The sequence below is a fragment of the Molothrus ater genome, chromosome Z (assembly GCF_012460135.2).
Source record: "Molothrus ater isolate BHLD 08-10-18 breed brown headed cowbird chromosome Z, BPBGC_Mater_1.1, whole genome shotgun sequence".
NCBI classification, from domain to species: Eukaryota; Metazoa; Chordata; class Aves; order Passeriformes; family Icteridae; genus Molothrus; species Molothrus ater.
The window spans coordinates 26,929,121-27,054,999 of record NC_050511.2 but is presented as its reverse complement, the minus strand read 5'-3'; the positions used below and the strand labels follow the sequence as shown (position 1 = coordinate 27,054,999).

The window sequence follows — 125,879 nt, the reverse complement described above, 5'->3', positions numbered from 1 at the left end:
TATAAGGTAATTTTCTGCACAATGTTATTGTCAAATAAGTAAGATACATTCTACATCTAGTTATTTTAAGTCTTTTTAATTTGAGTTACCTAAAGCATTCACTTTAGTTATGTAAAATCACATAGAGCCTGCAGCAATCCAGTGTGCATCAGTTGTTTAATTCTGTGTCAAGGTCTATGCCAAAACCCACATGCAATATAAGCCAGTTATTTTTCCACAAAAGCATCTGACCAAGGCAAGTAAGAAGAAGAAGAAACCTTGATCTATTTTTGGCACTGTTAACAGTATGCTAGAGAGAGTTTTTATTCTGACTTGGCTCTGCTGTTCTCATTCAAAATTTTGCTAAATCCCATCGTACATGTACTTCCCCAGTACATTAACTAACCTAACATGTCGGACTAACTGAAACAACCCCTTATTGACTGAAATATGCTACTGCTGACATTTTATTCTAAATGTTTTATAAGCAGAACTGTTCTAGTAAAGAGTGACTCTGTGTATAGGCATTTGCCACGGGCACACAGTACACAAGATCTGCTGCTGCTTTTATGATCAGAGTTCATAGCAGATGTGGTTGGTCAGTACTTATCTAGTAACCTACTTGTTAGTCAAACAGACACATTTTCAGAGCTCTAGATGGAAGAGGTATTAAAAAACTGCTGTCCCAATGCTCTGCAGCTGGATGTTACCTTTCCCCACAATAAGTGATGTCCTGGCAGAGGGAGTCAGAAAGAGCTGGAAAAGCTGCAAGAGTGACATGTTGAAGTGAGGATCACACATTGTGTCATTGCAACACAGGCATTGAATTTAATGGTCCATGTGAGTAACAAGGTGACTCTTACTCAGAACAGTAGCAATCACTTCATCAATTACCCTGGTCTGCAATGGTTTGCAATGCCCAAGAAAAATTTAGACTTCCCTTCTTCCTCCAGGTTTCACTCAAAGAAAGTCAAACAGCCAAAATCAAAAGCTGCAATTATTAAAATTGCAAGAAAATGGGACAGCCCGAATCATCACCACATAAATGACCACATTACCTTCCTGTGAACTTCTTGGTGGACTATTCTGTGTGTCTTTGGGAAGCATAATTCTTCTACCTGTAGGCTTTACCTCCATCTACTTATTATGGCAAATTCAAATCCATGCTCTATTACACCAACAGGTAGACAAAAAAAAACTTGGCTTTGGATGTTTCTGTTGACAAACTGGCCAGAATAACTAACAATATCTATGTTGAATAATGCATCCCAATCAAGCTTTTTTGTCTTTTTCCTATTAAAGAGAATTTAATTGATTTAAATTTTTTTAAAGTGTGGGCAGACTTTTTGTTAAAAATAAAAAAGTGGTCAAATAGGTAATCCATTGTAGACAAATCCTGTTGTGATGTCTGATGGGGAAAGAAGTGGTCTCATTTAACACCACCAGATCTGATACCTTTAAACCCACTAAGCAGGATTGTACCTGCTGTTGCTCTTGGCTTTAAAGGCAACAGGGCTCTGCAGAGACAACAGTCCAGCTGGGAAAGACTGTGACATTCAAACCCAATTCTGTGTTACAGCACAGAGTACATATAGTAGCAGGCAAACCCCAGAATGGAAAATCCATTATTCAGAAGGCTGAACAATTGCTTTGTTAAGCTATACTGTATTATATTATACTATCCCAAAACTATACTCTACTACTCTATATGAAACCAAAGAAAAACCCATCACCCCTTATAGTCACACCACAGCTTTGAACTAACTGGTCAATCAATCCAAACAACCATCACCAGTGTCCAGTTAAGAAATCTCTCTTTGGTAAACAATCCATAACACATTCCACATGTGCCAAACAACAGGCGCAGCAAATAGAGATAAGAATTGTTTTCTTTCTCTGAGCTTCTCACTGCCTTCCCCAGGGAAAATCCTGGGAACATTGTGCCTGCTGCTCTCTGTGAAGAGAGCTGCGGCCACAGGTATGCTTGGTGGAACAAGTGTTGGTCGATCTGTTTTAGCCTTCAATGTCAAAGCAGCAGCTCAACAATAATGTTTAACAGAGCATATTGTTGCACCTCTAGACTTAAATTTGGTTTTAAGTATAAAATATTTGATTTACCAAGAGATACTGAAAATCTAGTGTTTATATAATTAGTGAGGAGCTCATTGGTAGCATTAACTGGATAGTGCAGATACTGCTAACTTTATTGATGGCCAATGAAAGACAAAACTGAATTAAAAACTGGTTACTTCCTATTACTTCCACAGATCAGTTTTGAAACCACAATGGTGCACACACAAGAAGGCATTCACAACCAGGTGGCAGTTTCAGGTGAGCAACATCTTGCAGAGTGTTTACAGTCAAATTTTGATGGAATTCACCGCATGAGGGATATGGTAGTGACTTGTTTGAGCAATAACCCTTGTAGTTATTTCCTCACATTCTTGAATAACACCATAGTTTAAAGAGACTGATGGAAATCTGGATAGGAAAATCATCGGAAATTACAAAGGCAGAATATAAATTGATCATTACTTGGGTTTTGGTCTTTTTGAGGTTTTTTTTTCTGATTCACCTAACAATTTACATATGCATTAAAAACTAAAAGGAAGGATCAGAATTTCCTGTCCTCAGTATTTCAAGTTCATACTACCTGTTGTTGTTCAAACTTTCAGGAATACAGGTGAGCTTTTTCAGACACATTGTCCTCTTATTTGATTTGATAATTAAAACTAAGTTATGCCTTCAGAAAACGTATTTGCCCAGTGTATGTTTGATAAAGGGCTGCAACACAGAAATTATCTCAGAACTCTTCCCTGCAAGTCCCCATTCCCTCCTTCCTTCCTCAAAACCACATATATTTGTTTCAGGAAGCAAGCTTGCTACCTTAGACTCACAGTTGCAGCTAAAAACTAGTGCACTGGAGCCAGAGGCATATAGCTGTTTAGTGGTTTAATGGTGGGGCCTGAAGTTGGAACCAAGGCTGCAAGTTGAAGCTGAGGCAGTAAAAGCAGCAACAGCCATTGCCTGAAGTTGGCCTCTTCTGTGGGACACTGTTTGTGTTTTATGCTCATGAGAAGCTGCCAAGGACTAGGTGGTCAGTGTTACACTTCTACTGAGGTGAGGTAGTCATCCAGTAAAGATCCTGGTAAAAAAAAAGATATTCCTCTGTCTCCCTGTACACTGAAAAAACTTACCCCTCCAAACTAGCCTTGCCACCATCTTTTTCAGAGCATTGTGAGCAACATCCTGCCTGTTGCTCCATTTTGTTACTGGTGTGTCATCAGGTTCTCACATCTAGGAGAGGTAAAATCTATCTGCATGTCACTTTCCTGCTTATCCACTAGATTTCTACAACTCTTAGCTGGCATTTGCCCTGTATTTCAGCTACCTGTAGATACCTTCTTCTGTGCTAAATAAATACTGTGTTGCCTTACCTGTGTTTATTCAACCTTTTGTTGCAAGAATGAATTTGACAGCCCAGAAACCTCTGTTATTTGGAGTAGGTGTTAATTAAGAGGCTGTGGAATTGAGTTTGGGTTTAAGTAATCCTGCTGAGTGCTGAAGTACTGACTGTATGCAGTGCACTGTGCACCTGATGGCACATGCACATCCCTGTTCCTCCTTCATCCAGGGGTAACATCAAATTCCCTCACAGGAATAATCAAGAAGTTATTGTTATAGATGAACCCTCTCAGTCATCAGTGCAAACAGAGGTTCAGCAAAGTGTGCCACATCTCCACATTTTGTGGCTAAAGCTCAAAGGAACAATTCTTGGATGAACCATTCTCTATGTAGCAGGAGATTGTCACTTTGTACAACCACAGCATCCTTTGAATACATTCAGGGTGGATACATCTGCTTCCTTTCCATACAGGACAGCCGAAGTAACCATTGAGTCCACAGATTACTGACATAGATACTACAAAATGTCTGGAAACACAGCTGAGGCCAATTTTAAATCCACACGGTACTTTAAACCCAAGAGCACTTCTCAAAGATTGATTAATTAACCTTCATAGTGTATTTTCGGCACAGAGGCGTACATGCTAAATTAATTAATAGGGGTTTGGGGTTTGTTTTTTTTTTTCCTTTTACCACGACGGGGCGGGGCTGGCGCTACCTAACTCCCAACAAAAACCAAACAATCCAGGAAAAACTTTTATAGCAAAACAGCGACACCCACTGCTGGACATCACAGTTGCACCCTTATGCTCCTCGAAAATAAAGCGAAGGTGAAAACGCCAGGGAGGGGAAAGCTAAACTCCCAAGGGGCTCGCGAACCTTCTCCCTTCCATCGCTGCCACGAACCTCAGGTTGCGGTCTCAACACAGGGCTGCCTACAAGGGCCGTGGTCATCCAGCAGGGAGACACGGAGGGAGGGAGGAAGGGTGTCACGGTGTCACCACCTCCTTGCCTCGCGTGCCCCGCTGCCTCCCCTGGGCGCAGCGACACAAACGGGGGGACGAGCGGGGGGCACAGGATCACGGCCGTGCTCTCTCCGCACCCGCAGCGTTGAAGCGTGGGGATGCTCCACGCTAGGGAGGAGATGCCGGTAGGACTGCTGTTCGACAGCCCCGGCCAGAACGTCCTGCAGCTGGAGAGAGGGGTGCGCGGACGTCACTGTGACACTCTGGTAGGTACCGAAGCTCCCCGACTTTTCCTGCCGCGCGTCGCCGCCCAGGGCGGGCTCCGCATCCCGCATTCCCCGGCCGGGAAGCAGCTGGTCCCTAAGCGCCCCGGGCACTCCTTGCTGACGGCTCGGCGAGAAGAGCTGCTGTGGCTCACGGGCTGTCAGCACTGCGCGCAGCCCCGGTGCGGTGCAAGAAGCTCCCGCTGTCTTCCCTCGCCTTACCCAAGTGCCGGCGGCGGCCTCTAAGCGGGGCGGTGGTTGGGGCTCCGTCCCTGCGTCGGGGAACGCCGGGCTCGGCAGCGGCAGCCCTGGCCGGGCCGGGGTCACTTCAGGCCTTGGAGCCCATGTCTGTGTGAGCGACTTTCCTCGGGTGCGGCGCTGGTGCTGCTGGCGAAGATCCAGCTGGCACTCGGGCGGAGGGTCAGGCCGGCAGCCGCTGGGAGCGCGACCCCGCGGGGCGCTGCCCGGCACGGCTGTCCCGGCTAGCGGCAGCGGGGCAGCGCTTCTCGACCGTAGGGAGCTGCTCCGTCGGGGAAGGTACAGAGGGGTGTGTCACGGTCCTTTCTTCTTGAGTTTGTAACTTAAGGCAGGGATGGTCAGAAGTGGTCTTTCCCCCTTACCTGAAGCACAGGGTCTTCTCTTGCTATGAAGCCAAATGGGAGAGAGAAAATAACCAGCTAGAAAGGATAGGAAGTAATGGAAGCCAGTCTGTAGTTGTATGAACATAACTACATTTGTTTTTCTGCTGCTGCTGCTAGTTGGACTGCTGTGCTGAGATGGCAGCAGAGCACAGCAGTGTGTTGGGATGCACTGTTGCTGCTGGGGAAGTCCAAATTGGTCCACCAGAAGGGTACTGCTTAGCCCTGAAGTAATTCTCTCTGGCTCTGCTATTTGTAGGTAGGCTGGCTTAAGATGCAGAAGTGATGTCACATGGAAAGTCTTTACTGGCTTTCTTGAAAGCAATCTTTCAAATTTGTGTCTCTACAGGGTAATAGCACAGCTGAAATTTTAAAATAAAACCAACTGCTTGAATCTAGGTGGGGGGAAGATGGTGAAAAAAACCCCACCTGAAATTGGTGTATGTACAGAAAGTAGTTAGTGAGGTGGATGAATGAGACCAATCTGGAACTGTTCTAGACATGCAGTTCTTGTTGTGGCTTTGGTTTTTCAAAATGGATCTCTCAGTAACTTCTGAACGGATTGATGGAATAGATATTTTACTTGTGCTGAGTTGTGCTTGGTTTTTGGTCAGCAATGTAAATGAATCACTATTAGTACTGGCATATGGACTTGGGTTTTCAGTCATCTAACATGTCATTTAAGAAGGCATGAGTGACATTAACTGACCACTAATCACAGCTGACACAAGCTTCTGTCTTGCATTGTATTACTCAGAGGACTGATCTATAGTTACTGTTCTCTTGGTGTTTCCTTTTATACACATTTTTGCATGTGAAAGACCTACTGGAAGCAGAGAGAAATTCAAAGTTAATAATTTCTTGTTTTGGGGAATTTTTTTTTATATTAACGTAAGGGCTCACATAGAACACAACTGAAAATTTGATGCTATAGTGTGTGTACACTGAGTTTTTTGTGTCCAGCAACATTGGGCTTCAGTTTAATAAAACCACATTTGTAAGTTTTGGGTGAGGGTGCATCAGTGTGTCATTGTTGCTAAGAGAGGAATATTGCAAACCTGTTTTGAGGTACAGGCTGTCGTCTTTTTTCTTTTCCTTTCATAAGAAGATGTTCAAGTTATGCCCTATCAGACCCTATGGGTAATACAAAACTTTTTAATGGTATCTGGTAGTTCAGCAACTTGGTGCTTGAATACTTTGTGTGTTAGGTAAGAGAAGAAGTCTGCAAATAGCTAGATGGTGCAGCCTATTATTAATACTGCTAATGTACTAGTAGGTGAGAAAATACAAACATTAGTAAGATCATTCTAATAAGCAGACACTAGTACTAGAAAAAAACACTACATATGTTAGATATATGTTATTTAAGCAATAAAAGGAATTGACATCATTTGAAATCTTGACTTTTCTCCCCCTCCCTACTTCAAATTGAAATGATGAAAATTACTTTACTTTCAAACTTCCTACCTAAATATATGTCCCCAAACTATGTATTGGATAAGTCTTGAAAAAAAATTAATAGTTGGACTCAATGATCTTAGAGCTCTTTTCCAACCTAAATTATTTTGTCATTTAAGTAACAAAAACAACAAAATGAAAAAAAAATTCTACCTTTGAAAACCATCTTCTTTCTTTACCAATAAGAAAATATTTTCTGGAAATATTTTTGAAGAGAATAAAGCATGCACTTTTTATGTGTGTTTTCAAGTGATAAAATACTCCTGGTCAAACTGTCTGGTCAAAAATTAATCCAAGTTCAGATCCATCAGGACTGGATGTTGTTACAGCACTCAGTTTATCTATAGTTTTTATACTTCATGTATCACTACTGCATTTGTCTGATTCTTTTGTGTTATTGTCTGTAATTTAATAATCATAACTAAGTATAGAGCTAACTAAGAATGCAGACTACATTGCATAGCATAATACACAGTATACAGTTTATTACTGGTACTCAGAGTGATTTTAAAGTCTAACAAGTGAGTGGCTGCTGGACTTTGTGCTCCTTGCTTGCAGTTGTTTGTAAGAATTCCACCAGCTCAGGCCTTAAACACTTACCCTTCATGGGGAGCATGAAGGAGCATGCTGGAGCAATACAGGGTCTAAAGTCAAGGGATGTAAGTACAACCACTCTGTTACCCAGAAAGGAATGCTGAACCAGTAGAATTTCTCCTTAAGTGGAATAACTGGCTCCTGCAAAGACTGACAAATACAAGATATTAAAACACAGAAAAAGGTCATTATGCTTTATCAGACAATGGACCTGTTTCAGGTGTGGGACAGTAGACAGCAATAATTGCCACAATGCAGTATTCATATATGTGGAGAAAGAAGAACCAAGTACAGGTGCCTCAGGCAGCAGGTGAGTATACTTCTGAGTGTGATGCAGAGGGACCGGCTCTGAGCTGGAGCTGCACTGGTTTGGGAGGAGCATCCATCAGGAAAACCATGGATTCTGGTGAGCTGTGAAGCCAAGGAGAGCTGCAGACTCTTGTGCCTCTTGACGCCTCTTGTGGAAGAGAGGCATTGTCAATAAGACAGATGATCACTTGGCCTGAATTACTGTCTGGGACAGTTCATCACTGCTGATTTGGAAATGAAAATGTAATCTGCAAAACAACTCCTGAAAGGTAGGCAGCTGCTACTAAGAGGACTCGGACCTTCAGTCAAAATATTTTAATGGGTGCTGAACAGAAGAAATCCTCCTCTCTGATACAGTGCATTGCTTTGGGGTGTGATACTAAAAATGTAATTTGTAGCTGGTTTATGGAATGATCATAACAGAATTGCAAAAGTAAATATACTGGTAAAAATAGTGAGCACTTCTCAGAAGAAAGTAGGAAATTCTTGTCCAGGGAGTGTTCCCAGAAGGCCATGAGAAAATCCAGAGCTGCAACCCACCTGGATCTAAGGAAACTTAAGAGCAGATAGCAGAGTCCTAAGATGCAAATATAGTAGTCTGGTGGCTTCTCCAGGATTCCCTATCCTGTGTAAATTGGTATGTAAACTGATCTTGGTGGACTTAAACTGAGACCAGTGAAGTTATTGAAAAGTTCAGACTTTGTCATATGGTACAGCTCTAATTCAGTTATACTGTTGCTTAATTGCTCTGAAAGACCATTAGCTGCAGTTGGTCTGAAGTATTTTTTTCCACCTTATCTAACAAAATAAGCTTTCTTGAACACACAAGCATAGAATCCTTGGAATCTTGTAGTGGTATTGGTTTCTTCTGTTGATTTATTACTGTATTTTTTTGTCCCTTACAAGTATCAAGGATATAAACACATCAGGATTTAAGCTTCTAAAAACACATCCAGCTTTGCTGTACCTAGCAGAAGTAGATAACATTGTGCTCAGTCATGGCAATTTTAATATGAAACAAAGTTTAGATCTGTCGAAGCTGAAAAGAAGAACTAACAGCTAACAGCTGCAGAACCCATGTATTTCTGCATTAAAGTGCAAGTTCTGGACAAAGGCCTATTACACTAGCTCTACACTCATTATTTGTTTTGCCGAGGTTACTAGGAAACAAAATCCCTGATACATTTGAAAGGTATTAGGAAAGGGTTATTAGCTGTTACTAGTAGTTTGAAGTGTAGCGGGGGGAGGGACGACAAAGTAGTATTTTTCTGATTCAGCAGATATTTTGACAAAATTCAACAGCAGCCTAAAATATAAAGCATTTTTGCTCTGTAGTTATATACAGAGCAAACTCACCAATGCCTAGGTAAGCTGCTTTTGCAAACTGTCTTTTTATTTAAAGGACATGGATAAGATGGTCTAGAAGAAACTGGAAGAGTAGTCCTTAGTTTTGTTTTGAAAAGTGAACAGTCTTTTTTGAAATACTGATTTTTTTCCTTTCCCCTTACCTTCCATGTAACAGTATCTGCAGTAGTCTTGTTAGCTGTAAATGACAAACCTAAAAACTGGGAGGGTGGCAGATTAGTTTCTCTTTATCTAGTTTAAGTTGAAAAAAGGTTAGGAAATCTGTAATAAATGTGTGGTTTGGTTCTTATATGTGTTAGGTCAAGTCAAGACAGAGAGTAAAATTTGGGCATTATATATGCAAAAATGACTATTTTTAGATTGTTGGTGTCTTCATTTACGGAAGGTGATGAACTTTGTAAGAGTTAGTAAATTAGTGAAAGCCCCAGGGAAAGTCTGCTGTATCTTATCACATATTTATATTATTACTTGTATTTCTTTATGATCCTTCACATCTTCCTTGGGACCTGCCTCTCTGAGGTTTATAATTTTGAATGAGTCAGGCACAAATCCTCATCTTATAAAAAAGTATACTAATAATTTTTCTGCTGTGATTTATTGCCATTAACTTCACTTGCCATATACCTGGAAGGTGCATGTGTGGCATTACACTTGCATGTGTTTATATGATTATGTTATTTTGTGTCGAAAGCAAATGGCAGCTCTTTAATACAGATATCTGGAGAGCAAACCATCTGTGCTGAGGTTATGATGATCTGATAATTTCAGTCTTCTTATATTGTTATCTAAAGGATCAGAAGTCATGTATCATCATCACAACTCTTTCTTCGCTGTTTTATGGTAGCTCATTCTCTTCAAGTTTTATTCACATAAAACTATAGTTGAAATGTAATGATATTCTCAGAAGGGTGTGGACATGGAATTAGCAAAAATAAAGTAAAAATAAATATCTCCATAATTAGAAAAGGAGTGTGGCCTTCTCTCTGCAAATCTGGTAACTTTACACAAGGCTCATGCCCTCCAAGATTTTTTTTGTATAACGAAGGAGGTGCACTGACTCATTAAATGTCAAGTTGAGTAGACAGGAACAGCGTACAATCAAATTTCAAATAGCAGTATGAGGTTTTGCAGGAGTTATAACTGGATACAATAAAGTGGCTGAGGTGCATAATTTCTGGTGGTTGTTGTTGGAGCGGTTTTAGGTAACATTGGGCTTTGGGGTCTCTCAATATTAAAAATTCACTGAAAAGGCTACATTTCCAATTTTACCAAAAAGGAAGCAGGGCAAGTAAGTATACTACTGCATGGCAAACAAGTTATTCAAAATAGAAGAAAAGGAAAAATCCTGCTCTAAATCACACTAGAATGATTAGTGAAAGATAAAAGCCCTCTTGCAGCACCCCAAGGAAGCATTTCTAGAGCATGTAGTTGGAACAGGTGGTACTGGAAATTATATCTTTGACAGTAGATACTGCCCTTCTTCACCCTCAGAAATGTATTTTCTGGTGCTCAATGAAGCATTGCTAGTTGTACAATGAATCAGATGCTCCCACTGGAAAAAGTACCAGAAATCAACTCATTAATTGGTCTCTTATCTATTGTGGCTTGAAAAGAATAGGCTTTTAAGAACAGATACTGCTCACCAAAGCCTCTAGATGGAATTCTGCTTGCTTCTTTTCTATTCAAGCATCAGATACTTGAGTCTTTTGGGCTATTTCTAGTTCTTCCAAAACTGTGTTTCAGGTAAATGACCACCCCTTATCATGGACATTTGCCTTGTGACCTACCAGGAATATATATAGGGTTTGCTTGCTTTGCTCTCAAAGTGGGCCTCATAATACCACTATAGTATGAAACTTCAGTCTGGCTATTTGGAGATTTAACTGCCTGTGGAAAACTGTGGACACCTGCAGATTTTGAAGAAAGGCAGTATTGATGGGGATTAGAGCATGCACTGATGTGCAATTTGGAGGGAATTTATGAGGAATCAAGGAGACGGCACTGTGGCAGGACATCCCCCAACCACAGAAGAGCTTTTCTGCTCTGTCGATCAGCTGGTGCAATAGCTCTGGTGCAATAGCTCTGGACATTCTCCCCCCACACATGGCGTGATGAGATGACCCAGGCCAGCTCTCTGACTTGTAGGTTGTCACTTGCTAGTGAATTATTTCCCTCTGTGGCACCAGGGGTAGAACTCCCAATAAACACCTGAGTGTGAGAACACATGTGGGGAGATAAGGTGGATATTCCTGACTGAGAGACACTACTTTACAAACTATAAAAGCTGCACAAACTTTCATGGAGGCAGAAACCTCCTACACACACCCTGGAAACGTGTGGGACTTCTCAAGCAGGGTTTGGATGCAAATTTGCTGGATACTTCTCTGGGAATTGAGTGAAAGAATTATAGTGTACTCCATCACCAATTCAGTGGTAAATTACATTGAATCCTAATCTATACTATTTCTTTGCTAGCTGTAAATAGAGGTACCTTTATCATGCACTGTATTTTATCTACTAGTAGTTCTTTTTGTTTTATTCCTGTGTAGTAAGTAGTCTGTATAAAGTCTTATGACTGTTAATTTTGTTAATGCAATAAATAATTCACCTTGTAATAGACCTAATCAACCATTATTAAGAACTTGTGAGTGAGAGCAGTCTGGCACAGGCCGCCTCAAACAGCCACTCTCAGAAATCTCCACCAAAGGCAGGACTTGCCTGGGCTCTTGCCCTCTCATTCATCACAGGCAGCAGGACTATGTCAGCGCTGGAACAGAGTGAATGTGGTATCTCAATAGCTCACACATTTAGGAGTACTGAGCCTACTCATAAAGAAGCATACTAAGAACAGTATGAAAGTACTGGTGTTTAATTGCTTAAAACAAGAAAGTTTCTAAAGCTTGCAAAAACGATCAGTGCTGACATCTCAGGAGGGTTTAATTTCTCACAGCAAACAGCAGTCTAGACTCACAAATACCTGTTCTGTATTCATCTTAAGTACTTCAGGAACACTGAAAGTTTCAGGGGTGCCTTTGCTTTTGGCAATCCCTGCCACTTGCTCTTAGATGTCCAGAGCTTGCATTGCCTGCAAGAGGCCTGCAAGTCCAGCACAGGTGTTTTGGGAGCATCACACTGCACAACACCTCTGGCAACACCTTTGTTATTGTTCTTTGATGTCCTTACTGCAGGCATCTGATGTGGGACAAAGAGAGAATGACACAGATATAGGAGAGATAAGGGACTCCACTCTTGCTTTCCCTATTGTCATAATCAATTTTATACCAACATTTCCAGTACAGATGAACCTCCCCCTTTCTCCCCAGAAGGCAGTGGTCTAGGGAAATTTGGATCTGGTAAGGCTGAGCAGGGGTCATAAGAGATGTGTGAGCAGCACAGGCAGAGCAGCAGGATGGGCATGCAGCTCTTGCATGTGCTCTGAGCGTGGCTTGGGCTAACTGTGCCAAGGATGACCTCGTTGCAAGGCTTTTGAGTAACCACATCTTGCAATCCTTGATGAAAATTAGATAGATCAAAGCCTTATCCAGAACCTCTAGATTCCTCCAGGCATTAACATGACCTCTTAAACATGACCGTATGTTTATCAAGTTTTATCTATTCTATAGCAGATGTGGCTAAACACAAAGATTTTCAGAGTGGAAGTTCTTCATGGAAGTAAGGGATTTTCACAGTTCTGCAGACTCCTGAAATGTAGAGTCTGTCTGGTATGGCAGCAAGAAAATATTCTTGTGCAGTCTCGTAACATCTGAGTATTTCCACTTCTTCCTATGCTCAACTGCCTTAATAAATAAGAAAATGCCACCACCCCTGTCTCATAGAAGAAACTGAGGGATGGCACAGCTATGACTTACTACTCATTATAATAAGAAGGTTGGTTTTGGGACCCTTCTGCCACTAGACCAGTGATTGATTTTTCTTGTGAAATGACAAGTAAAGGGTACCAGGGCACATGGGAAGAAAGAACTGCTGAAAGGCTGTGAAATATGGTATAAGTAAAGTTAATCTGACTTTAGAATTCCAGGCATCTGTTCTGATTCTGCAGCTTTAGCTGAGGTGATAAATGACCCCCACAAGTAAATCTGAATATAGCTTTACCACAGGAATGTGCAATCAGTTTTCAAGCTTTTGCCTGAGTAAACAGCAATTTGTTTGAGACAGTTTGCAAATCATGGATTTTTGGTTTGCCAGACTATTGCATTGGATGCTTCAATGCCATTGAAAATATGAGCTTGTGCCTGAGCAGACCGAGTTTGCTTGGTTCACTTATTTTATTTGAGTATTTTGCTAAAGATAAAAAGCCGTCACATGTGAGAACTCCAGTGTGACAAAATAGTGTTTTGTGACCTCTGACAATTTGTTGGGCCTATTTCTTAAAAAACAAGTGGAACCTTTCTCTTTGATCAACTTCACAGAGATGACTGGCTGGACAGTGAATTGCAAGCAGCTATGTGATGTGGCTTAGGGGGAGGACAGCAAAGCTCTAGCTCTGCTGGCCCAGTGCCATGCCACCTGCTTTGTAACATATGAGCAACTATTTCTAGTAAAATTTAATTGACACAGCTAGTCTTGGCTGCTGCTCCACTTCACTCCTGCCAGCTGCAGAGCCACTGTACTTCCTGCTCCACATGTGCAGGCAAAACCATCATGTACAGTTGGTCCAGCATTGGTCTGTGAGTTTATTCAGCATCAACCCCCTCTCTTTCTCTGGCTGCAACCTTGACCAAAGTCAGCAGTCCGTAACATTTTTTCAGTTTTGGCTGATTTTCCTGCTGTGAATCCAAGGAACAATTTGTTTTTTCAGGGCAAGAGCAGAAGTGCTGGCCCAGGCAGACTGCTGGGTAAGTATTTTTCTATAAGCTTTAATCACACAGCTAGCACAAGTATCCATAGCTAAGGTTAAATGGAGCAGAAAACCACAATATTTGCAAGTGACAGAGGGAATGCTGTCTCCATCTCTCTTGCTATTTTGCACATAGGCCTCTTTTGCTGGAAAAGCAATCTGCAATGACAGTGATCCCAAGGTCTATACAGTACTGCACCAAAGGATTAATCCCTTTACTCTTCAATAGCTTCTTGGCTAGATAATCTGGTTCTACTGAATTTCAGCCAGAGATTGCCCCATATTACAAAAGACTATTTCTCTTTTGACAAATAATGGCTGAACTGTCTCTCCCTGATGTACTGCTGACTGAAAATCAGTCTCCTTCATACCCCATATTATAAAAGGAGCATGCATTAGTCAGCATGCATGCATGCATGCAAAAACCCCAAAAAACAACTAAAAAAGAAAATCATTTAAGGACCTTTTAAAGGGTCAAGGCATAAAACCAGGTTCTGATTATCAACACACAGCAATTATATTAAAATGTGGGTCTATGAGCCTTTCTTCAGCATTTCATAATTGTGGGTCCTGCCTAGTTTCTGGTAAATATGCAGCACCTAGCAAGTAGATACGGCATTGTAACAGAGGCAATTAGTCATCCATATCGCATTCCAGCCATTGTGTTGCATTTTATTAACGTAACTGTGCCCAGGACATTGCAACCAGCTTCTGGTTTATGTTTCACCACTTCCCTTTCACATTCTGAGTCAAGAGCATAAAGTGTCTCTGAGGCTTTTGCAGAAGTCCCTTACCCTATTTTAGGGTGACTACAGCACTGCTATTCCCTTTTTTCTGCCATGAAACATTCCTCATTATTTTTTTACTGCTGCTACTGAAGATCCACAGTCACTGACCTGCACTGCTCAATATGGGTTCCTGAGACAGAAGCGATTCTCTGGATGCACGTGGCATAGGTGACCTTTGGGTCTGAGGAGTGGCTGATGGTCTGTGCTACCACTGATCCAGGCAGTGCCCAAGTGCCTCCCCGGAGTGAGCACAGCCAGTCTGTCATGCCCATGGCCCAGGCAGGGATGCCCTCTCACCATCACCAGGGTTGCTCTTCATGTCCCCTGAACCCCTTCCCACCTGGTCCCCCCATCCACCCTGCATTACCCCCTCAGCTAGGTCGCTCACAGGAACAATGGGAGCTGCTGGTGGCACCAGCACTGGCCTCCTCAGGGATGTCAGGTCTGAAGGAACTGGGGAGCCACTGAAGGGACAGGAGGCCGAGGGGGCTGGGGGCAGCTGAGGGGAAGGTGGGGCTGAGGGGCTGAGAGGAGGTAGTGGGTATGAGGGGTCTGGGGTGGCTGAGGGGGATGGCAGAGGCTGGAGGGCTGAGGGATGGCAGGGGCAGAGGATGCAGACATTACAGTGTGTACTGGGGACACTGAGGGTACATGAGGAAACTGATGATGTAAATGCTCAAAAAGCCTATTGTTTGCAGTATCTCAGTTGTGATGAGAAATTGAGACCCATTATTTAAAGTTTCATAAATTGTAAAAAAAGTTTTCTTACCAAGGAAAGAAGTTGCTCAACCAAGACAGCAGACTGTGAGCCAATTCATGTCATGTCCTCAGGGGAACTTGTGACCATGAAAGGATAAAGTAAGGTGGGGGCCATTCTCCAAATAACCACCAAAGACCCTCTTGAGACTGTTCTCCAAACTGTGTGCGCATGCCCAAGCTATAAGGTGTACAGCTTTGTATATGTTAATAAGGGGGACGAGAATTCTGGAAAACTGTGCTGGCGTGTTAGGAGGAGGGGTCCGTCCCGCCCCTCCCCGTGTACCCAGAGCTGAAATTAAGTAACGCCTGCTTTCCAATAGTGAAATTACAGTGCTAGAGAGTTGTATTCTTTCTGTGACGCGGAGAGCAGCGGAGTCTGGGCTGGGGGCACTGAGGGCACCGGAGGGCTCGCAGGGCCCTGGGCTGCTGTGGGCAGCGCGGCGCGCTCCGGGGCCGAGGCTCGCGAGGCTGAGGGTCCCCGCGGGGCCGGCCCTCGCGCGCGTCGTGCGTCGGGCGCGTGCGAGCGCTCAACGGGGGCGGAGCGGCCCTCGCGCGGCGGCCGTTGTGGGCGGCGGTGCGTTGGGCGCGTGATGCCGCGTGTCGCGACAGTTGCCGCCCGGCGCGATGGAAAAGCTGCAGCTGCCGGCTGGTTCCCGCTCCTCCTCCGCCGCCCTCTGGCCCCGCTCCCGCCCTGTCATCCCCCGGCCCTGCACCTTCCCTATGAAGCTGTGGCTGCTGGTCAACAGCCCGTGCGTCCACTCGGTGCGCTGGGACGCCCGCGGCGAAGGCCTGTTCATCGACCAGGGGCTCTTCGAGCAGGAGCTGCTGGGCGTGGGGCTCAGCGCCGCCGGGGAGGAGGAGCTCTTCAAAACCAAGAACTTCGGCAGCATCGTCCGCCAACTCAACCTGTACGGGTTCCACAAGCTGACGGTGAGTCCGGCCAGCAGCACGGTCGGGTCCAGGCCGAGGGGCGATACCAGCTACGCTGATGGGCCCCTGCACCACTTCTGGAACCCGCATTTTCGCTACGGCCGCCCCGACCTCCTCGTAAAGATCAAGAGACTGACCAAGGCCAACAAGGAGAAGCTGGACGCTGGCCTGGAGGTGACCAGCCGCCTGCCCGACGACTTGCAGTACATTACTGGAAGGGGACTTGCTGCTGTGGCCCACGTCCCTCGGCGAGGTCGGAAGGACTGGTGAGACGGGCGGGTCATGGGCGGCCGCGGTCGGCCTGGGGGTGGCATGGGCTTAGAAAATTGGCACTGCCCTGGGGGGAGCGAGTCACTTGCCCTTGCTGGTGACTGCTTTGTTCACACGGTGCAAGAAAAGGGTTGTTCTTTAGGAAGGTAGATCTGCTGCCAGTAAACAGAGGGAATATAATTATAAATTGCTACAACTGTGCTGCCTATATATAAATACAAAAATATCAATATATGTATCTGAATATCTGTATACCTCTCACTGTGTAACTCACAGGTCCTGCTTGTATTATCTACAACGAATGACACGGTTCCCAGTGTTTCAGTGTGCCTGTAGACTGAAAGCAAGGACCTAAAACTAATATACACACCAAATTGTACTTAGATAAAAGGTGCAACATGCATACTTTCGTATGTTTAAAATTTTTGTAATTAAAAAAAAAAAAAGTTCTCCAAAACACAAGTTCAGTGTGCTTTGAAAATGAAGAGGCCAATCAAAAGAAAATACTGCAGCAGTTCTGCTTTTTGCATCTTGTATTTTCAGCTGTGGGAAACCATATACAATATAGAGAAGAATGGAAAGGAGAAAGGAAGACTTTGAGATCTACTTTAGGAACACACACAAATTGAGTAATTTTCAATATTCTCAAATTCAGGAAAAAGTTCATAGAAAAGTCAGTTATCTAAATAAAATGTTGCTTGATGCAATATGCTAAGAACTATTATTCAACACATATCCAGTTTTCTAAAATATGAATGGTTAAGTAACATTCATTCACATGAACTGAAAATATATTCATGGATACTTTGTAAATTTCAAAACCTTGCCTTTTCCTACAAATAGTATTTCATCAGGCTCTGTCTCTCTTTTTTGTTTATTTTGTTTGAAATTAGCTTCTGATCTTATTTCACATGACTCACATTACATAGCTCTTGGCCATGTTGCTTTTCTGATAACACTAAGATGTGCTAACATGAGGCCTACCTTAGATATCTTAAAGACCTTTTTCAGCTTTCATCCAAAGAAAAGTTCCCCAGCCCAGGGCATGGCAAACAGTAGCACGATTACCTGGGCCATTACTGGGACGGCTGAGGATAGGCAGGATAGTGATCATCACGCAGCCCAGCAGAGAGGATGTGACATTGGTGCCCTCCATTAGCACAACAAGAGGAAACAGATGAGATAATCCAGAAGATCTTCCTAATTTTGGGGTGTGAATGAGCTCAGAAAGCCTAGAGTTTTGTAAAGCTTGTGCAAAAAGGCTGTGTCTGATTCACATGGTCAGCACTACTTCATTGCTGTCTGCTCCACCTGGGTGGACAGCTCCTACCCAAATCTTGTCTGTGTTGTCATCTCTCTCCTCTTAAGAACATTTCATAATAGTGAGGAGCAAATGAAACTAAGTGAAGTAAGACATACCACTTCAAACTTGCAAGGCTTTTTTAGAGGTTTAAGTACAGTACCCAAACAGGCACCTAATTCACAGCCTCAGGTGTCCTTCCACAAATTTACTACTGCAACTCACTGAGTCGTGGTACTAAGGGTACCATGGGTCCTTCAGATGTCACAGTTGCTGTGCCATACATGGAAAGAAAAGCTGGAGCAATTTATTTAAAACTTAATGTGTTCAGGACCTATGAGAGACGGTTCTATGGCTTCTGTGATTCTGGGGTTCAGATTAGATGATCATAATGCTGCTTTCTGGGCTCAGCTCCCCTGAATCAGAGCCAAAAACCACACATATGAGCTCCTTTAAATAAAGATTTAGAAGTTTAATTGTTGCAACACACAGTTCATCAATTGTAAATTACTGACTTCTTTTGGGGTTTTTTCCCCCAATGTCCTCATAGTGGACGTAAATGAAAAAATTGTCCAGAGGAGGCAACGAGGCTGGAGAGGGGCTGGGAACACAAGCCCTGTGAGGAACGACTGAGGGAGCTGGGGGTGTTTAGTCTGGAGAAAAGGAGACTCAGAGGGGCCCTTATCACTCTCTGCAACTCCCTGAAAGGTGGCTGTAGTCAGGTGGGGTTGGTCTCTTTCTCCAGGGAACAACTGACAGAACCAGAGGTCACAGTCTCAAGCTGCACCAAGGGAAATATAGGTTGGATATTAGGGAAAAGTTTTTTACGGAAAGAGTGATAAAGTTCTGGAATGGTCTGCCCAGGGAGGTGGTGGAGTCACCATCCCTGGATGTGTTTAAGAAAAGACTGGATGTGGCACTCAGTGCCATGGTTCAGTTGAGGTGTTAGAGCATGGGTTGGACGCAATGATCTTTAAGGTCTCTTCTAACCTAGTGATTCTGTGAATTCTGTAAATTCTGACCAACACTGTCTTTCTATATTTTACTTGAAGTGGCCATGGTAAACCTCTGCATGAAGAAGACGAATTCCATGAAATGATCATAAACCACAGTTAATGTGCCTCTGACATGTGAAGCATTTAAACTACATTCCTAAAGACACGTTCCTCTTTTGAGGGAGTCAGTCAGACCTTAATTGTACTTAATGCAAATATATTTTCTAAGGTAGAGAGAAAGGGAAGGAATGGGAGGGTTTCTCAATCTTTTTAAAAGCACACAGAAGAGAGATGTCTGAAGGAAAATGCAAAATGACAAATGCTGCATACTGTCATCTCACCAAATACATATCATCTTACTTTGTGCTGCAAGTGGGAACAGCAACTGGCAAGTATAGTTGAAGTGTGCTTAAAAATAAAAACCACCAGTTACTAGAAGATTTTAAGTGTAATATCATTAAAGAATCTTGGAAACTCACTTTGCAGGGGACCACTTACAGCCACAGGAAACATCCTAGTTGTCTGCTCAGGGGGCAGAAGCATCATGACAGGACAACAGCCACAAGAGAGGGAGCACAGCCAGTGCTAGAAGAGGAGAAAAGACAGTGCCCAGACTCCAGAAACCCCAGAAGCCTGGGAAGGAAAGCATCTTCTAAAAACTGAGGCAAATCAGACACATACAAGAAGAAATGCTTATCTGAATTGAAATAAATTTAAAGAGACACTGGTGGCCCTATACTGTGTCTAGGGCTGCAGCCATCCAGCAAAACTTCTGCTCTGCTTCACTGCCTGCCAAGCATGGTGTGCCTCTTCTGAAGCTGATGTCTCTGTCACTGCTGTGACGTTACTGTCTTCCATTCACCCAAGTCCCTGTAACACTGCAGAGTGAGCAGAGTTCACTTCGACCTGTGACCCCCTGTGGGACCAGGTTGCTTAGGGATGATGCAATGTCCCTGTCCCTTGTTCTGCCTAATGAGATCCCACATAGTACTTATCACTGCATATTGTGATGTCTTTATACTGCTGCTAAGGCACCAGCATGGCATCTCTGTGGCAAACAAGCTGTAGTTGCCACTGATCTATGAATTTACTAAGAAGCAGAAGCACAATGGTTCATTCAGTGCTAAATTCAAGTTTTGTTGGCTGATTTAAATTACTTTTCTTTCAGCTTCTTAAAGGTCAGCCACTTCTGAGTAATAGTGTATGCTCAAACTTGTAACTGGAGATCTAAAAATAGGCTAATAGGTGAATGACCCAAGGGATGGATGGATGGATGGATGGATGGATGGATGGATGGATGGATGGATGGATGGATGGATGGATGGATAGGAGAACGAATAGAATATTTTCTCCATTCCTAAGAGCCTCATTCCAGCACACTGAAGTCCTGTAAAAGCATATTGACCATCTGAAGAGACTTCTGCCAAAATGCAGAGGGAAGGAAGAAAAACTGTTAGACATTAATCTATATTTTAAAAGAAAGGGATTGTTCTTTGGTGCCATTAACTGTTGCAGTTCCATTGATTTCTTTACAAAAAGCTGAAAATCTAGTTTAAAAAATGAAAAAACTAGTGAAAGATTAAAAAAAAACAATTGGTGTGGCCAGAAAACTGTTGCCAAACTTGCCAAGTTTAGAAAATCCAAATACCTAAGAACATAAAACATTAAGATTTTTCTTTTTTTTTTTTTTTTTATGGAGCAGTCACAGTGTTGCCTTGGAAACATCATTTAATGTGCATTCTGTATTTGAATTAAGACATTTACAACCCCTAAACTGGCTAGCATACAATAGATCCTGTTTCAGGTTTTCTACCTCCCAGGAGCAAGAATCAAAATGTAGGCAGTAAACGCTTGTAGATAAAGGACCTGACTCTTTGGTAATCTTTGTGCAGGACATTTCCAGTGGCCGACCTGATGTGTGGTCATGTGTTCCCCCTGGAAAAGAGAGACATAAATTGGATAAACAACAAGACAGAAAGACAAGGGAGGTCAGGAGGAGTTTGTCAGGCTTGCAAAGGAAGAAGCAGGGACATACCTGCACACCATACTATGAAGGAGCAGAAGCAGAACTCACACCTGGACGTCTGTAACAGGCAAGGCTTCTTAGTTTAGACAAATTGCCAGCAGGGATAAGAGCAACATGAAGAAACATCCTTAAGTGCCAGAGAAGAAGCTGGCATGTACTCTAATGGAACAGTCTGTTGCTGACCTGTCTGCTGCAGGTCCATTCATCATGGGCCGACTTACAGCAGAGAACAGTGTTTTTGAATGGACTCAGTGACATTTTGGCTCTACTTAAGGTCAGTGGCCAAAATGCTACAAGACTCAAAAAGGTTAATTCTCACCTTCAACCTGTAAACCATTTATAAATCATTTATTAAATATAACTCTTTAAATTGTTGGACTGCTTAGTGTTTTCACTGCCATGTGTGCATGACATCAGTAAAAGTGCCATGGAATCCAGCTGGTGGAAGGATATAACTATGTTACAATGTTCCTAATGACAAAAGGAGTATAGACTTTCCCCAAGATTTGACTGTCCCCCGTGAATGAAGCATAATTGCACTGTCTTTTTTTTTTTTTTTTTTTTTGAAATGTAAAAATCATAACAGCAGGTTTTGTTTCTTAAGAACACATTTGGAATGCCAAATTGGAATTCCAAACTGGAATTCCAAATGTTCATTAGCTTTAAATCAATGCTGTTTAGCATCTTGATCAATATTTCAAATAATTATGTTGAAATAGTTGGCTTTTTTTTTCTTTATTCATTAGTATTAGCCATTGGACTGGTTAGATCTTATTTGTGTTTATGCTTTTGCTTCAGTTATGTGAATTTTCTGTAATTGCACCTGTGATATCTTACTGTAATTTAGTTAACTATTGTCTTTATTTATAAATCTGTTATTACATTTGTTTATAGCATTATGATTAGAAAAATAATGGATAAATATTCACTTACATCTAACAGAGTAGGAACAGAAAAACATTTTTATCCACACTTCTTAATGGCCCTGTAAGGGGATAAAACAGTACAGCAAGTAAAGTTTAAGGATGACATATGAAACAAGCCATAATGTAAGCTCTTTCAGACATTCTATCTGTTTTACTGTAAACATTTAATTATGTCCAGCCCCTACATTAAACAGTATCATTACAAATTGCAAAGTCAGCTTCTGAGAATTTGAAGGCATGTTGAAATTTGTGCATTGAAAGTTTGCATCCAAGAAAAACACTGGAAGAAAAATCCATCTCACTGCTTAGCCTAAAGAAATCACAGTAAGGAAAATAGCTCATGGTCACCATTGCCAGAAGTGGATACTAATTGGAGGGCAGTAGGCCATCGCCATACTGTGGTGAAGTATAATTTGAGTGGGAAGGGACATCTTACCAGTGGGGCTTAAAGACATTTCTGACAAGAAAAGAGAGCATTGGGAATCCCCAGTCTGTGTACACATCCCGAGAACACATACCAAAGAACTTTCCAGAACAAAAAGTTTAATATTTTTAAAGCAACTAAAATTTAAGTCCTGCAGTGCAAACTATAGTGTAAATTTACTCCACTGACTGCTGAAGCTGTTAGTTGCACAGTAAAACTAGTGGAGTCCTAACGCAGAACAAAGGTTACAAAGGCTCTGAATGAACAGACGGAAATACACATATTGAGAGCTGTTGCCTTTTAATCAAAGACAGAAGACAGAATACGACATCATGGATGCTGTGAGGAGCCAATTTAGTTCTGTTACGCTTCACAACGGATGTCAGAGGCAGATGGGGGGGGGGTTGCACGTGTGCACGTGCAGGAGGTGAGGAGGAAAAGCCCTGTCTCGGGAAAGACTCTGCCTGGCAACACCTCGCATGGGACAGGCAGAGGGGACACTGACCTCCCCAGACGGGCTGCTTCCCTCGGGTGGCGAAAGGCTGCACTGGACCAGCAGTCTCCTGACGGCAGGCAGGCTTGGGGAGGGGGCAGGGCATAAAAAGTAACTGCGTAACAAGCGCCCGGGGCTTTTTTGAGACTGTGCTTTTTGTTTTTGAGGCTCGGTTTTTTGAGACTTTTCGAAACTTGCTTTGGAGTGGGGGCTTTTTGAGTCTTACGCTTTTTGCCCTGGCTCCAAGCCTGCCTTTTGGCTCTCCTGCCCTCGCCGGCTCTTGCTTGCCCCCGCGTTTGCCCTGCCTCCCTGTGTCTCTGACCAGCTCCATCTCTTCCGCCCGGTGCCGCCGGGGCTGCGCCTCCCGAGAGCCGCGCCCGCCCGTTCTGGCGCGGCCCCTCCACAGGCAGGCACAGCACAGCACAGCCCCGCCGCCTGGACGCCGACAGCACTTCCCTGGCTCGCTCGGGGTAACCCCCTCTTTTCCTCTCTGTCTTCTCTCTCTCCCGGCTCCGCCGTTCCTTCTCCGTTTTCCTTCCTCCTTTTCTGTCTATTTCGTCTTTCATTTGGGCAGCTCCTTTTCGGTTTTGTTCCCGTAAACAGCTTACAGATATAATGTTTGCCTCGTTTGGCTTAATTTCATTCCCAAAAATGCATTACTAAAAGAAGTCCTCACAGTTCACTACAGCAGAACGCAACAGGTGCCCCGGATGGGTCGGGCTGAGGGCTGTGCTGCAGATGCTGACAGGGCCATGGGTGTCTCGACGCTGCAGACCACAAGACTATGGGTCCACGGACTACATGGACTTCAAGGAGGGGCTGTGCAAGTTCTACTTCAAAGGCTTCACCTGTGAGGGCAAGCTCAGAAGGTGGGATTTTTACAGCCACCTCAAGGACTTCTGAGGTTTTGGGGAGACACCTCCCACTGTGGCTGAACCTCAGGGGACAGGAGGGACTTCATCCTAGCCCTGAAGCTTGGAGGGTGGGAAGTGTTTCCTCAGTGTGGGAATGCATCTTGTTTTGGTCTTCTTTATTATGATTGTTTTTTCACGCGGATAGTATAACTCCTTCTGGAGAGAGAACAAGCCTGGACCCTGACCAGTACTACAACACAGTGCTGCACTACACTACAATGCTGGCTGCGTGGGGTGGGTACTCCCTAATCTGGGGCTGTAAGGTAGATGCCAGTCTGGGCTGGCAGGATGTGCAGGCTTGGGAAAATGGAGACCAGTTGGCCTCGGAGAGGGCTAGAATGATTACTTCCCCCAGACCTTCAGGGGATGGTGGCTCCAGCAGGGATAAGTGTTGGCCCACTGACGGCTGCCCTTTTGTGGTGGAATGGCAGCAGCATGGCCCTGGACATCCCACTCCATGAGAACCGTCTTCCTGTGGATGCTGGGTTTGGTGGGACTTTGGGGACAATGACACACCCTCCATTACCTCAGACCATGGTGCAGTGACACCCTCTCTCTGTGGGACAACCAGGGTAATGACACATCTTTTGAGAGGGATAGTTGGGCTCATCAGGACCATCAGGTCTGTGATACCTCATCCCTGTCTCTGGGATACCCCTCTTTGGGACCAGAGAGGGGGCTCCTGAGCTTTTCAGGAGCCCCAGAGCTGTCACAACCCTCACTTTTGGGGGAACAGGGCTTGGTGGGACCCTCAGGGCCATGGGAGCCCAGCATTCCTGCCAACCCTGTCCCCTCAATAGATGTCACCCTGTCCCTGAAAGGCATGCAGGTCCTTAGCATGAGGGTTCCCCCTTCTGTCCCAGGCAAGTGCCCTCCCACTGCCAACTGCTTCAGTCATCCTTGGTGTTCCTGTCCTCTCTGCAATTCCCCCAGCTCCCTGCTGAGTTAGTGCCATTCCAAGACTCTGGAGGCAGCTTCTCCAGCTACCCCCCAGAGACCCATTCCCTGGGGAATGATAGCCAGTTTTTCAGTACTGGCACTTTGGTTTGTGTCCCCAAAGAGCTATCATTGGCTGAAATCACTCTGCAGCACCTGACTCCCTACCTGCTCCTTTCCCTGTACCTCCTAAACCTCAATGCCCACATCCTTCTCTATCTTTTTGCCAAGATTTCCATCCTGGAAACAGGATTAGTAAAAGAAAGAAAGATTAAATTGCTTAAATTGTGAGATTACAACAAATACCTATTCTTCTTCCCTAATGTCATTCCCTTTTGCTAGAAGTGTATGAAGTTTTTTTTTTAAACATTTTAACATTTGTTACTATTTGGATAGGAGGAAATGCAAAATGTTGAAAGTTTTAATCACATTCATAGAGTCATAAAATGGCTTGTGTTGGGAAGGGACCCATCTAGTCCATCCCCACTTCCACTAGACCCCAGGTTGCTCAAAGGCTCATCCATCCTGGCCTTGAATACTTCCAGGGATGGGACATCTACAGCTTCTCTGAGCAACCTGTTCCAGTGTCTCACCAACTTCACAGTAAAGAATTTCTTCTTCATGTTTCATCTAGACCTACCCCGTTTTAGTTTAAAAATGTTCCCCCCTTGATAATATTACAAGATATCACATCTCCTCTAATAAGGAAGGCTGCAATATCATAGTTGCTGAGTTGTTAGGGTCCACCACAGGCAAATGCAGATGACACCAAGTTGGAGGGGAGTTTTGATCTGCTGGAGTATAGTGGGGCTCTGCAGGAGGACCTGGACATGCTGGATCAATGGGCTGAATCCAGCAGTATGAGGTTCAACAAGACCAAGTGCCAGGTCTTGCACTTTGGCCACAACAAGCCCAGGCAGAGCTCCAGGCTGGGGACAGAGTGGCTGGGCAGTGGTCAGGCAGAAAGGAACCTGGGGATACTGACTGACAGCTGCTGAACGTGAGCCAGCAGTGCCCAGGTGGCCAAGAAGGCCAATGGCATCCTGGCCTGTGCCAGCAATAGTGTGGCCAGCAGGAGCAGGGCAGGGATTGTCCCCCTGTACTGGGCACTGGTGAGGCCACACCTCAAATCCTGTGTCCAGTTCCTGGCCCCTGAATTTAGGAAGGACATTGAGGTGCTGGAGCATGTCCAGAGAAGGGCAATGAAGCTGGTGAAGGTTCTGGAGCACAAGTCCTGTGAGAAGCAGCTGCGAGATCTGTGGTTGTTGAGGAGGCTCAGGGGGGACCTCATCCCTCTCTACAACTCCCCAAAGGGAGGGTGTAGCCAGATGTGGGTTGGGCTCTTTTCCCTGGCAACCAGTGACAGGGTAAGAGACTAGAGTCTTATACTGTGCCAGGGGAGGTTTAGGTTAGGGAGGGGAGACATCAGGAGGCATTTATTCACAGAAAGGGTCATTGGGAATTGGCTGCCCAGGGATGTGGGGGAGTCACCATCCATGGAGGTGTTAAGGAAAGACTGGATGTGGCACTCTGTGCCATGGTGTAGTGGACAAAGTGGTGTTCAGTCATAGGTTGGACACGATGATCTCAAAGGTCTTTTCCAACCTAGTCAATTCTGTGATTCTGTGAAGATGGGAGTAGAAAAGATTATCATCAGGGACCATACCTGGAGCCACTGTGCAAAGACATTCAAATTAACTACTGGAATAGTTAATACCCCATGGGATTCTACTGTTGGTAAAGATCCATCAGTAAGGAAACAAGGTCACTGTAGTTTTAGAAAAAGATGCTAACACGAACAGCAGGACATTTCAGAAAAGAAAATGTATGTCAGTGCACAAGTGCTAAATACAATTTTTCAGTACAAGGAACATTTAAACCAGGGATGTTTTTCACGTTATTGTCTTGTTCTGTGCTAAATGAGAGTTTGTCATTTCAGAAATAAGACATTTTTCTTAAAAAAGTATCCCATCCTTGGTTTTATTATGAATTTCATATCCCCTCACTCTATGTCTTTATCTTCTGGCTCTGTATCACCATTCACATATCAACAGAGCACATTACTCCTCAGCCCTGCCATTTGCTACCTGCCTGTACCAAAAGCACTGTAAAACCTAGAGGCCTCTTTTGATACTGGTTATGCAGTGAAAGTATATAGGCATCTCAGATTGCAAATATGTCATGGCACGAAATAGTCCAGTTCAAACTGCTTGGTTTTTGAGCATGTTTATTATCAATGTGGGTTACTGAAGGATGTAGCGTGTTTTGTTTCTTTGCAGTTTTTTTCTTTAAAACATGGTAGTTTTGCACCTAAAATTAATACTATTTTAAGTTCCAGTTCTGAATTCCCACTGTTCACTGTTGCAAGAACAGATAATTCATGTAGTGCATTTGTCCCAGTTTTGGCTGGGATTTTATTCTCAGCAGCTAGTGCTGTGTTTCATCCTGCTGCTAAGTATATATAACAATAGCTTAGAAAATACCCTAGAAAGGCAATTCAGAGACTTGTCCAAGAGCACAGGCAAATGTAGTGTGAGAGAAAAAATAATAAATCTTACTGCATTCATGCTTTGTTTTTAACCTTTCTTATGATTCAGGTCTGGTCGTTTAAATTAACAGTATTTAGTAGAGACCATGCTTGAAGTAAGATTCCCTAAAGAAATTGGGGAAAGAATTAATTTTGAAGAAAACTATAGAAGAACAGTGGATAAAGAAAATATCATTACTAACACAGTTCCCAGGGGTTCAAATTACAACAGAAGAGCATGTAATTACATACAGTTCCTCATGTCCATCAGAAATGCCATTATATAAGTATCTAATATAAGAAAATATACTGTAGGAAACACAAAAATCATCAAGCTGCAAGGAACAATCATCTCTGGCAAGTAATGATATCTTAGTAGTTTTAGTCTGCAACTTACTGTTTAGTATCATTTCAAAAAAGAAGGTATGAAGTGTTGATCATTATCTCCTGTGGTAATAGGATATCCTCAAAAAGATGTGCAGAGTGTTTATAGCGCAAATGCAGTTTCTTAAGGAAAATGCAGTCTGGCATCACTCTTACTGCTATGGATTTTGCATTATAGAGGCATCTCAGTGATACTGCTAGATAATGGTGGTTTATGGTTCCTCTGAATAGATTATTAGATTTATTTTTTTTCTGCTTGAAATTTTCCATCCTTATACTGCAATAAAAATGTTAGAGCAATCATATCAGTCTGGCTTTAGGAAAACTGATTGTCATCATGTTTTTTCACAACTCACACTGCATGTATTTATGAGACTGAAAGGAAGGTGAGAACTGCTAAGAAATGCAAGCTCTTGAAAAGGTCTTAGTCATAATTTTCCTAAAGGAATTTTCTTTCTCAGTGCATAGATAATAGCAATGAAAATTCAGCGCTATTCAGCCCTATAGTTCTTCTATTACTCAAGTTAATATTTTACTTAAGAACCACTAGTTATGATATCATTACCATAATAATGGCAATTTATTACTCATTCTGCATTTCATAACAATAACAAAGAATTCTTAACTTGGCTTATATATGATGAGACTTCTTGAGATGGATAAACTTTGCCTGGCTGGTACAATAATTCATTTTGGAATAATAATTCAGTTTGGAAGTAACATCAGAGATGAGTAGTGTCTGTGGTAGCTGATAGCTCTGAACTATTTGTTAGGTATAGCTCTGCTTCCCAAAGGACAAAACTGTGTGTCTGTGCTTGTGTGCATTCCAGAGAGCAAGGTACACTGACAGAGAAACAGACACAGAGACTTACACAGCTACTGTGAACAACAAACCAGGTTGACAGAGACAGAGCAATGCCTTTACTGGCACCCAAGTATCCATAACCACCCCTTCCATGAATATGAGCACAGTCCAGTCCTTCTCTGCTTTTCCAGGTCATCTGGACTGGATGTTTTCTAGTGAAACATGAACACACCTTCACTCGCTATAGTCATAAGCACAGCATGTTCCTCAAATAACAGTATAGAAATTAATTGAAATTTATCCATGTACTATCTGTGACTGGATGTCAAGTTCCTTATCCAGTCCTTGGTGCAAAGCTTGGTTCTTTCTACAAACCATGTCTCCATGAAAGAGTCCACTTTTTCCCTAGTGCACTGTGCAAAACACAGACTTGTCCCACCAGTAGGCAGCCTAAGACACTTTAGACTTCCAAGTGCTGTTTCTAGGATCTCATTGCTCTGTGAGCTGTATTCCCTTCTTCTACTGCACCCTTGCCCTCTTCTCTGACCAAGCAGAGTTTCAGTCCTTTGAACTGATTATTTTCTGTTGAGCCTGATGTCTGTCCTCAGCCTGATTTAGCATGTACCAGGTGTGGAAATCCTTGCCTGGCATGGGAGACTGAATGGAACTGAAAACATGGTTAACAGTGAAACCAGACAACTTTATTTCCACAACTAAGTCAGATTCAGGATTTGTATGCACACAGAGGAGAAGCATGAGCAGGATAGGGCAGGCCTTAGACACTGAGGCTGCCTTTGGATCAGCAGACATTGCTCCAAAAGAAAATGGTCATGGTCCACTGCAGCCCGCACTGGATCCTGTTCATACTGCTTCTTTAGCCAGTTTTCTCCTTAAGACCTGAAGGAGCTCCTGTGCCTGAGTAAAAAATTCCACCAACCTCTGGAGGGAAAATGGAGAGGAGCTAAACCTGTCCAATGGTGTTGGTGTTGGTCTTGGCTTCTGAGGGGGGGTTGGGGCAGTCATAGAATGTCTTGATGCCCTTCTCTCTGTCTGCGGGTCTATCTGGACCAGGATCCAGTCATAGAAGTGCTGAACGGAGGTGTAGACGCCAGGCTGGTTTGCTCCCGCACAGCCTTTCACCCAGCTGGCCACACCAACGAGCCAGAAGAAGGCAGCATTGTTATCTTTGCACACCAGAGGACCACCGCTGTCACCCTGCAGTGGAGCAAGAGAGGAATAAGGTAATATTGGGTAGCTGCTGCCAGCACTAGAGCTGTCTCCTTCTCTTTCACAGCTCTTGACAGAGCTGTATTCCTGGTAGAGAAAGTCTCAGCCCAGGTGCTGGAGCCTCCAGCACCTTGGCTGGGAGTAGGTGAGGGGCTTGTATGGTAGGGTTGTCTCTTGTCTCTGCACAGTAATCCCGGATGTGCAGAGCACGGATGTTCCAGGGTTAGCATCTAGACCTCTGGACAGCCAAGAGCACTAGATATGCTTTCTGGGTGTAATGTCCCTGGGACAATGGGGCCACTGGGCAAGGGGAAGGGGAAGGAAGCCCTAACAGTGGTGGGCAGCTGGGGCTGTGAGTGACTGGCCGCAAAACAGGCCCTGGGCTGTGTTGGGGTGGTGCTGCTCAGGCTGCCTGTGCTGCTGGGGGCTGAGTGGCTTGTCTCACGCTCCTACCTGGCAGGGGTCAATGCCACCCACTGAGTAACCAGCACACAGATTTTGAGTGTGGATGGCCCCTGTGTACCAGAGGCTGCTGTTACAGAGCTGGACATCTATGAGGTGGACCTTGGCCTCCTGCAGCACATCACTTGGTCTTTGAGCTGTGAGCACAGAAAGAAATGAGCATACAGCAGTTCTTTGGTCATTCTCCTCTCTTGTTGGTGGATGAATCCCTGGTCCCTAGGGCTTCCCTGGGGTTCCCTAGGCAAATACCATGTTGCTCTGCTTTCCCCCTTCTGTCTGGCTTTGGGGAGTGGTCCAGGACTACCGCTCCAGAGGCAGACATCCTACAGCCTGACTCTGGCTTTGGCCTCTGCTGTTGGGAAGCCCAACCCACCTCCCTTACGTACCAAGTTTGCCCTGAGGGCATGTGTCCCTTTTGTGAACCCACCTCTTGTAGTAGTAGTACCCCAGCCAGCAATGTAACAGGCTTCCAGCTCTGACACTTTCAATGTGGTGTCAGGCACACAGCCCAGCTGTACGTAGTGGTTGCACACAACAGGCTGGTCCAGTTTCAGCAAGGCAATGTTGTTCCTCTCCTCACCAGGAATATAGTGTTCATGAACCCGCAGCTGCTTAATCTGGCGCACTTGCACCTCAGGGCCCAGCTGAGTCAACCGGGTAGCTCCAGCCACCACATGCCACGTGCTGGTGTTCCTAAGAAGGACATGGAGAAGGAGGTGAGAGGGAGCAGAGCCATGTGCTGCAGCAGCACAGGAGTTCCCCATCCTCTGCTTTGCAAGTCAGAGAAGAAAGCAGCGTGTATGACTGCCCTAGCATGACTTAGGCTCTGAGAACGTTGATCTAGAGGCTTCTAGGAAGCAGTGGCAAGATCACAGAGTGTTCTCTTGAGTAGTCTCTCAGCTGGGGTCTGCAGTGCACAGACATTGGGCATACTGCAGGGAGACAGGATGGGAGTAGCCCATGGTGCTGCCAACAGGGTACCTGCTGGTGTAGTGGAGACAGACCCATTCCCTGCTGCTCCCTACCTGGCATTGATGAAGCAGTGGGCAGCTGTGAGGACCCACTCTGTGCTGATGAGGGACCCTCCACAGATGTGCCCTGTGCCTGGTTCCCAGGGATCCTGGATGCTGACAATCCCGCCCCAGGCTCCTGGTTGGACATCTGTGCCACCAATGATGTGCACTTCACCATAGTCTGGAGCCATGGGGTCATAGTCATAAGCCATGGGGCCATAGGAAGCAGCCATGGGCCAGAGACCACAGGTCCCTCTGTAAACAGAAAGTCATTGCTTGATGGCTTGCTGCTGCTCAGGTTGAAGGTCAGCCAGCTTCCCTCCCCACATGGCATTGTTTGCATGGACAGCAGAGCCAGGGAACCCCATGGGGCATGTGTCTGTCCACTCCTGTTTCTTCTTGAGCCTCCATAGACAAGTTGTGCTGCAGCTTGGGCACTGTCAAGGAATTGAAGCTCCTGCATGGAGCTCACAAAACTGTAATGTGGCCAGAGGGGACAGGGAACACCCCTCAAATGTTGTCTAAACTACCTCCAAGAGCCTGAGGCCACTTACCCACAGGTGTGCCATGTGCTGAGCACAGACCTACACATGGCCAGTAGGACAAGGAGGCACAGCAAATGCATCACTGCCTTGGCACGTGCTGAAGGAGTGAGGGCTCATTTAGTGCAGCCACCAACTAATGCAGTGCCTTTGGCCCCAGGGCTGATGTCACAGAGCAGCTGGTTCAGTGTTTTGGTCACAGTGGCCTTAGGGCGTGGACAGTGGAGGGGCAATGTAGCATCATAGAATCATAGACTTCTTTGGGTTGGAAGGGACTATAAAGATTATCTAGTTTCAACTCCCCTGCCTGAATATCTTACTCTAGAGCAGGATGCTCAAAACCCTATCCCACCTGGCCTGGAACACTTCCAGGGATAGAACAGCTTCTTTAGACAGCCTCACCACCACCCACGAAAGTTCCAAGCAGGAAGGGAGGCAGAAGGTGGGACTGAACATTCCTGACAGGCCCCAGTGAATTCTCTGCTGGTAGGATGAGGGTGTGCAGGCCTTGTGGCAGGTAGCAACATTTGGCTTCCAGCACTGCCTGTTAAAAGCTCACAGAAATATACCCCATGGGATATGCCTCTTTGGAAAGTTCACTGACACCTTGCTCTCTGCATCAGTTTGCCAACAGGTCCTTCCAAAAAACATTCAGTAGAGAGCAGTATGCATGGGTTTGGGTGCTGAAGATCCAATCCAGTTACAGCTGTGATGGGTAAGCAACAAAGTGTAAGCCCAAGTGCAAGCCCAATAAACCAAGTGCTCCCAAGCAGTGTCAGCCTTCCTGCATAAAGCACAGTGAAACACAGATGCAGCACAGTCCATGCTGGCCATGCCAGCTACAGTCACACCATCTGGCAGACTCCGTGTCCTTGCTGTTTATGGCTTCTATTGCTGTTCTGGGCCCACACTGACAAGGATGGTTTTGGCATCTGGGCTGTAGCCAAGGACATTCAATTTGAGGTAGACAGGGAATGATGGTCCTGTGGGGCTCTCAGCCCCACATGCTAATCTCCATGGCTTTGGTAAATCCCATACCAGTCTCATCACATCAGTTTGGCTGCTACAGCCTTGTTCACCTGCTGGAGTGTAGGGCAGTCATGGTAGAAAAGCAGGAGCCAGCCGTATCTATTGAAGTTGCTGAGCAGAGTTAGTTCCCTGGAGGGGAGAAACAGTGTCTCTCTTCTGGTGTCTTCTCACAGAAGCCACCTGTGCTGTTCTACCTTGTCTCCCTTTACAAGACTTTGCCACTTAAATCCAATGCAAGGTTGCAGAGAAAAGCCATGAGAACACAACAGAGAGGTGGTCAAAAGGGCCTAATGATGAGAAACCCAGTCTGGTTAACTTCTCAGGGAGAAGGTGAAGGATCAGGAACACAAGCTTGGTACTAAAGAAGACTTCAGCCTGGCAAAAAATACTTCACAAGATCTAGCTGATATTAGGCATGCTCAAACAGAAGGCAAGATGAGGTTTGTTGTTTTGATTTTTTACCAGTAAGTGAAATTACTGTTAAGGCAGCTTGTGAAAGTAAGTCAGGGACAAATAAATTTGAACCCTGGTGAGCACCATCGTTTCTTGGGTTAATAATTTTTCTGCTGGTTTACTTTAAAGAAAAGGCTAACATTTTCCCAAGTGGTCTTGAGTTTTGGAAAGTACAGCCCTACTCCAGGAGATCATTCCAAAGCAGATGGCTTAGACAAATGCAACTTTATGATTTTGCTTCAAAGCTGTCCTGATGGCCCAGGTGTGAACTATTCCAGAAAGTCTGCCCAGGCAGTTCCATACTCAGAATTAGGTCATTTTGATTCCAGTTTGAGATGCAAATTCTATTGAGGCATCACATAGATGCAAAGCACCCTAAGCCCATCCTTTGTAATCCCTCTCTAAGCCTTCTACCATAATTGGGTTCTTTGTGCAAGCACCACATGGTTCTCATGTGGTGATCTGCTTGGAAAGGTTTTGGAGGAAAAATATTTAAACTGAATATATTTAAACATGAGGATTGTTTAAAAAAAATCTCATTTTGGGATGAAATTTTTCTTCTGTTGCTCCTCTAAGTGTTGAAAGTTTGCTTCTTTAATATTTCTGAAGAGCCGATATTTTGCTCCTGTAAATGGTACTCACACAATGTTTTGTATATCTATTTTGATAGGAGAGACAAGAAGACATGAAAGCAAATATAAAAGTAGAGTAATACATAAAGTAAAAAGATGGGGGGGGGAAGTGAACTGAAGTAAGTACTTCAGTTTACATGAATATACCAAAGGGAAGTACAGAAATGATCAATTGGAGATCAAAATATGTTAAAATCACAGATTCTGAAAGGAAGAGTTGGGAAGTATACCGTAACATTTTAAAATTGACAAAAAAAGGAGTTTTGCGTTAAAAAATATTGTCTATTCATTAATCTCCAGTAAGTGTAAAAAAAATAAAAATTTAATATACATTATTTGCCTTGCTTGACTGAATTGAACTGGCAAGTATAAGAGTATGCCTTTTGTGAACCCGTCTTTCAATTTTAAAGTTATTTGCAGAAAGATCTGCATCTCAAATCAACAAGACATCTTCCTCTCTCTCATTCCTGCCCCAGACTCTGTAACTGTCAGTGCCGTGTGTGTGAGGGGTGAGTGATCCCCAGCACAGTTTGGTCCTGAGCAGGTGCAAACTGTGTTGGTTAGCCTGGAGAAAAGGAAGCCGGGGAGACCCTACTGCTCTACTCAACTCCCTGAAAGGAGGCTGTAGTGAAGTGGGGGCTGGTCTCCCAGGTAACAAGCAGTAGAACCAAAGGAGCCAGCCCTCAGGTTGCTCCAGGTAAGGTCTAGGTTAGGAAAATTTCTTTACCAGAAGGCTTGTCAAGCTTTGGAACAGGCTACCCAAGGAAGGGATTGAGTAGCCATCCCTGTATGTATTTAAAAACCACAAAAACATGATGCTTATAGGGAACATGGCTTAGTGGTGGTCTGTGCTAGTACAGCATAGCAAACATATGGAAAGGGGTAAAAGTAACTTTCAGTTACTGGTGTCACTTGATATTCTCTGTGGTGTCCATTTGAGTTTTTTCCTTAAGGATGTCTTCTAAGAGATCTTTAAGACACACAGCCAGCTGGACGTTTTTCCTTTATACAATTAGCTTAGAACTAGTAATGCAGAATTTATTAAGGAATATTGCCAGAAGGGTCTAGATTAATTTATCCACGTTGAAAAAAAGTTGTTTCAGTTTAGGATTTGTATGATGATGTAACAATGAGGACAAACATTCAAAGTTACCCTTTTTAAGTGCTTCTTGAAAAGTTAGAATCCGATGTGCCAATCCGATGTGTCTTGCTTGATCTAATGGACCATGTCCTGCATTTTTTGAATGGAGGCTCTCGCATCTTCGGCCCGGGATGATAAATTCAAACAGCAGAGGCCCTCGAACTCTTCACAACAATGGTTATGTAAAAGCAACAGGAAATCAATTGCTGCCCTATTCTGGAGCATTGCCTTCCTCGTCATTTCCTCGTCTGATAGGAGGTCTGATAAGGTGGCTGATGTAAGATTGGCTTGCTTAGCAACCCAACACTCTAGGCGAGCCATTTCTCCTAGTGACTTAGCCACCGACACCCAAGGTAAAAACAAGGTGACAGCTACAATTTTTGGCTTGGACCAATGGATAATTTCAGAGTCACACTCCGGATCGAGATCCTTAAGGTCTCTTTTGGACCGGACTGATTCCAGGGCAGCTCTTTTCACCTTCCAATCATTAATTTTGGTCAGGTTGGGTGTAAACAGCAACAGCCGACCCAAAGTACAAGGACCTCCGACCAGGCGAGAGGGGATGCCTGCCCACGCTTGGTCTCCACAAATAAAGAAAATTCCCCGGGGTAGGGACAGCGGCTAGCTTCGCAGGGTGGATGCAATGGGTATTTCAACGGCCGTCTCACACCACTGGGCAGCAACGTATTCGTTCTTTATTGGTTTTATACGAGTATACCTGCTGTCCCAGGTTAGACACCTCTTGAAGCATCAGCTTTTCGATTGCCCTCTGCGATGAACCCTGGCAGGTCAGTGTGTGATCCGACGTGCATCGCAAAGAAAGGTTGCTCTCGGTGGGAGACTAAAGTAATCAACCTTAAGAGCAAATTAAACAAAGGTATGTTAGACACCTCTTGAAGGACTGCGTTCTCTGCTCTGGACACTACACCTGCAACATATGAAGAATCTGTAACCAAATTGAATGGTTCAGAGAACCTCTTGAAGGCTCTGACAACAGCGTCCAACTCAGCTACTTGTGGAGAGCCCTCCACCTTAGCAACATCAGCCTCCCACTGCTGAGTTTGAGGATCCTTCCAAGTCATTATGGACTTATGGGATGCTCCAGACGCGTCAGTGAAAACGGTCAGGGCTTTCAGAGGGGTTTGACACTGAACCTTTTTTATTGATAATGTGAATTGGACGTCCTGATTAAATAATTTATGGGCCGGCCAATCAACAGCAATTTGACCAGTGTAACTGTCCAGTGCAAATTGTAGCGTCTCATTTTCCTCAAGCAGCCTCTCAAGGGTTTTCTTTTTGAATTGGCCCGATCGCAATTGAATGGGAATGTGAATGCAGTCAAAATCACAGCCTGCAAGCTCCCTGATCCGCGATCTTGCTTTGCGGATGAGTTCTGCCACCAGCTCCTGTGGCTGTGTCATTCTCTTGGACCGGTGATGACTGAGAAAAACCCACTTTATAATCAGAAAAGGGTCTCTCAAGCCTTGGTCCTTGCCCCTAACTGGTTTGTCCCATTGAAAGATCATGCCATGTAGGTGTGGCAGTTTCCCCAAAACGATGAACCTGAATGGCAGACCCGGTTGATATCTGTGGGCCTGCCTGGCCGAGATGGATTCCTGGATTTTCTCCAATGCTGCCTGGGCCTCTGGGGTGAGTGACCTGGGAGAGCTGAGCTCCTCTCCCCCTTTCAACAAATTGAAAAGGGGGGCTAGGTCTTCAGTTGGAATGCCTAGCCAAGGCCTCACCCAATTCAAAGACCCACACAGTTGATGAACATCCGCTAAAGTCTTTACGTTCGTTTTAATAGCCAATTTTTGCAGAACAATTGTCCACTTGGTGATTTCCAAACCCAGGTACTTCCAGGGTGGCATCCGCTGAATCTTGTCCTGTTAGAGCTCAAACCCTGCAGCAATCAATGCATTGATTGTCAGGTCAAGCACATGGGCAAGTATGTCATCTGTCGGAGCACTAACTAATATGACATCCATATTGTGATAGATGATAATGTCCTCCACGGCTGTACGAATTGGGGACAGCAAGGAAACCACATACCACTGGCAGATGACAGGGCTGTTCTTCATTCCTTGTGGAAGAACACGCCAATGGTAGCATTTCCCTGGGGCTTCACGGTTGATGGAAGGAACCGTGAAGGCAAAACGTGGTGCATCATCAGGGTGTAAGGGAATTTGGAAGAAACAGTCCTTTATATCTACGACAGCCAGATTCCAATTTTGTGGGAGCATCGCTGGGGACGGCATCCCTGGTTGGAGAGGTCCCGTATCTTCAATGATGTTGTTAATTTTGCGGAGGTCGTGAAGGAGCCGCCACTTGTCTTTATTAGGTTTTTTGATCGCAAACACTGCGGAGTTCCAAGCTGACATGGACTCCACCAGGTTTCCTTTAAGTAACTGCTCCTGGACGAGCTCATTGAGCGCTTTCAATTTTTGTTTGTTAAGCGGCCACTGTTCTACCCACACTGGTTCATTTGATTTCCAATGCAGTTTCTGGGTAGAGCGCTCTTCAGTGGCCGCTGCCCGAAAAATCTGGGGAGCCGTTGGGAGATCAATTCTGGCTCCCCATTGGGCGAGGAGATCTCTCCCCCACAGGGGTTCCGTGTAGTCTAAAATGAATGGGCGTACTGACGCCAATTGCCCATCCGGACCCCGAATTTGGACGATGCTCTTAGATTGTCGGGCCAATTGCATACCCCCAACGCCTTGTACGCGACCAGCCACGTCTTGCAGTTCCCAATGTGACGGCCGTTCCCGAGAGGGCATGATCATCACATTTGCCCCTGTGTCCAGAAAATCTCTGATTGATCTGTGGTCCCCTCCCCTCGAGAGTTGGCAAGTAACTCAGGGCTTTTCTCTCCCCAAGACTTGAGCCCAGGCTACCGTCGGAGAGCTAGTCTGTTGAGATGGTGAAAGTAACTCTGGACTCAGCTTCAGCTCTGGCACTGGGATGGCTTGTGCCACCACTTGGCCTTTGGGGAGGAAGAGAGGAGGGAGGACACAGTACAGCCCCATCGAGCACTTCCCTGGGTCAGCTGTCAACAAGCCCGGGATGACATTGATCTCGAGTGGAATGAATTTTGTGTCTCCGACAACAACATACCCACAACGTCCGAGCCTTCTCCACTGGCCGGGGCACTCTGGGCACACGGTCACCAGCTGGAACTCAGTGTTTTTTAGATGCAGAGGTCGAGTCAGCTGCAACCTATAGGGAGGTTAGATTTAGATGTTGTGGTCAGAATAGGCTGTGGCTCAAGACAGGCTAAACATGTCAAGTCTGGTAAGAAAATAGCATGGGGCACAGGCGGTTCTCCCCCTTTCCCCTCCCCGCAAGATGTTATTGAACCCACCTTTTTTTTATCGTAGCGCACGAGGGGGCTGCACTCAGTCTTTAGTTTTTTTGTGGGGGATTCCCTCTCTGTGATATCCCCCTTTTAAAATCCATGAACTCCCACCTTAGGGGGCAGTCTGGCATCCAGTGCCCCAGCTTGCCACACAGGTGGCACGGAGAGACTGCCTTCCCACGTGGTCCCAGGGCGGATCGGGGTGTTGGGCGGTCGTTGACAGGAGTGGCGTCTACTAACGAATCATCCAGGGTATCAGCAGCAGCAGCTGTTTGGTGAGGTGGCATGCGGGCCCTCTGGTCCAGGTCTCCTGCTGTTATGGTGACCCGGTGCGTGCAGACTTCAATCATTTGCTGCACGGTCGGCGGAGGATCTGGTGGGAGGCTAAGGATAGCCTCCTTGCAAGCGGGATTGGCGTTAGTACGGGCCACCTCCTTTAAGAGCTCCGCTCTGGTTCCCTCGCTTTTCGCCTGCAACTCAATAGATTTGCGAAGCCTTTCCACAAATACAATGAACGGTTCATCTGCCCGTTGCTTAATTATTGAGTAGAAAATGGGGGGTGCAGTTGATGGTAATCTCAGGAAAGCTCTTTCTGCCGCCTTACTGCTTTCCCGCAACGCCTCAGGAGGGATGACCCTCGCCTGAGTGTGCCCGTCTGCCCAATTCCCCGTGCCACACATATGATCAATTGAAATGATCTCCCCATTTGAGTCACGCCCAGTGTGAGGGTTTTCCCACAATGATGGTAGCACCTCTACCACTTCCCTTCTCCATATTGTCTCCCATATAGATAATTCAGTTGGGTTCAGAAGACAGGAGAAAAGGGTTCAGAGATCACTAGGGGTGACCTCCGGCCCTGCTATTGTGGCCTTCAGGATCCCCCGGAAGTACTCACTCTCCCGGGAGAAATCCTTTTGGGCCTTACAGAGCTCTTTAATCTGATGGTGCGGGAAGGGAGTCCACTGAGCCACCACTCCTCTCTCCCCTTCTGGATGGTAAGTAACTGGAGCTGCTGATGGAATAGGAGCAGGCTCTGGCTCAGGGGTTCCCACCCCTCCCCCCAGACGCCGAAGCGTGGGAACCGGAAGGGGGAGCGTAGGAACCGGAAGGGGGAGAGGAGGGGGAGTGGCCGAAGGACTGGGCGGAGGACTGGGCAAGCTGGGCGGGAAACACAGATGTCAAAGTTCCCACCCCAAGGGAGGAGTCAAGGGGCAGGGTTACGTAAGAGGGAAGAGGGGTGGGAGGGACCGACAAGGGAGGAGGGGCAGAGGGAAGCTGGGAGGGGTTGAGGGACAAGAAGGGGTTCTGGGAGAAAGAAGGAGAAAAGGCGGGAAAGACCATGTGGCCCCCTCCATCTTGGGCTCCAAAGGAGCCATCTTGTGGAGGGACCTGAAACTGAACAGAGGGTTTTTTAACAGGGATTTTTTGAACTGGGGTTTTAACAAGGATTTTTTGAACTGGGGTAGTGGGGGAGTGGGAAGAACCCCGAGAAGTCTGGCCAGGACTCCCCGGGGGGGTGGGGGGGGGATCGGGAGCCTTGAGAGCAGCCAGGGGAATGGTGGCCCACCCTGTGCCGTGCTGGGGCGAGCTGCTCCTCTCAAGATCTCAGCTTTAGGAAGAGCAGGGGAGGAAGGAGGGTTAGGAGTAGAAGGAGGGGGAGGATTAGAAGAGCAGGGAGAACAAGGGGACAAATTAGAACTCGTGGAACCTTTTCCCAATTTCGAAGATCTTAACACTAGCCTGATTTGGAATACCCAATAATTGATCTCAGCTAGAGAGGAATCCCCGGATTTAATTTCCTTTTGTAATTTGCTGTAAACTGTGTCCCAAAAGCGGGAGTCACGAAACTGCTCCGGGGAAGCGTCAGGAAATTGGGAAAATATCCACTTCACTGACTTTTTTAATACTTTTTTACGAACAACAAAACCCCTCCCAGAAAGGATCCCCACAACTTGAGCAGAAGCCGTCTTCTGCGCCGCAGACAACCATGCGCCCATGGTGAAAGATGTTAATATCTGCAGCTCGCAGTGCACACCACCCGGGAAGAATGGGTAAAGAAAACAAGAAAGAGCCCCCCACCGGTCCCTGCCGAGAAAGAGCTGCACAGCGAGAAAAGGAGAGAGGGTCCACTTGGGGACAAATTAGTTAAAAAGACAGGGAAAAGAGAGAAATGCTCACCAATCCTGGCGAGGGCCAAAAGAAATCCAAGGGTGGTGGCTTCCGCTGCAAGGACGACTCCTTGGGCGCAAGGAGCTGCCGTCCCCAGTCCCCTGGAGTGCCACCCACCAAAAAGGGGTCTGCTCCCACAGGGGTAGTCCGGCGGCCAGTGGAATTGAAAATTCCGTCCGCAGGGTCCGGCGATGTCCTCGGACCCCGACGTTGGGTGCTAGGAACTGCAGCAGTGCAACTCAATTGTCAGCGTCCAGCTAGCTACCAGCACTGCTAGCAACACGAAGGGGCACTTCTCCCAAAAGCTGGCTTCGGGATAGTGCCTAAGGCAGTGCCCAGCTTGCGGCTGTAGGCACACCTTGTGCAGGACGGAGTCCAGTAAAGGCTGCAACCAGCAGAAAGAAGAAAGCGGACTCCAACTGTGGCTTAATCTGGGCTTTAATGAATCCGGAGGGACCGACAGGAGAAGATAGGGGGGAGGGGATGACAGCAAGTTTTTAAGGGGTAGGGAGAACAAGGGAGGTGCCAGCCATTGGGCCAATGGGGGTGTAGTGGGGAGTGGGGTCCAAGGGATTGACACGTGGGCAACACCAACGGGAAACATTCTGGGGAGGGGCCCCGGTTCCTCAGCCAACCATCGAACTCCCCTGCTGGAACATTCTAGCAGTAAGGGTGGGGAGTGAGAGTGATTGGCGGGGTACTGGGGCGGGATCAGAAGAAAAGATACAAGGGTTTCCAGGGAAACCAGGGCAGAGTTTAGGGGATACATTGTGGGCTGAGGTGGAGCCAGGAAGACAGACAGCTCCAAAGGCGGGAAGGGAGAACTGGGGCAGAACCATTTTCAGACAGAAGGGGATTGGAACAAACCAACCAATTAACTTAACAAAACACACTGCAACACTGCATGTAATATTTCTGGTTTTGCTGTTAATAACAGATGCCTAGAAATACGAACACATTGGGAATCAGAGAATCACAATTTGTTTAGATTGGAAAATACCTTTAAGGCCATCATGTCCAATCATGAACCAGGCACAGCCAAGTCCACCACTAAACCACGTTCTTAAGTGTCCCATCCATATGAATTTTAAATCCCTCCAGGAATGGTAACTCAGCCACTCTCCTGGACAGCCTGTTCCAATGCTTAGCCACTTTTTCTGTGAACAAATTTTCCTTAATATCCAATCTAAACCTCCCCATGAGAACTTGAGGTTATTTTCTCTTATCCAGTCACTTATTATGTGGGAGAAGAGACTGACCCCCACCTGGCTACAGCCTCCTTTCAGAACAACTCCTTTCAGGTAGTTGTAGAAAGTGATAAGGCCCCCCCCCAAGCCTCCTCTCCTTTTCTCGAGGCTAAAAACCCCCAGCTCCATCAGCTGCTCTGCATGAGACTTGTATTCAGAACCCTTTACAGGTCCATTGCTCTTCTCTGGACACACTCCAGCACCTCGGTACCTTGCTTGTACTGAGGAGCCCAAAACTGAGCACAGGATTTGAGGTGCGGCCTCATCAGTGCTGAGTACAGGGAAACAATCCCTGCCCTGCTCCTGCTGGCCACACTATTGCTGGCACAGGCCAGGATGCCATTGGCCTTCTTGGCCACCTGGGCACTGCTGGCTCATGTTCAGCTGCTGTCACCAGCACCCCCAGGGCCTTTTCCTGTGGCAGCTTTGCAGCCACTCTGCCCCAGCCTGTGGCACTGCCTGGGCTTGCTGTGACCCAAGGGCAGGACCCAGCACTGGGCCTTGTTGAACCTCACACCACTGGGCTCAGCCAGCTTGGTGTTGTCTCTGAGCTGGGTGAGGGTGCCACAGTGAACAACTGTCTTCCTAACATGCAGCTAGCTTCCCTCATTGTTTCTAGTCTGTTACACAAGTGACTTGACCTTGATTTTTCTCTTGCCATCCATAAATGAAAGGAAAAGAGAAAGGAGCCAAATGAGCAGGTTTCTGTATAATGAAACAACCCTTTTTAATATGTAAAGATCCTGTTTTCTTTTTTTGTCATTTGGATTTAGCACCCACCAGTATTCATCTCTCTTATCAGTAAAATCTAGGGGGGGGACCTAGTTAGGAAGAATGTGGGGGAAAAAATCTTTCTTACCACTCTGGAGAAAAAAACAGCCAATATTGGCTATCTTTAGGCTAAGTAGTTTAAGTAGCAATACCAGCTGCTGTTGCATGGAGACCCTAAAACCTGCCCAGAAATCTGGCAAGACCATCAGATTACTGATATGACCTTCTGCACTCTACTGCTTTTGATACTAGAAATGCATAAGAGAAAACTCTCATTTTTTAAAATAAATTTCAGCCTATCTTTGACTGTAGCACAGCCATTCTGGATCTCTGGCTCCCTAGCTTTCAGTTAGAGAATAGAGTAATCCCTAGGACTGCAGCACACACTTGCATACTGAATGAAGTACATGTTTGGCTTTGATTTCTTAGCTGAGATTCTTTTTCCATTTAAGACCAGGAATGAATTGCTCAATAAAAGCAGTTATTATAATAATATAATTAAATTGTTGCTTCTTTTAAAAATCACACATCTCCACACTTCACCCTTTTTCTGTAGCTAGATATTAATTATTAATGGGTTAACTTGGGGCAATGTGATACAAGACTTTACATTAAGTTTGCTTGACTTAAAAGCAAGTTTGTGAGCAATGATAGACTAGGATTATGACACATGATTAAGGAATGAAAAATTAAGTTAAAAGATTGTATTTGCTGGCTGACCACTCCTAACTTTTTTCTAGGGACAACCTGTATTAAGTAATTTTGCTTTCTATACTTCATTTAGTTTTCAAATATTTCCATACCTTCTTAGCTCAACTTACCCAAATGAGCATTGCAGAAGAGGACACTAAAATGTGTTCATCTTATAATAAACAGAGCAACCTCTAAGTCAAAGAAACCCACTGTTTATTTTCTCTGAGTGATTAATCTCTGGACAAAAGTTATTGTTTCTTGCCTGAATAGAACAGTCTTTGATAGATTTGTAAAATATGCATCAGATATGTCAGTGATTCTTGGAACTAACATGTTCCTATGTGAGGGCTGATTCTATGGTATGTTTCTGCAAGAGGGGTGATGTTTATCAATAAGTTCTGAAATGCACTTCCGTTAATTTGTCTTGATAATTCCCTTTTATTAGTCTTTGAAATTAGAAGTGTCAAGAATTGATGATAGTACATACATTACAAGAAAATTGACATATGTGCATTTTTATTTAGTTTAACAGCTGATAGTAACATTTTTAATATTAATAAAAGGAACCAGAAAATCTGCATCAGTTATAACAGTTAAGAAAACGGCAGACTGAAGAACTGACTTAAACTATCTACTGAGAAGGCCTCCGTTTTGGAGTAGGCAGTTGTTAATCAGCAGTTCTTTCATCTGTCTACAACTCTGGGAGTTCTTTATCTTAACATTTTGAAATCTCAGTCAATTTGTCTCCCCATAATATCCGAGTTATCCCTTTTTTGCACTTATAGACCTTTTCAGTATATTCCAGAAATATCTCTTGGAAGAGAAAACTAAGTATAGGACCACCTTGGTGAGTGTTATTTAAGGATGAAACTTCTATTGTAAAGAATTATGTTTCACATTAAAGACAAACTTTCATTTCCTATGATTTCCTGATTTGTTGAAGTTGCCTGAGTGGTAAGAGGAGAGAGAAATTAGTATTCTATGTCGTATCATTGCAAAAGAAGATGAACGCTCAATTTTTCTAGGTAAGAAATTATTTTCACTAAAATACACCATTATATTTTACAGTGGTGGTCGGCTCTTGTAGGACAGGAAATAAAGTACACCTACTGTAGAAGAACAGGTTTCTGACCTTATTATTACAGTTACAGTTTATTGTATTTGTGCAGGCATTGTTATTTTGTATTAGCAGTGGTTACTTATGTAAGTCAAAATTCTATTTAGGCTGTGTGACAAAGAGCAAAAGACAAAAGCTTTATATAACTTCGGTAATGATTTAGTGCTGTGACAAAATAGTTGACATTTACTTGAACTAATATGTACTTACATCCCTTGCTGTTTCCTTTTGTTATGCATGACTGGAGGAATCCGCAGTATGCCAAGATGCACTCTGCTAAGTGAGTATATTGGCGTTGGAAATGAAGGACACGGTCCTTTCTGTTTTAAATGCAAATGGAGGAAAAAAAATCTACCTGCTGCAATCCCTTCCAACTGAGCAGGGACCTTAATTAGGTGTTTACAGCAGCGTATTTTATAAGAAAAGCTGTTAATTACAGATCAAAACAAGCAGGAGGAAGAAGCCCATCAATTCTTCCAAAAGAAGAAGAAGAAGAAGAGAGGATTTATAAGTAAAACAGGCTGTGCTCTATTCTCATTCTTATGCTGTATTTAGCATAAAAATATGCAAATGCAGCTGGTGGAGCTAATTTTTTTTCTGGAAGTACCAATGGAAAACACATTAATTGTTTCCTGTTTTGTATTTTTGACTCAGACATATATGAAAATTCACAGTAATGCTACAAAACAAATACCCATGGAGTCTGATGAAAATTAATTAATTTTCATCGGCATATCAAAAGTGCAGCACTAAAAAATATCAGTTTCCTTAGATCTGACCAGTGACATTGACAGTGCCTAGCTTTCTTACGTTTTTGCTTTGGCTAATGGTGGTTTCAAGTCTAAAAGCTTTTTGTGAGGATAATTATGAGCAAGTTTACTGTTTTCTAAAATCTCTGTTCTTATTCTCAGCACCCATTGCATGAGTGACTTTAAAGATGATACAAGTCTATTTATTTACAAGCAAAAGAAATTTTTAGTAAGTTTTGAAGCAACAAAAGAAGTAGAAATCACTTTCAGAGTGCTATCACTTGTTTGTAAGAAAGCACCAAGTAAAATGTTCAAGTTGTGTGTTACATCTAGAAATACCCTAAGTTATATGAAGTGGTATTCTGGTTTGAAAATTGAAAGTAAAGGATAACTTTTTTTTCATAGTTGCTAGGCAATTAACCATATTGAGTTCAACAATGTTGACTACCTTTCTTATATACATTAGTTCTTAGAGTGCTTGGTTGTGAAATCCTGCCACAGCACTAACCATATTTAATAGACTTTCTTTGTGAGGCTTCATTAAGTTTCTTTTTTGAATTGATTCTTTTCCATTCATCCCCTGCCTTCCCATAACAATTACCAGAACTCTGAAAGAAAAAGCAAAGGCAAGGAATACTTCTCAAAAGAAAAAAAAAAAAAGGCATATTCAATAGCAAGAGATAACTTACAGAGCATTTGTAAGGTTTTAAAAAATTACAGGTTTTAAACTAGGACACGTTAATTCCTGTACACAGTGGGACATTCTGCCAACACATACAGCCTGACAGATGCAAATATTTACGTCTGTACCACTGGATGGATAGTAGGGAAGGGACAGTTCTGGACATTTTTTTCTGATTTAAAACAACTCCCTACTAATTTTACAGCATAAGGTAAAAAGAAGAGATTGGACTTCACCAGGCAGTGAAACCTTTCACTTCCCTGAAGGCAATGGTCTGAGATGTTATACTTAAGAGCAAAAGAAAGCCTCTGCCTTTGCAAAGTAAACAACAGTGGATTTGGCAGCATTTCACACTTGCTTGCACAGCTGCAAATCAAGATGAAAAGATTTACAATCCAAATCTGAAATAATTTTTTTTTTTAACAAATTCAGTAATACCACAGAGAACTGATTTCCTGGCTTTATTCCAGTGATATTTTTCTGACACACATTGGCTGAGTGTTGTGCTTACATTTTCAATTTCATAAAACTCTTTATTAAGTACTAAAAAGCTGCCAATAGTTTTTACTACAATAGTTTTTACTACAGAGTAAAATAGAAAATATATTGGAATTTATTAAGTTTACTTTGTTCAGCTAGTGCTGTAAGCTGTAGAATTGTATACTTTTATTAGAAGCACTTTATTATTTCATCCATTTATACATATGGATATAATATATCATAATGAAGCATCTGAAAACAGAGGTTACTAATAGACCTACTGGTTGTATAAAATCAGTTGTATTAGTTGTATAAAATCAGTTTGCAGCTGTGCATCACTGTATGTGAGTCACATGAGAAGGGAATATTGTCCTTCCAGCTCTTTTCTTTAATCTGAAATTTAGCTTGCACTAATATTTAAACTTCAGTTGTACCAGACTCAGTTTTATTCCTGAGAGATCATTTGATAGAGAAAGAACTATTTCTTTGCATTTGTTTTTACTCTTTTACAGTAAGCTCGCATAAGTTCACTGGTCTTACTTTTAAAAATATTCTTACCAATATTCTAGGTTATTGAACAAAACCCACATCATGTTCATGATGTGAATGTATCATATTAGAAGATCTTTGAGCAATATGCAGCATTCATGCTTTAAAAATTCAGCACCTCTTTCCAGGTAGTTCCCTGTGTGAGGATAATCCTGTGGCTCACCACAGAAGTCTGTTAAATACTGCAATTTTCTCTCAATGGACTCAGCAATTTGGTTCATTTTGAGACATGAACCTAGAGCCATCTTGCATACCCTTTATAAGTGTTCTGAGATTTCTCTATCCCTATAGAAGTCTAACAGAACATATCTGTAAATTCCCCCCAGCACAGCATGATAAAAATTACAGGATATGTTTGTCTTTCACCTTTTCTGTAGCTCTGTGAGAAGTTTTGATAGTACAACCTATATAAGTATCTATCTTTCATTTGTGTACCTAGCAAATGAAGAAATCTATAGAGCTGTAGAACAGATTTTAATGAGATCTCTCACTATGTAATGCCATCCACTAGCACATTAATATATGTAGGCCTCATTCTGAACAAATGAGCTAGAGTGAAATCAGAAATGCAGATATAATTTTAATACCAAAAACATAACTGCAGTGTTACCTCTAGCAGAACATGATCAACCTTTAGCCTTCCACATGCCGTTGAAAGGCTGGTTTGAATGAAAAGCCCCTGGAAAACAGACCCTCCTCCTCTGAGGAAGTTACATGTTGCTCAAAATAATTAAGAAACAGCTGTAATTTCAGAGATTTTTCTCCAAGTCAAAGGTCATTTGCAGATTGTTAAAGACAGTTTATGACATTATGGAAAGTAGTCCCTAAAACTGTGGGAATTGTAAATGGTTGGAGCTTCCTGGGTGAGGCCATGAAACCACTGAAGGTAGCATCAGACAATAATTGGCTTGTTATTTCTAGTAGCATTTAATACAGCAGGTGAGAGACTTCTAGTATAAAATTAAAAAAATACTGCTTTATGTGGTGTGCTGCTTTTGAATTATAACAGAAATTATCATTCTACCCTGCACAAGGAGTGGAATGAGACTTCTGATGCAATGTCACATAGTTGACTATTTATCCTTCCCAAATTTAGTCTGTACAGAGATTGGTGGTTTGAGGCCTCTGTGAGAAGGCAACAAATCCAGGAATGTCCGAATCCAAATACCAGGCAGCCATTGTTCAGTTCTCGAGAGTCTGGCAAGTTTCCCTTGCCAATAATGAAAGGAGTACATGAAATCTGAATTCAGCTGAGAGATTTGTTGTATCTCCTAGTGACCTGTATGTCTGTCTTGATCTCACATTTCAGTCTCAATCTGTACACTTATTTTCTATGGGGAAAAACCTTACACTGTGAATTTTGTGTGAAAATTTCACATCTTTTTAAGGAGGAAAGTAAATGAGAGGGAGGAAAACAACAGCCAGCAGACAGCACTGTCAGGTTGGATTCATCGTCATGTAGTAGGCTCATCTTCAATAAATTACAGCAGTAAGAAATGCTTTTTTGTGGCTTATCAGCTGCATACAGTTGATTTTTTTACATTCACCCCAGACAGATACATTTAAATTTTTGTACGCAGTGATATATACATAGCAATTCATGGTAAGTTGTATTTTCAGTAGCATTCATTTTGAATGTCTATCTATCTCAAGTGGCATTAGACTCTTCTGTCCTTAGGAATAGTATAGGAATAGTATTAATCAATGCATTTAAGAGAACCAGTGATTCACTGCATGTTGCGTGTGCTAGACCCAAAGAATTCTTTGCAATAATTATGACAACTGTGATATCAAAAAACAACTTTGATGCATCTGGGTCTAACTGCAGTGAAATAACTATGATGTTCATTTTCTTGGTGTTAATTTGCCTAACTAAATTTCTACATGTTGTGCTTGCTTCTTTTTTTAAGATTAAAAAAAAAACTAAAAAAAGAGGGAGGAGAAAAAAGGCATTTAGAGGTTGGAAGAGTAAGTCTCCAGACTGCATGCATTTTATTCTTCCTTAAGCCCTGGCATGTGAGATACATGTTTCTACGTTTCATAATTAGAAAACACACATATTTACAACTGTGCATTGATCAGATGGGAGCTAAAACTGGGGAAAGATGCACTGTCACAGTGTAGCTGGAGAGTCAGCAGGATAGAGGACAAGAGTTCAACAGGAGAGTCATGCAGTAAAATTACTTTCTTGCTGTAAGCATCCAAGAGGTCACTGAATACCTGTTAACTGCTCAGGTTCAGCTCCCCAGGTTGAACCCACACTGATTTTAGTGATACTCTGATGGACATATTTACAGAAGAAAAAGAAACAAAAGTAAAGTCAAGAAAACAAAGAAAAGGGAGCGGGAAGTATAAAAATATCTTTCAGTGGCTGCCCCTGCCCAGATTAGCCATTTCTCAGGCATGTGATCTCACAACACTAAATGGAGACTTCAGCCCGATTTTGCTGGGACTTCAGCATTTTTTTGCAGGAGGTTTTAGATGTTCCTCGTGTAACTGGTTAGTCTGTAGTCAGATATCCAGTGGATCATGATTTCAAACTACTGCCAACAAAGCAATGCTCAATGGCTCAATGAAACTTAAGATAATAAGTCTTATGTTTAATGGCCTCTGAACAAAAGTTAGTGTTAAGCTTTTCCTTTGAATTGCTATTTTTGATTTTTTTTTTCTACAGTAAGCTTTTGTGAGTATCTGTGCAGAAATCACAATCTTTAGCATTTCTTCACTGATGCAAGGGGAAGCAGAGACTTATTTTCAGAGTTATGGGTAGTTTTCAATGCTGAGGTGATCTCTGACTACGGAGATTCTCAAATGTACATTAATCAAACACTCGTAACAGCATTAATAAAGGAGGATATTGCCACAAAGCATGAAATACACCTGAGTTCAGGAAATAGCACAGAACCGAACCTGGTACTTCCTCTAAAATAAATAATTATCACACAAAATCCCAACAGAAAAAAAATTTCCTATGCCAATAATTACATCTTGAGAGGAGGAACACGTGGTGACCAGTGACAGAACCTGAGGGAATGGCCTGAAGTTGTGTCAGGGGAGGTTTAGGTTGGACAGTGGAAAAAGATTCTTCAAAAAGAGGGTGGCTGGGCACTGGAATGGGGTCCTCAAGGAAGTGGTGACAGTACCAAGCTTGATGGAGGCATTTGGACAATGTTCTCAGATATATGGTGTGATTCTGGGGGGTATCTGTACAGCATCAGGAATGGGACTTCATGATACTTTTGGGTGCTGTCCAACTCAGCACATTCTACGACTCTGTGAACAGAATTCTCTCTCTCAGCTTTTCCTCCTCAGAGATGCTCCAGTCCCTCAGTCACCCCTCTTGCTCTCAGTTGGACCCAGGAGCTCCAGGAGCTCCATGTCTCTCGTGTCCTGAGGAGCCCCGACCTGGACACAGCACTGCAGGTGTGGCCTCAGCAGGGCTGAGCAGATGGAAAGGATCACCTCCTTGGACCTGCTGGGAATACTGTTCCTAGTGCCCCCAGGACACCACTGGCCACAAGGGCACACTGCTGGCTCAGAGGGCCCCGTTGCCCAGCAGTTCCCGCTCCGCAGGGCCGCAGCCTCTCCCCGCGCCTGTCCCGCCCTGTCCCAACCCCGTCCCGCCCTGTCCCCTCCCCGTCCCCGCCCCGCACCGGGGGGGGCCGCGCGCGTGGCGGCGCGCTGTACGGCACGGCAGCGCGGCACTGTCGCGCGGCAGCAGCGCACGCAGCCGGCAGGCGCGGCCAGGCCGCACGTGTGCGGTGAGAGCGGCGGGCTCGTGGATCGCGGGTGTGCTGGGGCCGGGCGGCCGGGACAGCGGGGACCGTGGGCGGGCCGGGGCAGGGCGGCCGGGACAGCGGGGACGGCGGATGTGCCGGGCCGAGCCTGCCTGCCTGCCTGCCTGCCTGTGCGCGGCCTCTGGTACGCCACCATCCACTGTGAGGGTTTGACTTGGCCATGGATGTTAAGCAGCAGGCGCAGGCTGTCGTTCCCTCATGGGGAAGCCGCGGCGGTGCAGTAATGTTGTGTCTTGCTCCGTTTGCAGTGTTGCCGCGATGGAGAACAGGGGTAAAAAGAAGTTCGTGGGCAAGAGTGGGAAAGGACCTCGTGGAAAAGCGCCGCACGGGAAAAGGAGATTTAAAAAAGATAATGGTAAGAAGGTCGTCAGTAGTAGCCCTGATTTAATGGTTACAGTTGTGTACTGGAATGCTTGGAGTTCTTTATCTTATCTCTCTTGGTAAATTCATGTTTTGAAACGATTAGTTTGGCAGATGAACAAAAAGAAGTGGATGTTGTCTGCCTGGACTTCAGTAAGACGTTGACAGTGTCTTCTCTCCTTTGAAATTCTCACAGAGGTGCTGATGAATTAAGGGCTGCAAGAGCAGTTGGTGAGGTGGATTGAAACTGGCTGAACAGCTGGGTCCAGAGACTGATGTGCTCTTTGGAGACCACTGATTAGCAGTGGACCCCAGGAGTGGGTACAAGGTCGAGTTTAGTTCAACAGCTTCATAGAGGACCTGGATGATGGGGCAAAGTGCAGCAGATTTACAGGTGGCACAGAACTGCAACAAATGTTAGATGCACCAGAGGGTCATGCTGCCCTCCAGGGGGATGTCAGCAGGTTGGATGAATGGGATGGCAGAAGCCAGTGAAGTTCTTCAAGGAGCAAAGAGCAAAGTCCTGCAGCTTGAAGGGAACAGCTCCATCATGCACTGGAAAATACTGGGGAAAGCCCAGGGGCTCCTGGTGGTCGGAGCTGGACATGAACCATCAGTATGCTCTGGTGGCTGGCTGCATCCTGGGCTGCATTAGCAGGAGTGCTGTCAGCAGATTGAGGGCTGTGTGCTTGCCCTCTCCTCAGCCCTGGTGAGGCTTCACCTGAAGTGCTGTGGCCCAGCTCTGGCTTTTCAGTGCAACAGAGATACAGACATGCTGCAGAGAGCCCAGTGAAGGGCTGCAAAGATGGTGAAGGGACTGGGGCGTCTCTTCTGGTGGGAAAGGCTGAGACGTCTGGGTCAGTTCAGCCTGTCCCACGGAAAAGACAAGGCTGAGGGGGATCTGCTCAATGTGTACAGTGTCTGAAGGGAGGGTTCAAAGACAGAGCCAGACTTTTTCCAGTAGTGCCCAGTGACAGGACCAGAGAACAGTGGGCACAAACTAAAACACAGGAGATTCCTTCTCACTATCAGGAAAACCTCCACACTCCAGGAGTGACTGCACACGGGCACAGGTTGTCCTGGAGATGGTGGAGTTTACCACATTGGAGACAGTCAGAAGCCACCCAGACATGGTCCTGGTTTTGAGTGGCCTTGTGGTGGGAGCAGGAGGGTTGCAGCAGATGACTTTGAGAGGTGCCTCCCTGCCACAGCCATTCTTTAACTCTGTCTTGTGTTCAAAACTGTACAGACTGTATGAGCCGCTAATTTGCTGAAATGCTTTAAACAGGTTGTATTGCAAGCCCTTCATCTCTGTTTGATTCACCTGAAATATTCTTAGTTAAAAATTTGAAGTTGATAACCTTTTGATTCTAGACTAGGTGTTCCTACATTAAGACAAAATTATCTGAGAGGTGAAGTTAGACGGAAACCTGCTGCAGGTTAGGATTGAGAAAATGCCTTTCTCTGCTTCCTCAAAACAGATGATGTTGAAACAGCTCTGATCATGAACTATGAAAGGAGTGGGGATTTGGAGATTGATGACTTTGATGTTGGGGATGGTGAAATTGCTACTATGAAATAATCCTTTTTATGCCTGAGCTGTTACACTGCTGCCCAGAAGATAAAGCCTGGGCAGAACTTCCCTAGAGAAAACATAGACAACCAGGGGCTGCAGTGAAAACATCAGCTTTGAGAAGCACATAATAATTTTTGTTAAATACAGAATTGTTATTAGAAAGAAGTTTAATTCTTGTCACAGTAATTTTTAATCGTTTTTTTATTTTGGAGCAACAGTAGCTATGTGATAGCATTTTAATTTCTTTTGTGTTGGTTAATAGATTCAGGTCCACCAAAGAAAGTTTTTAACAGAGGAGATGAGGAAGAAAAGCCGAAGTTCATTTCCAAGAAATTTGTTAAAGGACAGTTAAGACCTGGCAAAACTACTGTCAAACAATTCAAGAATAAACAGCAACCAGAAAAGTTTGCAAAGAAGAGAAAATGCCAGGATGGTGAAGAGGGAGGTGAGCAGATTTTTAAGCCTGGATATCAAGGGAAACCAGGTTTTGGAAAACACGTTTTTTATCTAGATTTTCCTCTTTCTGTCTGCCTTTCCAAATTGGCTGAATAACTCCAGGTTAACTTTCTGTTTAATCTTTGCTGTAGGAAAAATTACTTCACTTGACTAAGCTTGAGGCTTAGTCAAGTCATGAAAATCAACAGTTTGGAGTTTTCTTGGAAGTCAAAAGTAAAGACACAGTGACAAATTTTAAAATTGTCATACTATCCTAAAGCTGTTTATTTTAATGGCAGCGTTAAGTGGTTAGCTAGAAACTGGCAATTGTTACACATGATTTGCAAAGACAGAGCTTTCCATGGTGTGTTTTGGACTGTTCTAAAAGTACTTGCTATAAGCTTTGGAACAGAAATTTGTGAAACAAAGTTGATTATCCCTTACACTATTTCCTTTCTGTGGTCCAGACTATCTGGTCACATCCTCTAAGGGAAAAAAAAGCATAATGGGTGTTAACACTGCTTTTATGTTTTACAGCTTTTTTTTTTTTCTGATGTTTATACAGAAAGCCTAAATAGTTGTCTGGTATAATCATGTTAAATGGATTTCTTTTTCAAACTAATTCCTTCTGCTTGACATCTTCATCCTTTCCCATCCTCTCCTCTAAAGTAAAGCTCTACTGGGGCAGTTAATCAGTGCTGTAAAATGAGAAGTGGGAACTTAAATGAGGGGTTCTGAAGTTCTGGAGAAATATGTCATTTGCTTGAAGGACTGTTGATTGTCTCGAGTATTTTATTACTGCTGTTCTTGCATGTTTGCAGAATGGCTTCACATGGAATATGTATGCACTAGATTTCTGAAAATCTAATAGCAGTAGAATGTGTTTATTAGCCTGCTTTAAAAAAAGTAAACCCACAGCAAACCTTTAAATGTTGTTCGTAAGAATAAATGAAAGCCTCTGTGTATTGCACTGTTCTCAAAGCATTACAAGTTTTTCTTGTCACTGTTGCTTTAGGAGAGTGATATAAAAATCAATAATATGCTTTGTAAAAAGGAAAACATGAGTTTTCGATTGGTTAAAATAGTTAAGTACATGCTGCTAAATACCAATGAACAGTGCTTTAAGCTATACAAATTTTAGGTGGTGTCTTTAATGCATAAACTGTGGCCCTTTTATAACATTATTTTGCCCCAGTTTGTTGTGTGGCAGTGTACAAGGGTTGTATAGTAAAATACCATGCTTAAGGAATTTGACTGAGTAAAAAGATTAGGCATGTAAAAAGGGTTTAACTTCTTTTATAGAGTTTTCAGATATGTATCTTTGAGTTAGGGTTCTCCTTTTGGGAGAGGGGTAAGGTGTGCATGAATTACAAGTAAACTAAAATGGAGAATTATTGGGGTAGCCATAGGTGCTAAGTACATCTTCAGTCAACTTTCAAGCTATTAAGGGATTTGTGATGCATCCTGTGACAGTTTTGAGGAAAATTTATTGTTTGCCTTGTTCTCCCAGTCGTCTAGATTACTAGCTTAGCATACTCCTTCAAGATTTATGGCTAGCTGGGTACCTGCAGGCAAAGGCCCTGAATTGTTAGTAATTCAAGTCATAGAACTGCCACAGTTTAGACTGGTAAAGAATTCTATTGCTGCTCTTTTATTTATTGACTGTAGAAAATATATTTTTTTTCCCCTAAGGGTCAGATTCTAAGAAGCCAAATTGGAATGACTTCAAAAAGAAAAGGAAAGAGTTAAAGCAAACCAGACAAATTAATGATAAAAGTAATTACGACATAATTGTAAAATCTAAACAAATATGGGAAAGCATGAGAAGGTAATGACTTTTTTTCTTCCACTCTGTTGACTTCTAGTCATAAATTGCCAGAATACCATCTTTCTTATCTTGTAATTCTGTAAAACTATATTTCCAAACTGAATCTCTTTGAGTGAACAGTGACATTGCATGCAATTTTGTAGGTAGATCAAACAGAGTATGGTAACCTGTGGTCCTAGGAATGTCTGGATTGAACTTGTATTTTAGGCTAAAATTCATAAATTTGTGAGTAATTGCTTAAGAAATTGTATTTTTTTGGTTTTTTCAGCCCTGAAATACAGAGCATGCACTGATTTACCCTGATTCTGCAGTGGGATTACTACATGAGTTTTATGTGAAGGTTCATTATTTCTGTCTGAGGGTGTAATTGTAGAACTGGTGCCCCCAGCAAGAAAAGTTAATTTTGCTTCTTCTGAGTGTTTGTGCTTTGCATGCTTACAGATTTTTGGACCTGTAAGCAACTCTGACTGCAAATTTGAGTTTATGTTTCAAAAAATATTTTTGAAATATTTAGTCAAAAAAAGAATAAAGTGTGGAATTCTGGTTTGATTTCCACAAACTGAAACAGCTTAATCACATCTCTGTACAGGGTTAAGGAATGACAGTATAAATTTGGATTGGCAGAAGCCAACCTGGTTTTATTTGTACTGTCTTGCTTCTTAATTTATAGATACAAGTGAATCATACTACAAAAAAGCTGCTTCCTCAATTAGAATTGTTTTACTAGATTTTTTTTGCTTGTAGGAAGAAATGCAATAAGGAGAAACGAGAAAAGCTGATGAATGAACTACAGAAGCTTCTTCATGGGAAAATTAAAAATGTAAGAAAATACTAATGGCATAGTGCACAAATTCATAAATTCTTCTTTAATGAATGATGAAACTGTGAGTAAAAAGAATAAAAACAGGGCTGAAAGACTGTGTTTGGCACCTGTATTTCAGGACAGTAGTCTTGGGATGCTTTGTCAGCTGGCTGTTGTAAAAGTAGCCAAGTAGCTTTAGTCCTGTGAAATTTGATGTGAGCTGGGGGTCAGGAGCTCAGAGGTTTGATTAGTCACAACTGTTGCTTTGCAGTTTTCTAGGGAAGTTAGTGTCCTCATGCTTAATCATACTAAACAGTCTTTCTGCTTTATTCTTGAAATGTATAAATTTGCAGTTAGGAGCGTGTTGAGCTTTTCATATTCCGTGCTGAAGTGGAACTGTTTCATCATACTTACTCTGAAATTATGAAGAAGAGGAACAAAATGGAGATACCATTTAATGGTTTTATTTCAGTATGGAAAACCTTAATGCTTGTCCTTAATTGTCAGCAGCTGTTGTCTGTATTTTCTTTGATAGAGTACTTGTGAAGGGGTAAAAACCCTTAAGTCTTGGTTTGTTATAAGCAGGTAACTGCTTTTGTAATTTTATAACTGGCATTACGTGTGGGATGAAACTATACCAGAGAGCACATACATTAAAATAATTATGGGGCATGCTGCCTTTTGAATGGCCTAGAGTAACAAAATATCTGTCCTTTAGCTGGCGTTTGCACATGATTCAACCCGGGTGATCCAGTGCTTTATTCAGTATGGTAATGAGAAGCAAAGGCAAGAGACATTTGAAGAATTGAAAGGTACTTTCATTTTACTTATATGCTTTTTTATTCTGGTTAGGAAGGATTTTAACAAACCATGTTGTTTTCTGTTGAATATTTTTACCTTTTTTTCTGAACTGATGCATCATTTCTAGTGAACTCTTCATACTTATTTAAATAATGCCTTATCATTTCATGGAGTTAATGTAGTGAAAAATAAGCCAGCTGAATGTTTCTCCCTTCTTCTAGATAGCCTAATAGAGTTGAGCAAGTCAAAATATTCCAGAAATATTGTGAAGAAGTTTCTTATGTATGGGTGAGTATCAAGTGAATTTGCTCATCAGTGTTGTTTCATTTCCAGTGTGAATGCTCCTTCTTAATCTGTAGTGGATCGATCATGAATAAAAAATATGTCTTTGGCAACACCTTTGTAATATTATGGAGTAAAGGCAGGGGGATGCTATCAGTATTTTTCCTTTTGCAAGAAATAAAGCTAATGCTGTACATGTCAAGGAAAACATGACCAAAAAAAATGGTTAGATTTTTTGTCAGAGTTATCTTTGGTGTATATAAAACAGTGGTTTTAAAAAATTTTCTTTGCTAAGCATTTCAGTATGGCATTTGTTATTCCCTAGAATTTATTCACTGTTTACTTTCCCTCAAAATTTTCCCACATTCCAGCTTTCTTTACATATTTTCCCGAGTGCCATAAGGCTGATTCAGATTCATAAATTTCACGGTTTCTGTGATAAAACTTACTACCTAAATGTGTTTCTAAAAATAAAACTATCAATAGGTAAGCTTATCTCTAGAAGTTTTAACTCTTACTATTTATATTTCCCTGTAAAACAGAACAAAAGCACAAGTTGCAGAAATAATAAAAAGTTTTAAAGGCCACGTGAAAAAAATGCTCCGTCATGCCGAAGCATCTGCTGTGGTGGAATATGCATATAATGACAAAGCCATTCTAGAGCAGAGGAATATGCTGACAGAAGAACTATATGGGAACACTTTCCAGGTTTACAAGGTGGTATTTCAATACTTTGTGGTTTAAGACAGTTTAGCCCATAAGGTGTTGTGTTAGTAATGCCTTACCTATCTTACCTACTATTTATTTTGATAATATTTCTTTCTGTCAGCTGTCCAAAGGCAGTCTAGGTTAGCATGTTTAAATGTAGTGATTCCTTGCACATTTCTAGTTTAGGCGAAATTGTTGTGGGTTGTTTTAATTTGTACTATGTAAAATATGCTATGTTCATGTATGAGCTTGCTCTGCTCATCAGAGACAGTTTATTCTTATATAGTTTCAGTTCTCATAGTGCCTAGGCTGATATCATCCTTGCTGAGGTAAGACTTAGGCGTAATTCTTCATTAATGCTGTAGATGATTCTTGTGTCAGAACTATCTTGTGTCTTGTGAAAACTGAGTGTGGGCAGAATGGGCCAGTATCCACATACAGTGTTCCATTTGGGTTTAATTTTTCTCTTTGTTTTCTTTTCCCGTGGAGACTGTAGGACTTGAGTTCAAACTCCACTGAAATCTAGGTCTATGGTAGATGTTCACCAGGCAGTTGGAACCTTCTTAAAAACTAAAACCTCCATTCTTTTGAATTCTGTTTTTAATTTTTGCTGACTTGTAAAGTTGGTATCCATTAGGGTTAGGAATTTTGCTACAAAGTGCAAAACTGTTTTACACAATTACTAACTCCACTCTAATGACTTTTTCACCTGTTCCCTTATACCCAAGATTTCTGTTAAAATCGTCTTAAGAAATTAACCCACTCATTCTCTACCCGTATTTTCTTAACAGGTTATTGTAAGTTTTAGTTAGGCATTTTGCAGCCCTGAGTAGTAGAGAGGTATGTTTGTTGTGATTATGGGCTGTAATTTGTACTGAGAGTCGAACAGCCCATGGAATGAAGGGCACTGTTAGCTTCCATCATTCTGGTATTTTTGGCATAAGTGCTTTACGTAGCCATACATTGTGGTGCAAAACCAAGATTTAGCACAATGTAGGTTTATAAAAAATTGCAGTGTAGTCTTTAAAAAGTAACAGAGATGGTTTAAAAAATATTTCTTCTAAATGTCTATGCAGTCAGACTTTTCTTCTAAGAGCAGATTATTTTAAAAGAGTTACCAGGAAGTACTTTTGTGTGTAAGGTACATAGTATATATTCCCCCTCTCTGCTGTTCCTGAACTGGAATTTCCTGGGCCTTTGTTAGCTTCTCAGTTCATTAACTTGTTGTGTGGACCTCTGATGTGTGCCTAAAGCAGGATTTCTGCTTAGCTCAGGAGCACCTTAACACAATGCCAGTTTTATGTATTTTGCCTTCTATCTGGCTTGAAGAGCTGATGTAATTGGCAATCACAATACAGTTGTGATTGGCAAAAAGCAGCTCAGGCTATAGAAGTGGGTTTTGTTTGCTAATGAGGAATATTTAATTTGTAGAAACCGAAGTTTACAGCTTCTGACATACTCAGAAAAGGTAGCTTTTTATTTTTAAAATTGTAAAAATTGTTAGTTTTGCAGAAAATTAATTTTGTTTTTGATATTCCTGACATTTGATTGAAAAAGTTCTAAGCATTGTAATTTTCAATGAACTCTGATTCTTACTGGTATGATTAAACCTCTGATTGTGCATTCGTTTCAGACACCAGCTGTCCCAACACTGGATAAAGTGCTAGAAGCTCAACCTGAAAAGAGAGAGGCTATCTTGGATGAAATGAAGCAGATTCTTACACCAATGGCACAAAAGTAAGGACAAAAATCAGCTGAAGGTGTGACAATCTAGCACAAATCAGTTTGTTTCTGACATACAGATAGTATATTTGTAAGTTCAGATGACAGTGATACTGATACTCTTTTAAGGTGTAATGCTGTGGTGCTGAATAGTCTGTGGTTTTGTCCCAGGTGTCATAACAAGTATCTTCCCTGAATTTTGAACTCTCTTTCTCTGAGTTAAAGTGTCCTCTGTCCCAGTCAGGCAATTGGTAGAAATGTTGCACTATGATATATTTCCATAATGCACTATTTGATATGCTTCTCCAGTGAAGGAAATACATTCTATAATTTGTAAGTTTTGTTAGAATCTTCCACTTACTGTAAATGTTAAACATTTGAATCCAAAATGACCGTGTGTTTTTTGCTCACCACGCTGCCTAACTTTTTAAAATACTAATGAGGTATTGCTAACATAATTTAAAATTATTATTTGTGGGGAGCTTGTTGCTTATTTTCAACTATCCATGTACAGAGAGGCGGTGATAAAGCACTCACTGGTACATAAGGTGTTTTTGGACTTCTTCACTTACGCTCTTCCAAAACAAAGATCTGTAAGTATCTTTATTTTGCTTTTTGTCTTCTTTTGCCTTTCTGTGGAAGGTTTTTCATCTTCTTGTGAAAATGTTGTAAATTAACTAGACAAAAATACACATCTTTCATTAATAAAGTTCTACACATCTGGTGATTCTAGATAGAGGATGGGAGAGTAGTGTTGTATGGAGATTTTTAGCTATAGTGAACTTTCACAAGTGTTTGTGATATTTGAATTCTTTAAAAAAAGTGAGATGACTTTGATGTTCCCTCTTTTCCTGCTAAATGACCCTTCTCAGTAGCTGGAGAACATAATTTAAAAGTGAGGACCATTGCTTGGAGTAGTAAAGCTTTCCACTGTGATTGCAGTGGTTGTCCAAAAATCTCTTGACCAAAATACAGTGAAATTGGCCCTTCTGTCAGCAACCAAAACTTTGTTTGCTATATTCATATTGAATTGCAGGTTTAAGATTACGTCAGACATTCTTGTATTCAGGCCTAAATCTGTCTGTGTGATGTGACATGGTTTAAGCTGGTATCCTCTTTGACTTTACATGTCTTCAAGGTCTGTCCATCAGCCTCACCTTGTTTCTGCAGCTCAGAGCCATCTCACTTCAAGTCAGGCAGAGCCTTCTGAACTTGCTGTCTCTTGCTTCTTTCGGCCAGACTGGACTCCTGAATACTTCTTTGTTACTGTTAATAAACCCAAAGCTAGGGGTGGAAGTGGACTATTTGGGGCCTGTTCTGAGTCCAAATCTTCAGAGGCCAGAACATTCCTGTGCGTGGTTTTATGTAATGCTATGTCTGAGAATGCTTTTGGTTTTGCAGGCTTGCATGAATCAGGGGAATAAGGTTGTATCTCCTTGCTTGGCTTTCTGGGGAAATGTGCTGGTATATGGACATGCTCTTTGGGGTTTGGAAACCCCTTCTGCAGATCTGTTCCTGCCTGTGCTTACAGGTAGTGACACCAATTGTGTTGTGACTGAACAGTTTGTAAATAATTGGTAAAATGGTTGGAGCCTTTGGCTAAAGAGCAAGAAGAACTAGGGATAGAAAGAGGCATAGGTGGGAACTGCACTTTGAGGAAATCTATTGGATAGTAACAGAAGTAGTATCTAGTAACCCAAGAGGGTGTCATTTGATTTTATTTTATTTTTTTCTTTGGTTTTTTCTTTTTTCTTCTTTTCTGAAGCTATCTGACAATGGTATCATCAGATAACTTCAGAAAACTTCATTCCTTTGATATGAAGACAAAACTTCTGGCTATGTCTTGTAATACCTGATTTACAACATAACCTGGTGCTTAAATGACTTCAGTTCTTCTTACTTTCTGGCTAATACTCTGTATCTATGAATATGCATCATCTTCAAAGATTTCTTCCTAAATTAATGGTTGTCTTTTTCTCTAATTTCTGTCTGAGCACCCTTTATTGATTTTTTTTGTAATGGGACAGCTGACAAGCTTCAATACAGTTGTGATTTCATGGCATGATTATGATGAACAGTGTAATTTTAAAAAGAGAAAGCTTGTGTCATTTACAGTCTTTTGGACTCCTGTTATGGCAGTTTTTCATAGGTCAGGGAAATGAGAGTGGTTCTGTAGAGCCAGTGATGAAGTGTAGAGCAGTATCGTGTAGGCAGACGAAGTAATTGTTTCTTGCCCACCTGCCTTGAGTTCCTCAAGCCTTTTCTTTGATGTTTTGCTTTATCACCTTTTCTTCCCCAGGAAATGATAGAAGCTATCAGAGAGGCTGTCATCTACCTGGCACACACTCATGATGGAGCCCGAGTAGCAATGCACTGTTTATGGCATGGCACTCCCAAGGTAATGTTTGGTTTCCCTCTACTTAGTTCTCTCTGACTGCCCATATGGGTCCTTCTGCATGTGCTCATTTTGAAGCAATTAACAATTTGAGAGCAAGGTTAAAAATTGGCTCTTTATCTATTGGCAAACTTAAACAGTGCTTTTTGTGACTCAAATGCTTTCATTAGAACTTCTATAGGAGAAGCAACTCCTTTTATTTTTAGCAGACGTTTTGGCAGTGACGCCTGGAGTAATTTTTCCACTGTAAGGTTATTGGCATTTCATTTATCCCATGGGTTTCTTAATATAAGTGAAATTGACAGTAGGGAGGGAACAGTAAAGCAGTCGTAGTGTGAAACCATGTTTGGCTTTAGAATGCCAAGACTTGCAAAATGTTATAGGAAGTGTGGTTTAGTCACAGTATTAGATACAGTATCCAGAAATTCTTTTGGTGTAATACATGTCATCACATCTTGGAAATAATGTAATGCCTCCTATGTTTTTCTCTATTAAAAAATAAAAAAAAAGGTTACTTATTAAAATAGTCCACTTGCTAAAGAATGCAGGAAAAAAAAGTTGTTCCTAGGATCTAGGCATAGTGATGGATCTAAAGAAGACTGAGCAGTGATTCCAAGAGCCAAAAATACAGGGAGGGAGCTTTCTGACAAAATATTCTTGGTAGTAATAGGGGTTTAAACCAAGCTAGAGTTTCAAGTTCTGTTGAATATGTTTCTTACCAAATGAAGATATGAAATGCATTCTCCTTTAATTAATGGACAAAATATGAATGAACATATGTGATGGTTTGGGGGTTTTTGTTTGCTGGGGTTTTTTCCAAGTTTTTTTGACATGTCCATTGGTGATCTGGACTTGTAAATACATCACAGGATCTCTCTGGGATCAAGTTACAATTCAGGTTTAACTTTCCATGCTGGTTCTGGGTGTGAAGTAATAGAATATGTGTTAGTCTTTGATAGATGCCTTTGTGTTAGAAAGCAGATTGAAGATTATCTTTTTGAAAGGTGTAAATAGCAGTTTAGTTACTCAGAATCACTGGTATTCTAGGCTCATTTGAGTTTCCTCTTTCCTTTTGGATAGGACAGGAAAGTCATTGTGAAAACTATGAAGACGTATATTGAAAAAATAGCAACGGTGAGTGTATATTAACCATTTATTTCATAGTCTCTGAAACTAGTGATTTGATAGAGGCTAGCTTGAATGTTCTTTGATACTGGGAACAATTTTGAGATCTTAATAAAACCAGTCTTAAAATAGCAGTGATGTATTAGATAATATAAAATAATTGAACTGTATGGAATATTTGAAGACATGCCAAGAAGCTTCATTGTGAGCACTACATGTAGTACTATGCTTCATTATGGCTGAGTTCATTATTATTCCTCAGTTTTCTTTCTACTTTTTATTTTGTTGATCCCAACTTTGTACTGCATCTTCATGCGGCTCATTGGTTAATTCTCCTTGGTTGGGAGTAAAACAGCCTGTATAAAGAGGAGGAATTAAAATCAAGATATGCTGGAGATGTCACTGAAAAGGCTCTCTTAACATGTGTATTTCTTTGAAGATGCTCAATATTTTTTTCAAGTCAGGAAGCTTCGAAATACATTGGCATACAATGGAAGAAGTCTGGTTTATTTTTTAATTAAAAACATGTTTTTGGAGTCTGCAGTACCAGCAGAGTAACAGTTGAAACCAGATTTCACATCTACACCTAAGGGCAAAACAGTAGGTGTAAAGAAGAGCTTTTTAAACTTCCCTTTCTTGTTGCTGTGGGTTTTTTTATTTGCTAATAGTTATTGTGGTCTCAATCAGTGGCATTCAAGCATTTTGATCACATCCTGGGCATATATCCCCAATATATATATTTATGTATAAATCACATGCCTTTACTACTATAGTAGTGTACATTATAATAGAAATGGAAAATTTGAAAGGATGAGATAAAAATAACCAGAGGCTATTTTTATTTTTTATTTAATAAAATTCCAAAAATATTTTCTTTCTGCACCACAGTGGATTGTCTTGTGCAGCCCACTTTGAGGGCCACTGGTCTAGGTAATCTTTCTCTCCATAATTTTCCACTACAATAAATGAATTGCTTAATTTTATAAATTATATGGAAATACGAGACAGTGGGTAAATAATAACTGACACAACACTGGAGCACAGAAGATGTGGTTTCACTTCGATGTAGAACCTCACTGACATACAAGTGAACTGGTTTGTTTGTGTCCTTTTGAGTGTACTGGAGGCTTGATCTCCAGCAATGCAGTAAAGACTGTATGGCTCATTGCAGAGATATGATCTCCAAAAACACTGTATGTGACTTAGTTCACTTCTAAGCAAATCAACAATAGAAATAAAGTCTGTATGTAATGATACTGTAGGGAAAATACTATTATTTCAAATATTGATAATACAGTAGGATTAGGTTAATAGCTTGCATGTGATAAAACAGTATATCCACTTGCAATGGAAGATTTTTCTTTGTTTTAACAGCATTTTTCTTTTAACAAGCCTTGCTTTTGAAAAGAAACCTAAATGTTGGACTTCTCTCATTCTTTGACAGTAGTCAGAATTTGCTTGTGCTTCATGTTGTGTTACGTTTGAGACAAACCTTCAGAAATCCTGATTATAAGTCAGTTAATGTATTCATAAAAATGATTGCGTGTGGTTTCTGATGTCTCATCTTTGCAGGGTGAATTTTCTCATCTGGTCTTGCTGGCAGCATTTGATTGCATTGATGACACTAAACTTGTGAAGCAGTTAATTATATCAGTAAGTAATTGAATTTCTCTTAAAATAGTATATTAAATAGTGTCAATGTGTTTGTCAGTGTATAGGAGGATGAAATTAGGAACCTATCTGCTTTTTTAGACTATTTAAGTACTTCCCATCTTTTCTGTTTCATTATATTTATGTATCATGATTAGTTTTTTCTTTTCCTAGCAGACCGTAGCACTTTCAGGCATAATTTTAATTATTTATTTGAATTAATTTTTAAGCTAGGTTCAGTGCTTGCTGGAATTTTCCCTTTTAGTACACATTCATTCTGGATAAGGGGTGACCGGAGTCTCTTTAAAGTCAATGTGTTTTATCATAGAAGTTTGAGCTCTACTAGTATTTCTAGAGATGAAATTGGTGGAAAACTTGAGAATGGTGATGGTACCTTATTGATTTTACAAGCTAAGCTATTTGCATCCTCTCAGCAGAGGAATTCACATTGGCGTACGTGGTGTAATCTGCTTGCAGTAGTACTCATGCTATAGCTGTAAGGGCTGGTGGGTTTAGGGGAAGTGGCAGGGAGATAAAGATGAGGCAAATCTTCTGTGTGTGGAGAAGGAATATGAGGAGAAAGTGGTTCTGATGAGGCTTGTTTTGCAAAGTAGGAACAACTTTTCCCTTGTGCAACTTTGTGTAGGGTGCAGTTGGGATTTTGTACCCTATCATAGGGATTTGGCCCTTAGATTGTGCCTCTCTAATGGGTCTGGGGTGATGAAGCATCGTCGTGTGGAGGTGGCTTTTGTTCCTCAAGGATTTCAGCTGTGATTGCAGCTGGGTTTGGTTCCCAGAGCCAGGCCTGGAATGTTATAGCTTCTGGGAAAGGTCTAAGGAAGTAAGTTCTGACATATCTGAGCTGTCCTAGTATGAGATATTTGACCTATTCCTGTACTGTGTAACAAGCACTCTGCTTTCTGGAGAGTTTATTAGTTCAGATACTGTGTCTTTAGCTGAGCTTCCAAGATGTCATTTAATTACAGAATCATCTGAGATCAAGAATTAATCCATTATCAGAGGTAATGGAATGTTTATTGTTTGGTCATTCTGCAACATCAATCTGGACAGAAAATAGAGAACACGACATGGCCTTCGCACATACACAATTCGCCATCAGGGCTTATGTGTGGTCAGTAATGGGGAAAGGATGGCAGAAGAGGGAAAAAAAATCTTAGGATCAAAACCAGCTCTTCAGATAGTCAATGAAAACTAGTAGCAGATGATGAGGTGGGGGCATCTTAAAATCAGTCATTGAAGCATATTCTGTAGAGGAAACCAATCTTTATAAAATTATTTCAAAGAGCAGTTGGACTTCAAAGATACCTTATAGAAATGATCATTCTGTCCATAAAAAAAATACAGCTTTAAGAAGATAAAAAGACTAGTAAAACTTGAGACAGAGAAAAAGCAATGGTTTTTTTTTTGTAGTTTTTTTGTTTTGGGGGTGTTTTTGTTGGTTTGGAATTTTTTGGTAGTATTGCAAAATTCATCATTTGTCTGGGTTGGCAGTATGGGCTGAGAATTAGTAGGTAAAGGAGGGCTTTAAGCTCTTGAAATCCTCTGAAGGAAAGTCTCTTCTTATCACCATCTCTCAGGTCCACAGAGTCTTAATCCTGGACCAAAGTCTGTCTGTGGTGCTTTCAACTTTTGTATGTGATTGGAACTGTACACTGAGTGCCTGGCATGTGTAAGGATTCAGGCAGATTTCAGCACAAAATCCCTCTCTTTCATGAGGACTCCAAAAAGATGGATACATTACCAACAAGAGATAGCATGTCTCTGTCATTTAGAGTTTCTCCTGGTACTTTTTTCACAGTTCTAATATTGATAGTGACCAAGTACTATTATTTCATTAATGTTTTGTTGTGGTTTGTTTACTCCCACAGGAAATAAAGGCTTCTTTGCCTGATATAATAAACAACAAATATGGAAAGAAGGTCTTGTTGTACTTGCTAAGTCCTAGAGATCCTGCACATTTTGTTCCAGAAATCATCACACTTCTGCAACAGGGAGATGGAAATGCCTATAGGTAACTCAGATATGAAAGTTACATGGTTTTTCTTGAGAGCTCAGAAGAAGTCATGCAACTTTTTGTTGTGATTTAATTTCAACTTTTCTTCATAATAAATCTAAGTAATGTAAATATATATAAATAATATGTGTTTGCCCCTTTTATAAAGGGCAAATATTGTGATATATTTTGTGTGTAAGCTCATGTATCAAATTCAGTGTAGAAGAAAATTTGTAATATGCATTACTGGTGCTTTGGCTAGCATAAAAGTATATCTCAAAATCAGCAATAAGAATGGAAATTGTTAATTTGATTTCAGTCTCTGGTATTGACATTGATGCTTACTAGCTTTTGAAGAAGGAGCAGTTCTAGATGACTAGTAAGCTGTATAAAAATACATTGCCATAGTTGAGATAACAAAATGAAAAGAAATAGTAAATGTTACTTACAAGAAAAAACTCAGAGGTTTTGAGACAGTCAGCTTCAAACAGATTTTCACTCCATGCATTCTTAAAGTCTCTGTCCAACATGTGTTTAATTGTACATGAAACAGAGGGAACAATAATGCCTGCATTTGAATCTAGCAATAATTTAAATGTCTCAAATAGCACATATATTCTGAAATTTCTTGTTACTTGATGTGCATACAGTGCAAATCTTCTGCAGTAATGTGCTGTCTCTTTCATTAGTAAGAAGAATACTGAACTCCGTCGTCATGAACTCCTGGAAGCCATTTCCTCACCTTTGCTAGAATATTTGCAAGAACATACCCAAGAAGTAGTGATAGACAAAGCTACTTTTGTCTTGGTTGCTGATATTTTAAGAACAGCTCTTGGTGACATCCAGCCTGCACTAGATGCAATTGCTAAGTTAGCAGCAGAAGAGCTGGTTCCAGGGGGCCGTGATGGACAGGTAATGTACAGAGGACAAGGTGCTGAGATCTTGCAGATCTTCTGCATTAGTAAAATGAAGTCTGGTCTTAATTTCCTTTATGTAAGTCATCAGTGTACTGTGCTGATAGCACTTGCATATTAGATGTGATCCTGTTTTCTGACTTGTTGAATTCATAGTTTATTATTAGCACATCTGGAGAGATGGCTTGAGCCAGCATTTCCTATGAGTTGTAGGGCAAGGTGCTTCATGAACTCCAATCTTCAGAACTGCTTTAAACACTTAGTGGGAAGGTTGCTGACAAGCATGTTACATAGCCTAATGTGCAGTCAAGCCCTTAGCGAAGTTTTATAGGTCATTGGACTGTTTACATTGAGAGAGACAGGATCTCTTACCTTTCAGGCATGCATATCTCCATGTAAGGAAAGATCTTAGATAAGCGCTGTTTCTCTTCAAAGTAGGACCTTCTCTTCAAAGAGTTCCCCTTCCCTACTTTGTTAAACTCAGTCAGATATGTGTCCACAGACTAGAAAACAAAAAAATACGATGCATGCTGTATTTGAGATAGATACCTCCAGATTTTCATAGTTGTGGTGTTTTAGCTCTGTATTTCACATTCTTTGATAGACATTTAATGAAATTTTAATGTGAACTACACATGTTTTCTGTGACTTTCTGTAAACCATACTGTAGTTGATTTTCAGGTGTGGAAATGTGAAAGGTCTGGAAGTTCTGGCAGAGACAGACCAAGAGCTTTTGTTTATTTAAAATGACGTCCTTGGAAGGGTAGATGAAATGTTGGTTGATACAGTTTATATTACTGAAAGTTAAATGTTGCAGGGAAGACGGTAAGAGTTAAAATGGTCAATTTAAATGAGTAACCAGAAATTTACTTCAAACTTGTTGATACTAGCATAGGTCATGACTCAGTGAATCAGTGTGACGGCAGAGTGAATAAACCAAGCAGAAATATTTATGGGCAGACATGTAACTGAATTTTGAACCAACATCACGAAATAATTTTGGGGTTTTTTTTGTTTGTCTATTGCCCTTAAAGCTCCACATTGCAGAGCATCCGGCAGGCCATCTAGTTTTGAAATGGTTAATAGAGCAAGATGAAAAAATGAAAGCGAGTGGAAAAGAAGGTATGTTGGAAATACAGCTTTATTTTCTCAGATTGACTTCAGAGTAGTTTGCTATCTGACCTCAGATAAGATAGTTGCAGTTATTTCTTTGAGTATACTAGTATATGGAAAAAATTGTTATTGTTTCTATCTTTTTGCTGTTGTGAGCTGCTATAGAAACAGAATGCCAAGGTTATGTTTGGTTTTTTTTTGCAATGCAAGCAGTGTTGGGGTTTTCTTCTCCGTATTTTATGTGTATTTGGGGCAGAGTTCATTTCTATGCTTAAAATGTCTTGATAGCTTTGCTAAATTACATAGTAGTTTAAGGATAATAATAGAAACAGTAAAGTCTTTCTTACAGGAGCCCCTGTTTCATTAGTCCTTGTAAGCCGGGCTGTAATCTTTACTGTGTTCATTACTGCTGCTGGGTTAATGCTTTGTAACTGTTACTAAAATAATTTATGCACAAAAATACGACATCTTTGCTAGTTTATGTTCCATAAGGCAGATATTGGGCACAGATGTTCTCATCTTAATTTAGCTTTTAAATTTATGTTATTACATAACTGTAAAATCTTCTGTGTGTATCACTCTATCCTAATCCTTACTTTTTCTCATACAAAAAGCTCAAAAAATGAAAGCACATGGTTGGCAAAATGTAATCTGAGGGAACTTCTCTGTTTGTAATAGTCTTTTTGTCTATGTAGAATTATCAGATCTTGTTAAACTTTTTATTTCTTTTCCTCTTGATACATTCAGGTGGCCACTATTTCCTTTAAAAATGTTAGTTGTGTTTTATTAAATGTTTCTGAAAGCAGGCTGTTTTCCCACTTCTCAAGCAGATCATTGAAAATGTCCAAAGGAAAACTTTTGTGTCTTTCAGAGACTTGCCTATCTGAAATGATGATCTTAATCTGGATTTATTTCTGTAAAAACTGTACAATTTCCAGTTTAATCACATGCTGTTCCCTTTGGTTTTCTCCAAAAAAGTACCATTCAAAATTTCTGCTCTAAGTTTATTAAATTGTCATTAAACCCTAAACAAATTGCTATCACATGGGGAGCAAGTTGTATAAAATCTAACCTGTCTTCAGGTGGAATTGGGATCTAAAGTGACAGCGAAAAATAGCTGCAGTGCTTGGAGGCTGGTGTTTGTTGGGGTTGAGTGAGGTTTTTTGCATTGTTTACTAATAAGTTTGCTCAGCAGGCTAAGTTGAAAGAACAGTTTCCATGCAGTTCAGTTCTTTAAATTCATCTGGGGCCTTCAGGTCAACCTAAGTTAATATAATGAGTCTGAAGTCAACTTAGGCTTTCGAAGCCACTGAAGAAATAGAGCTCTGGAGCATCAGTACAGCTGAAAAAGATAAAGTTTTTTGCATCAATAAAGGATTAGCTCTGAAATTTTAAGTAGCTTCTGTTCAAATTCTTTTCCTTCAGTTGTAGAGTCAGATGCTTAAAAATGTAGCATTTTTCAACAGAGGTGTTTACGTATTTAATATATTGAATACCATGATCTGTTCAACCAGAATGATTCTGTGATTCTTGCTGAGTTCTCTCTTTGGACTGGATGCCTGCTCTAAGATATTAATAGCCTTTTACACCCTTTTTAAAAAACAAACAAGTTTGCATACCTTATAATAGTAAACTGTCACACAGTGCTGCTGTTGTTTAACAAATTCCATGCAGTACTTGGAAGCAGTCTAATATCTATAAAGGTCTGCAATGCATTGAACAGTCAATTATTTTGAGGGGGCAGAACTTTGTGAATAATTGGGGGACTAAAATCTATTTGATTAAATCAAAACTACAGAGAACTTTCCACAGGCTTCTTTGTAGAAAGATATTGTCTCATTTTTTTACTTCCCTGCTTCTTTCTCACATTTTGCAGTTTCCTTTGGGAGAACACTGGTGGAACATGTTGGTATTGAGAATCTGAAGAGCTGGGCAGAAGTAAATCGAGGTGCCATTATTCTTTGTTGGTAAGTGTGGCGCATGACTACTTCTGATTAAATTAACATTGTTAATTTCTTGAACAGCTGAGAGAACATCAATTGAAATTTCTACCAACAAAATGATATTCAGTGTGTGCTATCTTGAATGTAGCTGGCAAGTCTTGAACGAAACAGGGATTAGAAAAATTCAAATCAGAGTTTCCATAGATTATTCCTTGAGTTTCATCTTTTGTAGTACTAGGAAGCAGCTCAGTATCAGAAAATCTGAAGATTAAAAACAATTTTTTTTTTAAATTGTGCCTACCATGTCTTGTTTTACAAGCACAAAACTCTCTAAAGAGCAGTCCACAGATAGCTACATTAAAATATTGACTTTAGAATACCTGGGACTGGTGGCAGCATACAAAAATCTGTAAATTGTTTTGTTTTGTTTTGTTTGTTTTGGTAAATTACTGTTTTGTGTTGATGCCTTAATTGCAAAGCCTAAAAAGTTCTCACACTGAAGCAGAGAAGTGTTTGGAAGAGACCATACATAAGAATAGACTTATATGCAAAGGCCTATGATGAGCTAACTGGCTCACAAATTTGAAGCAGTGAATCATGCAACTAGTGAAATCAAATACACCCTACAGGGATCAGATTAAGATTAACATTTTGTTTTATCAAGAGTGAACTGCAGTGTTAATCATTGCTGCTTTCACTTTGTAGCTGCTTGTCAGTATCAGGTCATAGAAACCCAGGGTTTTGTCCTATAACCTGAAGTATGTGGTGTGTGTTCTGGAACTTCTGTATCAGCCTTGCCCTTCTGGCATCTCATAAAGACGTTCACTGAAGCAAAGTCAGCAAACAATTCAAACAGACAATATGATTTTGAACATTAAGTCCCTTGATCTCTTTTTTCCGCTCCACTCTTCTCTGTCCTAAAGTTACTTTTAGATTCCTTGCTCTTTGCCTTCCATCTCTGCTATTTATCAGTTTAGAGTAGGGCTACTTCAATGTTTGTGCTCTTTTGCAAGGTGAATCAAAAGCCATTTTTACTTCTGTTAGCTAATCTAAGTTTAATTCTAACTTTTTTTAAGTCATTGTCACTCAGATCACTAGTGAGAAGAACTGGTAGTAGAAGAGTAGTTGCAATCCAGATACAAAACCAGTTCACACAACATCTTACTAGTCACATGTATGTGGCTGTTAAGATTGTTCAGCTGCCAAAATGATAATGCTCTTTCTTTGCCTCTTATAACAGACCTTTAGAATTCAACAAATGCACCTAATGTCTTTAAGTTATCTGATCCTGTGCACAGGTGTTCAGTGAAGTTTTGTTAGAAAGGCTTATTCACTAACACTATATTAATGCTTGGATATTTTTCCTTTAAGTCAAGGCTGAACAGATTCATTTAACATATGATGTTGCTGGTATATGTACTAAGCTGTTGGGATTGTCCAAATACATTTGTAAAGTAAATGAATAGATTTTTTCCTATATTTAACACTTTAATAACTGTTCGTGATCGCTGCAATAGTCTTTTAATAGACATTGAAGACTTAGAGATAAAACAGGGAACTGTTTTAATTGATCAATAAAGAAACTGGCACAGGAGTGGTATATTTTGTGGAAAAGTCTGTGAGGAATGGCAGTCTTTCTCTGTCTCTGCTATTACTCGTGTCACTACAAGTGGAGCCTTGAGAAGTGTCCTTTGTTATCATGCAGGGGATCTTACCTCCCAGACTGGCAGTATTTCATCCATAATGAAACTTAACTAACAGGAATGAGACAAAAAAGTATATTGTAAGACTGTTTGTATGTTTGATGAATTTTGTTGGTAGTCTTTGGTTTATTTCACTTTAAATAACACTTATTTCACAATCTAAATTCTTTCTATAGTGAACTTCTCTTGATGACTTTTTAGGCATGATGTCCTTTTGTTTAGGCAGCTGAGAGCACACAACCATAACCATCTCCTTTTGTTCCATTTCATGTCACACCGGCTTACTTCACTATCACACAGCAATTAATCGCATTTTTGTTTAACTGCATGCACTGAAGCCAAGAGACTACCTAAATTGTACAGCAGTGATTAATTTAGTCTGGTGTAAAGTAATAGCAGGGGATTCTTTAACATGAAGTAATGTCTGATTTTTAAAAAATCTTTTCATTAAAAAACCCCAGGTACTTCTCGTCGTGGTTTGACACTGACCAAATGCCAGGCACCCATGAAAGTCACTCACTCCCCCTCCCCTGCCACAGCTGGGCAGAGGAGAGGAAAAAAAATTATCAAAGGGGTCATGAGTTAAGATAAGGGCTGGGCGAAAGCACTCCAAGTGCAAAACAGGTTTAACTTAAAGGTAGAAACTAACAGAATCAGCCGAGGATAATGAGAAGTAAAATAAGCCCTTGAAATAAAACCCCACTTTTTTCTCCTCCAACCCCTCCCTCCTTTCCACAGGCAGTGCAGGGAGACGGCATAGGGGTTTGGTCAGTTTGTCATTCAGGGTTTTCTTCTGCTGCTCAGGGAGAGGAATCCTTCCCCTGTGAGGCCATGGGGTCCCTCCCACTGCACACAGTTCTCTATGAACTTCCCTGGTGTGGGTCCACTCTCATGAGCAGCAGTCCTCCCAAACTGCTCAGAGTCCCTCCCACGGGCAGACAGTCCTCCCAAAACTGCTGTGGTGTGGTCACTCTTCCATGGGGCACAGTCCTCCAAGGACAGGCTGCTCCACCCTGGAAGCAGGGGCCCTCTCTCTCCCATAAAGTCTCCCACTGGATCACAGCCTCCTCCAGGCATCCACCTGCTCCAGTATGGGCAGCTGGTGAATCTCTGCATCCCCCATGGATCCCCATGGGCTGCAGGGGCACAGCTGCTTCACCATGGTCTGCACCATGGCCTGCAGAGGAATCTTGGCTCCAGTGCCTGGAACACCTCCTTCCCTCCTTGTCTTGCACTGACCTTGGTGCTGCCATGTTGTTTCCCTTACATGTTCTCACCTCCTCCTCTTCTCTGGGTAGAAAAAAACTGTGTGTCTACTTTGTTTGGAATTTCTTCTTAAATATGTCATCACAGAGGCATTACCAACATCTCTCATTGGCCCAGTTTTGGCCAGCACCATGTCCATCCTCATAGCCATCAGGGATTGCTCTCCCAGACATGGTTGAAGCTTCTGGCAGCTTGTCACAGGAGCCAGTTTTGTGGGCCCCCTAGCTACCGAAAACCAGGCCATATAAAACCAACACACTTCTTTTGTCATAAAGAATCTCAAATGTTCAGACAGAGGTAATTTTCAGACAATGCTAGTTCCTCCTAAAGCCATGATTGATTTTTGTTTTGTTGTTGGCTTTCGGAAGCCATCTGTCACATATGTGGAGATCTGAAACTCAGAATTACTCAGTGAGTCCATTTGAAATTTTTTTGGCTATCTAGTCCTTTAAGTCCTTTATTTGTCAGTTATAAGCAGTGCATGTGCTTGGCTTCTCAGTAACCTGGTATCCTCTGGACCTTCTCCTTTCCTTGCCCTACTTGCTTCTGATTGTAATAAAAATCTATGGGACCTTGTTCTGACTTAGTACTATCTTGAGGATCTCAAAGGTAATGAGAGGACCCTCTGCATGCTCACATGTGTGCTAAGTATTTTAAGTACATGAATGTCATAGATGCTTGCCTATTTAAATTTCTATATATGACTTTTTGGTATATTTTTAAATTTGTAAATGATGTGTAGCATCAGAGTAGAACATGAATAAGAATGTACTTCACCAAATGTGTTATTGACTTCCTTTATTTCTGTAATCTGTGGAAGTTATGTTTTGCATCCACAAAATACATAGATGCCAGCTTTCTAGACCTTGTAAGAACTTACAGAATAGTGGTTTAAAAATATCCCTCTCTGTCACTATGTTGGTCTTTGGCTGTGTTATCAAATATACAGATGTTCTGTATTAATAATGTTGTCTTGACATACCTGTGGTTGCTATGAGTTTGAAAGCAACATCATGTGTATAGCTATCAGAAGCTGGCATTCATTTTTAGACATAAGTAAAATGCAGTCCAGAGTGGCTTGCTACTTTGTGTGGTCGTTTCAGCTGGGAAAAGGGGCAGCTTGTGGGCTCCTGAGAGCATGTCTGGCACCACTGGATGGATGGAGAGCTGGTCCCTTCACAGCAATATATGAGTAGAGAGTAAGAGACACTGGCACAAGCTTAAACAGAAGAGGTTTAGGGTTTAGGCTGGAGATAAGGAAAAACCTTTTCCCCATGAGGATGGTGCAGCAGTGGGGCTGGGGTCCAGGGAGTTCTGGCTGTCCCCAGCCTGGCAGGTTTGAAGCCCAGAGTGGGTGAAACCCAGAACAACTTGGTCTGACTCAGTATTTGAAATAAAGTGCATTGAATAGGGGTCAGCAGTTTCTTGCAGATTTATCCTCTGTTGGTTTTGTTCTGACTTGAAGTTTCATATTTTATGGAATGTTTTACATCTATTTTATAGTATATATAGCCTGATGATAGTGTCCAGCTTGAACTACAGTCATCTTAAATAGTTATTGCTTCCTGTCATGGACTTCTTTTTCTATAACCTGCGTGCTGACCTTTGATATCCTTCATTGTTTCCCTGTGTCTTGCAGCCTTCTCCGAAGCACTGATGAAAACGTGGCAAGCACAGTCAAAAAAGGATTAAAAAAGCTCATCCCAAAGCTGAAGCAGAATAAAAATGTAAAAGGAATAGAAGCATTACTGGAGAAATTGACTTCCTAGTGTAAATGAACCTAAAATTATTATTTACATCAGTGCAGTCAACTGAGATTTGGTAAGATTTTGTACCATGGTTGTTTTAAGAAGCAGTGTATGCATTTGTATATTAAATAATTTCTAAAACAACTTGCCATTGTATTCATTCTGTTGTGCACAATAGAACATTGTCCTCAGAGATGAAAATCTCAAGATTTAAGAGCTAATGGAAACTTCTGAACATGTAATCAGGGCATTCAGTCTTTCCTGATAACTTTCACAAAAGTGTTTTAAGTGTTGTTAAAATTTGCACATATGGTGTCACGGTTACCATAGAAACATGGGCATCTGTTCTGGACATACTGTGTTTGGGCAACTATATTTGTTTTATTCCCCTTCCCTCCTGGTTTCCTTAAAAACAAAACAAACCAGACCAACCAGGAAGACTACTTAAGTCCCACTCCCACTCTGTTTTGGAGGCTATCCTCCCTAGGAACTAACAAGAATAGAATGAAAATAGTGTCTGACTTTTTTCAGAGAAGGTCCTGAAGGAACAGCTGACTGTTCCAATGGACCACAGTTTGATTTCACTCAAGTCTTCTAACTAGACTCTCTTAAGCCCTAATAAACCCAAAGGATTTCGAGGGTTTTTTGCTTTTTTTGTGGTAAGGAGGGAGGGGTGAATTCACTTCCACACGATACCAAATTGGTATCCTATTGGTTTTTCCTGTACCTTATTTTGATTTAGAAAAATGAAGCCAATGTTTTATTTTGTCCATTTAGGAAAAAATCCAAAATGTCCTTCATAAGGCAAAGAACACCCACCCTGCTGGTGCTCAAGGCTGTGCTGATAGACTGATCCAAGCAGAGAACCAGACTGATTAAATCTCCAGCTGTAGGAGTCACTCTTTACTGTTGCTTAGCTTCACAAGATGTGGCTCCATTAGTAATAGGAGATACTTAGGCATTGCTTCTCCTAAGATAACAACTTACCCCAACATGAGGTATACAATACTTCATGTGGTTGGTTGCCATGGTTAAGAAAACTGGTTTAAGTTCCCATGTTTTACATACTTGAAATCAGTCTCCTAAACTACTGCATTTACTGACAGAGGTCATCATGGTCACCACTAGTCCTGCACTCCATTGGGAAGTGCAGTGCTCAGCACACATCACAACCAGATTACCCAGTGTTAGACTCAGACTTGAATGGATAGCATGAGGTAGAAGACTCGTTCTCTAGGGAGCACCTGTATGGCCCTGATGTTAAAGCACACAATCAAATCATCAGATTCATGTAAGCACACATTCTTACACGGCTGTTTGCTATCCAGTTTATCAGCACCTTCTCTAGCTATGACTTAATTTCATTGCTCCCATGTTTGTGCCAGGTTCTAAACATTACGTTTTTGCCCTCAGTAACCTGAAAATTGAGAGGGGGACTTTTTTGCCTTCCCTGCTTTGCTCTATCATTACTAACTGGAGCTACAGAGTTGATCAAGGAATTGGAGCATCTCTCCAATGGGGAAAGGCTGGGGAAACTGGGCCTGCTCGGCCTGGAAATGACTAGAGTGAGGACCTCATCAATGCCTGTAAGTGTCCAAAGGGAGGGTGCCAGGAGGATGGATCCAGGCTCTTGATGCTGAGCAGTGGGACAGGAGGCAAAGGGCAGAAACTGATGCATAGAAGTTCCACCAGAACGTGACGAAGAGGTTTTTTGTCCAGTGGAACAGGTTGCTCAGAGAGGTTGTGGAGTTTCCTTTCACTGGGGATATTCCAGAACTGGACACAATCCTGTGCTATGTGCTGTAGGATGACCTTGCTTGAGCTGGAAGTTTGGACCAAGTGACCCACTGTGGTCACTTCCAAACTGACTCGTTCTGTGATTCTGTACTTCTGTAATTATTCATCATAAATCTGTTGCATATTTTGTTCAGGTTGGCTTTTTTGGCAGTAACTTAGACTTCCTAATAACAGTTCACTACCATATAAATTTACTGCCTGTTGCTAATTAAAACAATCTGGTTTATTGTCACAAAAGAAAATCGTGTCACACTAGTGAGCTGCAATCTTCAGTAACTGAGAGGATGTGTTTACAAGCAGGAACACTTAATGCCATTGCCAAGCAGGTCTAATTGGGATTAACCTTTAAGTATTTACACCTACTCAAAAACTTAGTTGGAATTAGAGGGGAGCACAGTCAGCAAAGTATTAGTAAATCGACAGATGCCAATAAACAAACAATGTTAGAAACCATTTTCATAACTATAACATTATGTACTGCCCAAAGTAGCCGAAGTAAACTGCAAATTACAGTTGGGTTTATGAATTTATTTGTTTTTATGAATTTGCCTATTTGAGTATCTTATAATTTTTTTGTGAACTAACAAATACTGTCCCCAGTGAGAAGCAAGAGATTATTTATAAGGATGAAACAGTGCATTTCACTGCTTTAAACTATTTAGACTTAATCATACACATCTAGAAAATGTACTTAATTCCAGCCTCTGATTGGCAAAGCCATTAAGTGTTCCTGCTTGTAAACATGTCCTCTCAGTTACTGAAGATTGGAGCTCATTAGTTTCTGTAACAGGATTTTCTTTTGTGACAATAAAACAGATCGGCTTAATTAGCAGCAGATAATGAATTTAAACTGTAGTGAACTGTTTCTAAAGAAGTCACAGTTACTGCCAAAAACCCAACCTGAATGAAATATGCAACAGATTTGTGATTGAATAATTAATGGTACAATAAAACAAGGAGAGGAAAAAAAGTCTGGTACAACCCTTCTCAATTTTTTGGGTTATTAAGGGGAACTAATGCTTAGAATCTGGTACAGACATACTTCCAACCAAGAGGATTACAGGGAGCAATGAAAATAAGTCATAGCTAGAGAAGATGCTAATAAACGGAACAGCAAAAAGCTGTATAAGAATGTGTGCTTACATGAATCTGATCTGATGCTTTGATTGTGTACTTTAATTACGGTTGCTTTAGCTGGATATGTACCAGGCAGTTGATTTGCATTTTTGAGTCTGCATACATAATTTGTTTTATGTGCAGTAATTTGCAGTGACTAGCAGTTAGTTTTCCTTACCACAAGCTGAGAAATGCTTCTCTTCATTAAGTAGGCATCGGTTAAGGTTGGTTAAGGTTATTCTATAGTTGTCACTGTTTTCCTACCAGAGATACAACACAAATTTTACTGTGAAGGTGTCTTTAATGTCAATTGAAAACAAATTCTAGAATGGCCTAAATGGAAGGAGAGAAAAAGCAGGATATGTGGAATATGAAAGATTGTTTCACTGGCTTAAGCTACATCAAGGAGTGGCATGGTTTTTCCCAGTGAGGAGAGTGGTTGGATGCAGTGCCATATCTGTCCCAGTCTGCCATGGGTCTCTGTGGCTGTGTGGAGGCAGAGAAGTAAAGTTTTGAAAGTTTCTGAAATAATAGTGTTTTTTTCTTGATTCGTGGCTTTTTAAAAATGTATGCTTTTTGTTTTGTTTCATATGTACTTTTTTGCCTACTTTAGGTTATCCAAAGTGCTCAAATTATTGCCAGCAACTTAATATAGCTTGTAGTAATTTTTTATTGCCAAGAAAACAATGGAAGTGCACAGGCTGTGAGTAATTTTTTTTGCCTGCTACTTGCTCAGAAGAAAGGCTGTGCCAGCAATTATGAGGCATTTGTTTTAAAGCCATTTTCCTGAGGTGAAATGCCTGTCCCTTGTGACCAGCTAGCACCTCTCACCTTACTAAGCAGAAGTTGGAGGGTGAACCACCATTGTGAGCACTAGGACAGAAGAGGTGGTAATGATTGTTTTATTTTCTGTTCTCAGAAGACAGAAGACCCATTTCCTTGGTATTGATATAAATTACAGTTAAGAGTGTATTTTCCATTACCTTGGAATGCATGCAGATGGGTGCAGTTGCACCTCAGTGGCTCTTGGTTTAAGGTACAGAAGAATCAGTCTTTGCTGCTGACAACAGGATCTACCAAGAGCACACAGTGTTTCGCTTTCCCACTGACTCCACCAACCTATGTTTCTTCAAAAGCAAAAAAAAAAGGTACACAATGACTTTGAGTTTGTTTCTGAATGCAGAACTGAGGGAAAAGGTGGGATCAGCAGAAAATGCAGAGTGATTGACTTAGCTGGAAATACAGGAGGAATGTTTGGAGACATTGTGACCCATAACTGAAACTTGGTCTCTTAGTCCTGTCCATCTCCTGTCTAGTTGGGCTGTAGACTGTCACAATGGACACAAGGCCATGCCCACATATGCACACCACTTTTTACTTATGGAGTTATACTGTGTGCTTTCTTTATTCCTGTGTTATGTCTAAAAAATTAAATTGTAATAATCTGATACTAAAAGTGGTACCTTTTTAATTTCTTACATGTTTAAGACAGATTCATTGCTAGAGTTCTTGCTTTAATCAATATTTCCTTTTGGTTTCTTGGAAGAAATCTGTACTGCCCATTTAACATTTGGCATTATGAGGTTTAAGATCATTGCTAAAACCCATCCATTTTGCCTCAGTGTGTATCACATTGCTCAGCTGCTGTGTGAAAACACCAAAGTTCATTTACCCTTAACCATATTATTTTTCCATCGGTTTCCTTGTTTTCTGCATGGGGTTTAAAACTCTTGCATTGAGTTGCTTCCTTACATTCACCATTATGTAAATTGCACTCTTTTTTTCCTCTTTTAGTAAGTTTTTGTTGTTTAAATACCATTGTATGGTTTTGTGGGTCTTGTTTTAAGACCTGTACTTTTAAGATGTCAAACCTTTTTAAAGATGTGTAAATAGTAAATACCTTGTGCTGACCATCTAATAAAAGAGGAATAGGTATTCCTGGAAATAATTGCTGTTTAAAAAACTCTGATCTATCACAGTGGGTCCTTCACCTTTTCTCTCATCCCTGAAACTCTTAATGTCAGCAGTTCAAGTTTTACTTAACATGATTATTTTCCTGTAAATGTGGACAGAAGGTCTAACCCATTTTACATTGGCATTAAAGCAGCCAGTAGGTTGTTACACGCTGTTCTGCGTGGAGGGATTGAGGAAAGGGAAAGTCACTGATGGCTGGAAAATTGGAAAATTTGTGAGTTAAACTCAGTTATCAGCAGTAATTCCTTGCATATGCCCGACTAAACATCATATACCTTTGTGGTTTTCCTCTTGCAGTAGTCATATTAAAGTTTTGTCAAGGGCCATACTGGCTGAAGTGGATTGAACCATCTTGTCATCTGCTGTCATGGAAGATGGTTTTAATTGCTGGATTCGTACATCTTTCAATCAGAATGTGTCTTACAAGTACACTTATGCTTTACACAATGCAAAAATCCTACTGATTTCCACTGTTCTCCCCACAACTGGTTCTGCCTGCCATTCAGCTATCTTGTCAGTCTGTTCTCTAACTAGAGTGTGTCTACATGGATTACATTTTTTATTAGAATGTAAAACTAAAAATAAAATGCATAGAGGAGAGAGCCTACAGGACCTCTGGGTATACAGACATAGACAAGCAGGTCTATAAGCACTGAAGTAAGAAGTCATCAAAAAGTTTTTATCCCTTTGCAAAACAGATACAAATAAGACACTTGTGGGAGAAAAAAGAAAATTGATCCAAAACAGCCAACCATCACCCCCACCACCAAAAAAAAAAAAAAAAAAACCAACAAAAAGAAAAAAAACAAACCAGGGTTTGTTATTTTAATGATAGACTAAATTATAAGCATCTCTGAGAAAACATTTTTGAGGAGAAGAATAATAAATTATTATTATTAGAATTAGTTCAGTATGTTGTGGTTGTTAAAGTCTCTGCTCCCAGGCTGTGGTGAGATGAAGAACATCAGCTGCCACAACACTTCCATGAAGTCATCTTCACAGCATGGTGATAGCACCAGTGTTCAAGGCAACTGTTCTTACAGTTGAAATTCTTTCAGAGGCTGTTTTACAAATTGATACTACCCATTTTTCTCTGTCGGCATTTTCAATTTTTATGGGTTTTTTTCCACTGTTTATCTAAATGGCTAAAAAGATTTAGAGCCTCTTTTAAATTCTGCATCTTTTTATAGTGGACAGTGAAAAAAAATAGGCAGTATCAATTAAAGATATGTGGTATATGTCTAAATTACTTATCTTCAAATTAATAAATGAATTAAAAATGGTTGAACTTTTACATTACTGTAAACACTCCACCCTTGGTGACAAGACCTCAGGCTTTGGTAGACTGCCTGAGGAAGATGCAGCACAGCTGGCCAACATGGCAAGTAGCAGGCACCAGATATTGTTAAGGAAAGGGGGACTCTGGCAGCCGGTAACCTCTGAGCGGCAGCAGTGAACAACGTTCCATGCCAGGAGCGGTTCTTCCCACAGGGAGACCCACCCAGCTACTTTGTCCTGCCCTGAAGAGGGCCCGCAGCACAGCGGAAGGTGCTGTCACACCCTGCCTGCCTGTGATTTCCTGAATTTTCCTGAACGTACTGGTTTTGGGGCTTTTTTGCTTCTTTGTTGTGTTGTCATCGTTGCCCCCGGCCCCTCCCCTCCCCGCCCCCCCCAGCCCCTCACCAGACCCTGCCAAAACTGGCGAAGGAAAAAGTGAACGTGGTGGCCTGAAGAACGGTTACTGAGTGGTGGCAAAAGACTGGCTTTAAAATATGGCACTTGCTTATCTTGTTATTAATGATGTCAAATTACTTTGCTTATAAATCGAGCAAATCCACTTCAGGAATTTGAATGACAGTACAGAGTAATTTTTTAGAGTAGAACTAGAACTGTGAAAAGTTTTATTTATTGATAATCTCTATCTCAGGACTTGTAGAAAGCTTTAATTTTTCTGAGCATATTTCCATTAAATTAACTAAGTACATAAAAAACTTCTACCTCTGACCTTTCCCTATTTTAGTCCTAGATAAAGGACTGGATTACAGTCAAAAGGCATGTAATTTTTATACTACCAAATAAGTTCATAAAAGTTTTGTAATAGCAGATAAGCAAATTTTTGCATGACATAAAACTAGAATGTTCTTAACAGTTAAAGGGTTTTTTAAGTAAGGTGATGACTTTTATTTCTTAGTCTTATTGATAGTAATTATATTTAATCAAAAACCTTGAAGTATTCCTAATTGATATTTTAAAAAATTCACTTAGTTTACTTACAATATTTAAAGACTGAATATTGCTATTTGCCTTTGAAACCTGGGAATAGTACCAGATGTCTATTAATCCATGGTGTACTGTAGCTACCCCTTTAAGTGCTATCTTTCTGAGTGAGAAAAGCAAACAGCTCCTGAAATGCACTGAAAAAGTGATGTTCTTCAAAGACAGGATTTGTGCAGGAGCATATTCTAAGAGGAATTCTTTCCACTATCTCATGTAAGGACAGATTCTACATTTCTACTATCCCCACCCATATTTTACAAAAATGTTCTTCTTTCTTTCTTTTAATTTTTTTTCCTTTTTACTTTTCTGTTTTTTTTTCATCCCCCTTTTCCCCCAGTAATTTCCAGGACTAAATTAAGTAGAAGAAACAATTCTTGGTTCTCCTAAAATGAAGCCAGGCCATCCAGATAAACTGACTGTTTCTTTGTCTTACAGAGACACCATGTTTGCCAAGTCTGTAGTGAAATGTACTGACAAAATGTATTTTCCTTCTCCCTCAGGGTCTCATTAATATCTGCAATTAGTTAAAATAGAAGACTCTAACATAGCCATATTTAGAGAGATTTCTAATTTCTCAGTAGTCTGAGAATTCTCCACCCTGTTTCTCCAAATCTTAGTTATGCCAAATTAGCATCTCATAAAAAAAGACTGTCTACTTTATCTTTAGTAGTATTGCCCATCTTGTTGTGTTTAAGCATGTTTTCCCTTGATGTGTTATTTCAAAACCTTTTGATTGCCAAAGCCCTATGGAATGCAAGTAACCAAGACAATAATGACTTTCCTGTGTTGTTTTTGGATGTCATCATATGTTTGAGTAATTTAGGGATAGTGATGCCACTGAAAGTAGAACAATAAATTGTGGTACAATAAATTAACTGAGTCTTCTGTGGGAAACATTGTGTCAAAAAGGAAAAAAAAAGGCAAAAATTCTTAATCCTCTTTGAAAACCAGCTAATACAGGTTTGCACAACCTTCTGCAGGTTCTTGAAAGTCTGCTGGCTGGAGGTCCCCTTTGTATGGTAGGAACAGGAAAGAATTTGTGGAAGGATCTTGCTAGTTCCCATCTACACGGGAGGTGTAACAAGTGATGGCACTGACAGAGCCCTGAGCAATCTGGCACTGTCTGGCTCCTATAATGGTACCTCAAATTTAGGCATAATCTTTCCTAGTGAAATGCACAGACTAATGCTTGTCACCCCTAAAATAAGAATAGTTAAGCCAAAGGCAGAAAACTGCATAAAATAATCCAGAGGAAAAAAAATGACAAATCTTTAGGAAAAAAGCACAAACTTCTAATTTTCTGGAAAGTGCTTTACTACACTAAGCTCCAATTCACCTCCTCACTGCAGCAGACCAGAGGTGACAGTTACTGCAAAACAAATTGCAGCAACTTTCTGTAGTCTTATGCTTAGTGTTTCACTGCCAGAGGGGTGTCCTCTGGGCTGCACGCTTGTAATACGTACCTTGTGCCAACTCTAGTGCTAGTGAGAGCTCTCAGCACTGAGCCTGGTCGTGAGCCAAGTGAGAATCTATCCCCAATCCCCCAAAGAGCCACATTTGTGTGCTGAGTCAGTGCACAGAGTAGTTGGGGTAGTACCAAATCTGCCATCTCTGAGATGATGGGGCTCGATGACAGATGAGGGGGCAAAGTGCATTGAGAAAAAAGAGAGTGGAGCAGCTGCTAGGTGAGCTGGGCTGCCCAAAGTGTGATGGCCTTAGTGCTCAGGGCACCCAAATGGCACCTGGTGGTACTGGTCACAATGTCTTGTGCTTCTGAAGGGACAGAAATCACTCTCCTCTGTGTCTGGCTGTGGTTTTGGCCCATAGCCATTAGGCTGTGAGGCACTCTTAAGTTTTACCTTCATGTGTCTGTTTTACCTTCATGTGTGGAGACTCTGGGTTCCTTCCAAACTAAAGATTGCTTGGGCCAGAGGAGGCTGGGTGTTTGGGAAGGCTTTGCTGCTTGGTCAGGGTACTTTCATGGCTCTTTCTTGCAGCAGGGCCTGTGATACACTCCTTTCCACCCAGCTAAGTGCTGGAAGCATCAAGCTTTATGGTCTTTAACTGTCACCTTGTGGGCCATTATTTACCTGGTGCAAAGTGGAACAGATTCAACTGGAGGGGTGCAAGAGACTCTCTTCAAGCTGCATTTGAGCAGTTAGAGCAGTACTGATTTGTGCATTGAAATCTCATTGAAAAGATAAAGCTTTTGCCAAGGACATTCAATTCTGACTCTTGATTAAGAGACAAGACTCTTTTTTCTTCTGCTTGAGTTTGGTGTGGAAAATCTATTTCATTACATGTCTTCAAAAAATATCTAGTTGAATAGGTCCTCCAGGTGAGGCAAATGGGATGGAAAACGAGACTAGTGATCTTTGTCAAGTCTGAGGCTGTGACAAAGTCCAGTCTCAGCAGAGTTAGTCCTCAGGCTCCAGATTTCTGCAGGTGGCAAGAAGCTACTGAGCCTGCCATGCAAGGCTGAGCATCTGCATCCTATCTGCATAGTCATGCAAGTATGAATTCCTTCAGCAAAGAAACTGATTTTTCAGTATCCTATATTTTGGAAAATTCAGTAATCACCAGGTTTAAAATACTTTTAATGGGTCTAAATCAATTTGCATGTTGAAAATAAAGCATACTTGTGTTTTTGCATGCTTGTAACTTGCTACTTCACTGAACTGCAGTAAGAGGTTTCCTGTGGTTCCTGGAAGCTTCTTGTACTGTTGTTGCTGTGCAGAAGGGCTATGCAAATTCCCTAGAGCCAAAGCAAAGCAGCTATTCTTCTCAGTGAGTGCCAGGATTGTGCCTGCTGCATTGTGTGCAGTCCAGAACAGCAAACATCTATCACATTGAAGTCCCAGGGCTCAGCTATGCCTTAAAGACATGGTTTAGCTTTTAACAGAGCTGATCAGCACACAGTGTTCTGACTGTCATTCCTAAAGAACAAAATGACAGATGGGGTTATGATACATTCGTCTGGAGGTAGAGAATGAGAAGAGCAAGTTGGTTACTAATTACCTTCCCACCACTGAAAGGAGAAATTTCCCCATGCTTGACACAACTCGCATGGACGTGTCAAAATTAATGAACATTTTCACCCTCAGCTGTCCCAGAGTGAGCTTCACACCATTGTGTCCCATGCGGCCCTGAGATCTTAAGGCAGCCATTTGCATTCATCAAGGCAGCACAGACACAACGTGAGAGTTCAAGAGTTTTGAAATGCATCTCTGTCATCAAGATGCTTTGCAGGAGTGCTGCTGACTAACAGCCATGGGTCATATCAGTGCACTGTTACTGTTGATCCTTTCCATTACACGTTTTTTCTTTCAGATCTGTTATTCAGATTACTGTTTTTAAATTGGTATGACTGCTCTTATGTAAAAAATTATTCCTGATAGTCTCAGAAGTAATACATAAACTGCAATTCCATCTAATTATTGTTGATTTTATTTGTTATTTAAATTTTGGGATGAGTTTAGACACATGAGAAATCCCGTCCAGCTGTGCAAGAGGACACAGTAATCTTAGGATATAAGGTACTCCTGGGGGTGAGCTAAGGTGTCAGGATTGTGTCCTTAACGGCTGTATGTGCCAGATAAATTATCTTGATTTTAAATCATGGTTAAAATTGGTTACAGTGAAGTCCTGATAAAATCCTTTGTATGACTAGTCTTTGAGAGTTGCTACCCATGTATTTCCTTTGATTACTAAAATTACTGCTTTAATACTTATGTTCCTTGACAGGTCTATTATTCTAACAATCCAATAAGTACTGGAAAACGAGACTAGTGATCCAATATTTAATACATTAAATATTGCAAACTAAATTATCACTTAATCTTATACCTAAAAAGGATTGGATTTGGAAATATTTTCATATTTGATCATTGAGATTTATCAACTCAGACTCCAGAATTCTTCACTAGTTCTTGTCATACTGAAAGATGATTATAGAGGTGGGGTGGTGGGAAATGCTAAAACCAGTGCATTGCTTGACTAGGCATGAAAATAGGAGGGCTCATTTGCAGGACTGCATTTGAAAAATAAAATTAGAACAATGAAGCATAGCTATTTGTCAATGGAAACAGAGGCTGACATTTTAGGGATTATAGCTGCTGCTAATATTTAGGTAAGTGCTCTAGGCCATTTTCCTCTAATTGAAAGCTGATGTAAAACCAATTTAAGTGATGCAGTCAGTATATTGGGTATTCTATTAGTTTAATTTTTGACACTGCCATGACAGAAGTAAGGTGGCTGACCCTTAATGACAACAATTTGTTTTCTCTTTGTACAATTATAGTGGGTCTTTATTGTCAATCTAATCAGTAGCAGGGGGTTAGACCCTAATGTGAGACTTATTCAGAGTGTTTAATTGGAAGGAATTAATTTCAGAGAGTTGATGAGCATTCAAGTGCTGCTCACAGGCTATCAGAGTTTAAAAATTCTGTTGTTTTAATCTGAGCCTTTTTAATTTTGAAAACAACCCCCTTCAAAACAGATTTCACCATCTACTTTTGTTACTTTTGGCCCTTTTCGTTTATCTTTTGGCTGATTTGTTTTTCCCCTTTCTCCTCCAGCTTCTTCTCCTCCCAATACCCAAAGAAGCGCAAACTATCATTGCTGTGACAAAGGGTGGGGTGCACCTTCTCCGCAGCACTCAGATATTTTCCTCATGGCTCTTCGTGTGAAGTCGACCTTCCCTCTTTCTTTCTTGAGAGCTGTGTACTCGTAGGCCTTCAGCTTGCTGTAATAGTCTGAGAACTTATTGTAGAGGATGGAGATGGGCATGCCATTCAGGATTATTCCAAAAGCAATGCAGAGGAAAGCAAACAGGCGTCCAAGGTGCGTTTCTGGACACATATCTCCATATCCCACTGTAGAGATGCTGACCTACAGGCAAACCAACACACAGCTTATTAGCTGAGCAAAGCACATAGACAGATATGTTCACTGACCAGGGACAAGGTTAACTCTTTTTTAATTTGCATTGTAAGTCTAAAATATTCTGTGCTCCTTTTTTTTTTTGTGTGTGTGTGTGTGTGTGTGTGTGTGTGTGTGTGTGTGTGTGCGTGCCTGTGTGTATGTGTCTACCAGTTTTCTTATGCAAAATATTCCTAATTTAAAAAAAAACAACAAACCCTCTCATGGAGTAAAGAAAGACAATGGTTTGACACCATTCAGGAGGATTTTTAGATTTTTACCCTGCAGAGGGAATTCCCAGACAGATTCCATACCAGGCTGTCCAGAAGGTGAGTTTGTTTGGCTTTAGGGAGAGGATAGATGTGGCTCCCCAGCCATGCAAATCCACTGATAGCTGCAACCGTGCTCCCTCATCATGTCACTTGGAACAGATGTCCTGTTTCTTAATCCACTGTGCTGATAAAACCCGGTATTTGGGACTTATTCTCTGGTTTGTATTTTGAGTTTTACCTTTGTTTTACATATGTATTTTAGGAACTAGTGAAAAACACATAAAACCCTTCAATTAATTATGAAATGAATTTTCCTATTTGCCTTATAGGAAGAAATTATCCAGGACTTCAAAGTTACTAGATAAAATCCCCTTTAATGATTACATACCTACAAGGAACTGTAGCCTGGAAGGTTTTGCTTGCAGTGTATGGTTGCAATATGTATAGTTACAGTGTTAAATAAGTACACAGGTGTGTAATTTTTGCTGAATTTCCTTTTGAAGAAGGATTTAGGGGTTGTTAAAATTGTTTCAGCTTTGGTTGTTGAATTTGTTTTGGGGTATTTTTTTGAGAGTGATGGTGTTTAGTGTATTTATTTTATATGATTCTGAACACTTTGCCAGCTCACTGTCTACATACCTTTACATTTTTCTTCTCAGCCAATATAATTTTCTCTTTCTAGCCTATGGATATATGAGGGAACTGTTTTATGGGTCCAGTGCTACACCAAGTACTGAAATATTTCCATTGTAAAATTCAGATTAAAATCAATGGATGTTTGATTATGGAGATGCTGCTACAGTTGAAAAATCTACTCTCAAACAGTCAACATAAGATAACTCCTAATTTATTTAGTTTCACTGCACACATTTTGATGTTTTATATTTTTTACACTGAGTAAATATAACTTACTTTTTTCCTGGCAGGTAAAACTTGCATGTTGCTGTCACCTGTCACTTTCAAGTCTGTGCAAGGGATCTTTTTCAGCCAGTGAATTTTATTTAATTTTTTTTCACAGTGTCTCAACACACTGTATGTATCTGCTAAACAGTAACCTAAAATTCTGACAAAAATAAGCCACAGACAGTAGGACTTTGACTGTAATGCCCTTGTGGCTTTAACACTAAAGTAAGTCTTCAGAAGGTCACTGTGTAGAGTATTTCATCTTCTAAAATGGTAACTAGAATGATATTTTAAATGAAGAAAACATTAGAGTTCATGAGACAGCACTGGGTGAGCACATTTTTAGGATGCACCTGGTGCTTCCTGTGGAATAAAAGGGATTAGTGATTTGGTTTAATGGAAATTAAGTCACTGGATTTGAATGATAATACAGGATAAATATCTCCAAAAATAAACACTGAGAAGGCAAGATGTTTATCTCTACCAGCCAGGACAAAAATGTTATCCTATGATAAGGTTCTGTACCATTGGCATAGTCTTATACATTGCCATAACAGTTTAGGAGGGATGTTTCTTCTCCTGCATGTGTGAGTTGTTGGATTTTTACAAAATTCGAATGATCTAGATATATTAATTTACAGTCCTAAAGAACAAATAGGCTATAAAAAGTGTTTTATGCTTTGGAATTGCAATGTGCATGATACAGCTCCTGTTTTGAAGGCACTTGCTTAGCTAAATAGGCCTTTTTCACCTAGCCATATAAGTTTATCAGGAATATCTAAATTATTATGGTATCACCACTTTGCAAAAATGAGCCCTAAAGATTTTGCATATAACCTGCATGTTCAGAAGACAGAGTATTTTAGCAATGTATGAATCACAAGTGTTTTCATAGCCTTTGTATATCACTTACAGATGATCTATGAAGGTCAGATTACAAGACCTTCTTTCCTTTATTCACTGATTTTTCCATCCTTACATGGCCCATGGAAGGATGGAAAAATCAGTGAATAAAGGATATTCAGCACAGTTACACACACACATGTGCACATATAAATGTGTGCATCTATGCTTGTCTGTAAGGCTTTTTTTCTGCCATGTGCTGAATCACTGCAAATGTGTGGTAAACCACCACATCTCATTGTCCATGGCTGAACCAGAAGCGCAGACCTTGGGCTCCAGGATGGCTGACCAGGGGAAGTGACCTTGAATGGGTTGGGATTACTGTCTGGTGGGCCTCATATGCATCTTGGGGCATCCAGTATCAGTGCTGATCAACCAGCATGAGATGTTCTAACTCCTATCCAGTCTATTTGCATGAGCTTCTTTCTCCAGGGAAGTGACTGGGACAGAGCCAGACCCATAGCCATGCCCAGGAGTCAGAAGTGCTCCTGGGGCCCCACACAAAAATAGACTGTGCAGGCTGGCATCAGCTGCTGCAAAACAAAATGTATGTGACAATGGTCTAGGACAAGCCTTAAGGTTATGGATGGCCAAGATGTGGGTCCTGTGCCTTCCCTCAGCATTGACAATGTCTAGCTACCCACTAGTTTCAGCTAGGGTGCCATAAATACAGACATCTTCTGCAGCACAGCAGAACACAATCTCTTGTGTAAAACAACTGTTGGTCCTAGTGGATTTTTAACAGCCAGAGTTCTGGGACAGCTTTCACTTTTAAAGTGTGGGTGATCTGACTGTAGTTAATAAACTATGTCTCATCATCATGCAGTTTTATGGGTTGCAGAAGACCTACACATAGAATAAGAACAAAAATCCTGTAACTAGATAGCCAAATGCATGCATTTTTTTTTCCTTTTGTTTTGGCAACACTGACAATGGCACTAAATAGGGAAGTGCTTTTTTTTTTCCTGTCTTTGACCACTTCTTCTTTAAAAGTGAAAATACTGCATTTGGAGATATGGGAATTTTAAGACTGCCTGCCTGATTAAGTCTTGATTTAAGCTTACAGAGAGGTGAATGAGTGCATGTGTGTGTGTGTGTTTGCGCACGCAGGCATGCATATGTCCTGTAAGCTCAGAATTCAGAGCAGATGTTCACTGATCTGAGCCTGTTGTTTTCAAGACTGTCAGCAACTCCAGCTGGGAGGAGAGGGGAAGAGGAGGGGAAGGAAAGGAGGGTCTCTGTCTACCCAGCAAGGTAAGATGTGTTTACTTACGGCAGCCCACCACCAAGCATGGGGAATGCTGGTGAAGTTGGTACTGGAGACATCGTGCTCCACTGTGTAGACCATGGCAGAGAAGGCAAAGATGCCCATAGCAATGAAGAGCAAAAGGCAGCCCACCTGCTGGTAGCACTGGCGCAAGGTAAAGCCAAAGGCACGCAGCCCTGTGGAGTGGCGGGCCAGCTTGAGGATGCGGAAGATGCGCATGAGGCGCATGATGCGAAGCACTTGTCCTACCTTGCTCACCCGTCCCACCTTCTCGATATCATGCTCGTGTTGGGAGCCCCGACCCCGGGGCTGGTCATCGTCAGTAAAGCATTCAAGCAGCAGCTGCAGATAGAGGGGCAGGATGGCAATGAGGTCTACTGCATTGAGGGCACTGCTGGCAAAGCGGCGCAGGTCTGGGGTAGAGACCAAGCGCAGCAGGTACTCCAATGTGAAGAATGCAATGCACAAGGTCTCCACATGCTCCAAGACAGGCCGGCTATCCCCACTCTTCCAGTCTACCTGCTGCATCTCCTCTACTGTGTTGAGTGCCAGGGCCACCACAGAGATGAGCACGAAGAAGCTGGAGGCCACTGCCATCACTTTGGCGGTGACAGAGGAGAAGGGCTTCTCCATGAGGTTCCAGAGGCGCCAGCGCTGCGGCCCATAGTAGCGCATGTGGTGGAAGAGCTGCTCATTCTCCTCAGCCTCTGCCTGGGAGCGCAGTTCCCGCTGCACCTTCAGCTGCTCGCTCAGCTCGTCCCGGCGCTCCTCAAAGCAGATGCGGCAGCAGCGGGGTGTGTATTTGAGACGCACGCCCCAGTAGCTCAGCTCCTCCAGGAAGCTGCGGGGGCACAGCTCGTCCCTCACCCGCAGCACCCCCGAGGCATAGAAATTGTACACCAGCTGGAAGACAGCTGGGTCCCGGTCAAAGAAGTACTCATCAACCTGGGCAGCGTAGTCATCGCACAGGCCCAGCTGGCAGCGGCGGTCAGTGGAGGTAGCCAGGCGGCCCAGGCGGGTCTTGGGGTAGATGGCCACTGCCTGGTAGGTGAGGCGGTAACTTTGGCCACCAACATTGATGTTCAGCATGGATGGAGTAGATGATGTGGCCGGGGATCTCGAGGAAAGAGCAGGGGAACAAGGAATAAACGATGAGGCCTTGCTTTCGCCCTTAAATGCATCTTCATGTTGCCAATTTTCTTCTTCTTTCTCTTCATCTTCCTCATCTTCATCATCCACATAATAGTTGTAATTTCCCTCAGGTCCTAGTTGCAGTAGGGGCTGGGTGTTCAAGGCAGTGGTGGCAGAGGTACCACTCTGCTTGTCTACATGAACGACTTCCTTTTCCTTCCCCTTGCTGGGCCGTGGAAGGATGTTTGGTGCTTCCATCTCTCTGCCTTTATGTTTTAGGAAAAGAAACTCTTGCTGACTGTTAAACTGCAACATAATATTATTCCTTACTCTTTTCCCCTCTTTGCATTCACCTGATCAAGCGGTTAACACCAGTCCTTTTCAACTCTACAAAAGCTGGCAACCTGGTTTTCTCCCCTCTTTATCTCAGAAATATTATGCACAGCAGTGGCTATGCATATTTCTCCCTGCCAGCCACCACTCCAGTTGTTGTGAAAGCTCTGTGTGGGATATAGACACATGAAGACTGCTGTTGACCGTTTTAATCTTGCTGACAGCAAAGATCTGAGTGCTTAGAGGAGGGGATTTAAGGGCTATTATCCTGTTCGAGCCTCGTTTCCCTTAGGCTGTGACGTGAATGATTATGGATCCATAAATCTATGAAAAATCAGTAGGGGGGGAAATCCCCTAAAGTTTTATTGCTAATAAAACCCACACATTTTCCTATTTCAAATACATATGGATTAAAAGTAATCTGAAATAAAAATGTATGAGGGGCAGAGAGAAAGAGAGCAGTACAGATTTCTTTCATCCTCATGGGCACAGCATGGCTTGGTTTTCTTTAGTGAAAATAATGAATAATTGATATGCAGATAAAGGGCAGGAACTCACTGGTGTATCTCTTAAAATGTTTTCAAAAAGTGAGCAAATAAAAGTAATTTCATTTTATTCGCAGTTAAAATACCTCCATTTGGTTAAGAGCCGAGGAATATTTCAGTCTGTGCCTGAAGGTTTGAATGTACTCTGGGAGTGCAGGTCTAATGTTCTGCTGGGTTCAGTGGAAGCAAAGGGCAGAGGTATGAAGGAGTTTCCAGCTTCAAACTCTTCATAAGCTGCTGAGAAACAGCATAAAGCCACTCTGGTTTCTCTTGCAGATGGTGTTAGTGTCGTATAAAGCTGCAGTGAGTAACTAGCAGGACAGGAGAGATGCTTTCCCTGTGTTTGGATGGAGGTTTCATCTTCAGCTCTGTTGGAGCTGGCATCAGCAATTCCTGTAACAATGAGCAACCCAAAAACCAGGTTACTTCCCCTTGTCACTGGGAGCACTTCAGCGAAGCTGGAGCTCCTGAAAAGCAGGGGATGCACACAACAAAGTGCTGGTTCCTTGTGGGTGCTCTTAGCACCTCACTTACAACTCCTAAGCAGCAGCTCATTATTCCACCTGTATCCAGGCTGGTGCAGGAAGGGACAAGGCACTGGAAAACTACTAATTTTGGCAACACCCTTGCACCCTTGCAGGTTGGGAAGGCCTCCCATGTGCAATTCTGTATTTTGCCTTCCCCTTGCAGCTCCCTTTCACATAGGCTGTGGGACAGTGTATCCCAGAGCACTGCAGCAGTGCTTCCCTTTGTAGCCCTCAAGCTCCCATTCTTCTGCACTGGTCTCAGGTTCTTGCTCCTGCAGACCCCAATACTGTTATTTTGGTAGTGTCCTATGTGAAGTAACTGCTGCTATGAGAATGTCTCCTTCTTTTTCCTGTTTCCTTACCTCCAGTTATAGCTTTTCTATTTATATTTACTAGTTCTTGACAAAATGGAAGATGCCATAGCTGAGCATTTTGCAATACTTTTTTTCTCAGTCTGTGTTCTACTGAGTGGATCACATGAAACTCTTCAAGGTTTCTTTGAGTCACACTGTTTAAGGCCTGAATTATTTGTAATTCATATTTAACTCCACATGAGAGTGAATTTGTCTCCCCTGCCTGTTTTCTTTCTTGATGCAAGAGAGGCAAGCCTCCTATTAATAGGGATTGTCAGTACCTCTTTAGAGATACCAGCCAGCTTTGCAGTTTGCTTTGAGCATTAAACCATGCCATGGTGAGTTCTTTGTATAGCAACTTTAATGCAAATAATGCCAAGTTTAAAGGCTGTTTCTTTCTCCTAAGCAAAGTGATTCAGACATAAGAAAAAGGCAGTTCATGATGCCATCATTTTAGTGCCAAAAATGCTGGAATTTTTCTTAATCAAGATCCACGGTAGACTATAACCATATTCCTCATGCCAGTCTCTGCTGTAACATTTAATTTTGCTTTTTGTCAGCCTCCCTGGCCTCATTTCTGAGAAGTATCCAGTAACATTTATTGCTCACTATTCAAGAGATAATTTCTTATGTCATACTGCAGCAACAGGAGCTTCTACAGGGTGAACTTCATGACTGTCAGGTACCAGCTCCTCATGCACATGGGCTCAGATCTTGGACATCATTACTAAGAAAAGCAAGGAAGATCACTAGCTTCGGTCTGCTCAGACTAATCTCTTTGACCTAAATATTCTTGGGAACAGAGTTCTGGGGCACCTGCTGCACTCTGCTCAAACTTGTCTCTAGCTGGCAAAATAGCTAAAATAAAATTATTTCATATATGTTCTTTATTTTCAGGTGGGAGTTGGTTCTGAGGTGCTAGATTCTCAGTCTAGACACATAAGAAAATGAGGTGACTAGAAAGAACCCACTTTCCCCCCTTATCTACCTTATTTAGTGTGCTGCTTTTCTTCATAAATGCCATTAGTAGCAATTGCTCATCTTCTTGTACGGGGAAGATGAGAGTATGGGCTGTTTAAAGAAGTAGTTAGTAAAGTCTCTTGGCACTCTTTTTTCTTTTAAAGTTATCTGAGTGATATGCTTGTCTCTTTTCAAGAACTCTCTTTTAACAGTGCAGGAGCAGTCAAACACAACATGTTGGAAGCCAAGCCAATGGGGCAGAAGGTTGGCTAGGCTGAGCAGTGAACTTAGATGGAGAAGGAAAGCATATGAGCCTTGGAAACAAGGTGACATGGCGGGGATGACAGAGATGCTGCTCGTCTCTGTGGAGAGAAAATTTGTGTGACCAAAACTCGGATAGAATTCAAGCTGTGCAGGACAAGCTGCGAAGGAAAGCAAAAGGGGCTTTTTTGATTTTTATCTGTTAGCTGCAAAAAAAGGATCAGAGATAACATTGGTCCATTGCTTGATGAGGTCCAAAAAAAATTGCAGACACAGTAGAGAATGATCCACCTTCGCCATCTGTCTTCAAGACCAATGATGGGCTGGGGTCCTCAGAGCCCATTGTTGGAAGACTGTCAATTGGGGAATGATAAATTCCCAGGAAATCCTGAAATTGTTTGAGACTTGCTGTTTCAGTTGGATGCATACAGGTGTATGGGGCTGGATAGGATTCTTTCCATGGAAGAACTGGCTGATGCACTTGGCAGGACCTCTCTCCATTATATTGAATTTGTCTTGTGAGTCTGGAGATGTCCCAGTCAGCTGGAATCTGGAAATTTGTCCCCATTTTCAAAAAGCATAAAAAGAATACTCTGGAAGTTATAGGCCTGGCATTTTCACTGCAGCGCATGGTAAAACCATAGGGAAGATTTTTCTGGGAGTTAGTGAAAAATATTGTTTGAGAGAAAATGCAGTCATTACATTGAGCATGGGTTCACAAGGGAAAAGTCCTGTTTGACCAATTTAATTTTCTTTTATGTCAAAGTAACCCTAGGTGACCAAGGGTAGATGTGGACTGGTTTTATTTTACCGAGATTTTTGTTCTGTCTGCCACAGTACCCTGCTGGATAAACTGCCTGGCACACAGCTAGTTGAGTCCATAATACATTGTGTGAGTAACTGGCTGGTGGGTCAGGCTCAAAGGGTATTGGTAAATGTTACATCAGGCTGACAGCCAGGGACCAGATGTTCCTCAGGGCTCCATTTTAGCACCAGCGCTCTATAATGTTTTTCTAAAAAGATCTGCTTGCAGGGATCAAATGCACATTAAATAGGTGTGGTGATTTTACTACACTAGGAAAAGTTGTGGACTCCCTTGAGGACAGAGAGGCTCTGCAGAGAGATGTGGGTAGATTAGAAATTTGGGCAACTACTAACCATTAGGAACTAGACAAGATCAGTTGCAGGATTCTTCACTTGGGATAGGGTAATCCTGGATGTACATGTAGATTTGACAATGAGAGGCTTGGGGGGATCTGAGGGTTTGGGTTGGTGGCAAGCTGAACATGGGTAAGCAGTGCCCTGGCAGCCAGGAGGGCCACCCGTGTCCTGGGGGCATCAGGCCCAGCATGGCCAGCTGGGCAAGGGAGGGGATTGTCCTGCTGTGCTCTGCACTGGGGCAGCCTCACCTCCAGTGCTGGGGGCAGCTCTGGGTGCCACAATAAAAGACCATGGAACTATTAGAGTGTCCAGAAGAGTGTGACCAAGATGGGGGAAATTCTCAATGGCACAACTGAGGCCACTTGGTTTCCTCGGCTTGGAGAAGAAAAGGCTGAGGTGTCCTCAGGACAACCTACAACTTCCTCAAGGTGGGCAGTGAAGTGAGAGGTGTTAATCTCCTCTCTCTGGTGGTCAGTACAGGATAGGGGGAAATGGAATGAAGCTGCATCAGGAGAAGTTCAGACTGGACATAAGGAAAAGGTTCTTCATGGAGATGGTGGTCAGTGATTGAATCATGCTCCCCAGGGAAGAGGTCACAGCACCAAGATTGTCAGAATTCAAGGACTGTCTGGAGAACACTCTTAGTCATATGGTTCAGTTTCAGGTAGTCCTGCAAGGAGTGGGGATTTGGATTCAGTGATTCTTATGAGTTCTTCCCAACTTGAGATATTGTATGATTCTCTGATTCTGTGGATAGAAGAAGAAATGTGAAACCTTAGCAGTCAGTAACATTGGAGAATGCTATCCAATGCTATCAACCTGACAGTGCTCTGGGTACCAGCTTCCTGAAAACAGGATTTTAACAACAGAAAACTGTAATTAAAATGGAGTGAGCAGATGGGTTTTTGTAAACCTTTATTTTTAGGAGTGCTGACTTTTCCAGGATAGGGCACTGTTGTAGTAATACAACTGTAGTTATAATGCTCTTTCACTGAGCAAATCAGCTTCAGAATTGAGTGTGTGTGGTTTTTCTTGGTTTAAAAATAAGAGAAATTTTAAATTTAAATTGCTTTAAAGAATTTTTATGATCCTATAAGGCTCAGTCGATTAGTTCCTACCTCATGAGGAATTTTTCATAGATTAGTAGTTTTTTAAGGTCAGGACAGGCCTATAAGATCAGTTGTTCTGACCTACTTGAACAATGACCCCAGAATTTTGTCATTTTGCATGTTTCAAAGGGTCCAGCCAGCCTCTTTCCTTAAGATCCAGTGGCTTCTGAAGCTATGTTGACCATGTGGAAAATACTGCTAATGGTGATTATTAGCAATGTAATAATTAATAATGTCCTGTTTATCCTTTTAGGGCCCTCAAGAAGCTGTGTAATAGGACTGAAGGTAGACTGACTGACTGCAGTGTCTGCTAGAACTGTAAAGGGTGACTCAGCAAGTAAGAGAATTAAGATTATTTTCTGTGTGCCTGTCCACATACCAGTACTTTGTAAAGATGGACTGTCAAGAAAAAAAAAAGAAAATGGAATTTTTTTTTAATCCTGAGCTAGAGCTTTTCCAAAACACCAGATCTATGCAGAGCTGAACTAACATTCACTCTATGCTTTGTCTCCACTCAGTTCAGTTATTTAGATTCAAATGCAAGGAGGTAAGCAAGAGGATCTGTTTTGCTCTGTAATTTCAGGTGTCTTTGCACCCTACCACCTTGGCAGACTTTCTCAGCCATCAGAATGCCATGCTGTTGCTGAACAAGTGCTTGCCTGCTCACTGCTTTCTCTATTTCTGCTTGTTTGGTTTTCTTTTTCCCCCACTTGCCAACCCTGCAGCTGCAGCCAGCCAGACAATGCTAGGAAAGGATGAGTAAGTGGGAAGAGAGGCTAATTAAGGGGTGGGTTGATCAGCGTCATCTAGTCAACCTCTTCCTGCTTCCAGGGAATAGCTCACATGCCTTTCCTTCACTCATCAGTGTTGCCTTCATCTGGGAGGGAAAAGCACAGAGAATGCCAGCTACAGACACCAAGAGGCAGCGGGGCAGGCTGGGGTTGTGATCTTGTCACCTGAGCATTTAGGCTGTGCCATCCAGGGCAGCAGCAGTGATGTGTGTCCCAGGGGTGTACCAGCTGACTGCAGCAGCATACCTGAGCACAGGCACCCGGGATAAATGCCGTGTGCTCCCACTGCTGCTGTGTATCAACGTGTCCTTGTCAGTATCTATTTCTGCCTCAGCCACTCTACATTATCACTTTCCTTTCCTAGTGAACTTCTGCTCAGTTTTGTAAATTGCAACTTTTTTAAACAGGTAAACCTATAGTGTTTAGGTGCTATAGCAAGTCAATACAATACAGCAGCAAACACACATGAAAATGTGACACACACAAAAGCAACAGTACCATATTCCCTATCTTAGTGAGTTCATAGTCCTTTTTTACAGATGGGATGCTGAAGAACAAAATGATATAACCTGGAAACAAGCAGGAGAAGAATAAACCAATATGTTCTGTATTTCATATTGCCTTGCTTACTGTATGTGGTGTCTCATTCATAAATATTAGCAGCTCTTCAGACACAGGCAATTGGTGCCAGCCCTGCAGTGGACACAAACAAACAGAAAAAACACACAACAACAGCAGCAAGAAAAAAATTTACTGAATGAGTATGAACTATGTGTAAAGAAACAGGAAAGATGCTGGAAGCAGAGACTGAGTCATGGCAGTAACACATTGCTAAAGCTATGGGAGGATGACTTGTGCAATCAACGGCTTTATGTTTTTTGAGCATTACAGATTTATGGGAATAGACAGTCCTCTTGCTGACAGAGTTGCCAGTTTTGCTTTGAAATCTTTTTCATAACGCTGAAAGGGAGGAAGTACTGATGTGTTTATGCAGTGTGTCCACTTCCTCTCTCCTCCAGGAATTTATATTTTGGGGTTTTTTATTTGTTTTGCTGTTTCCTTATGTATGATAGAGGCACTTTTGACAGGCAGCATGTAGTAATACAGTGCTTTTTTTTTAATGTGAGAGGCCCCTGTAAAACAATCATGCCGCTATATAAAGAAAAAAGCAATAAAAAAATCAACAGCAATAAAGTCACAAAACGGAAGCCACAGATGTAGGTGTGGAATAGCACCAAGCAGCCCTTCCTGGCACAGTAAGCAGCATGACATGCATTCTCTTTTCAGATTTCTGGATCACTGGTGGGCTAGACATCAATCTGTCCTATGAATTACAAAGAGCCTACTGAGCTTGTAAACTGTCATTCTGGTACTGTTCCAGTCACCATTTTCTCTTTTTTTACCCTGTTCACATTCCACCCCTAGCAAGAACCAGCCACCAGGAACACAAATCTCAAAGTGACATAGTTTATGGTGATCCAAAAATCAAGAACTCAAACAACACCAAACAAAAAACTCCAGCCAGTCAGCCCACCAACCAACCAACCAACCAACCAACTCCCCTCTGCCCCATGCCACCTTGCCCAGAAAAAAGAAAAAAAGGAAAAAAAAAAAAAAAAGAGGTGCAAAATAAAGAGATACATTAACCTTGGATTCCTCTTGGAGGCATAATGGTGAGTTGTGTTGGACTTGGTCACAGAACAATATGATAGATATGTGTGTCATGGCCTCTGGATAGAATTTTGTTTTGATTTATGCATTGTGTCACACACTGTTCTGAAAACTGCTTGTTCTTTTCTTAGGCTTTACTAAAAACCAGCTAGCAACAGGGAAAAAACCGAATTCATTCGTGCATGTTTCTTGTAACAGGATCACACAGAATTAGAAAGGACTTAATGCAAGGCGCATATCCAGGAATAGACTTTTGCAGGTTCTGTCCTTTAACAAACATATCTATTGTAATAAATTCTTCCATTGTTCCTTCTTGTTTCCTTGGGTATAACTGGCCCTCCTGAGCCTTTCTTATACCAGGAGTAGCAGTGATTGTAAATTAGCACACCTTATCTCTCTCCTTAACATTTACTTGCTGCTTTGCAGCTGAATTACCTTCATGTGCAGGTCTAGTGCTGTGCTACACCCGAAATCTGAAAGAACTTGGCATCTGCCAGATCTTCCACCCAGAGACATATCTAGCTTCACCCCAGCATTACCTTTAAGGAGGGGAAAAGGGGCCACACTCCCTGAAGTGAATTTTCTGACCCTAGACTTCTAAGTCCATAACCCATAGTGAGTTTTTTAAGGCTGTGCTGTTGTGAAATTTTGTTTGCTTCATGTATATGCACGTCACACCTCTCCCTCTGAGTTTAGGACTACAGCTGCATGGGCTCTGCTTTTCTGACATTTATTTCTTGCTTCCTTGTCCTCACCTGTTGTATCTGCTCTGTACTGCCTTGGTCCCACCTCTCTGCCTGTTCTACAGCAGCATCTCTCCCTACAGAATCAGTGACACCAGCATTCCTCCAAGTCAGGCGTTTATATTCCTCTTGAAGATTTCTCTATCCACAGCATGCTTGAGGGCTCATCTCTCACCTTCTTTATGAGCGTGTAGTGTGCTCTATCATGATGAAATTCAAAGAATACAAAGAATTCTTTTACCAATGCTGCAAAATAATTAGAATTTCCTTACACACAAGAAAGATTAGATAAAAATAAACTAGCTGCTCCTTGAACTTTTCAGAGGAAATTAGATAACTTTGTGCAGTGGAAGAAAAGATTTCAGTCATTACTGAGATTAATTCAGAACTAATTGTGATTTTAAGTTCTGGGGGATATTTTCCAAACACTAACAGATTTATAATACAGCTCACTATCTATAAAGCTGCAGACAAAAGAACAAATCAGTTCAGGGGCAAAAAAAGCTTTTGCAAGCCTGGATTTTAGCCAGTTTTTGTGTATGGATGTTTGCATACACACATATTTTATGCATATGTATGCAAATCTGTCAGCAAGATTGCTATCCTTATCTTAACCATGTGCCATTTGCAAACCACTTTGATGCAGTGAGCATTTTGGGCATTCATGAAAATATATTTTAGTGATTTGAACAGGTTATCTTTTATTTTCTTGCTGTGGCCATACACTGCACTGCACTGGCTTGATTTGCAGGCTAAACTTTTCTAGAGATGATTTCAATTCTCAACTCTGTACTTCTCTTGCTCAATGCAATGTAATACTCCAAACTTTTTTTTTGTTGTTGTTTTCAGAAATTGCCATTGTTTGGAGAGTGAACAAGACCAAGAAAAGATCTTTAGCTGATATTGTCTCTGAAGATATAATGAATATGCCCTTGAAAGTATTCTTTTGATATTGACTTCTGGTAAAAAACAAGTAATTCCTTACCCTATCCTCAAAGTCTGTCAAGAGAAAAAAAAATAGGTAGAGCTGCAAAACTGCAGAAGGTTTTCAAATGTGACAGAATAACAAGATCCTGTTTAAGCTAATCACTACCTTTGTCAAATACTGCTTAAAAATGGTCCTGAAAATTTGTTCTTTTAGAAAATACACTGTGTTCTGCTGTTTTTAAAAAAGGTCATAAATCCCTATTTTGTAATTATGAATGTTAATTTTGCTGTACTGACAGGTTAATTGCAAGATGTTTTCTGCCAAACTGGAGTTGCAGACCTCTGTACAAAAGATGGTCTCTTGAAATTTGCTTGGAAGAGAGTATTTAGAAAATACTCTGCAAAATCATGATGTCATTGCTATTGTGAATAACCATTGCACAAATGAAGGATCTAGATAGCTTAAAAAAAAGTATCAGCAGACTTGCATTTTATCTCTCTAAGTAGCCTTAGGAAGGTAAAAGATATAATGAAAGGTGATTCACAGTAACTTTAATTTGATCATGAGTGACCTCAGGTAATCAGAAGAAAAAGTCAGGCATAAGTGAGCTTTTCCCTCATGCAAGTGCAAGTGAGTGGCATAAGTGGTGAGACATGGTTGCTGAAGTTATGTGGGTTCATTGCAGCTCAAACTGGGCATGCTGAAGCTAATGTCCAAAGTGTGAGAGCATCTTATTCACCCTGTGTGAGGATGGCTTAGCAGTAAGCTATTGGCAGGGAGGCAGGGAGACATGAAGGCAGGAAGGAAGGGGGGAAGGAAGGGGGGAAGGAAGGAAGGAAGGAAGGAAGGAAGGAAGGAAGGAAGGAAGGAAGGAAGGAAGGAAGGAAGGAAGGAAGGAAGGAAGGAAGGAAGGAAGGAAGGAAGGAAGGAAGGAAGGAAGGAAGGAAGGAAGGAAGGAAGGAAGGAAGGAAGGAAGGAAGGAAGGAAGGAAGGAAGGAAGGAAGGAAGGAAGGAAGGAAGGAAGGAAGGAAGGAAGGAAGGAAGGAAGGAAGGAAGGAAGGAAGGAAGGAAGGAAGGAAGGAAGGAAGGAAGGAAGGAAGGAAGGAAGGAAGGAAGGAAGGAAGGAAGGAAGGAAGGAAGGAAGGAAGGAAGGAAGGAAGGAAGGAAGGAAGGAAGGAAGGAAGGAAGGAAGGAAGGAAGGAAGGAAGGAAGGAAAACATTTTCTAAGTTGGCACTGAGTGATCTGAGGCAGCAATAAGAGGAAGAATAAATGCAGTCAGGGCAGTATACAGTTCATTCACAAATGAGGGGTTTTGGGAGAAACAATCCATACATAACTAATTAATAATATCTAATGTAGGTTCTTGGCAGTGTATCTAACAGGGATTTGCCTAAATTGTCAGCACCTCTGTTTGAAATCTATTTGAGGAGCTGGAAAGCACAGTACAAGTGTAATTATGCTCCAAGTTAAATTTTTTTATATGGGTTTTTGTACCACTTACAGGACCAAGGGTATGGAGTTAATGGCCAGGAGGTCCCTTCCAGCATGATCCTTACCTTATGATTAGTCAGTCATTTGTAATGGGTCAGGCACACATGCCTGTGTGATATTTTCCTGCTCAGAGACCATATGGTCCAATAGTCATTTTCATATCCTGTCACTCAGTGATTTCCTTAATATGTTCTATACAGATTTCTTTCTCAGTAACTTGCTAAAATCCCCTGCTAGGACAAGTGGGTTCTGAAGGACAATTCTCTGTCACCTTTCTGCTTCACTAGCTGCATTAGGTTATGTCTTACTTCATTAACTGTCCGCCATCCAATGTTTTACTTAGTTACCAGTTTAATTCTCCACTGGCTCATCACTGTACTTTTTACATGTATCTTCACAGCAAAACTTGTCTGCATGGGATCAAGGGGTTCAATAATCTGCCAGACATAATTTAGCTATGAAAAGTGTGGGATGCCATTGTAGAGGGAGGTAAGTGTGAGGGTGGAATGGTAGGGAGCAGTGATTGCAGATCAGAAGGACCAGAGGAAGCAAGGAAAGAAGGAGACTTGATGTAAAACAACACATACAGAGGTATTCCTGTATAAAAATTTAACAGGAAGTCAGGCAGGCAAGGAGACAGGAGATACCATACCAAATTGCTCAGATTCCATGGAGTGATAAAGAGGGTGCTTAAAGAGGGCATTCTTTTCCTTACTTTCCCTTCTGCGATGAAAAAATAAATTATCCACTTTGTGATACTTTACTTCTCTATGGTGTAAAGGCAACAGGTTGCACTCAGGATTTTAGCTATTGCTGGGGGCAGTGTAAGCAAGCCTACGACCACTAACACAAGCACATCACCACCAGTGGCCTCTTCAGTGGAGGACAAGACTAGGAAGAAACCTTGGTCTGCTTTCTTTTCTGGTTGGAAACAGTAAGGAAGCCTACACCTAGTAAGAAGAAGCTGCTTCATTTCTGTGCACCAGGGGCACAGTAGTGGAGGGCATCAGCACAGGAATGATAGTTTATGGCTAAGGGATACTGAGGTACTGAACACTGAATAACAAGGAAGATGATGAAGAAGCACCAAAACCCATCCTCACTGAAGAACCCCAGGAAATACAAAAAGCAATGTGGTTCATCCAAAATTAATTAAGACTGGAGCTTACAGCAAGAGGTAAAATAAGTAATGCACATGTAGGAGAAGGCTTACAGTGGGAGTGAAATTGTTGTGATCCTTTGATAACCAGTAGCCACAGCTCATCAGTTACTTCACCTTTTCTAAGTCTGGTGGGTTTTGCAGACCTTGAGAAGAAAGCCTAATTTTTAAAAGATGAGAGATGTTAAAGAGAAGGTTTCTCTCTGTACTGTTTTCCTAGCATTTGTTTTTCTGAACCTTCACAGAGGTGGCTGCCAGAGCTATTTCTATTTTCCTGGCTCTTCCTCCATGTCTCCCCATTGAGATGAACCAACATGTTCACACAGAGTCTGCTGGAGGCAAGACAGTGCATGGTAGTCACGAAGCATCACAGGGCAGCTCTGAACTTGCCACATATGCATGGGACGTCGTGTAAAGTATTTTTCTTAGAATTAGATCACCATTTAGAACTGTAAGCTGAGGCACTGGCAGTTCAGATGTTCCCACTAGTTTTCCTCACTTCAGCCTTCTTGCTCCTGTCTGCTGCTGGTGACCACAGCCTGTCTTGAAGCCTATGGTGCTCTATTGCAATATTGATTTGCATACATTTTGGGGGAATATTTGTTACCTGAGAATAGGAGGGACCTGGCATACATTACAATGTCCTAGGTTGTTTTCCTGGTGCTCAGAATTATGAACTGCAGTTAGTTATGTTTTGGCATGAACTATGCTTTAAGCTAAATCCTGAACTTAAATTGACTCAGCAATATATCTTTGGTTCCTGGATTTCCCTTTTTATTATTTTTTTCTGATTTTCTTTTTTCTTCTCAAATGTGAGCAATTGCATACCCATCCTAGGCTGGTGGGACTAAAGTGTAATGAGCACAGAAAAGATAATATAGCCCATTTGGTAAGCGAAGCAGCACACAAGGAATATAGTTTACTTGATTGCAGCCTTATTTATAAATTGAAGAAACATAGAATCATAATACATTTAACTACAGATGGCATAAATCAGTCAATTTAATTTAAATGTCCAAGTTGCAGGGCACTGAGGGGGGAGTTTGGAGTGCTAGGGCCTGTGGCATGGACAGAGGGGAACCTGCCTCACACTGCCACCACTATCTCCCTCCAGCAGCAGCAGCACTGGACTGCAACCTTCTGCTTCCCATGGTAAATCCAACCCATACCCTGCCCGGAATGTTGTTCTCAGGTTTTTTTGGGAGCCTGGGTGCCTGTACCCTCAGGTATCCCTTGGGATGGGCAGGGATATCTTACTCCCTATCTTGGTGCAGGGGAGGACCATAGAAGCATGAGTCTGGTCAGAATGCTGGAATGAGCTAAATAATTTAGTTGGTCTGTTAGGTCGTAATGGAAAGCAGGCAGCTTAAACTGGCCCTTGAAACTCAGCTGAATTTCAGGAGTATAGAGTCCATTCTTGACTTGATTAGGTAAGCTAAATCTGCACCCACACATGCTCAGCAGTGCTAGAAGAAGCAAATCTTCTGCAAGCTTGATCTTCTGTCTGAAGAAATCAATTTAAGTTATCATGACATTGTGCATGCCAGAAGGGAATGCTGCTTTAGCTGCAGTTCTAACAAGTTATGGGATGATGGATTTTTAGCCCATTTGAGATAAACCGATGCCTTCAAACTCAAGACAGTGTACGACTTAAGACATGCATACTAAGACACGTATTAACAGATGTTAATAGGTCACTGACAGAGAATCCCTTTTTAGCCTTTTTTTAATGCAAGCTTCCAGTAGTGTTCCAAAAGCTAGTGATCAAAAAAAATTCCAGTGGAGAAAGCATTTAAGCATTCAGCATTGCATGCTGTCTCTAGCTTGAAGTGAGTACTGCACGTTCAGACTGCAGATGCAGCACCCTGAGAGCTGTAGAGGGTACTTGCATGAGCAATGAAAACAGGATCTGATGGCTTGTACGTGCTGATAATGATGACTAACAAATGAAAAGGGTTTTTTGTGAGTTTTTTTCCATTTGTTGTGACTGGATGCCATAGTGATTGGAAGTATAAATAGGCAGATGGTTTAGATGGATAGAAACATTGGGTCTTTATGGTATAAAATACCAGTTTAGCTGAAAAATTCTCTGCACTTCAGCATAATGTTTGCACAGCACATTTATCAACCCATGAGATCAAAATTACTTTTTAGGAACCAGTCTGTATCTCCTGAGAGAAGCAATACTTTGGGGTTTTAAAGCATTTCCTGGGACAACACCATAATGTCAGAACACCAACATATTTTGGGAAGGAAGGATCTTCTAAGAGACTTAGGGAATAAAATCTTCCTTAGAGTAGTTTGGAACTGCAAGGTTTGGGGATTTTCTGACAGAATCTCAGCAAAGTGCTAGATAAAAATATTACACTTGTCATTTTTCATCAGTAATGCCCTAAAGGCAAATTTCATTTATCAGGCCTGTTCACATAAGAGTTTATGTCCTGTCTAATGAACCCCCCCCAAAAAAAAGGGATTTCTTTCTCTGTTTTAATTTGTTGTGTTACCTGTAAAGTTAAATTATACTAATTGTTTACTGTGTTTGTGAGAGCTGGAGTACCTTAAGTAATTAATTACCCTGGAGTTATTGCTGCTCTCTGCATGAAAAGTGTAATATTCAGTATGCTGATGAGACCAGACACAGCCTTTCTCCCTGCCTTAGTGAATTCAGCAATATGGTTAAAATGCAAGACCTTGCAGTCTCCCCAGCTGGGAGCAGTATGTGAAAGTGCAGCTGTAGGTGTGGATAGCCAGGAAACAGAGAGCTTTGGGCATGACTTGGCAGGGTTCAGTGGTGGACAGGTCTGTGTGTCGGTGATGCAGATGAGCAAAGGCTGAGCCGGGTCACCAGGTGCAAGGCTGAAGGTGTCCTAGTACACTGAGGTCAGAAATTCATTTTTGATTGCTCTGCTACCAATCCCCTCCTGTCAGCTTCTGTGGAGAAATTCATGGCCCAAAGCTGTGGTCTTCCCTGGCTAACCTTCCCTGGCTCTGTGTGCTGAGCATGACACCATATGGTAGAGGGTATTCCTGTGCTCAGCTGGGGTCAGCTGTCCTCCTGCATGCCAGCCTGCTCTCTGATGGCATGGGGCGAGGGGCAGAAAAGGCTGTGATAGTGTGTAAGTGCTGCTCAGCAATAATGAGAACATCTCCATGTTATCAACACTGTTTTCAGCAAAAATTCAAAGCACAGGCCCATACTGCCTACTAAGAAAATCAACTTCACTCCATCCAAAACCAGATCATCTGTGATGCCCCTCACCCAAAGACAATGTGTGTGTTAAAGTTTTCCTAGCTCACAAATGAGTCTAGATGAATTCTTAGAATAAAACATGAAGGACAGTTGTGAAGGAAGACAACTGCATTAAGTGACAAAACATTCTGTCAACGTATTCTGTCAAAGTATCACTGTATGGTGTCCTTAAATTCTCCCTAGGCACCCACAGATGGCTACTGCCAGGGAGCAGACAGTGGGTGAGATAGACCTCTGAAATGCCCTGGCACAACTGGTATTTTCTCCTCATGTGATGACCTTGTCCATCTGCTGTAACTATTGTCTGTAATGTGCCCACTGACAGGAAGTTATGAGGGCAGCACAGCCTTGGTATTCTGTATTTATAAAATCAAGGGAATTTGATGAAATATTTTGTATTCCTAGCCATGAGACAATACAAATAACAATGTTGAGAGAAATGATAAGTATCTCAGTGTTGCAGCACATTCCTCTGTAGTTGGTGCTTGTACAGTGGTGCCAGTTCTATTTCTGCCTAAATGACTTTCGAATGTACAGTAGGCTGTGATGCCATATTCAGCAAAGGTGTTGCATGAAGTGTTTTAAAGGGTTAGTTTAAACAGAAAGCAGTGTGTATTCCTCTTCTAAGCCTGCACAATATAATTTTTCTCCTAGAGCTGGTAATCCGCTGCTGCTACTGGTTGAGAAATGGTAAGGGAAAATCTTTGCCTTTGCCAGATAAAGCTGATTTATAGGGTTGCTCTGTGCAAGGGTTGCTCCCTGGCTCAGAGGGGATGTTTTGCATGCACATCTGGAACCAGAACTACTGAATGTAATTATGATAATGCAACTTGTCCTTCTTATGGCATTTTTTACTTGTTGCATTGAGAACACAGCTCTCCCAAATGGTTTAAAACACTTAAGTGACTAGGTAAAACATCTCCAGGTATGTAAAATCTAAACCATGCAGCAGTCCAGCACAATGAAGCCCAATGTCTTGCGTTATCCTACTGTGCCATCCTGTCAGTTGCAATGTGTACCATCAATTCAACAGCTGAAGTACCCTCATAGGAGCTGGCTATCTTGGGACTCCATATGGCCCTTCCTCCTTCTTGCAGCCCATAACCTAAATATGTAACAATTCATTCACCATCACACTGAGAATCTCTGTTACTAGAGTGACACAATTGCTGTGGAAACAAAAGGCAATTTGGGGACTTTTGCATAATGTTCCCTTCTGAATTCCAGGCTCTCTCTCTCTCTCTCTCTCAAAAAAAAAAGGTCTCATTTCAGCTTGTCTTGTGGTATGAAACACGTAATTCACAGGAGGGTGTGCCTTCATCATACTACACCTTAAAAATAACAGACTACTCTTCAGGAAAGAAATTTTCGTTTTTGGAAAGAGACAGTTTATCAGCCTTCCCTCCTGCCATAAGGTCATCTTTATCCACTGAATGCTATTAAAGATCAAAATAAGGTTCAGATTTTTCAGCTGATGAGATATAGGAGAAAAGGCAGAAGGCATTTCAAAAAGCAAAACTGAAAAAAGTAGAGTGATCAGTGCCTCCCACTGCAGGTGCACACTTGTCATTTGTGTGCCTCAGGGTAAGAGGGAGTCAGAAGTGCTTTCAATTTACTGTATTTGATTTCACTTGTGAGAGTAACAATCTGTTCAGGGACTCTAACTGTGACGCTGGAAGTATGTCAGATTTTGGATTTGCATTAATGAAGGATTTGGAGAAGAGAACAATACACCACTCATCCTAGCAGTGTACTCAGAATACCCTTCTACAATTACCTGTTTGGCACAGGATTTCAAATGCAGTAATTCTTGAGGTAAAATGTGTCATGAACAATTCATTTGCTTTGGCCAAAATGGGATGTTCCCAATGTTATTTGGAATCAGGAGACTGGATGATGAGGGGCCTGCAGGGCATAACATAACCTGAAGGATCCTTATGGCTGGGACAGCGCTGAGCAATCTTCAGACAAATTATTAAAGATGAATGATAAACAGGTTGAAGAGAACAAGGATTCCAGTAAATGTTGATGGATCAGTCAGAGGAGTTTAGCTGACATCTCAACTAACCTGTCATTTGAGAAAGGATTTTTTTGGCTGTGAGTCACAGAATCATTTAGATTGGAAAAGACCTCTAAGGTCACATCTAAACTTTGACTGATCATCACCTTTTCAATTGGAAAAGCAGATCAAAAGTTCTTGGAAGTGTGTACATTTTTTTAACTCCCTTGAGAACTGAATGGATATGTAGAATTTGACATTACCAGGCTTTCTTTATCCTGCAGCATGCAAGTTTGAATCACCAGTTCCATAGACAAGAGGTTAGTACAGGAATTACAAAACACTTTACAGCCTTTTTCTCTCAGGACAGCTAAGGCTGAGAGTTGTTCAATCTGGTTTTCTGTGAGGTATAAAAATATGATGCCATTAGATCTCGTTAATGAGCCGCTGAGAGCCACACTCCACAGTAAGCACATCTCCATTTTCCCAGGCAGTAAATCAGCACTACTCCATTAAGTTTAAAGGGCTCCAGCTAATTTACACAAACTGAGGGCATTTTGCTGTAAACAGGCTCCTGCAGTGTATGGGTTGCTTCATTCATCACAGAATCACAGATATCTCCAGCTGGCAGACAGCACCTATTCAGATCCTTAACACTGAACAATAAAGCACAGTAAAGCAGGAAATGGATAAGAACATGAAGCCCTTGTGGGACTGTATGGTGTATGTATATTTTCTGAACATCATATGGACTTAGGTCACGGTGCTCATGATTCAGCCACTGTGCTCAGGGATAGGATAAAAGAGATTGAAATCTCTGCAGGACCATAAATTATATATAATGTAATGATATATCTAACATAGCTATAGGACAGTGTAGATCCTATGCTAGTCCATTTGTGCAGTATTTGAAATCTGTCAGAAGTTTAATATAGCCTTTAAAAGATTTTAAAATGCAATATTGCAACATTTCTGGCTGTTGTAAACTTGAAACAAAGGATCATATTAAAACTGCAGTTGAATGAGAAAACATTTCTCATTGGGCTTTTTGTTCTCCTGAAGCTTTTTCAGAGTAATTTAGTTGAGCTCAGAAGAGAAACAAGAGAAACAAATTTATATAAACAACAATTTTTTCTACTGAATTAGGGCATTTCTACCTTAGATAGTAAATTTTTCTACTTTCTATCCTTTAGTGGGGCTCCTGCTTTTAAAGATCAGTAGCACTACCCTGAAGGAGAAATCCTTAATGGAATTTAGAAATCTTTGTATAGACCATTTAAACATCTGTGAAAGAATACAAATGTACATATTGGCGAATCAAAAATTTGTGGTTTTCTTCTACTCTGCTGAAACCTGAGCTGTTGGTACTTCTGTACCCATCTCACCTTTCCAGAAGGACTGGTGTCTGCTGCTTCCCTCATCTGTGACAACAGAGGGATACTATCTGGGCAGTAGGCACCCTAAGCAAGTAAAAAAATTAACAAACTGAGCCTCTTCTGCCATGCCCTGCCATTGGTTACAAGGAATATATATGTCTCCCAACTATTGTGAAGTTAGTTAAGAGAATGAAGAAAGGCTCAGGCTGTGAGGAGGAAAGAACTATTTATTTCCCTCTTTTTTTTTTTTAAAGGGAACAACAACAACAAAAAGCTATCTAATTTTTGAAGAGTTTCGAAGGCTGAGATTTGTGAGTGGATGAAAAGGTGAATCCTGACAAAGGAGTGGGGTGGGGTGTAAGACAGATCTATGTGTGGAGCTCCTACTAGGCAGCTCTTTGTTCAAACTATGAAAAGTGAAGTGGTTTGTATGTACAAAACCAAGGTTTTCGACAGAGGGGCTAGAAGAACTTTAGAGATTAAGGTAGCAGCGAAGACAGAAAACTTACAAGGAATAATGCAATAAAAATAATCCATTAAGAAAATACTATGTGGCATACAGCATCGGTGACCTTGGTATATCCCCAGGGAGATTAACAGCAAATCTTAGGTTCTTAAGTCTAACACCAGTAGGTGGACTGTCCTCAAGAGGCAAATCTATTCTAAGCTCCAGAGGTTCCATTACAAAAGGAAAGAGATGATCTTGTTGCACCTGCAGGCAGATTCCCTGCTTGAACAGCAGATGATTGCAAGACACATTCTTAAGTCGTTAGCTCAACACCAGTTCTGTTCATTAAAATACAGCTGCATCAATACAAATATAGAAAATCCATTATTGGATTGTGCTATGGACTCTTTTGGTCTGGTGCTGAAAAATGTTTTTCCAGCTTTAGTTTCTGATGCTTCCTTCAATTCTGTGGTTGCTTTGGCTCCCATTTCGCCTGTTGCATGTTTACCAAAACTATGCTAACCTGTGGACTCTTTTAAAATTACAAGAAATCTACAAAACTTCAAGAAAACTATTGTCATGTTCTTTTTGGGGGGAAAGCAGCTTGGGGAAATCCTAATATGGACGCCCAGATCCCCCTCCCCCTCCTATTTTGGGAGGAAGAATTTTAATATTGTGCAGGGCTCTGGTGTTTGGAATGATGCCTGAAGGCTTCACTTTGTGGCTCTGAGGATTGTGATAGGCAGCTCAGTTAATAGATCTAGTCCTGAGTATGGAAAACATGACTATTATGACAATGAAAAAACCATTTTTTTCAAGAATGATATGATTGTATATTTTGCCTGGATGTTATTTTTTATATTACCCTCTGTTCCCAATGGAGTGGAAATCCTTTAGGGTAGGATCACTTTGCCTGTTTCTGTTCATTATTGAGTACAGTGCAGCCCCTACTTTTATAGTGGATTTGGGTTATGCCGAAATGTCAATAACATTAAAATAAAGATGATAATCTTATATTAATTTTCCCTGTTACTTGGCAATGAGCTGCACACTCAGATTTCAACATGTCCTAACTACCTAATTGCTGCTCTCTGGCTCTAGAGCGAGCTTTTTCAAATTTCAGACTTCAGATGTGCCCCAAATAAAAATGTGGCCACACAGTGGCCACACAGCAACATTAAAGTGATAGGATGTGACAAAACACCAATCATTTTTATTGAGATGGATTGAAATTATTAGTGCTGAATTAGATAGGAAAAGCAACTGTGTCCTGCTACAAAATTCTCAGTGATATAGCTTCATTTTGTTAAGAGGAATTCCAGTGTGATTTCTCAGTTCAGACTGAGACTTTCTACATTTCCTGTGGGAGTAAAAGTACTCTGACTCTGGTCACTGCAACAGGAGCTACCTGAGGGCTTGCCCTCTGCATAACTTTGTCATATGTGAATTTCTCATGTGAGATCTCCCATTCAGGAGCTGTTTGGACATGTTATTGAGTCTAATCAGAGCATAAAAGGACTGGAAAGACAGGGAAATGAATGAGAGGAAAATGTACATCCTGTGTTTTCCAGCTCTCTGTTAGTGGCTAGTAGGAATGCAAATGGCACCTGGCTGTTCAGTGATTAGACAGTACCCCAAACAGAGAGACTTCACTACCCACATGTTCTGTTTTAGGCTGTGTCACTAAAGCAGATCTGTGCTGACTCATGACATTACGACCTACAATTTCATGCAACCACTGGTGCTCAGACGCTGGCTGCTGTTTCCACAGTTTGAAGCATGCAGTTCAACCCCCATTCCTGCTGCCCAATTCTGCTGCCCTTTGCAGACAGACAAGAGTGTGTGAAGGCACTGGGCCTTGCCTATCTGAGGCTACAGGTGCTGGAGATGTGGCACAGATTACCAAATATTATTTATTATTATATTTACAAGGAAACAAAAGGCTAAACTCGCAATGCTACACAAGAAAGTCCGATAGCTATATAGATAAATTGGATTAATTGAGTTTTGTAAGAAAGATAGATATTGACTTTAGCTAAATGAATATGTGGTAGGCAAAATAGCTCAATAACTCTAATAATAGATCTGCACACATACTGTATAGTCTTTCTTTGTTTTCTTTGACAGCCACAGGCTGTGACAGATTGAAAGTCAAGGTCATAACATTCTCTGGGACCCTAGATGTTCTTGCATGTGATGCATCCATAAAATTAAGTTTCAAGACGGGAAAAATTGTTAATGATCAGTTTTCCTTCTGTGATAGCAGCTACATGAAACTCAGCTAAGGAATAGGGGCTTGCTGTGCTTTAACATTTATAAGCATTTGATTAGGGATACATCAACACTTTTCAGTTCTGTATGTAAATTGCTGTAAAACTAAGACTTGCAGAGGAGGATGAGCAATTTAGATTACTTGATATAAGATTTGGAACCTCTTCTCCTATTTTTTTCTCCAGTTTTCACTACAGTCAATTGTGGAGTAAAATTGGTTATTATTGCTACTATTGTGGTTCAGCCATCACTGTGCAAAAACAAGCAGCATAATTTCTTTTATTTGTGATGGTGCTTCAACACTCTAGCATTCACCAGAAGGTGTAATAATGGGCACTGACAGCAAAGACCCTGAAGATTTGGCTGCCAAATCTCATCACTGGAGTGATGAGATGAAGTTTACAGCAGAGGAAATGAGTACTTTTTACAGCTACAATTTGGTTTTTTTTTACCAGCCTTATATTTTCTTTGTAAAAAAATATCTTTTTAGATGAGAAATTATAGCCTGCAGAAAACATCTGCTAGTAAGTTGATTAATTAAAGATTACATTCCCTGAAAGCAACTGTTGTGTCAGTCAGACTGGAACTGAGAGAATACAGAAAGCATGGCTGAAAGGCTGGGGGATATAATAGATGGTTGATATAATTGATGGTAGTAAAGGTTTTTGACAGGTCTGGATTTACAGGTCTGGAACAAGCCATGGTGTATAAATAGGCCAAAAAATTTGGAGGTTCTTCATGCTTAGTAACCCAAGGAATTTTAATTCATTAAGACACAAACTACTTAAAGCTATCCTGAGTGTACAAGTGTGCAATTTTCTCCTGTTCTATCTGCCTGCCAGATAGAAAGACACCAAAGGCAGGTGTGTTACATCCTCCTGCTAACAGTAGCATTCTCAGGGTCTCACTGAAAGAGCCATGGTAGAAGTTTTAAGTCTTCCCCTTGTACTGTGCTTTCTCAGGTAACCTCTGGGGACTGCTACTTTTCACCAGGCAGAAGTGAGAAACCAAAGTGCCATTCCCAGGCCCTCTGCTGGGAAGCAGCATAGAGAGCCCTAAGCCCCGTGGACGGAGCATTCTCCTGCCTCTTCCTCGAAGTGTGCCAAGCTCCAAGCCCTTACTGCACCTGCCTGATATTACAGGGTTGGTTTAGGGGAACCTAAAAAATCACTTGAAATTGCACTTTCTATGTGGAGTCAGCCATGGGGATCTGTGTTTCACACCTTCTTGGGCACCAAGTTGCAGTGTGTGATGCTAACACAGCCAATGCTGCCATCATGCTTGCGTCTTTAGTGGCATGCTTGGACCGTTGTTCTGGAACTGCAATTTTTCACCAGGTGTCTTGGCAATTACGAAATATTCATTCTGGAAGATTTATGGCTCGTGAGTTCAATAAGACTTGCAATTCCTTTTCAGACCTTTCCCAGGCTGCTGTTGAATGGCTGAGGGCCACTGAAGCCCCAAAACGAATTGTGTGTAATCATACTGTGATGAGCCAAAAATCTATGTGTTCTCTATAATCCTTCTCTTATGATGGTTTACTGGATTCTTTCTGTCTATTTGGTTCTTTCTGTCCGTAATTGGGTGGATAAATAGTTTTGTATGTGGAAACCCTTCACACTCTTTCCCAACAGTCAGGGGATACCCACCCTGCCCTCTGAGGAGGAAAGTACACCAACTGTCTTCCTGAGAAATTCAGATTTGCAGTAGCAAAACAGCTCATAGGTTTTCTGCTTCAAGGTCCGATTAACCATCTTTGAATTCCTTGAGCAGGAAACTGCCTGGAGAGCCTGGTTTTTATTCAGCTTCATAGTACAATGTTTGGCCTCAGCTACCAATTACAGGACCCAAACCCCTTTTGTTTAAAAAGTAAAATCTCCGTTTAGTAACGTTTCAGCTTATCTAAGACATATAATCACAAGAGAATTGAGCTGGTACAGAAGAAGCTCTTGGGAAAGAATCTACAAATATAGGAACAATAGTCCTATTTTAATTCAATAAAACAACTACTTATTATCTTTAAAACATAATCTAAAATTAAAATAGTAGAAACCAAAATAAGATTGTCTCCTTATTACAGGAAACTCTTGGTGAATCCCATGCCATAGAAACAAGTGTTTGTTTAAATCACAGGAAAGAAAATATGTTAGTACAGATGGCCTGTGGTGAAAAGGGAGTAGAAAATGGTCTAATAAGGAACTATCCTCTGATGCAGAATTAAGCCTACAGATTAATACTCAAGCATAACAGCCAGTTGTTCAGAGGAATTATTACAGACTGCCCCATAGTGTAAGGTACAGCCCTGAGCCTGGGAAAACCCATTAACATGAAAGACGATGGAAATGCTAAACTAGGAATTTATTATCTGCTGCTTTTTTTTCCCCCCTTTCTTACAGCAGAAAACAGACTATAAATGTAATATATGAGAACAAATTGAAAAGGGCCAGACAGAAAACCCCATTTCCAGCTGTTCTAACAATACTAATCTACTCACTTGTCTGCTTGGCTCCCGGTAAAGGGAACATTCAGCATTACTTTTGAGCATGACACAGCCAACACTCTGTGTGTGTGTGTGTACGTGTGCATGTGCACGTGCAGAAGGCACATTTTGGAAGCAGCATCACACTGCAATTTCTCAATTTTTTTGGCAGCTGGAGCGTAACATTGCGTTTTAAGTAGATTTTCTTGCATTTAATTTGTTGGATTAGCATAAATAAAATGGTGGTCATAGGACAGAAAACCATTGTGTCTCTGTCTTCTTTTCTTTATTGGCTTGCCCTTTGACAGTATTGTATTTCACTGTCTGCCAGCTGGGTGACAGACTGCCTGATGAAAATTTATCATGCTGCCCTCCGTGGTGGACACAACAACGTGTCATGAGGAAAGTATCCATGACATCATAGTTTTAGCCTCTGGTGGATGTACACACAAAATAGCACAAAAAATAAAGGCTATAAAACAGCTACTTTAGAAAAGGCTATTTCTCTGTGCGAATTCTCTTGCTCCTGCTGGTGGCTGACATTGTTATATTTATTAATTTTCTTCCATTAAAACACATAACACTATTACATACCAAAAAAATTAAAAAATATTCTTTCCTTAAAAACAATCATTTGCTCTACCTTATAAGTCTTCATATTCAAGTACAGGCATTTTTTTTTCTGTAAGCCCTGAAATAACATGGCTCTTTCTGCTTGTTAAATAGACATACCACCCAAATCAGTTCATGTCTCACAACAGTGCTGGATTTACATGTGCATTTGCATACATCAGAAGATAAAATTTTTCTTCTAATGATTTTTTTAGTTTTTTTTTTTCTTTTTTAAAGTAACACAGATAATTCTACCCATTTAAATATTTAAACCTATGAAGATGTCCTTTATCAGCCAAGGCAGTTTGAATTTTAGAATGTCACTATTGAAATATGTCATATATGTTTTCTTTGCATAATTTCAAGTAAGAGAATTCCTTCTGGCATTTAACACCATGTGGTAAAAATAGATTTCTCAACCCAAAAAATTGAAGAAAACTCTCTTTTGTCTTTTAAAGGCAGATCAAAATTATCCTACAAGAGAAGGGATATTCTAAACTCAGAGTGTGTCCTTAAAGTTTCATTGGTTTCTTAAGCTGGTATAATTGTGGCAAACCCTATCAATTCAAGCAGATTAAATTGCTTTGCAATAAATATACACTCCAGACTTTTACAGCATCACAGACATTTTCCCCTTGCACAAAGACTGCTGTTTCCTGCACAGAGCAGTCAACAAGATAGCTGAAAATTGAGATAGAAAAGTTTTGCTGCAAATTTAACCAATTAATCCCAGTAATATCTTCATTACCAGTACCATTTAGGCTATTCTGATCCTGGAGGTTTTTCTTCTGTAAAATGTGTCCTACTGAACTTAGTTGACTGTTACTTTCACACTATTGCTTTGGCTGTGAAGCTGCTACTTTGAAGAAACCAGGTTTCAGTTCCAGGGTTCCAGCTTTGTGTGGATGTTTGAGGAAGCACTGTGCTTCAGACTCCACATGATCATATCTCAGACACAGAAAATTATATTCTTTTACTGTGAAAAAGGAAATTATATCTAACACTGAAGCAGTAACCAATTAAGAAACCTTCCTAATACATAGTACTTTTTGTAATCTGTGCCATTCTTTCTCCCCCTTTATCTAAAGCTAATAATTTTGCTTTGATTTTGTTGAAAACAGGGCAAACATTCATGAACATACAGGAAAAAAAATTGTTCCATCTTAAGTGTGTACAATGCTACACCTAATGTCAATTGTTATGCCTGGGTACAGGTCATGAATGTATCTCAGTATGGGCCTCTCCTTCTTTATTTGCACGAAGTGAATTTTAATTAATTGTAGTAAGGATGCAATGACAATATGACAAAATTTGCAGCTTGTTTTACACCAAACAAGCTATTCTATTTTGCCTCTTGTATAATCGATTGTCTGTACACAAAAGATAAAAAAACCTGGTCAAGGGTTTAGTGCTGTTCAGCTACCATTTGGCATGCCCATTAAATTACTGCACAAAGCAGACAACAATGCAGATTCAAGCCCCGAATCTTGTGTTAACTTGACTGCATAAAGGGGTCTCCAAGTTTAAAAACAGTTGAACAAAAGAGCCACCATGGAGTGATTAAGACTTATTTGGGTGCTGGATTGCACAGCTGCTGCAGGGAGGAGGGGGAGAGACAGCACACATCCTCAGGGCTCCCTGTGCTTGGCACAGGTCCCAGCTGAAAGGGAAGGAACTGAGCAACCGTACAGCCTTTGTGTTTCTTGGCTTCTTCAGGGCTGTGTCAGTCCCCCAGCACCAGCAGGATCAGTCCCACAGGGGACCACTCTGCAAAGGGTCTGCCAGGCTGCAGCAGTGCTCCAGCCAAGTGTGCCACACCACACTCCTGCCACACCACACTCCAAATTGTTCAGTTCTCCTGCAGGCACATCTCTCTGAGCCGTTTGTGTTTCTGCAGAAGGGCAAGGGGAGAGAAGCCAGGTGGGAGAGTGGTCTGCCAACTTAGCAGTGAAATTTATTTCTTCAGCATGCGAACTTGAATGCTCAGCACTTCAAGCACAAACTTGAGAACTCAGCAGAGAAAAAAAACCCCTTTGATTGTTTTGATGTCATCAACAATACAGGGGTGACATAGCTTCCAGCAGAAAGATGTCTTGTCCTATAATACTGACTCAGATGTCTTGCTTCCTATGTAACTGATCATCCCAGACTGCTTGTGTTTGCTAATGACTTCAGGAGTCTGTTGAGAGGGAAGATCAGCACTGTAGAAATTAAAAATGAAAGCATCACGTGGCAATATTAACCCAGAAATGAAACTTTTCCTCATGACTGTTATAAAAAAGACAAATTGCAGTGGAAAAATGCCTACTTCCAGGGAGAAGGCAGTGCAGGATTGGAACCAAAACAGGCAAAGTCAGGGAACCATTTACATGATCAGTACTCCAGCTTTATCAAGGAGCTAAAAGATTACTGATTTTTTTTTTAATGCCACTAGGAAGTTTTCTAATACCACATTTTATTGACTGTCCTCCTTTAACACAGCAAAGGATGGGCAGATTGACACAGTACATTCAGCTTCTGTGCCAGTCCTCTGTCCTGAAGACAGAATGGTATACTGATACAAGCTGTGTTAAGTTGATTTTTACTTTTTGTCTTTGGGATGAAGAAACTTATCAGCCCCACACACTTTCCTTTGTCTCTCCTTTTACTTACGATTTTGACAAATTCTCCACTTCTTTGGGACATAGATGGTTTAGCACTATCATGATGTAAATGTCACAATCACAGCAATGTATCATAATTTTGTTAAGTTTAAGAGAAATCTTGATTTAAAAAATATTCTTAGTGGGTTAGTCCTATAAAACTGAATAGAAACATTTGAAAGTCCTATGTCTTAAGGACATAGGACCTTAAGGACAACACTATGTCCTTAAGGTCTTTTCTTACACTATTAGCTTGAAGCTTTTGAAAATGATTTTATGCTGTTAATGTTAATGTATGAAATGTATGCTGCTAATTAAGGCATGTGTATGAGACTTCCAAACAACATAAAGTAAATCCAGATTATTATTGAACTTCCCATGTAACCTGAATATATGCACAATATGAGTCTTGGAGCTACTGACTGAGGTTGAGAGTTAACCAAAAAAATCAGCCTTAAGCATGTCAACATATAAACTTTCTTCAGGAGTCAGGTCCTGAAATGCATTTCTTTTCATTGAAAGCATTATGCTAATTGTGCCAAAGAACTCATTCTTACTACTCTGATGGCTGACATCTGCATTTGAGTCCATTTCTCTTTTCAAAGAATAATACCTTGTTTTGTGTCCTTGTACCAGAAAGCCTTGTCAACTCATTGCTAGAAGAAACTAGAATCATAAAGATATGTTAATCAAATCTCAGTAATAAAGTCTGATCTAAGTTGTAAACTCAAAACTTGCCCAGCCCAGCAGCCTGATTTAGCTTTGAAAGGAGCCCTGCTCTGAGCAGTAGGCTGTACAAAATTACCTCCAAGAATTTTTCCATGGCTATTTGAAATCCAGTTAATGACATAATATTCTGTGCTTACTCTTTCTATTTCTTTCAAACATGCATCTTACTAATACAGTAAGTCTAGCAGAATGAACATATACACAATTTATGTGGTTGGATTAAACTTCATATATATGTAATTTCTGTTGTCTCTCTCCTTTAGAACTGCATGTTTAATGCAAAATCTTACAACTAACAGAGAAGTAAACATCCTTATGGTACACATCTGTGGTTTAGGAATAGTGCTCCCCAGTTCAATGCCCCCACCAAGACTCTCCCAAACCAAATTGTCATTCACTGCCCCCCTTCCCCTAATGCTTCCCACTCCAGCAGGATGGAGAGGAGAATCAGAGCCACAAAAGGTTAAAATCAGGTTGAGGTAAGAACAATTTACTGGAAACAGCAAAGCGATAAGAAAATTAACAGCAACAAAACCCATATTAACAACAAAACGTGTAAGACATAGAAATCATTTACATGGAAAGGCTACAAGGAATCTCAACCAGCTCTTCCCCACCATGCTTTCTCCCATCCAGAAATCTCAGTCTTCTTGGAAGAGAGAGTCCCTTAGCCCGTCCCTGGCAGTGATCTGAGGTGATATGGTGTAACACCAGGGTCTGGCCTCCCCCACTCTCGGCTGTTGCCAAAGATTTACCCTGTCCTTGGCCAAAACCAGCACTATCACCTACACTGCCCACCAGAAAAAAAACAGAGGCAGAACACCAGAACAACTCACCTCAGGTCTCTGCTAAAATTTGGTTAAATCATTGCATTGGGCATCTTTGAGTGAAATCTGCTCATACAAGTATGCTTCTGCATATAAATACCACTAAGCACATGCACCCATCATTCCACTAGAGCTTTACAAGCTCTGGTTTATATTTGTAATAGCCCCATGACTTGGTACAAGTGGGAATGCTGAGGCATAGAAGAGATTTGCCTTAGATGAGGAAACAAATAGCAGAATGAGTGCAACACACTTTCCACTTACGTACCACGTGAGCTATTTAATAGCCTTTCATACATACCTAATCTGAAGGCAGCTGTGACTCCTTACAAAGCACAGGACTGTATTGTCTATAATTCTAAGGTCCATGAAGCTTAAAAAATCAAACATGATGGACCAGCACACAGAAACTCCAGAGTGCCAAGGAATCCCGTGACAATTCCTCTTCATAGCTAACTGTGCCAGCTTGTGTGCTTAAGATAAATTGCTGAACAAGGCATTTTCTTCTGTGCCAGGCTGAGGATTCTCTGAGTTTTGTTTCCTCTCTCCAGTGAACTGGGCACTTTTTCAGTACACTTCTCTGTGTACTGCTTCTAAAAGCAAACAGTAAGTTCCTAGCAAATCAAGCTACAAATTTGCCAAGATGAAAAGACATTGATTCGATTTCCTCCCTATTTGTAACAAATACAAAGAAACAAAATTAAATCACTGGTAATGTGTATACTTTTCTACTGCCTGGTAATGGCCCTTTTAATCCTTATCATTTTAAGAGCTGATCTGTACCTAGCTGGTCTTCTGGACTTTCATTTATAGTCAAACTTGAAAACGGTATTTAATGCAGCTCATACATTAATGGCTTGTACTGAGAATGATTCCCTGCAAGAAGAATTAATACGGCAGCTTCTCCTTTGACTTAAACTGATTTTATGCTCTCATCTTCAATGTATTTCTCCACTTTTAGTATTAATTTCTGAAAATCTTAAATATCATAGCATGTCCTTCTGCCTGATTATCAGTCCTTGATCCTTTGTTTCAACACATGGATGAGGCATTGCATGCTGCCCTCAGAAGAGGACTGGAGACTTTACATAAGACCCAGACTTGCTGACAGTGACTCCTCCTTCAAGGAGCGCCTAGGGATGTTGCTGCAGGCCTAATGGAGGCCTCCCAGACTTGGTCTGCTTTTTCGGTTGCCCTACATTTTGACACGTGAGCAGTGGGGCTTCTGCATATCTTGCGTTTGTTCCTGGATTTACCCATGTGATTGCTTCTGATTGTTATGAATTTGGGCCAGATTCCTTCCTGTGAACTATGGCTAACACTAAAGACCTTGTTTTACAGCATCAAAGGTCTTCTCAAAAACAAGTGAAAGAGGAAGTGCAGGCAAAGGGGAAGCTGTCACATATTTAAGCACACCAGAGGTACTTGAATAGTCTCTTATGAGGATTGAGCTTCTCACAGTAGACCCCTAGCTCAGCCCTGTCTCTTGAGGCAGATAGTGAAGCTTCGCTTCTTCCCTACAGGCCAACAGGCTCTGGAGATAACTGATTTACATAAGTTGTGATTATTTCAATTCTTCACTGATTCATTAATGTGATTGTTAGGCTCCTAATGAGCAGGCTGGCTGTGTGACTTCCTTCTATTCTGAGGTAATTTAAAGGCAGTTTCATTTTCTCAGTTGCCCCTACAGTACCATGTAAAAAAACTGCTACTTAGTGTTAAATTAACTAACTGCTACTGAAGTGTCAGATGAGAAGAACAAAATGAATGTCAGGTCTAATTATTAAAGCTATACGTCACAGCCATTTGCAGAGGCCTACTCTGGAGTGGATCCTTTTAACTGCTGAGCACAGAAAGAAAGCATTGGGGTAGCTCCTAGTGAAAATCATGTCTGTTATGCTAATACAGGGAGCACTTAACAGCCTTCTGACAGAGATTCTTGATGGTCAGCAAGGGACCCTTATGTGATATCATGTAATTGGGACCATCCACTGCTTGCCTGTGACATTCAAATTACAAAGACAGCTAACAAAACATTAGTTCTCAGCAGTCAGGGGGTATTCGCATCTGAAACATAAGATGGTGAAAAATGGCTTTTTTGAGTGGTTTTTCTCTCAGATGGATGCACTACATCAAATACTGAACTGCAGTTCTCATGACACCATTTGAATTATGCTCTCTGTAAGCAAGAAGTTTTACAACTTTTCTTTCTCTGCATTCACTTACATAAATTAAACTAGCAGTGGAGGCTGCCAAAAAGACAAAGGGTTATGAAGAAATAGCTCTTTATATGCTACAATCTGCCAGCTACTCACTTCTGTCCAAGCAATTCTTCAAACTATTTCTGAGACAAGATATATGTATGCTACAATTACAAAATCGCCAGGTTTTACCTGGCACCAGAAATTTGATAATGTGTGTGGATCATAACCAAAAACTTACACATAAATTCAACAGACACCATCCACCCTCTGCCCCTAAATGACTTTTACTTATTCCTCCACCAAAAAAAAGTGGGGGGAAGAGGGGCAGTGAGTTGAATGCTGTCTAATTAAAGAGTAATCAGTAAAACCTTCTAGTAAAACCAGAATGACCACATTGCTCCTGTATGAATATAGCACATGTAACTTGAATTTTGTACTGAGGCTTCATTAAGGATCATTATTTGTATAAATTTAATAGGATGAATTTTTTTTACCACTAGAGGCACCAGCCAAAAAGTTAGTTTCTAACAGCATTTCTAACTTAGACAGTAGCAGCCACAACACACTATGGAATTATAATCTAACTTTTAAGAAAGTCTTCATTTAAATGCACATATAACCTCTCATATTTAAGGGTCCAAAAAAGGAATAAGCTGTCTAAACCAAATCACACTTCTCAGCTGCACACATCCACAAAGAGGACATTAGAACATACAGCACTGTTTCCAGATGGTTGTGGCATTGACTGTATTTAATGATCAGCCTTTCAAAAATACTTTCACTGGAAAGAAACAAGTGTTTTGAATGTTAAGTTAAACTTTTTACATTGCTATCCACCTATCAGCTTCAAGTATATGCACTGACATTATGATAAAACATTTCCATGTATTTTGAAGTTTGACTCTAGGAAAGGATCTAGGAAAAGATCTTCTTAGGAAGGAGGTAAAAAATTACCTTAAAAACATCTAGTTTTTCTACAAAGGACAATTTGCACAGCAAAAATCCATTTCTGTGAAATGTGTTTTTCACAATCATTTGTTTTGATTTAATGCTTAGTGTTTCCTAATTTCAAGCAATTTATTACATAGCAAAGAGTATGTTAGTGAAGTTAGCTTTCAGTTACATGTTTAGGTTTTTGGGGTGGGGGGAAGTTTAATGTATGATATGAAGCATTTTCCCCTGCTTGACAGTGGTGTGGAAGTGTCCTGAGCAGGGTTGTGCAAGGAGAATTAAGACAGTCATTCTTTCCACAGGCAGTCTTTATTTTAGATGTTTAACAGCCTGGATAGTCAGCAGCCTGATTGCACAGCCTGTCTGTCCCTCCCCTGCTCTGAAGAATTTTTCATCAATATGGGCAATTTTCAAAGCTCTTTCAGGAGAGGAAAAGCAAAAAACCAGGAAGCAAGGAATGTATTAAGTTGGCTTCAACAGAGCAGACCAACCTCTCCAAACACCTTCTTCCAGTAAGTGACAATACCAACCACTGTTGTGAGGCAGCTCAAAGAAGGAACACGAGCACATTTCTTCCCAGACACGCTGTGCCACACCTACAGAAAGTACTGGCAGACCTCCACTTATATCCAGGTTGTGAAATGAAGCGAAGTTCCGCAGCTGTATGCTTTTTTCCTTTATCTGAGGACTCTCACACTATTTCTTCCAGCCTAAGTTTTTGTTTTTGTACTTCTCTTATCTAGCAAGATTCAGCACCTACATAAAAATAGATAAATACATCTTTGCTGTTTCAGGAAAGATCTGATTGGAAAAGGTATGTCCATTAAAAGTGTAGGCAAATACAAGTTGGGTTGGAAAAGTCATATTGTAGTTAGCTGTAGAGGAACAAGGTGCAGAAGAGGAAGAAAATCACATGCGCAGCATCAATTCCCTTTATGTTAATTTCCCTCTGAGCAATAATGTAAAATATTTACAGTGCTATAAAAACAAAGGCAGATCAAATAGGAGGCAGAAAATAACGTGGGGGCAGAGGAAGTGTTTTAAGAGAAATTTGCATGTTTACAAGATTTAAATTTAACTTTGCAGTCACACTGGCCAGCAGACACTGAACAGAAATAGGCAGTATTTAGAACCAGAGGGCTTATTTATTTTTCTGGGAAGCAAATACTATACCATTACCTTGATACTACCTGAACAACCACCTACAGTCATATTTTTGTATCTATAAGTAGAAAATTCTTCAGGAGGAATATAAAACCAACCTAACAATAAAATCTGACCAAAGAGGTTATTAATGTCCCATTGCTCTGGGACAAGACTGCAGCAGAGGAGCTGAGACTGGGATGATGACTGAGAATTCCTTCAGTGGACACCAGCACAGCCACAGGGTGCTGCTGTAGGAGTGCTCAGTATGGCTATACCACCTTCACTAGATGCCAAAGGAGTCATAGAACAAGGAGTAAAACAGAATCAAACACTTGGAGATGGCAGGGGAAAAAAACTGTTAAAAAAGAGAGGAAGGTATTTGTCAATGCAAGCTGAATCTCTTTTTACAGAAGGAATCTCTGACCACTATCCAAGCCTGCTGTGGAAGTAAACAATGATTTCATAACACAAAAATGAAGAGGGGCAGGAAAGAATAAACCTAGTGAGACTGAAAACCAAACAACATTTGCAAATAAGTACAAGCCATCTTGTATCATCTCCTGCTACTATCCTAAACTTCCCACTCCTCCCTCTGCTATATGAAGCCATGTAAATTTTATCTGGTAAAGTCCCCTGTAGACTATAGGAATAAATTTTGTTTCTCAAGGCACACTATTCTTTGTTCAGCACATTGGAGTAAAGTCAGAAAACAAATTCCTAGAGTCCACAGCATCTGTAAAAACTACCTCAGGTTCCCAAAATAGGCTTGAGTTGCTACATCAAATAAATATTAACCTCAGGAAGAAACGTCTTTATTGGTCTTGCTGGTCTCTCCTTATACCATTTGGTATGATACTGGTAAGAGCAATGAACTTAATCAAAAAAAGTAGAGCTGTTCTGTACAAAGACTGGGAAGGCAGAGCATTTTGCCTGTAAGTAGCTGCCATGTGAATTTATAATTAACCATCTGACTGAGAATTATGTTTTATTTTATAACTTCAGAGTATTCAGAGTTAGGAATTTAACTGAAAAAGCTGAATTCTACCCCATAATTAATGAACCTCACATATTATGCAGCTATGAAAGGCACTTTATCCCAAAAGGTACTTGGTAAAATAGACAGTATTGCTAGCCAGAAATTATAGAGGCCTCCTTACATCCTAATCTTTGCAAGACAATTTTGTCCACATGAGTTCCAGATATCTTAAATGCCTGCAGTCAAGAGTTGCCAGAGATAGCTGGTTAGAAGCTTCAACTCCCCAAAGAGTTGTGAAGTTGCTAGAAACAACTTATTTTAAATCTGCACAAGTTGGCAGCTGTCCTCCTCTGTTAATAAAGGAGTCCACAAAACAAGAAGACCATTAAGAGAACAGACCCCAGCTGTAACTGCAATGAGAACAGGCATTAGAAGCAAGCCTAGGAAGTGATCCAAGTTCTGACTCAATGATTTTTTTTTTGTTACTATTTTAGAGACAGGATTGATTGAGAATGATTTAATATGTCATCACTAAAGCATAACCAAGAGATTATTACTGCTTCCAAATTATG

At 41.5% G+C, this 125,879-nt stretch overlaps 3 protein-coding genes across 5 annotated transcripts; 1 reads left to right on the top strand and 2 right to left on the bottom strand.

Annotated features, from left to right (window-relative positions):
* The first annotated feature begins 4,564 nt into the window (after positions 1-4,564).
* PUM3 (pumilio RNA binding family member 3) lies at positions 4,565-74,948 on the top strand. 3 transcript variants are annotated; one of them, XM_036403495.2, is made up of 18 exons: positions 4,565-4,615; positions 50,668-50,774; positions 52,618-52,800; positions 54,483-54,618; positions 55,363-55,438; positions 56,139-56,232; positions 56,443-56,509; positions 57,046-57,220; positions 58,845-58,948; positions 59,448-59,526; positions 61,233-61,331; positions 62,409-62,462; positions 64,026-64,106; positions 65,993-66,135; positions 66,807-67,029; positions 68,066-68,153; positions 70,021-70,111; positions 74,696-74,948. In XM_036403495.2, the coding sequence occupies exons 2-18, from the start codon at positions 50,678-50,680 to the stop codon at positions 74,823-74,825; spliced, it is 1,920 nt and encodes a 639-aa protein (XP_036259388.1). In that variant the 5' UTR covers positions 4,565-4,615; positions 50,668-50,677; the 3' UTR covers positions 74,826-74,948. The 3 variants fall into 3 exon arrangements, with proteins under 3 accessions (XP_036259388.1, XP_036259386.1, XP_036259387.1); XM_036403493.1 differs by lacking the exon at positions 4,565-4,615 and adding an exon at positions 50,328-50,383; XM_036403494.2 differs by lacking the exon at positions 4,565-4,615 and adding an exon at positions 50,467-50,543.
* On the bottom strand, positions 29,173-32,011 carry LOC118699649 (acrosin-like). The gene is made up of 5 exons (XM_036403744.2): positions 31,908-32,011; positions 31,026-31,268; positions 30,428-30,693; positions 29,992-30,137; positions 29,173-29,526 (listed from the first exon to the last, which is right to left on the bottom strand). Exons 1-5 carry the CDS (start codon positions 32,009-32,011, stop codon positions 29,173-29,175), a joined length of 1,113 nt encoding a protein of 370 aa, XP_036259637.2.
* An 11,634-nt stretch (positions 74,949-86,582) lies between the features above and the next one.
* Positions 86,583-91,679, bottom strand: KCNV2 (potassium voltage-gated channel modifier subfamily V member 2). The gene is made up of 2 exons (XM_036403705.1): positions 90,240-91,679; positions 86,583-86,858 (listed from the first exon to the last, which is right to left on the bottom strand). The coding sequence occupies exons 1-2, from the start codon at positions 91,677-91,679 to the stop codon at positions 86,583-86,585; spliced, it is 1,716 nt and encodes a 571-aa protein (XP_036259598.1).
* Between the last annotated feature and the right edge of the window lie 34,200 nt (positions 91,680-125,879).

Excerpts from the sequence above, each read along its gene's own strand:
- KCNV2 (XM_036403705.1), bottom strand. The coding sequence starts at position 91,679 with ATGTTGCAGTTTAACAGTCAGCAAGAGTTTCTTTTCCTAAAACATAAA. Across the intron at positions 86,859-90,239 it reads ATGCTTGGTGGTGGGCTGCC|GTCAGCATCTCTACAGTGGG; the intron begins GTAAGTAAACAC and ends GTTTGCCTGTAG.
- PUM3 (XM_036403495.2), top strand. The coding sequence starts at position 50,678 with ATGGAGAACAGGGGTAAAAAGAAGTTCGTGGGCAAGAGTGGGAAAGGA. Across the intron at positions 64,107-65,992 it reads TGAAGCAGTTAATTATATCA|GAAATAAAGGCTTCTTTGCC; the intron begins GTAAGTAATTGA and ends TTACTCCCACAG. Across the intron at positions 66,136-66,806 it reads GGAGATGGAAATGCCTATAG|TAAGAAGAATACTGAACTCC; the intron begins GTAACTCAGATA and ends CTCTTTCATTAG.
- LOC118699649 (XM_036403744.2), bottom strand. The coding sequence starts at position 32,011 with ATGTTCAGTCCCACCTTCTGCCTCCCTTCCTGCTTGGAACTTTCGTGG. Across the intron at positions 31,269-31,907 it reads CTGGAAGTGTTCCAGGCCAG|AGGGACCTGTGGTCTCTGGC; the intron begins GTGGGATAGGGT and ends TTCTGTTTACAG. Across the intron at positions 30,138-30,427 it reads GGGTACTACTACTACAAGAG|CTCAAAGACCAAGTGATGTG; the intron begins GTGGGTTCACAA and ends CTGTGCTCACAG.